This window comes from Theropithecus gelada, chromosome 6, assembly GCF_003255815.1.
Source record: "Theropithecus gelada isolate Dixy chromosome 6, Tgel_1.0, whole genome shotgun sequence".
In the NCBI taxonomy this organism is placed as follows: domain Eukaryota; kingdom Metazoa; phylum Chordata; class Mammalia; order Primates; family Cercopithecidae; genus Theropithecus; species Theropithecus gelada.
Genome location: NC_037673.1, coordinates 68,280,906 through 68,402,801, shown reverse-complemented (window position 1 = coordinate 68,402,801; position 121,896 = coordinate 68,280,906). Strand labels below are relative to the sequence as shown.

The 121,896-nt window shown below is 37.8% G+C and overlaps 2 protein-coding genes and 1 pseudogene across 9 annotated transcripts; 1 reads left to right on the top strand and 2 right to left on the bottom strand.

The window, feature by feature from the left end:
* Positions 1-6,373: 6,373 nt before the first annotated feature.
* On the bottom strand, positions 6,374-106,523 carry TNPO1 (transportin 1). Of its 8 annotated transcripts, none has more exons than XM_025387084.1 (25): positions 106,083-106,523; positions 73,805-73,918; positions 70,993-71,068; positions 65,810-65,959; positions 59,267-59,373; positions 53,625-53,758; positions 46,905-46,986; positions 43,845-43,967; positions 42,893-43,011; positions 37,886-37,946; positions 37,161-37,329; positions 32,964-33,116; positions 31,818-32,043; positions 30,110-30,281; positions 28,136-28,222; positions 26,831-26,938; positions 26,542-26,700; positions 26,374-26,461; positions 23,531-23,629; positions 22,936-23,031; positions 20,009-20,084; positions 19,018-19,117; positions 16,242-16,316; positions 13,959-14,101; positions 6,374-12,066 (listed from the first exon to the last, which is right to left on the bottom strand). In XM_025387084.1, exons 1-24 carry the CDS (start codon positions 106,095-106,097, stop codon positions 13,994-13,996), a joined length of 2,697 nt encoding a protein of 898 aa, XP_025242869.1. In that variant the 5' UTR covers positions 106,098-106,523; the 3' UTR covers positions 6,374-12,066; positions 13,959-13,993. The 8 variants fall into 8 exon arrangements, with proteins under 8 accessions (XP_025242869.1, XP_025242873.1, XP_025242871.1 ...); XM_025387088.1 differs by having other exon boundaries at positions 105,881-106,174; XM_025387086.1 differs by lacking the exon at positions 106,083-106,523 and adding an exon at positions 74,052-74,196.
* LOC112626134 lies at positions 41,136-41,522 on the top strand (annotated as a pseudogene).
* Positions 55,374-55,946, bottom strand: LOC112625779 (developmental pluripotency-associated 5 protein-like). Its single transcript, XM_025387093.1, has one exon. It carries the CDS (start codon positions 55,935-55,937, stop codon positions 55,587-55,589), a length of 351 nt encoding a protein of 116 aa, XP_025242878.1. The 5' UTR covers positions 55,938-55,946; the 3' UTR covers positions 55,374-55,586.
* Positions 106,524-121,896: the final 15,373 nt, after the last annotated feature.

The following is a 121,896-nucleotide window of genomic DNA, read 5'->3' as shown; positions in this document are numbered from 1 at the left end:
TTTATTAATACCACACATCCCACTATTTATGTACAAACTTCTGGTAGATAGAAAAATTTGAAGTAGCCATCTATTTTTCTTTTTTTTTTGCCAGATTTGCAAGTAAGATTAAATTGGTGGCTTTGGAAGATTAGAAAAAGTAACAATGCCAAATAAAACTTTCTTCTGACAATATGATGATATAACTGGAATGGCAATTCCTATCAGAAAGCCACAGAAGATAGCTTAGTACTGATCTCTGGTGCAGCAGAAAGCCTGAAAAATAGATATTAAATAACTCCACTTAGCTGGTTGCCAATGAACACTTGAGGAGCTCCTGTCTTTATCGATCATCTTTAATTTGGGATTATGACAGTTCATTCCTTTGGCTGATGAAACTATAAGACTTAACCAAATTAGATAATGGGTTAGGGACTAGTGGGCACCTTGTTCCTTCATTAAACCTAAGTGAGTCCTAACGGAATGTTTCTCTTGTTTCTTTCCCACCCCCAATGTGTGAGCCAAATCAGAGTGGGGAAGTGCTCCCCACACCAACAGTGTGCAATCTTGACTACCATCATCAGGACTCTATGTTGTGGCATAGCGAACCTCACCATCAGACAGCAACAAGCAACCATACACAGATATATCAGGCCTTTGGACAATAATCACCTGTATCAGTCTGATACTTGAGCACCATGTTGGTAACAACTTACCTAAAAACGGGTGGCGGTGGCAGTATTTTTGTTAAAGCATGGGCTCTTGGGTCACACTGACCAATTATTTGGGTTCAAATCCTGGTTTCATTACATATGACTTATTTGCTTCTCTGTGAGCCAGGAATTATAGAACTTACCTCAGAGGCTGTTAAGATTAAATGAGTTAATATACATAAAACACTTAGACATGTCCTCATTCATTCAACAAATTTTTACTGAGCATTTATTTTGTTTCAGGAATCGTTCAGGGCACTGGAGATACTTGAGCAAACAAAATACACAAAGCCTCCGACATCTTGTGAAGTGTACATGCTATTTTGTTATTGTTGGTTAAAATGGAACTTCAATTTTCCAAGAACTCTCTGGGTCCTTGCTAACTCAAAGTGAGTGAGGTCCATAAACAAACAATGAGGCATCACAAGGGAGCCTGTGAGAAATACACAATCTCAGGACCAATCCAGACTTTAAGAATCAAGAGATGCATTTTCACAAGATTCTCAGGAGACCACATGTCCACTGACGTTTGAAATGTCCTGTCTATATCATAAACCCTGTACTTGGACTTAAGGAAATATCTTGAAGGTTTCCTGCATTCCAAGGTGAGAATAGCACTGACATTTTAAAACTGCTCTAAAAAATGTTTTCAAGATTATTTTCATGTAAAAATGCATGTTGAAGTGACCTTAAGAGGTGGAAATATGCTTATTATATGTACATACCTTACATTCCTATAAAATACTGTTCCGATACTAGCATTCCAGAGTTAATCTAGGTAAATGGCTCCCTCTAATGGAAATATTTTGATTTATACATCACTGGGTATAGCTTAAGCTTAGAGTCCTAAGAGACTCTCAAGAAAAATAAAACTCATTTTAAGAATCTTAAGGAAAATGTGCATGCCTACAAGGGACAAATAAAGGATGAGGTTTAACAAAAACAGAAATGCTTGTAAAATCCTAGCATACATGGGAAAGACTTAGTAACCTTAATTCCTTTCTTTTCACATATAGAGTGGGCCTTCGAACAAGTGCTAACTTTTAAACTGTAAGGAAGTGTTAAGAAGAGAGCATCTCAGATATACTTCTCTAGTTGGGAATATGTGCCTTCAAAGTGAAAAAGTGAAAGTACTTAAGGAATTTTGTCAGTAAAGATGGTAAAATTTCAATGGTAAGAACGTCAATTACTTTTGCACCAACCTAATATGTTATCTGTCCTTGTAGAAAATATTTAATACTTGAGTTTAACAACAAAAGCTCTTACGCTCTTTTGTTCCCAAGAATACTGGATTGAAATGATCTTAAGTTAACACATCATATGCTAAGTGTTGTTATAAACTTACCTTTTTAGGATGGGCATAGTGGCTCATGCCTGCAAACCCAGCACTTTGGAAGGCCGAGGCAGGTGAATCACCTGAGGTCAGGAGTTCGAGACTAGCTGGGTCAACGTGGTAAAACCCTGTCTCTGCTATTTAAAAAAAAATTAAAAAAAAAATTAGCTTGGGCATGCTGGCGGGCACCTGTAATCCCAGCTACTCAGGAGGCTGAGGCAGGAGAATCGCTAAAACAGGGAGGCAGAGGTTGCAGTGAGCCAAGATTGTGCCATTGCTCTCCAGGCTGGGTGACAAGAGCAAAACTCCATCTCAAACAAAACAAAACCAAAAAACCAAAAACAAACAAAAAAAACTGCCTTTTTTCTCAGTCCTAGTTTTATTATAGAAGGTGAACTTGCTAAAAAAAAATAAATAAATAAAGATATGTTGCCATTGCATGGTAAGCAAATAGGTCTTCTCTGGTGCAATGAAGTTATGTGTGAAATGAGTATTTATGTACCATTTAAAGAATAAGAATATCTATGTGCCCACCACCCAGGTGCACAGATGTTCATGATTGTATTCTCAGCTCTGCTTCAAAGATGTAACCATCTTAATTTTGTATTATACATGTATACATGCATCACTATGTATTTTTTGTTGTTAAACTTCGATATAAATGGCTTCTCTTTAGGTACAGAATTGAGACTGGCTTTTTTGGCCAAGTTCTATTTTAAAAATTTACCCATTCTTTCGGGCATTTGGGTTATTCCTTTTTTTTTGCTATTACAATGCTGATATACATTCTTGTTTCCTGGCACATATGTCAAGTTATTCTAAGGCATGTATACACTGTACACATACCTTGGCGGTAGAACATAGGTCTAGGGGTAGGCCTAGGTTTTAGCCTATGCAAGTGTTCAATCTTACTGGGTAATGGTAAATTGGTTTCCAAAGTAGTTGGACTAAATCATCAGTGTAAGTTCCTATTCCTCCATCATTCATCCTAACAACTGATAGCAACTGAGTTTTCAATTTTTGCCAGTTCAGAGAATGTGAAGATTATTTAGCACCTTTCTGTTTATTTATGGGCTATCATGCAGGTTACTTAGGGGATGATTTATAGGTCAAACTATACACACACACACATATATTTTAAATATATTACTGATTTATGTTTCCTTCATGTTGTACTAATTTGCTCCTACTAGCGATGTATGAATGTCTTTCTGTATTCCCTAGGTAAGAGTATGTCCTCAAACCTCTTTCACCTTTGTTAATGTGTATGTGACCTATTAAATTTCAGTTGATTGGGGTGACTATCTTTAAAACTTAAATTCAAGCTTGTGAACTATACATACCCATTGCCTACTTTTCTATTGGGCCATCCTGACTTGTAGTGTTTTATAGTTTAGAAAGTTACCATTTTCACGCTTTACTGTCAAGTTTTTCCCAAGCTTTACTGTCATGCAGACTTTTTTTTTTTTTTTTTTTTTTTTTTTTTTTTGAGACAGGGTGTCATTCTGCTGTCCATTCTGGAGTGCAGTGGCATGATCACAGCTCAATGCAATCTTCAACTCCTAGGCTCAAGCGATCCTCCCCAACCAGCCTCCCAAAAGTAGCTAGGACCACAGGTGTGCGATACTATGCTCGGCTTTTACTTTTTGTAAAGATGGGCATCTCCCTAAGTCACCCAGGCTGGTCTTGAACTCCTGGGCTTAAGCAATCCTCCNGGCATCTCCCTAAGTCACCCAGGCTGGTCTTGAACTCCTGGGCTTAAGCAATCCTCCCAACTTGTCCAACCAAAGTTGTCCAACCTCCTTTCCTTATGGGCACTTGCTACCATTAACACACTACTATCCTGTCTCCCTAAAAGAGAATGTGAAGCTCCATGAGATCACGGAACACTGCCTACAATGTAAGACTCAAACAACTGTTAAATATGTAATATAAAAACCTAGATTTTGTATGTAAAATTTCCTAAAGTTAGAAAATCATGCTATTAAATCACAACTTACAGCACACATGACAGAATCCACTGAAGTTGGTGCTGGATATGAAAATTAGTACAATTTAACTGAAAGGTAATTTAACTACACCAACTACCTTTGACCTGCTAGTTTCACTAAGAAATCGCTACAGATGTTTGCAAACATTTAAGCATTGTGACTCTCACTACAACTTTATTTCTAAGAGTGAAAAATTAGCAGTAACTTCGGGATGTCCAACAACAGTATAATTGCATAAATTGCTTACAGAATAATACATAGGTGTCAATGTATATTAAACAATTCTGGATATAACTAAAAACAAACTCACCATATATTTATGTACGTACACAAGAATATTAGCAGTTATCACTAGGTAGTTCTATTACTATTCATTTAACTGTTCACTTGTCCTTCTTAAAATTGTTTCAAGTTCTTCAAGAAGTAACACAAAGCTTGAAAAGAATACTTAAGATTTAAAACATCAGCGTTTAAGACTGCCATCAATCACATGCATATAAATGAACTGACTGGCACAAAAACCTAAAGGGTCTCAGTGTAACAACTCTTCTCTGTATTGCTCTTGCCAATGGTTTAGAAATTTACAAACTGTGGCCGGGGTGGTGGCTCACACCTGTAATCCCAACGCTTTGGGAGGCAAAGATGGGCATTTCACTTGAGGTCAGGAGTTTGAGACCTGCCTGGCCAACATCACCTAGGAGGTGGAAGTTGCAGGGAGCAGATATTGTGCCACGGAAGACTGGGAGACAGAGCGAGACTCCTCTCAATTAAAAAAAAAATTTACAATTTGTAATGTGTAAATTATTTGTGTCTATCTACATACTGGAGATGTTTCAGGAGGTTCTTAAACTTTTACATCAAATTAACACGACTCAGAAATTAAGAATTTAAAAAATGACAGAGCTTTGGCAATTCCATATTCCACTGTGTAGTACACAAAGGAAATTAAAAGTTAGCTGTGTAGATCCTACTGCCACTTTTCCAATCATTCTAAAAGAACCACGTGAAATTGTGGAGTTATACTGATTATGCACTCATTACAAGAATGCCCACCAGTCTAAAAATTGTTAAGCCAGGCTTACTCATTTATCATTACGATGGTTTAATCACCTGAGCTGAGAAGGAAAAGATCATTTGCATAAAATGGATAAGGCTTTAGTGTCACTAAAATAGTGACGACTTAGAAATGACTTTTGGTTTCTAATCTTGAACAAGAATTAGGCTGATTTTAATTATCTTTTCCCCACAACCTAAATCCTAAAATTCTGGAATATTAATCTCTTGAGGATGTGTTTTAGAACACGGTATCTAAGTTCCAATTTTCTTTTCTTGTTAACACAACAGAAGTATCTCAAATATTTTCAGGGCCAGGTAACAAAGAAAAAGAAACCCAAACCTCATTTCTCTTAAAAGTTTTTGCATTGTACTGATGTAATCTTAGGCTCTTTCCTGTTCTAAATCTCAGATAAAAGACTGTATGACAAGGCCGGGCGTGGTGGCTCACACCTGTAATCCCAACACTTTGAGGCCAAGATGGATCACCTGAGGTCAGGGGTTCGAGACCAGCCTGGCCAACATGGTGAAACCCCATCTTTACTAAAAATATAAAAATTAGCCGGGCGCAATGGCACATGCCTGTAATCCCAACTACTTGGGAAGCTGAGGCAGGAGAATCGTTTGAACCAGGGAGGCAGAGGTTGCCGTGGGACGAGACTACGCCACTGCACTCCAGCCTGGGGAACAGAGGAAGACTGGGTCTCAAAAACAACAACAACAAAAACCATATGACAGTTATGCACACATATTCCCTGAAATATGTTAATATACATTTAATTAGTAACATGCAACTATATTAATGGATTACAACCTGAAGAAAAAAATTACTTTTATAAGTGTTAATTCCCAAAATTACAAATCTTAATTGTTTGAAGGATATACAGGAAGGCTTAACAGGATATACATTCATACACACTCATGCAATTTATCCTTACATCAAATTTTATATTCACAATTTCACCTTTAATTCTCTTTTTACACAATACATCTCCCCCGTCCTCAAACAGCTGAACCTAAAATCAACTGTTTAAAACACATCGAGTTAAGTTAAAATGTGGAAAAATAGGTTTTTACTATACTATGCAAATAAGAAAACACTCGTTTTAAGAAATAAATGATGTTCAACAACAAAAGTGTACTAATGTGTAAGCTAAGGAAAAAAAACCAACCAAACAAAACAAAACCTGAAACTAAAAACAAGGGAAAAAACCCCCCAAAACATAAGGCTTATCTAGATCCAAATGGGGTAAGAGGGAAAAACAAAACTCATTTCCTTTCATTAAAAATCAGAGTGCAACATCTATAGTTAAACAACTTTATTAACATAGTCAAGCAGTGATTAACATTCACATCTATTATGTCACATCATACAAATGTAAATACAAAATTACTACAGTACAATATATATTCTCTGCATGATCCAAAATATTTGGTGGCCCCAAAAAACTCTCTTTAAAATTCAGCAGCTTATCAAAAATTAAAACCGTATTCTATTTAAAATGGAGATCTGTTAGCACAGAGTTAGACTTCAAGAAATATCAATTTAGTACAGTTTGAGAAGTTGCAGGAGGATATGTTTGAAGGACACATTCTAACATAGTGTGGCAGGTACACGAAACATCAGATTTAAAGCTTTTAAGCGTAACTCATACAACCTAAGTTGTCAGCAGAAAGATCCAGTTATTTATAACTAAAGCTAATGCTACTAAATTATTGCACCCAATGTTAACATATTAAGTGTAAAACTGTTTTGTAATATGAAGTCATTTACCACTTTTAAACATCTCTTCTCACAAGATGATAATCTATTAAGTAAAACTAATCATACAGTATTGTCTAATTATTGTCTCCATAAAAATCACCCAAGCTCAATTTGCTTATGTATCCATAAAGGAAAACAACAACAAAGTAGTATGCGGAAAGTACAGTGGAACCCCTTTATGAGGCCGACATTAGAAGGGGACCAACACTGCCTTATAGGCTAACCATATTATAATAGGCTTTCAGAAAGATGTAAGACCTGCGAAATAGCTAATCTTGAATAATACCAAGCCACAGTATAAGGAAATTCTATGGTAGACAAACAAAAATTGCAATGAAAAGAAAAACTGCTTTTCTTATTAGTGATACACTGCTTGGCAAATAGATTTGGCTTGGTTTTAAAATGTACAAGAGGTGAAAAAAAATCACCATTTTAACTTCTTTCAAAGTCATGCATACATTCAGCTATTATGCATCTTTTAAAAAACAAAATACATTCTGGAATACAAACCACAATGAACAATTGTGTAATTTAAATGTGTACCTTTAAAATTAATATGTATAATAACTAGGCATAAAGAATTATCTACGTAAATAATGCTAATGGGTGAAAGATCTACATAAGATTGAAAAAATTAGTCACAACTCACCTGGAAAGCCTAAAGGTGAATAAAACTAACTTTTATGTTAAATTTAATTTTAGAGAGGCATTAGAAGTATCTCCACATTTAATACAGTATAAAATGCACTACGTTGGTATACAATGCTATATTGCATGGTATTATTACCAGATAATATTGTTAACAACACAGCTCATTATTGATCTGACCTTTCATTTAGATTATCCCAGGCCCATAACTATCTGAAGACCAGTTTTCTTGAAGGTTCCAAGGCCTACACTTCATTAACAATACTAGTACCAACAGTTAGTTTCCCCGCCTTGTATTATTTGCAAAAATAATTCAGTAAGCAAAGCTGTGTGTGTTTTAAAGTACTATCAAAGGAAGGACTTAAATTGCAGTTATGCATGATACACTCTTCCCCTGGGAAGAATGCTTTTGCACCATTATCTGTTAATACATTCAATATGAATAATATAGATTAACCATATGAAGCAAAAAAACACTTTTTCCTCATGGCAAAGGACTTAAATTTAGACTAAAGAGTTTAAGATGTAATTAATTTATTTCTGGCTTTTCTGCTAGGCAGAATCATTTTATATAGGGGAGAAAAATGTCCACTTTCCTATTTGAGAGTCTGAAGAAAATGAGGACCAAATGTAGCTCATTTTCAGTTAAACCTGCACGCAGAAGGCTTGTCAGGAGGGCTTTATACCACCCCAGTCTGCTAGAATATTAGGAAAAAAATCAGACTAAATGGAAAGAGTCTCAATGAAATACACTAAAAAACAAAGAATGTAAGTAGGATGACCCTTTATAAGCATGTCACCAAAGCAAAAACAATACAAGAGTATTCACCTGAGATAAAACTTGTATCTGAATATTTTATAACTGAGTAGACAAAGCATTTCAAGAGGAAAGTCCATTGAAATTAGTTTAAAATATACATCTGATCCTATTTTACAATATATGCAATTTAAGCAATTCAGATGAAAAAGTCTTAACCAAAAAAATCACAGTGTTTATCAATATGTTAATTACAAAATGTATGCTACTTGTTTTGTTTTTAAGATGTAATGGCTTGGTTAAGTGTTTTAAAATCTATTCTTCTGAAATCTAACTTGCGTAACAAAATCAAGTAGCAATAATGTAAAGCATCAGAACTGGCTCTTAAAAGATTATTTACATGTTGATTATTTGGGAAATAACCAACCAAAAAATATAAAAAAGTGATTTTTTTTTTTAAACACAGTATGAAGTCATTGAAGAGATCAGACAATACAAAAAGCAAAATTCTTTCCTGAATAAATGAATACCTGTGTCACTAAGTTCACTCACTAATGGACTGTAACATGGAACTGCCAAACATGCATTTAAGTTATATTAATTACACTTTCTGTTTCCAACTTAGGTTGATCAGCAGCTTTGTTCTGTTAGAATCCTTCAAAGAGAGAAGCTCAAACAGGAAAAAGAAGGCATATATAAAACAGTAAACACTGACCTCCTGAGGTTCCTACAACATAAAAATATTCAAGTAGAAAATCTACATCACTTAGCAGCGGCTATTTCTGTAGTTGAGCACACTAACAGCGTTTTAGTGTGTAAGGAGCAGATGAAGTAAGCCGTGCTTTAAGCATGCCAAGAGGCAGAAACACTGGAATGTAACAAAGACAAACTCACAATTTCATAGACATTCAGTCAACATTCAAAACTATTAAGACTACACCACAAGAATTAAGTTGCTTTATATATATCCCATGATGTATTAGGTTTTATCAGAATAAATGCTAAATCAGAGCTTACCTCAAAAGATAACTTAAATGGCTTCTGCAAATTCCTATTCTACACTATGTATCTGAAATATAAATTAGGAAGAAACAATAACCTCAAGGGGAAAAATACACAAAAAATCCCAATACAAATTCAGGTTGCCAGTCAGATTTACCTAATTTTATTATTTTCAAATTAAATTTCATTTAAATTAAAAAAATGTCAAGTGACTACAAAGCTGGGTGCATTTTTAATAGTGTTATTCATCTGCCTAATTGGAAACTAATTTTTAACCAGACAGGTGACAATATTGCCTTTAGTCAGTACAGAATTGTCAACCACAGGTTCAAAAAACTTTACTGAAGATTGTTTTTATGTGTTTTAAATTGAATTTGGTCATTTCAATTTAAAATATTATCTATTCCAGAATACTAAACTGGCTCTCATATTATTGTAAGTATTTGAAACACTACAGAATATCACTATAATCTAAGAATAAAACCGCTACTCTACTCAGTTACTAAAGACTAACAGGGAAGAAAATTTTGAGTCCCCAGTGAAGCAATGGTACTAGAAAGCAAAATGCTGTATACCCTCTGAATCCAACTTATAATTTTAAAAATATTAGGCACTATAAAATAATTTAATTTCAGGCTCTACAGACTGAAATTTGCAAAGCCAAAGTAGAGGAAAGGTGAAAGAACGTGTTAAAACAAAACAAAACAAAACAAAACAAAAAAATACACACACACACACACAATAACAAAAACCTTTCTGCATGCTACCATGCATTTGAAATTTTTGAAACAGTATAAATTCACACGCACACAGCTCAAACTTCAGTGCAATGGCTGTATCATTCAACACTTTTAGAGAATAGAACCATGCAAAGAGGAGCAACTGCTTATAAAAATGGTTACTCAGTATTTATTCTGCAATGCGAAGGTGACAAACTAAAATATAAAAAGGCTGTTATGGCTTAACATTTTTGTTGCAGATTAAATATGCAGCATTGAAAAATGGAAAGGCGTGGCTTCATCTCTGACCAGCAGAGTTAAAAAGAAAAATCTCTCCATTTTCCTTCATCATGGGATACACTGTTCAGGCAATCCAAATTAATAAAGACTTGCACTTTCATATGAACACAAGATCAAGTGTACCAGTTAGGTTTTCACATTCACAGTATATAAGAAAATACACATGGAAGGAAAAGTAAAGGGTTAACTTAACAAGGATTTATTCACAGGAATACATGTAAGTAGAGAAAAATAACAGAAAAGCTAAACAAATGAAATGAAGAGGATCCAAACCAACTTTCACTCTGTAGCTTTTAACTTGCACCCTGTGTGCATATATCTAGGGCACAGAGGGCCACCAACATGCGCCAAAATACAGTGTAGGAACCCTGCATTACATCCATTAACTTAAACATATCTTTAAGATCATGCTTTGAACAAAAAAGGGAAGCTTAGAAGGCAGTATGTTGAGTGGGAATAAACATTGAAATATAGCAATCATTTTTCAACTTCTACAATTGTCTTTATGTGCCAACTAACATTTATGCAGCCTTTTACAGATCTTTTACCATGTAATTTAAATTTTAGGAGTTTTGATAAAATCACTAGTAGTATATAACCATGCAGAAAGCACATCACACTGACAGCACAGAGGCAAAGATTTTGCACAGGTATATCAGCTTTCCACATTGTGCAGGTTACACACGATACAATATCAATCTTATCCTAACAGATCCTAAAAAAGATATTTCAAGGCCTACCTGTAACTACAGTACTTTATATATCTATATTCTTAATAAAAAATAAAATCCACAAATCTTAAAAAGGAACTTTAAATGCAGGGCTATATTGAATTGGTAAACTGCAACACAAACTGGCGCAACATAGGTAAATGAATACCAATCTCACTCTATGTGATGCAAGCATGCTACTTTCCCACTAATTTCAATTACTTTCAACCACTATGAGCCAGAATGCATGCCTGAACCATAAACTGCACTTTAAAAAATAACATCTTGGCCTAGAAATTAAATCTAATGAAGTATAACCATCAAATTATATCTGCTACATTAATGTTCAATGCAAAATTAAGATGTCATCTTTAGTTTGATATGCCCAACCCCATTTATTCCTCCCTCCCTGCCCATCCCAAAAAAGGTAAAAGGAGTGACTCATTTGGCATTTCACAGGGTGCTTCATTGTTTATGTTTGTTTTGCTTTATTTCCAACTTTTTTGGGGTACCTTAAATTGTAACTTCCAAGAACCTGCTTCTACTATGGGAAGGCAAGCTGATTTTAACTATATTAGTTTTGTTTGTGTAGTTCTTCACCAACATGCAAAACAAGGCCCCATCATGTGGGAAAACTTATATAAAAAAACTTTAAATTAAAAAAAAAAAAAAGCTTCTTTACTATTTGTAACTCCCATTCTTAGGTTTCCTTTATTGTGCGCTGTAGAATTGTTCCTCTTTCTTGTCCCTAGGCATCATTTATATGGTTCTTGTTTTGGTACAATTCCCCATAATATTCCACAATGTACTGTTTTGTGAGTAGACTGAATAGATTTTTTTTTTTTTTTTTTTTTTTTTGCTTCTTCACATCCACTGCGGAGTTGTAACTGGAGACATATTTCCACCCACAAAAGCTCCAGATGTTAAAACGTTTCCCAACATCGACTTAATACAGTGACGGCAACACCTCCCTCCCGCCCCTCCCAGTAGGGTTGGGATTGTACTGTATTCCCTACTGGTTTACCCTTCCCCCCTGTAAAGGGTAACATTTTCCCTGGGTGCAGAGGCTCCCTCATAGTCTCCAAGACTGAAGGACCTATAAGAAAAAGAACAAAAACAATTTTATCTTTAACGATCGTTTGTCTTTCAAAGCCAGTGGAGCACAAAATTAATCAAATAAGAATACTATCTTTACCCATAAAGAAAATGAGAAGTTTGGACAAATTGCCTAAGATCATGTTAGTCACTTATAACTGCACTGCTTCCTTATCTTATGGCGCTGAATTGTGCTGCATCAGGTATGAAAGTGAGGCCAAGCTGGGTAGCAGAGTTGTATAGAGAGGCGTACAACACTTTGTATAGATGAAATATGGCTTGTATGATGCTATTAGTCTAATTCTTTATCCCCTTTTGCAAAATGGGACCCAATGGGAACTGGTTATTTATTATATAACAAGTGGCCCTATTTTCTTGAAAATTAAGTAGCACTTTTCTTTAGGACAACCCTCAGAATGAAAACACCATCTTTCCCCCGCCCAGTATTCTCAATATTAAGCAAACAAAAATTCAACCTATCAAAACACAAAGGAGCATTTTTTATTTGGGGTTGTCTGATTTAGCCTAGAAGGCACTAGAAGTGTTCATTACCACAGTAGGGTTACTACATTCAGTAAATATCAAAAAACAAATTCTACATAAAAAAAGAGAGAAAAGCAAATTTAACATTTATTTATTTATTTTGGAGATAGCACCTTGCTCTGTCACCCAGGCTGGAATGCAGTGGGGTGAATATGGCTTACTGAAGCCCCAACCTCCTGTGCTCAAGCAAACCTCCTGCTTCAGCCTCCTGAGTAGCTGGGAACATAGGTGCATACCACCACGTCCAGCTAATTTTTTAAATGTTTTCCATAGAGATGGAGGTCTCATCAAGTTGCCCAGGCAGGTCTCAAACTCCTGGGCTCACGCAATGCTCCCACCTCAGCCTCCCCAAATGCTGGAATTATAGATGGGGGCCATTACACCCTGCCTACACTTGCCTTCTTGATGTTCCTAATTCTCATTCTGATCCTATTTCATTTGGTCATTTCCACTATCTTCCAGTCACTTGATTTTCCTGGAAAGACCTTTTTTCTATGCTAAACAGTTTTAATGATAAAAAGGATATTAAGAAATAAGGTAAGATTACTGGGAGATTAAACTGTTACCTGACAGTATTCCTTTTACAAACAGAACTCTACTACCCACTGATGCCAAATTTTGGCCATTTATAAACGTTCATGTGAATTCACAGAGGGCAGTTAATCCATCTGTGTAGAAATACAAGCAACCCACCCCTCTTTTCTCCTGCCTCTGAAGAAAGGGAAGAGGAGTATAAAAAGGCAGGAATAAAAGATACTGATCTATTTTTAGCTCTAATTACAAAATCGAGAACTATTTCATACCTTGTCTTAGAACAGTTGATTCATAATTGGTGATGAGACCACAGAGGTAATAAATCTGAAAGTGATTCACTTAAGTAATTTTATTTTCTATTTATATGAGATGGAGTCTTGCTCTGTCCCCCAGGCTGGAGTGCAGTGGCACGATCTTGGCTCACTGCAACCCCCATCTCCCAGGTTCAAACAATATTCCCACCTCAGCCTCCTGAGTAGCAGGGACTACACGAACGTGCCACCACCACGTGGCTAACTTTTGTATTTTTAGTAGAGGTGGGTTTTCACCATGTTGGCCAGGCTGGTCTCAAACTCCTGACCTCAAATGACCCGCCCGCCTTAGCCTCCCCAAGTGCTGAGATTACAGGCACGAGCCACCACGCCTGGTCCACTTAAGTAATTTTAAATTTAAAGCACAAGATAGAATGATATGAGGCTATGTTTTATTCAATCTCTATAGAAAACAAATAGCTTTTTATTCTATTTAGTAGTTTGAAATGATAGCCCTAACAAAATTTTCTTCATCCTGAAAATTTCCAAACTTCTTATAACTTACCCCTAATTTTGGGACTGCAGCTTAAGTGTATTAGATTAAACACCATAAAAAGCTGCAAGACGCTCTTTTAAGGGAAGAGGAAACTGGTCAGAGAAACGCCTCCAATTTTCATCGCCAACTTGATTTTTAAATCCATGAAGGATCTGTAAGAGTGAAAAACCATTAATTTATCACTAACAAAAGAGAAAAACAGATCTGCATAGTTTCTGAAATCCAACACAACTGATTTTATTATTTATAAATTTTATCCATTTTAAAGTAGCAATTCTCAAACTTTGTAGGATTCTACAGCATTCCCTGCTAATATGTTTCGGCTGTGTGTGCCCACCCAAATCTCATATTGAATTGTACTCCCATAATTCCCACGTGTTGTGGGAGGGACCTGGTGGGAGATAATTGAATCATGGGGTCAGTTTTTCCTATAGTCTTCTGGTGGTAGTGAATAAATCTCATGAAATCTGATGGTTTGATAAGGGGAAACCCATTTCACTTGATCCTCATTCTTTTTCTTGCCTGCTGCAATGTAAGACATGCCTTTCCCTTTCCACCATGACAGTGAGGCCTCCCCAACCACATGGAACTGTGAGTTGAATTAAACCTCTTTCTTTTGCAAATTACCCAATCTTGGGTACATCTTTTTTTTTTTTTGTGGGGGACAGAGTTTACTCTTGTTGCACATGCTGGAGCGCAATGGCACGATATCAGTTCACTGCAATCTCCACCTCCTGGGTTCAAGTGATTCTCCTGCCTCAGCCTCCTGAGTAGCCGGGATTACAGGCGTCCGCCACCATGCCCAGCTAATTTTTTATATTTTTAGTAAGAGATGGGGCTCCACCATGTTGGCCAGGCTGGTCTGGAATTCCTGACCTCAGGTGATCCACCTGCCTCGGCCTCTCTCAAAGTGCTGGGATTACAAGTGTGAGCCACCGCGCCCGGCCCTCGGGCATATCTTTATCAGCAGCCTGAATATGGACTAATACCCCTGCCTTTCCTAAAAGTACCTCATAGCATATGCTTAAACTCTGCTTTGAGAAGTTTGGAATTTGTATTCCAGTAACAGACATACTCTAAGCAATCTGATACCATACTAATGAAAAAACAGAGAAGTAGAGAAGTCATCCAAGTAATACAATTTTTATGTAGTATTTTTTCAAACTGGAAATATACAAGCTTTGAGCTCATGACAAACTACAGTTCACTAACTTTAATCTTGGGTGATTCAAATGTGTAACTGCATTTTATTTTTTACTGTGGTTGAGTACTGATGAGTTAATCAAAAGGGGGTATTGACAAAGCAAATAGGCCGGGCGCGGTGGCTCATGCCTGTAATCCAGCACTTTGGGAGGCTGAGGCGGGCGGATCACGAGGTCAGGAGTTCGAGACCAGCCTGACCAACATGGTGAAACCCCACCTCTACTAAAAATACAAAAATTAGCTGGGCATGGTGGTGCGTGCTTGCAATCCCAGCTACTCAGGAGGCTGAGGCAGGAGAATCGCTTGAACCCAGAAGACGGAGGTTGCAGTGAGCTGAGATCATGCCACTGCACTCCAGCCTGGGAGACAGAGCGAGACTCCGCCACCAAAAACATAAACCAAGCAAATAATGACATGGGCTTACTCCTGTGGCGGCCATTTAGATTTACTCTTTCTCAGATTATACTCCAAATCTCCATTTCCACTTGAAAAACATGTACTATTTTCCTTAAATGGAATAATGGGACCACCTAAACTAGTGGTACACTTGGGAAAATACTTTCAAAGTGCATCCTCTACAGATAGGAGTCACTGCTAGGCCGGGCGCGGTGGTTCACGCCTGTAATCCCAGCACTTTTGGAGGCCGAGGCGGGCGGATCACGAGGTCAGGAGATCAAGACCATCCTGGCTAACATGGTGAAACCCCGTCTCTACTACAAATACAAAAATTAGCTGGGCATGGTGGTAGTGGGTGCCTGTAGTCCCAGCTACTCGGGAGGCTGAGGCAGGAGAATGGCGCGAACCTGGGAGGTGGAGCCTGAAGTGAGCTGAGATCGCACCACTGCACTCCAGCCTGGGCAATAGAGTGAGACTCCATCTCAAAAAAAAAAAAAAAAAAAAAAAAAAGGAGTCACTGCTGTATTTTAAGAAAAGATCAAACCAACTTTGTTACCAAGAATAAGAGTTATATATATAATCAATACTGACTTGAAGAGCCTAAGTTTTGTAAAAAATGTAAACATAATTTAAAGTTTTCCACTAGGATATTAACAGTCCCAAGATGACGCATTATAAACACTTATTAGTTACCTTACAGAACATGTCTCTGAGATCATCTTTTGGGTTAATCCATGATGCAACGGCATCACAAAAAAATATAAAATCCTGTAACAAGCAAGAAATACATCTTAGATTGACATTGTATTTGTCAAACTCAGCAAAAGATATATGTAAACCTTGGAGTTTAGAATCTAGCTTAAAAAAGGAAACATTTAAAAATTAACTATGATCATGAGGAATTAGAAGAGATTACCTTAATGGCTGTCCCTATTAGCCCACAGTCAAGGAACCTCAACTCATTCAGTTTATACTGGACTTTAATGTCCTCCATCACACAACAAAATAACCCCCTGTGCAGTAAATGTTCAGCATCAGAAATGAACTGAAAGCACCAAATCGACACCTATAAAAATACTCTTTCACTTACCGGATTAAAGAAAAACATAAAATCAATGATCTTACAGTTCTGACTAGCCAAGAACTTAAAGCTAGCTAAATATATGTTAAATGACCTTGATTTGAAATAGAGAAATTAGTGATTTCAAGGTCCATTTTCAGACAAAACTTAAGTGAAACAACCAAAAATTAGAGAAAAACTAATTATGTAATTACAAATACCCAATCCAAACAAGAACAAAAAACCCAACTTTTGGACAATTACTTAAAAGACAATCAGGCTATTCTGACTACAAGAACAAGATGACAATATGCTTTAAGCATTTCATTAAAACATTCTCTCAATCTTGCCTATCATACTGAAACATTAACAGTTCAACAAACAGCATTCAACATAATGCTGATTTTCTGACATGTCAACTATAAATTTTACTAATAAATTCAGAGAACATCACTAATTTCAAAAAATTTGGTAATACCACAGTATGTGTATAAGATGCTTATTTAAGCAAATAAGACTTGCTTAACACAATTTATTCAAATTATGTCTTCCAAATACCAAATCTGATGTTAAAAATTTAAATGCACAGATACCTAGAATTTGTGATTAAAAAATTTAAATGTAAATAAACCTATGACATTTTATTTTAACCATATCCAAAATAAGGTATGTAAATAAAAGTTGTAAAACAGAAATTGCTACCAACTCTTAAGTTGGTTTCCTTCCATGCTTTCTTTTCCTCCAACTCTTAAGTTGGTAGCAATTTTATGATCATACATGTGCTACTTTTATCATCTTAAAACATTAATTCAAAGAGAAAGAAACAATAAAATCCTGGTCGGAAGATGCTTTTGAAAAACATGGTACATGTATCAGATATCTCTAACACACATTTGAGATCACACGAAGTTCTTAAGTATTAAAAAAAAAACAGAAAATGTCAAAAGCTTATTGTGTAACTAGAAACCTCTCAAGACGGCACTAGCTTGTTCTAACAGTAAGTTATGAGTATTTTATGAGTGTGAAATCAGTCAGAAGTTATTATCTAACTCTAACTTGTAGGTTTTCAATGTCTATCGCCTATATCAATGTGAATTTTATAAAACAGAATTAACATTTCTAAAACTGAGTTAAGAAAAACCACAATACAAGCTAGGAAACATCAAACGGTCACAATTTAAAAATGTTCAAAACACCCCTCTTGGAGTGGAAAGTTGGAATTTTCTTGAAAATTAAAAAATGCGAGGAAGTTATTGCTATAAAAGCATTTTTTGGGGGCAGTTTTCTAACTCTTGTGTGTATTCCTGGACACCAAAGTTTAGTTCTTCGCTTCCCTCCCTCAACTACTTTTTTTTTCCCCCAGACAAAGTCTTGCTCTTGTCTCCCAGACTGGAGTGTAATAGCGTGATCTTGGCTCACTGCAACCTCTGCCTCCCAGGTTCAAGCAATTCTCCTGCCTCAGCCTCTGGAGTAGCTGGGATTACAGGCACCTGCCACCACGCCTGGCTAATTTTTGTATCTGAAGTAGAGACAGGGTTTCACCATGTTTGCCAGGCTGGTCTCGAACTCCTGACCTTGTGATCTGCCCAACTCAGCCTCCCAAAGTGCTGGGATTATAGGTGTGAGCCACCATGCCTGGCCTCAACTACATTTTAAAATTGATTTGATATATCTTGGGTCTCTTGTCTACAGGTTTCCTTCCATGCTTTCTTTTCCTTAAACGTGCCTGCTGAAGAATGCAGGTATTTAACCTAGAGTCCCACAGTTAGTCTTTTGTTCACTGAATATACATGGTGTAATTCAACATGTTTTTGCTTTGCGTGTCTAGAAAATTGGCAGTTGGATCCAGATGCTTAACTGGACTCACGTTCAATACTACTGCCAAATAATTAAAATGTCTACATATAACTTGAACTTGGAAAACAAAGATGAATAAATCGTAAGCTCTCAAAATTAGAGCAATTTCAATGGCTGATTTGTATTTCATTTTATTCATTATTTCTAAATCTGATTCAAAGTATTTTATTTAGAACAGAGAGATAGGATTCCTACTATTTGGTCACTCTCTTAAGTGTAGATATCCACAAACTGATATCCAGGGATGGGAGGCAGGGACAAAATAAATAAATGAGGTCTGAAATTTGGATGAAAGAAGCCACGGCCTGATTCAAGACAAGAATATAACCTTGTTGTCCCAATCTGCTGTTACTATCTCATTTCATGACAAAAAATTTTAGGAAAAAAAGGTATTACAATTTCAAGATATTAAGAAATAAACATTTTAAAGGTTTAACTGTATTTTAGTATCTTTGAAAACAGTTAACTTTTTATAATTAAAGTATTAAAATATTTCTTCCTTTAAAATTTTATTAATCAGACATTAAAAACAAATCTTTGTGAACATCTTACTTGGATTACGCCACTGGGATTCACACTGATCATGGTACAAATTCCACGGAATGCTGAATCCTTTTCCTCATTGTCTCTTATGTTTCTCAGAGAGGTGCACCTATTGAATTACAGAATTGAGTTCAGCATTTAAGTAACAAGCAGATTCAATTACAATACTAATGGACAGTATTTAATGGAATAAGCACCACAGTATAGATAATGATTATATTAAAAGAGTTTTTCGGAAAGCTTTAGTTTCATTTACTCATACTTCCTGTTTGTTGGGCCCATCTTATCTCAATACAGTAGAAACAGTGAAATCCACATTTTCTTAATAAATTGCATCTATAAAGTAGATAACTCATTTCAATCTCCCATTTTAAAATATTACTGAGCCTGAGCCAAGAAGAGCAAATTACCAAATTAACTTTTAAAATTGTACTCATGACTTGTATTCCATTAAACACTACTAAAATGATTTGAATTGAAAGATTATCAATTGAAAGAAGCAAAACATAGGATATAGTGCCACAATATAAACTATTACTATATAGCTTATGGTGTAGATGTTTAACTTTTACATTAACAAGCAAATAATATTTTTATACGTAACAAATTTAAACATGTATTTCTTAATGCAATCCAAGTTTCCAAATTAATTCTAAAAAAGAAACGTAATGCAAAACCTAAATTTATAGAATTTGCATGCATCTTTATTTTTCTGGTGGATATTTAAATGCTTTTTATGTATAATCAAGCTTTTTAACACAGCAAGCATGTGACAATCTTATCCCATGCATCAATTAGTCGTTAGCCACAACATAAAATAAATATACATGACGATGCTATTGAAAAACCTCACAAACCTGATAGGACAAGATTAGTCACATGGTTGGCAATGATAAAGGATTGTGATTTTTGTAACCAACTGAAAATATATCTAAAAGTGAGATAGAGAAAGAAAGAGTGAAGAAAAATGAATTAAAAAAAAAGATTGAATAATACACACCAGGGTCTTATAAACTGCTGTAGCATGGGGGCCACCTCTTGAGGACAAACGTAACCAAGACGACCAATTGTTATTGCTAAGGTAACGCAATCACGGTTATACACCACCAAACGCCAACCAAGACATGAGCAAATGAGGGGGAAGGAGAAAAAATAAAGAAAAAACAACAAATAACTCAGAAACAGAAACCAACAGAATTTGTGTATGATAATAAACATAAGATTTCACCAGTGCTGTTTATTACCACCCCCTAAAATAAGGGGCAGCAACATATATGGCATACTCTTGGAAAAAGAAAAACAAAAGGAAGTAAAAAAATCTAAAGATTGAGAGAACACCAAAAACCATAATGAATTGCTTTTCTCGCTCAATCAAATGTCAAGTTATCATTCTGTTAATAAGATGAGCAGTTAAATGGACAAATTTAGATAACCTTCAGTCAAAAGTCAGCCAAAATTTCAGAATTTAATAATAAAATCTAGTTTTTTTTCCTGAGGAAATATCAGTAAATGTGATTATATTTCTCAAGTATCTCAAACTAATACAGGTGAAAGTAATTTCCATTCCTTGGAAATTATCTAGGGAATTTAAACCAAATTTTTGGTAGTTTAAAAATTTTTTTGATTAACATTTGCCAAACCAACCAGTGGAAATCTGTTACTTTATATCAAAATCAACTGTCAGATTTTAAGTCTCAGGGTACTCACTGAATGAATGGATTAGAATATTGCTATGCTACAATGTCAAATCTCATGTTGACAAACCTCTGGTAATTCAGATAACAGTCCACTAACTTTAGGCCATATTTGAAATAAAATTCTAATAAAGGAAATTTACAGCCCACTGCAATGACGTAGTGGACCATAGGAAAATATAAATCTTCTGTTTCTGCTACTAAAGGTACAGCACAAAATAGGTAATACATTATAATAATTACACACTATTATTTTATTTTTTACAATTTTGAAGTGGGCAAACATATATTCACCATAAAAACTAAGGAAGTCTTTAAACTTACAAAGAGCTAAAACAAGTGCAACTCGGAACTGCATTCTGCAATTCAAAGGTACGTACATATAAATACATTCATACACAACGGGAAAAAATACAAACAGAAAACAAACCATGAAGTGCTTTAATGGTGTTCTCTCAAAAACTTACAGGTTAACCTTTCATAAAAAAAGGGTAGGGGGTAAAGAAAAATGTTTAAGGATTACTTGAAGCAAACTACACAGATAATACTAAAATCCAGCAGATTCATATGAAGCAAGAGAAAGAAAACCTATGTTCAAAAGACACAAACTATGCAACATTCTCATTAAACAGGCAAGTATGAACAATCCAATGAAACATGCGATAAAGCAGATGATGGTCCATTGAAAAAGTTCAGTGTAGGATATATTAATCGGAAAAAAGCAAATTAATGGCAGACTAAGGAATTGGCTTTATGAAATATTGAGATAATGGTAATTAAAAGCTGCTAAAATCTAGATATTAGCCATTGACAATCATTTTAATAATTTTAAAAACCCACTTTTTTGGGTAAGAAATAAAGAAAACAATACTTTATGCAGCCACTTGTGATAAGTGATAATCTAATGAATCCCAAGTGTGTTTCTCAATAACATCAATTTAGTCCATCAACTTTAGGGCATTACGACTCATTTATTTATGCAGGATATAATCATACTTAAAATATAATCTTATAAATAAAGCCAATTTGTTAAATAAACTATGTAACAAATTCACCAGCTGATATCCCACAAGAAACTTTCATATACATTACACTCAACATTTATTTGCAGTTAAGCATTCACATTTAAAAATAAAAAAGTTTTTTTAGGTTCAACAATAATTTTATAATGGCAAGTGTTTCAAATCTGAATGTCATGTATAGGTACTGCATTCTGAAAAGATAAAAACCTAACAAGATTTCATAACCCATCCTATACATAAGATTTTTGCACTTTTCAGCAAGAAAATCTAATTCACTTTGTAAAATAAACAGTACCCATACAGCCAAACAGCCAGATAACTGCTTCATAATTAAAAGATTTCCTTCCATACCAATAAACATTATCAATTTTAATAGCATTAGAATAAAATGAACTTTCTATAATTTAAAAATACCAAATAAAAATGCCTTTGAAAATTAACTTTCTTATTTGGAAAACCTTATTTTAATCTTTGTCTAGTATTTTGGTAGAATACTCATTGAATTATAAATAAATTATAGGAATCATCTTAGTATGTAAAGAAAGGAATGTGCCTGAATGAAAACAAAATTTGTCTTTCTGGATTGTTAGCAGCAATCAGGGAGGGTAGAAAGAAAAGGACCCAATTCACCCACAAATGTGTTCTATAGTATGGAAGGTACTCTTTAATATAAACATGCTCTCTATAATGCAAAAGAGAAACAAGCTTCCTAAAAAAAAAAAAAAAAAAAAAAAAAATCCCATAACATACTGCCTAAATTCCCAATTCGAAGAAAATTGTATGATGAAATACAAACTACAAATGCCATTGTTATCCAACCAATTTGTCACTGAATCTTTTTGACCACATTTGGACAGATTGAAAAAATAAAAATTACTTCCCAGCTCCCAGTTACTCTCTGAATTGATTTAAAAGCAAAATTCAAGTGGTTCAAATAGTTATCTTAGCTGGGATCCATTTTAGGAAGTATTAAAACACTGGAATAGGGGAGAAAAGTGTTTTTCTGGTTATACCACTGAATATATAACCACTGAAAACTGGTTATAGAATGTAGCTGGAACAGTATATTTCATTACTGAGAATCCAAAATAGCAATTAAATACAAAATAAGCTTGATTTTAAAAGCTAGTTTTGCTTTGGTTTCTCTACGCATATTAAAATTAAAATGCAACAAATTTTCTCTTCACTGAAACAGTTCAGTCATATGGTACCTGTATTCTCTAACAACGTCTTTGGTGTGTTGGGTCTGTTAATGATTTCTACAAGCTGGTGCAACACCATAGGAATATAAGGCTGCATCTCTATACCTAGAGATCATCCCAAAAAGAAAAAAACAAAACAGAAAAATTGAACGTTAAAATATCAATGTGAAATTTTGCTTCCCTTATTAACTCTGATGTGTCATACAAATACAGAAACATAAATAATTAAAATTAAAGCAATTACAAAAATATCAAGGCACCTAAAAATTTATATTTTATTTATTTATTTATTTAGAGACAAAGTTTTGCTCTGTCGCCCAGGTTGGAGTACAGTGGTGTAATCTCAGCTCACCAAAACCTCTGCCTCCCAGGTTCAAGTGATTCTTCTGCCTCAGCCTCCTAAGTAGTTGGGATTATAGGTGCCCGCTACCACGCAGCTAATTTTTGTATTTTTAGTAGAGACGGGGTTTCACCATGTTAACCAGGCTGGTCTCGAACTCCTGACCTCAGGTGATCTGCCCACCTCAGCCTCCCAAAGTGCTAGGATTACAGGCGTGAGCCACGGTGTCAGGCCTTACGCTTTTAAATAGGGAAAACATCTTACCCATTTGAATGGAGATTTCTCCAATTGCCCATGTGGCATTGTTGCAGACTGAAATGAATTCTGGATTTAGGTTGGTTCCCAATATTGGCATGAAATCAGCTAGAAAAAAAATTTAAACTATGTAGTAAACTTTTCAATAGCAGTATATTGTATTTTAAAGGAAATCTACTAGATGGAAACAAAAATCTAAGCAAGAAATAACAAGTTTCACCATTAAAAAAACTACTGCAATGTCGATTTAAAAATCAGTGGAAAAAGTGAGGCGACTGTATTTAAAAATATTTTTAAAAGGGGTTGGTAATGTTTATCTTAAGAAAGCAGTATTTGGCCAATGAACTTTCATATAAAGTTGAACAGGAAATATGAGTTTGGGTATATTTTACAAAATGCCACTAAAAAGAGTTGGTCAGAGTAATCTCTTGTAATTAGACGAAAAAAAAAAATCAATGATTATGGCTTTTAAAGCAACTTTCACTCTCGTGCTCTGATTGTGGTCTCTGAATATCATTTTCCACTAAAAAAAAAAAAAGGACTCTCAGAATATGTCACATTACAGGCAAAGGCAGAAAATGTGTAAAATAAGTGGACTACCTTGTCATAACGAAAGGACTTGGGAGCCAACTTAAGTTCTCACTGCAAGCAGTACAACAGCTTGAAGATCATGAAGTCACACTGGCACTAAAAAAACCCAAAAACTAAACTCTGAAACATCAAAGATACTTTTGGAGGATGCTAGGAATCAATTCACTTTCTCAAAATCGGTAAATAAAAAAGAATCAAGTATTTATCTTGCCTCTGCTATATGATTTTACCTCAGGGCAGTAATCTATTGATATGGGAAATGTCTCTCTATATAAGCATCTTTATTATTAAATGAAGAATTAGAATATCATAATTTTTTAAACCCCTAATAAATCAGGAGATGTAAGCCAGGGTTTCTTGATCTCAGCAATCTGACAGTTTGGGCCAGATCATTTTTTTGTTGGGGGGAAGAGGAGCTGTCTCCTGTATGATAAGATGTTTAGCAACATCCTTTGCCTCTACCTACTAGACATCAAAGGCACCTCTCCAGCGTTAAACAAAATGTCTCCAGACATTGGCAAATGTTCCCTGAATGGCAAAATTGTCCTTAGTTGAGAATCACTGATTGAGACAATCATCAAGATTGATAACATAAAAAAAAGGAGGGACAACTAGACACTATGTAGGTACCTCCTTAAGAAAGTACACAATACCATCTATAAAGTCTTAAAAACAAAACAACGTAAATCTCATTAAACCTCAGTCTCTGTAGCAAAACAATTTACAGTAAATACAACGGACAAAGGAACATGTTAAAGACATCAGAAAGATGCAATCAGTAAAATTCACAGTATAGTAAACTCTTCAGAATAAAAAACATGGTTTAACAAAAAACAATTTTAAGAAGAGGTAGTATGTACTAAAATATCGTGTCTTCTAACGCTGTGTTTGAGACTTGCTCCAAAATATCTGAGATCTATGTGTCTCTCACCATTGACAACAATATATAGGAAACATGGCTGGACAGCTGAAGCTGGGTGATAGGAGGTTTGTTACATTTTTTCTACTTTTGTACATCTTAAAAACTTTATAATAAAAAAATCAAATCCTTTCATGTAAATTTCAACTAAAAAACTAAATTAGATGGTAAATATGAGAATCATAAGCTTCCCATAAGAATTCATTATACTGTTAGGTTTAAACTTGATGGTTCTTAATATATCATAATTTATGTTAATATTTTTTGAAGAAATGGTTATTACACAAAAGCACGATTATATGAGATGATAAAACATTCAATAAATATTTTAAATTAAGGTTTAAATCAAGTATTCAAACAATTTTTTTTTTCTTTTTTTTGAGACGGAGTCTCACTCTGTCACCCAGGCTGGAGTGTAGTGGTACAATATCGGCTCACTGCAAACTCCGCCTCCCGGGTTCAAGCGAGTCTCCTGCCTCAGTTTCCCAAGTGGCTGAGACTACAGGCGCATGCCACCACGCCCAGCTAAATTTTTGTATTTTTAGTAGAAGCTGGGTTTCACCGTGTTAGCCAGGATGGTCTTGATCTCCTGACCTCATGACCTGCCCACCTTGGCCTCCCAAAGTGCTAGGATTACAGGTGTGAGCCGCCGTGCCCGGCCATATTAAAACAATTGTTATCCAGCATGCTGAGATACAGAAAAGGGGGGAAAAATCCCATAACGCATTTATAACCCATAGGTTTGAGAACAATTCATGGTACAACATTCAAGGAACTCCTTATCATTGTCACAAAAGGCCAAGACAAATGCTATGCTAGTCTCGAACCTCGCACTCCTGACATCAAGTGATCTGCCTGCCTTGGCCTCCCAAAGTGCTGGGATTACAGGTGCGAGCCACCAGGCTCAGGCTCAGTTAAAGTAACATTTGTTGGAAGTTTTCTGCAGTATCTGAAAAAGTATGCTGGTTTATTAGAGAATAATAAACTGATTATTACTATTTCTGTGTACCTCTACCAAAAAGGTGGCTACTCAAAAAAAGGATCTATTAACTAGGCCGTGGTACCAAGGCTTCCATGGTGGGCATGTCCTTTAAAGTATTATTACTAAGATTTCCTCCAGTAACAGGAGCGCCTAAAAAGCTGAGATGATGGCAAGCTCAAGGAAATTTTAGGGGTTCCTGCCATCTTGCCTGTTTCAGTCAGAGCAACTTCACTTTAACCAATAAAGTGTACATTTATAAATGCTGGGATTCCATGCAATTTCAGTTTAATAATAAAAAACAAAGCTGATGTAAAAATAACTTTAAAAAACCATATTCATAGCAGTAGAAAATATTCATACCTATACAAGGCTTAACATGCTGAAAGCAAGCTTTTGTGAGGTCACCTAACAGGGCAAAAGAACTCTGTCGAACTTCTGGCATTTTATCCTACAAGAAATAAGAAGAAATTAACCCCAATGTGACACAGAGAAACAGGCTTCAATTTATTTTCACCTTTCAAGTCTCACCTGCATACACTGATACATTAGTGTTAGGATGTTACTTCGGGCTACCAGTTGTTCAATGTTGCCTCCAAGTCCTTCAGCCAGGCCACTCAGTAAATCAAGAGCCACTATCATAAAATCTTTATCTGGAGCTTCATATTGATCTGGTTGAGCATTGTTTAGCTGAAATTAGACACAATGTTTTTTGTAAGTTTGTTTTAAATTAACTACTGAAAAAGTTTGTATACATTATGCCTATTTTTGGAAAAATGTCCACCATGTCAAGAAGGGAAAGACATTTTAAAAAAATTACCATGGCTTGTGCAAGAGTCTTCTGTACTAGGTTTACACAACGCTGATACACAGGTTCACAGTACGGAAGGAAGCCAGACTGCAGTGCTGTGGCAACTGAAGATAGGCACTAGGAGGAATAAAGTACACATGCTAAATTTTCTGGTTACACTGAAGATTATGATGAATGCTTTAAACTGTGCTCAACAGAATCCTGGTCATTTACGAGCTTGCTCTACTAGTTTCTACAGTAGCAGGTGTTTTTTGTTTTTGTTTTTTTTCCCCAAACATCTCTTTTGGAAGCTATTCATTGCTGTTAGTTTGCGAGCCAATCAGGTCAGGTTTACTCAGAGGAAGAGTTTCTACAAGAAACATTATCCTTCAAGGACAGATTGAGTATTATGTGTTCATATTTTTCCCTCAAATTGAAGAGATTCATTTCATGCTCCCATCATGGTCAATGTTGTGGATGGACTTTACTGGGCACATCTGAGATCCCACCGGAAAGTAATATACATACAGTTGGCCCTCTGTATCTATGGATTCAACCAATCTTGAATCAAAAGTATTTAGAAAAAAAATTTAAATGATTTAAAGTATATTGGGAGGAGATGCACAGGCCATATGCAAATACTACACCATTTTATATAAGGGACTTGAGCATCGCTGGATTTTGGTATCCACAGGGAGTCCTGGAAACAATCCCTTGAGGATACTGAGGAACGACTGCATACAAAAAACGAACCATAATGATTCTTCTTGTTTTGTTGGGCCCAGAATTAGTTGTTGCTCATGGTCATAAAAAATTTTAGCCCAGAATTAGTCGTTGCTCATGGTCATAAAAAATTTAACTTCTCTGGCTAAGGAAATCCATGGTAGAAGCTGGTGAATTTCTAAGTTTCAGTGACTACATTTCATAGTGCGTTCAGTTACTACAACATCATATACAAGTTTGCAATGGAAGGGGTGCTACAAAAAAGTAAGTACGCATGGAAACATTTTCAAATTAGAAAATAAAGTACCTCCTTACTGGCACCAAATCCTACTACTTCACATATATCTTATGAGTGAAAAGATATATACACACACACACCCTGGTATACCAGTATGTTATCTACTGTCTATATAGAGTAGATAACATAAGAGAACTTAAAACTATAATTTATTATCAATTAAGTAAAGCAGGTTAGAAAACAACATGTATAATATAATTTCCTTTGTCTACTTCAGAATATAAATTTATTAACACTTTTCTTATCACATATACCCATTTTGGATTTGAACATGTGTTCTTGGCAACAGATTAAATATTACTAGCCCTGCATACCTCAAGTAAAGGGAAGAGATCTTTATCTTCATCCTTTAACATGTTCCATTTCTGGATCAGTGGAGGCATTAGCATCTGAATATATTCCTATTTACAATGATGAAAAACATATAAACTTCCACTATCACATGTAAACAAGACCACTGAGTCTTTGAAAATTAAAATCCATTTTAAGCAATTGTGTAAAATCATTACAAAAGGCATTTTAAGAGTCATTCCTCACTTCTGCACACTCCCTTTTAAAGTTTTCCTCTCTTTTGCCTACCTTTATACTTACATCACCATGTTCTAGTTTTAGATCTAGAACTAGTGATCTACTAATCTTTTATCCTTGCTGAAAAAGAAAAGTCTATCAACAAACACACAGCTAATCAAAATCTATTACTTAAAAAAATCACAATCAAGGAAGATCTAAGTTTTTAAGTTACAGAACATTTTTATTTCTGTAGCTGGGCATGGTGGCTCACACCTGTAATTCCAGCACTTTGGGAGGCCGAGGCAGGCAGATCACTTGAACCCAGGAGTTTGGGCCAGCCTGGGCAACATGGCAAAACCCTATCTCTACAAAACATTGGCCACAAATGGTGGTACCCGCCTGTGGTCTCAGCTACATGGGAGGCTGAAATGGGAGGATCGCTTGAGCCCAGGAGGTGGAGGTTGCAATGAGCTATGATCACACCACTGCACTCTAGCCTAGGTGACAGAGTGAGACCTTGTCACACACACACACACACCAAAAAAAAAAAAAAAAAAAAGAAAGAAAGAAAAATAAATTCTTTTTAGTCCTGGAACTGTAACATGTAATATGGCTGTTACTATACAGTACATTTTAAAATCAAGAGGTAAACTTATATAGATGCATTTGTAGAAAAACAGACTTAAAATCATTTAAGTGTCAAACTAAAGAATGATCCATAAAACGAATAAACAGTTATCATGTAAACAGGGGCACAGATTCTAAAGACATTCAGAAAAAAACCACAAAACCAAACCAACCAACCAACAGCAAAGCAAACCTACAAACTGCCCTGTACCAAATTTTAAGTATAACCTAAAAATAAAACAATTTCTTTTTTCTTTTTTTTTTTTTTTTTTGAGACGGAGTCTCGCGCTGTGTCACCCAGGCTGGAGTGCAGTGGCACGATCTCGGCTCACTGCAAGCTCCGCCTCCCAGGTTCACGCCATTCTCCTGCCTCAGCCTCCGAGTAGCTGGGACTACAGGCGCCCGCCACCACGCCCGGCTAGTTTTTTGTATTTTTAGTAGAGACGGGGTTTCACCATGTTAGCCAGGATGGTCTCGATCTCCTGACCTCGTGATCCACCCGCCTCGGCCTCCCAAAGTGCTGGGATTACAGGCTTGAGCCACCGCGCCCGGCCAACAATTTCTTAAGACTTTTGATATAGCAATCATATAGAAGTCTATTCAGCAGGGTATGTGGAGCTATATTAAAATTCTACTATCACTTAAACCCTCATTAGACAAATCCATCCTCCTCTTCTCTTAACACTACTGGAAACAAGGCACTTTTGCATTATTATTTAGCATTTTTAAACCTATTACCCCAATTTCTAATTGTTTTATACAGTATACTCCCCATAACTGCTGAGAAAACAAAGATGTCTAGATATCATACTCTAAAGCTACAGTGTTTATGAAGCAGGAGATTCAAAACCACTAGAAAAAAGCAGGTATCTAGATTCTAAAAACTTTTTTATCCCTTTGCTTTAGTCATTCTAAGTAGTATCAGAGCATTCATGTGAAATGCTGTTGTAGTTTCCACACCAAGTATATACTTAAAGAATACCATATGAAAGGGGATATACTTGCTGCCTTTGTAAGATCTATACTCCTAAAGTAGCAAATGCTACCTATTCACATCTCCCAAAACATCTTAATTTCCAAATATATGCTAACCTATTGATTGTAACTATGCTACACATTATTTTCCATAATAGTTCTTAACAGATACTTACTGGTTTGTTTAAATGATGTCCTACTGAATCTGCTAAGGTTCCTATGGCATCATAAAGAATGAGCAGGTTCTTATGCTGGTATTTACTAAATGCAAAAACCAGAGTATCAAGTATATAAGCAAGGTAAGGAACAAGTTCTGTACAAGCCTCCTCTTCTAGGGTAGCAAAGGCACTGTTAAAAAAAAAAACAAAACAGTACTTATTGACTGCAAGACATATCTAACTCTTAATTTCTAAAATGTTTATGTTCTGTTTTACCCAATCAGAAATTTCCTAAAATGGTCTAAACCATCTGTTAATGAAAGCCCTGGTCATCAGCACTGTGAATTATTTACCCATTTCTTCTATAGCACTTGCTATAAATGATAATTATGTTGTTGCTTTGTATCTCCTACTAGCCTGTATGCCTCAAGATGGCAGAGACTGTAAACTCAGCACTTAGTATATGCTTAACAATTAATAGCTTAAAAAACCTCAAAAACCAGGTACTGAATGAACTATAGGATCTCAAACATAATCTATATCCTTCCTCCCTTAAAATTATTTAGTGCTATATTAATCACTATAGCCCCCCGTTCAACTTTCTTTCCTCTCACTAAGAATATCTTCCAGATATGACTGCTTCAGATGGATTAAGGTCAAACTCAGATTTACTTTCCTTGCCAGGTGTGGTGGCTCACACCTGCAATCCCAGCACTTTGGGAGGCCAAGATGGGTGGATCGCTTGAGGTCAGGAGTTCAAGACCAGCCTGGCCAATATGGCAAAACCCCATCTCTACTAAAAATACAAAAATCAGCTGGGCATGGTATCGCACACCTGTTGTCCCAGCTACTCAGGAGGCAGAGGCAGGAGAATCGCTTGAACCCGGGAGGCGGAGATTGCAGTAAGCCAAGATCGTACCACTGCACTCTAGCCTGGGCGACAGAGCGAGACTCCATCTAAAAAAAAATAAAATGAAATTTTACTTTCCTTTGTTCAACAGTTTTTCTTCCTACTATCAAGGTCAACAGTAAAAGCAACTCTACTCGAAAAAGTAAGAACTATAAACATAAGCAGAAGGCCCTTTTAAAATATAAAGGTTTGTTCCAGGAAACTGGAATATTTGCAGTAATAATAGCAACTGCTGCTTTGATATGAAGAGACAGCCTCCAAAGCAACAATAGAATGGCTACTGGAGCAGAACTACTAAGCACTCAAGACCTGTAACTGGTAAGTAACAGACCACAGGTCCCTGTGGGACTTTCTAAGTTACAGAGGTTGACCTGTAGTCTAAAGATGTCAGTCTGCTCAAACTTTGTTATTCCTTCAAGAGTAGGAGTCCTGTCATCACTAATTCAGATGTCTGAGAGAATTAGGGTGTAAGATAATTCTGTTATAATAACCACTGAGTGGGAAAAATGAGCCAAGGAAGAAACAGCTAAGATCGATGTTGTCACATTTACATCTACAAAATCATCAGGTAAAACCCGTATGACAAAATTCTCCTGGCCAAACAAAATGTATAAAATATGCTAATATGCAAACCCAAAAGCTACAGATCCTGCAAAAAACTTCACCAAGAAAAAAGAAAACTAAGCTTTCCGATGTAACTGGAAAATTTTCAATTACGAAACACTTCATTAAAGGTTTAACACCAACACTCCATCAGAAGGTTGAAAATTAGTTTTTCACTCCCACAAAGAACACTGTGTTATGAATCTGTCCCACCTGCAGGCAGCTTCTTGTACTCTCTTGTTGCTATCCAGGATGCGCTTTAGCAATTCTGTCATTAATGGCTTCAGGTACGTGTCTGGTGGCTGGCTGACTACCCAGTGTGCATAGCGGCTAAGAGTCCAGCATGTTATGGAACGCACAAGAGCCTTTTTATCAGAGAGGCACTGAATAAGGTGAGGAATAAGCTCAGGCAAGTATGGAATCATGCCCTGCATGCAACCTAGAAAAAAAATAAATCTTTCAAAATGCTAAGATTTGGTTATTATTATTTTGGTTGATCGTGAAAATAAAACATGTATCTATGAAAAAATCCAGAATATTTCTACTGCTATAAATATACTACAATAACCTATACCAAATTTTTAAAACCCTGAAGTTAGAGCTACCTGCTCCCAAGCATCTTATATAATAGGGTTAGGACCTCATTTTATCTCTGCTACACGAATTATAGCTTTCAGAAATGCCTATTAACGTGTTTCAAGTTCTTCTAATAGATGTTTACTGCCAGGACAGAATCAATAATAATCCTTCATAGAGAATGATGACAGTCTTGCCTTATTGTGTTTCCTAGATTTACCTAAGAAACAAGGATTTTTTTTTTTAAAGCAATGGGGATGCTTCAGACATCAGAGCCTTTCATTCTGTTCCCTTAATTTTTTTTGTTATTTTTTTTATTGAGATGGGGTCTTGCTCTGTTGCCCAGGCTGGAGTGCAATGGCACCATCTCAGCTCACTGCAACTGCCACTTCCCAGGTTCAAGCGATTCTCCTGCCTCAGCCTCCCAAGTAGCTAGGACTACAGGCGTGTGCCACCACACCCAGCTAATTTTTGTATTTTTAGTAGAGACGTGGTTTCACCATGTTGGCCAGGCTGGTCTTGAACCCACCTCAGGTGATCCACCCACCTAGGCCTCCCAAAGTTCTGGAATTACAGGTGTGAGACAACATGCCTGGCCTCTGTTACCTTTATTATAACAAAAACATTTTGTAAAATATCTGGCTGGGGTTAGAAGCCAGCATATGGCTGTTTAATACCAGTTATCTGCTTCAAAACAGAAATTCCTTAAAGTCGCCTAGCCTTATTAGTACCTAATAGTAGTAAGAAGCCAACTTACATAATTCAAACTGGACTTAGACTTACCTTCAGCAATTGCTCCTAAAACCAAGATGCCTGATTCTTTAACAACCCATTCATGATGAAAAAGTAATTCTTTCAAAAGGGGCAAAATATGTGGCAGCAGCTCATCACGATACACATTTGCAAGAACATCTAGGGCAGCAGCAGAACATTTTCCTAAGGAAATATTTAATTCAAAAACATTACATTAACCTCTTATTACTTATATATTAAAATATTTACTGTATATGTAACTGTTTATTCATCTCTCTAATACAGAGTTTTAAAGTAAGAATTCAATTGAATAGGACGTAGTCTGTCACATGAAAACATTTTCTGTTTTTTTTGTTTGTTTGTTTTGGTTTTTTTTTGAGACGGAGTCTCACTCTGTCGCCCAGGCTGGAGTGCAATGGCCGGATCTCAGCTCACTGCAAGCTCCGCCTCCCGGGTTTACGCCATTCTCCTGCCTCAGCCTCCCGAGTAGCTGGGACTACAGGCACCCGCCACCACGCCCGATAGTTTTTTGTATTTTTTAGTAGAGATGGGGTTTCACCGTGTTAGCCAGGATGGTCTCGATCTCCTGACCTCGTGATCCGCCCGTCTTGGCCTCCCAAAGTGCTGGGATTACAGGCTTGAGCCACCGCGCCCGGTCGTCATTTTTTTTTGAGACAGAGTCTTGCTCTGCTGCCCAGGCTGGAGTGCAGTGGCACGTTCTCGGTTCACTGCAAGATCCGCCTCCCAGGTTCAAATGATTCTTCCACCTTAGTCTCCTGAGTAGATGGGATTACAGGTGTATGCCACAACGCCCAGCTGATTTTTGTATTTTTAGTAGAGACGAGGTTTCACCATGTTGGCCAGGATGGTCTCTTAACTCCTGATCTCATGATCCGCCCACCTTGGCCTCCCAAAGTGCTGGGATTACAGGTGTGAGCCACCATGCCCGGTCAAAAACATTTTCTATTAAGATGAATATTTTTTATGACAAGAACTTACTTGGCAAATTAATTGTGAAGACATTGTATTCTGTACATAACTATCATACTAGAATTCTGCCTATATAGAAAAACTAAAACAAATACTGTGCCACTCAAGTCAATGCTTCTAATATAACCACTCAATACGATATAATCATATTACAATCATGATTACATTCAATGTTACAATCATGCAAAAAACATATATTAATTCTACTTAACATTTCCAGCGGTAAATCATCCAGAATTAAATACGCAATTACTTAGCTAGAATTTAGACACAAAAATTGGAACAAAAGTCACTGACACATGAAACATAAAACATGCTAGAAAATACTCTTTACAGACAAAGAATTAACTATGGGACTATAAATCAACCCAGATTTTATTATCATAATAATTTAGCCAAGAGCAACAAAATCGAAAGATATCATTTAACTGTTATGGGTAGGAACATGTTCCTGAAAGTTCATGTGCTGGAAACCTAATCCCTAAAGCAACAAAGATGGGAGATGGGGCCTAATAAGAGAGGATTAGGTCTTAAGGGTTCTGCCTTCATAAATGGTTTAATGTTGTTATTGCAGGAGTGGGTTAGCTATCAAGAGAGCTGGCTTATTATAAGTGTGAATTGAGCTCTCTCTTATATGTGTCTTTCTGTCATCAGATGTTGCAAGAAAGTTCTCACCAGATGCAGCCCCTCCACTCTGAACTTCAGGTATCCTGTTATAGTAGCACAGAATGGACTAAGAAAATATCAAAAATTTCAAAAATCAAAATATCAAAAAAAAAAAAATCAAAAACTAGGCATAGCAAATGATGAATCACAAACTACTAGACAGTAACAAAATCCTTAAAAACAAAAAACAAAAACCAAAACCATTACATTGGCCAGAAATTAACACCTTACCTATCAATAAGGATCTTAGTTATACCATATGGTAGATCCATACAACTAAACAGTACACTGACATGCAACAAAAGGAAATCTAAATTTGTATGTACTGATGAAGAATGAGGCATATGATATACAGAAAGAAAGCAGCAGAGTACATATAATCTGATTTCACTTTTAGAAATTTGGCTTCTCCTCTAGTTATCTGTGTAATGATCTTAAGCCATCCGGCTCCCCCAGTCTGAAAGTAGGGATACACTGGGAGATAATCTGTAATAGCAGTGAACACCATGGGTTGTCTTAACAAGTGAGACTCGGGTACCAATACTAGATGTGCTATCAGTACTAGCTATGCTAACCTTGGGTAAATTTCTCTTTCTGCAGTTTTCTTACCTATTCAAGGTTGTTGGAAATCTTAAATATAAATATGACTTTATTCTTACTTATGATTAAGTAAGACTTTCATATGCATGTAAAGTCCTTGGCCTAGTGCCTGGCACATTAGGCACTCTAAATAGAATGTTAGCTATAGGAAGCTGAAGAGGCAACAGAGGAATCAGCATTATCTAACCAAATGAATGACACAGCCCAGACTAATAATGTCTGTCCTTAACTGCTTTATTCATAGTTATTAGAAAGCCCAACACTTTGAACTAGAGTAGGGGCTCTAAACTGGGGGCGATTTTGCTCCCCCAGGGGATATCTAGCAATGCCTGGAGGCATTGCTGGTTGTCACAACTGTGTTTGTGCTGCTGGCATCTTTGGGTACAGGCCAGGTATGCTGCTTAACATCCCATAATGTGCAGGACAGCCCTCACAACAAAGAATTACGTGCATGATGTGGCATTCACATGTAAGAAAAAAAAAAAAAAAACTTATGTGGCCAAAAATGCCAATAGTGCCAAGGCTGAGAAACCCTGAACTAGAGCAGTAGAGGTTTAAAAACCAGCAAGCAAGCAAGCAAAATCAGAACACAGGTGTTTAGGTTCATCCCCAATTAGGAAGTGTGGGCCAGAATGCTAGCTCCACAGGTGATGTGATTTGCAGCTAAGGCTGGAAATTAACATATTTTAAAACGCATATTTCGTAAGTTTTGAACATAACAACTTATATTATTTTAGAATTACCTATGATAGCCAATTCTCATGCAAATTACCACACAAAAAACACTCATGTTAGAAAAACCAAAAAAGCTTGTAGTAATGTTCTTACAGTATTAAAACAAACAGCCTTTTGAGAAACGGTAGTTTAAGAATACAATAATAATAAAATAAGAGCAGGCCCACCAGGAAAATGCAAACCAAAACCACAAAATACTACCTCACATCCACTGGAATGACTATAATAATAAAGAGATAATAATAAGGCAAGTGAGCATGTGAAGAAACTGGAACCCTCCAGACAACGGTGCTAGGAAAGCAGAATGGTGCAGTCACTTTGGAAAACATCAATTTCTCAAAAGGTTAAATATACGGTTACCATATGACCCCAACAATCCTTCTCCAGAGTGTTTACCCAAGAGAACTGAATACATGTTGGGCCAGACACAGGGGCTCACGCCTGTAATCCTAACACTTTGGGAGGGCAAGGCGGGTGGATCGTTTGAACCCAACAGTTCAAGACCAGCCTGGGCAACATGGCAAAACCGTCTCTACCAAAAAACAAACAAACAAAAAACACACAAAAAAAATCAGCCAGGTGTACTGGTGCACACCTGTAGTCCCAGCTACTTGCGGAGCTGAGGTGGGAGGATCACCAGAGCCCAGGGAGATCAAGGCTGCAGTGGGCCATGACTGTGCCATTGCATAATCACACCAGCCTGGGTGACAGAGACCCTGTCTCAAAAAAAAAAAAAAAAGCCTATGCACAAAAATTGTACATGAGTATTTATAGCATCACATCTCAACAGCCACAAAAAGAGAAACACAAACATCCACCAACCAACGAATGGATAACTAATATGTGGCATATTACAACAATGAAATATTATTTCATAATACAAGTGAATGCCACAACATGAACTGTCAAAACTTTATGCTAAGTCAAAGAAGATGGTCACAAAGGACAATGCATTGTATGACTCCATTTACACAGAATGTCTAGAATAGGCAAACCCAGAGACAGAATATTGACTAGTAGTTCCCCAGAGCCAGTAAACAATAGGGAGTTACTGCTGAAGGGTATGGGTGATGAAAACATTCTACAACTGATTGTGTTAATGGTTGAACAGTTCTCTGAATATACTAAAAACCAATGAATTGTATACTTTAATGGGTAGTAAACTGGACAGATGAATTATACTCCAATAAAGTTGTTACCACAGCAGGCAACTGTGCTTTTCCCTTTCTGACTTACTTAGATTCCAGTCAGAAATTGTATCATCATCATCAATTTCATCATCATCATCATCTTCCTCTTCAATTCCATCTTCATCATGCTGCTGAGCCACTGTCCTTGATCGGTGAAAACGTGGCCGTATATCCTGTTCACTATCAGGAATCGTTTCATCTTCTTCAACATCACCCTGTTGTTTTTTTTAAGATAAATTTTCGGTGGCATTCATTATAGGCTAATAACATGTACATGAGTAAGAGAAACAGAATATCCAGAGATGGGGTCATGCACAGGATTCTGAAGTATACTTCCAGAGTGATTAAGAACCACGCCCATGTACAGAACATATTCCTTATGGAGGGGCGAACAGATTGACATAACACACCTGTTAGGTTATATGGCCCTTTCAGCCAACTACATGGCCTCCATTGGCTGGTATAATCTAAGTGTACCTGAATCAAATTCAGAGCAGCATATATAAGAATATTTTTAAAATAACTCCAAGTAATTAAAGGGAAATTAATAATAACCCTACCAATGTCACCATCTAGTACCAAATTAAGCAAGAATTTATCATTACTCAAACTTATGCTTCTAACTTTAAACTTCTATAACCTATTATAGACAATAGGAAGTCTATTTACTGGAGATCTATTCTCAATGAATGTTTTATTGGCCAAATTCAAAGATGTACTAAATCAATATAAAAATCATGTTCCCTATTCATCAAAAAAAACCTTCCTTACCTTAAGTAGGATAATATCTATATCTGAGTACTTCATGCCATTCACTAACACAGGAATCAACCTATAAAGAAAGAAATTCATGAAACAAAGTCCTAAAGATCTCAACAGAATAATTAGTAAGTCTTAACCTTGTGTGTACTAATAAAACCAATGAGATAATTAACGGTAATATTGTCTTTGAACTTATTCAGTGATATATATCTGCTCTCATTAACTGAAGAAACGCTAATAGAGAAAAGGAAGCAGTGAAATACAAAATTCCCTGGATAGGTTTAAGAAATGTGGGCTAGTCAAACTTTCACGCTCAAAGTCCTTCTAAATTCGAAAATAGAAAGATTAGTAGTAAACATTATAGTTAGCATAATTTAACTAGGTAAGACTTAAAATACATAGAACTATATTTTGTAAGCTACAGGCATTTTGCAGGAGAAACAGGTGTATCTGGATCACTAACAGTTAATCACTGATGATCTTTGTCAACAATTTCAGAGAAATGGTGAGGACAGACATCAGAATGTAAGATAATGAAGAGTTAACAAGATGTGGGTTAAAGAAGTAAAGACAGTAAGTCCCACTCAAAAAAAGTTTGAGTTGTTTTTTTGAAGACAGAAAAAACTGCAGCAAGTTATAAAGTTATGGAAAATGAGGCAACAGGGAGAAGCTAGGAGTGAGTATTTATCTGGTACGGTGAGGTCTCTGGGGATATGAAAAATTTATACTATACGGAACTTAAGTTTGGTTAGGAGAGGACAACTCATATGAAAATATTATCTGTAAGTTTTGGGGCAAGATAATGGGTCACCTGCTTTCTTTATAAGCATTAAGAGCTCAAAGTGCATTAAGAGAACATCAAAAGAGTGACAAAGGTTTCAAACAGTTGCTCTTGGTGACTAAAAGATAAAAGCTGATCTGGAACATGAATTAGCAGATTGTGAAGGGTCCACTTGTGGTTGATGACCACAGATTTCTATAGCCAACAATCCCCCTGGGGGAGTGTAATTTTCCCCAAAGGCATTTGACAACCTGGTTAAAGAAAAGAGTTCACAGTTCAATTAGTCTAGAGTAGGGTAGACAGAGGTTTCGCGTTAGTAGGGTTTATTCATGGCTCTGATGTTTGTCACATAAAGAGAATAAAAATAATCAGATTAGGTCGAGGCAAGCGGATCACAAGGTCAGGAGTTTGAGACCAGCCTGGTCAACATAGTGAAACCCGGTCTCTACTAAAAATACAAAAATTAGCCAGACATGGTGGCGCATGCCTGTAGTGCCAGCTACTCGGGAGGCTGAGGCAGGAGAATCGCTTGAACCTGGGTGGTGCAGGTTGTAGTGAGCTGAGATCACGCCACTGCACTCCAGCCTGGGCAACAGAGCGAGACTCCATCTCAAAATAATAATAAAAAAGAATCAGATTAGAACACAAAGAGGTCAAGGGCCTTGGAATGGGGTGGCAGATGGGCCTAGCAAGGTTTGCAAGAAATAAAGGACTGGCTGGTAAGGCTGGGCAAATAAGAAAAAATTAGGCCAGAAAATAAGACACGGAAATTAACTGTGACCATGTGGCAATCTGGCATGTGCCTGGCAATCATGCTAGGCAAATTATTATTTTTGAACAGGTCTAATTGTGAAGATTTCTCCTGAAGCCCCCATGTAGCCATTAAAAACAGTATTTTTTTTTTTTTTTTTTTTTTTGAGATGGAGTCTTGCTCGTCACCCAGGCTGGAGTGTAATGACACGATCTTGGCTCACTGCAACCTCTGCTTCCTGGGTTCAGGCTATTCTCCTGCCTCAGCCTCCCAAGTAGCTGAGACTACAAGCACGCACCACCAAGCCTGGCTAATTTTTTATATTTTTAGTAGAGATGGGGTTTCACTATGTTGGCCAAGCTGGTCTTGAACTCCTGACCTCAGGTGATCCACCTGCCTTCGACTCCCAAAGTGCTGGGATTATAGGCATGAGCCACGGCACCCAGTCAAAAAACGAGTTTTTTAATGCAACATCACATAAAGGTAGTAATATAGATAATAAACGTTTACTGACTACTTAAATATGGCCTGAGCACTGGGTTGTTTTACATGGAAAAGCCACACAACAGTCCTATAAGACATTAATGTACAAGAATAAAGGTGGGAAAAAGCCAAAACAATTTTGTAAAAACAAGAGAAATCAAGAGCTGCTATACCAGATTACAAAATACATTGATGTTCAATAACATAGTACTAGTTAAAAAAAATAGAACAGACTATATAGCACAGAATGATAATAGAACTTAATATCTTCCCTGTTACATTGGTGCATTTTTTTTCTGAGACAGGGTTTCACTCTGTTGCCCAGGCTGGAATGCAGTGGTGCCATCTCGGCTCATGGCTCACTGCAGCTTCTGCCTCCTGGGTTCAAGTGACTCTCCTGCCTCAGCCACCCAAGTAGCTGGGATTACAGGCATGTACTGCCATGCCCAGCTAATTTTTGTATTTTTGATAGAGACAGGGTTTCACCATGTTGCCCAGGCTGGTCTTGAACTCCTGAGCTCAAGCCATCTGCCCGCCTCTTGCTCCCAAAGTGCTGGGGTTACAGGCATTGAGTTACTGTGCCCAGCCTACAATGGCGCTTTCTAAATGAGTTTTTATTTATGAGCGATCTTGTAACACATAACAATTTTAATTCCCATGCAAACACTTTTTGCTCGTATTATACTAAGCAAGTGTGGTTAACAACTAGGAAAAACAAGTTACTTCATTGTGCATCAGATTGATGATGATATTCTGCTATCCTGTCAATACATTAACTAAAACAATAAAAACAGCTGTGTTTTATATATAAAAATGGCTCCCACCGGGTGCAGTGATCCATGGCTGTAATCCCGATGCTTTGGGAAGCCAAGAAGTATGGATTGCTTGAGGCCAGAGGATCAAGACCAGCTTGGGCAATACAGTGAGACCTCTCTTACAATAGTAGGGAAGACATAAATCAAACTCAGTCATGACTGGCTTGAGTTGTTTAATGTTGGCACCTAATTATAACAGCAAAATGGGTGGTGCTGAACTTTTAATTTCCTGCTTGTTTTAGGAATATTTGGATTGTATTAGTGCAGTAATAGAGTTAAGAGTACCTAGTTGTAATTCCTCATTTTCAACATCATCTCTAAAGTTATAGCCTAGGTTTTCATTAATAAAATCTCTGGAGTGAAGCACCTGCTGCTGAAATTTGGGGGCAAATAACTGGAGTCTGGTGGGAATAGGAGTTCTAAAAAAGTATGTCTGGAAGGCTGTGGCCCAAGGCCTTTTCTGCTGGCTAAAAGCAGGGCCTCCAGAACCAAAGGAAACACACAGCTCTTCTTAAAATTGAAGATGTTTATGCATGAGGTGAAACAGAATTCTCTTTGGGCAAGAGATGTGCTTATGTATATAAAACAAAGAAAAACACAGAGATTCCTGGTGGCAAACCAAACAAAGCCAGAGTAATCTGGGCCCATGGAAACAGTGCCATGGTTCATGCCAAATTTCAAAGCAATCTTCCTGTTGAGGCCATTGGACACAAATGAGTGATGCTGTACCCCTCAAGGATTTACACTAATGAAAAGTCAATAAATAAAAGTGGATTTCTGCTCTTGAAAAAAAGAAAATCTCTGCAGTTTTTATAAAAATTATTATCTATGACTTTTAGAATTATATGACCCCACAGAAACCCAAACGTATCATTAAAGTGGTATTACAAAGTAAAGAGGAAAGGAAAAATAATAGATTTCCTAAAGAGAAAAAAATCCAGTCAGTGTATTTGGAGAGTAAGGTTAAGCAAGATATGACGTGCCTTGCTTAAAATTTAATTAAAATTAAACACCACATCTTGCTTAACCTCACCCTTCAAATAAAGTGACCTTATTGTTGCTTTCTTGATGGAAAGAAAAAACTCAGTTGACCACAGGACAATAAGAACATTCAAGTACCATAAATATCTGAAAGAGAAAAAAAGAAACAAAAACCCTTTACTATTAAGACATATTAAAATAATTTTTTTTTTCTTATCCAGATGACTAAGATTTGAGACATTAAAATTTGTGGCTGCCAAAGTTGTGATAGACACACAGTGGCACATGCAGTTCTATAAATTTCCTAGAGAACTATTCGGAATATTGTGAAAAATCATTAAAATGCTCATATACTTTGACTCTGGGGAAAAAAATCACTCCTAGCAATCACAACAAAAAGGAATAACCTTTTATTGACAAAGAAAGACATTCACTTCAGGATTATTTATGAGGGGGAAAAAAAGCCAAAACAACCTAAATATTCAACGGCAGAGAACAGTCTTTCTTTCTCTATACTATACACATATACAATCGTCAATTATGTAAATATGGTTATGTATACTATGATGGAATAGCATACCTCCACTGAAGTTTTAAAGACTAATGACATGGAGGAAAGCACACAGCATATAACAACTGAAAATTTTAAATAGTAAACAACTGAAATTTTAAATAGTATATTTAAAATTTTAAGCACTAACTACAGGCGAGATGTCATGTTAATGATATATTATTAAATCCAATTCCTTCTCAAACACCCTGAATACATGCTATTTAGTATATGGTACTTTCACAATATAAAATTTTCTGCAATTTAGTATTCTCCCATGAGCTTGTATTTTAGAAATACTTTACTTTAGAAAAATGGGCTTAACATTAAGTTAACTAAATTTTGTTGCATCACAACTAGTGGGAAATTATTTCTTGGGAAAAAAGCCTCATAAGAGTCTGTGGTTAAGTAACAAGAAAACAAAACAAAACAAAACAAAACCCAAAATACTGTGCTGTAAATTATCCAAAATCAATTATAATTTAAAATAGGCAATTGCTTTTTGAAAAATCTCTTTACTAACAATAAAATTAAGTCTGGCTTCTTTAGAATCTCACTCCCTGATGGCAAAAGAATGAATTTTATAAAAATACGAAAATGAACAATCACTTAGAAATTAAAGAACAAGGCAGCATTTATAAGAAGGAACACTTACTTAGGAAGATGCCTTACGAGTACATCTTTGCATATTGGCTGTTCAGCTAAAGTTAGCCAAAATTCACAGGCTTCTAAAGCCACATTTTCGTCTTGATCTTGAGTCCTCTGTAGCATGTACTGGAAACACAAGATCCTTACTATTAGTTTAAATCACACAATTAATATCAATTCAGTCCCATTATCAAGCAAGCTTTTGACTTTATGGTTTTCAACCTAGGCATTTGAATTTTTTAAAAGTTTCCTAGGTGACTATAAAATACAGTTAAATTAAAGAAGCACTGATTTAAAATGTTACCCAATGAAAAGTGTTCAGTGAATGTATTATGTTTCTGTGTAGTTTTTTTATGATACCACTGAGATTTTTGAAATGTGAATGTTAATCAAATATTAAGTCTTCTTAGAACACAAAAATAAAAACTAAGAACTCCATTATATATTTCTTAAAATGAAGACTCTATAAAAGAAAAAACTGTAACATTATAAATTAGGCTCCCCAGCTGTGACCAAGCAACTGATAAAATATTTCTTCACTTTAGTTAACACTAAACTTTCAATCAGTCCTGCCTGACTTTTCAAAGAAAAAATAGGCCTACCTTATGCAGCCACGTTTCCTAAAGTTTTAGAACAGGAGTTGCTGCATACCACGAATGCTAGCTTTTTAACAGATCTTAGACTACATCCTTTAAAAAAGATCCTCCCTTCTCTCTACCATATGGAACTTCGGAAGTGAAAAGGAGACTCTAGATAACATACTACTTAAAACACTTCCAAAGTTATATAGTACATACAACTATATCCAGAAATACAAAACTCCCCACAAAGATAACTCATAATTTTAAGACAATCATAATTATTTTATAGTCCCCTCCCCACCTGGTATGCTGCATTTTCTATCTAGTATTTCTCTTAGGGGAAAGATGAGGAAAGAGCCTTTAAATTGCCAGTGTTACCTCAACTATGTTATGCATGTGAGGAAGCAGGCGATCCATTCGAACTTCGAGCAACATCACAAGCGCTCGGCACACATTTTTCCGTACCTCTGGTTCTTCATCACCAGCTAATGCAAAGAGATTCTGTTGCACAAGAAATAATTTTTTCTAGTTTTAGAAAGGCTTATACACAAATAAGTAATCTGCAAGCTGGTGACATTTAAAGAAACCCTACGAAGATAACATACCAAAAGGTGACTCAATGGCCTACAATATTAGATTATAAGAATTAAATGTGAAATAGCTGACAAAGATTATGATTTTGATAAAAGATGAACAGCTATTCTTTTCTGATAGAGTAAAATCAGTTGTATTTTGGGGAAATTTTTAATTTTTAAGAAACCATGTCATTAGGACATAGGACCATTTGTTTGCTCACCCAGAAGCAGAGACAAAAGACTATTCCCTACCAACCCTGATTTTTAAGGTGAGAGGTGGTAGTAGATTCAAGTTCTATAAAAAGGTGATATAGATTCAATAATCGACAAATATTAATATATACTGATTTTCTAACTTAACCCTAAACTGATGTTGTTCAATAAAATTAATATTAAATATTATGCTGTTCGCTACAAGTACGTCTGCAAGGTGAAAATACAATGTCTGAATGGACAATAGGCTATTTTGTTTAATCTTCAAAACTCTTAACACGTTATTATTCAATTTTACAAATAAGGAAACACATTAATAGAAGTTAAGTAGCTTGATAACCAGCAGAAGATCTGAATCTGGCTTTCACGGAATCAGAGTCCATACTCATTTCCTTATACCAACAAGCTTCCACTAGAAGAAAAAGACATCTCTCAGAGCGGGGATGTGAAAGAAAAACACAATGAAGCCTTCCTCATGTCACACATACAGTCTTACTTTATTTACACATACGTGTATTAAAAGCAGTAAAACAAGCATTTAAAAAATAAGTAAAATCCAATGTGTCCCACTGTCTTTTTTCAGGAAATCACAGAAATCTCTACAAAATGAACCTAAAGTCTCATTACAAGAAATTCAGAGGAGAAATTCAATGATCAAATGGGACACTATGTGAAGTACTATTGCAGCATTTTAAAAATGTTGATTTACCCAAGTCCTGCTTCCACATTTGACCCTCTCAAAACTAGATAGTTCCTGTTTTAATCATGTGTTTTACATAGAGAAGAGCACTGTTTTCCCAGCAGGCATTGCCATTAACAGTGCATCCTCCATTAAATTTTATTAAAAGATTTCATTACTTTACTCTAGAGAACAGCAACTGGGTTGGGGGTGGAGATATCCAATGCCATCATCTTGCATTTGTCACTTTTGTTACTACTGTCAATGAATACCTAGCTTTGCCAAGGTTACACATTATAGCCATGTACTAGTAACCAACAAACTTTTCATCAATACATTAGACTTAGCAGACTTGATACCATAGAAACAATGGCAAGTGAAGAAAATTAGTATACTTATTCACTTGGCAAATTGCTATTGAGGGCCTACTATATGTTAGAGGCACTTCCTCCAGAGGTTTACTGTTTTTGTAGGATGGAGAATTGGCTAAATTCTGTAGGACTATCAAGTAGTAAACAAATATTAACATATTATTTAATAGTAAAGCAAAATATTTTAAAATGTTAGAAAACGCTTCTGCCTCACTTGCTGAGTACAGTCCTATGAAATTTTTATTTTCAGAGAGAATTCAATTTCATTTATTTTAGATTATATTTCCTTATAAGGTGCTTGTATGTCTATCACTGTCCCCTTTATTAAACTGTGAAAGAGTAATACAAAAGGAAACACCAGGATAATTACAACAGAAATAGCACTATTAATACTTTAATAGCTAACATGAAGTACTTGCTTACTCTGTGGCAGGCACTGTTCCAATTTACTTTTATCAACTAGGTGTATAACAATCCAAGAAGGTAGGTCAATTATTGACTCATTTTACAGATGATATAAAGAAAACATCAGTTAAATAAAGTATCTAAGGTTACAAAGCTACTACACTGAGAAGCTGGGATTTGAACACCAATAGTCTACTCCAGACCTCTAGTATTACCCACTACATTATACTACCTCTAGACTAGACTAGATTAGACTGAAAGAAAACACCTTGTAGGCATAAAGTTTAAGTATCCCTAGTATCAAGCACAGCATCTGTTCCACAGTAGGTTGTAAGTCAGTAGAACTATTTAAGACACATTTTGGTTTTAACTTGTAAATGGTTAAAGGATCTTTATGGCTACTACTCTTAGTCTATTGGTAAAAAATGCTCAGAAAGAAGCTGGTCAATTTAAGTGACAAGAAAAAAAGTAACATGACCTCCCCCCTCTGCCAACTCTTCCTTATAATTTCCCAACAGTAATATCAGCAGTCTGACTTCTAAGGGACTTTTAAAATTCCATTTCATGAAAATAAAAGTGAAGGTGCTTAAGTAACTTTAACAATCCTTTTAATTGTTATCAAGTAGCAGAGATTTTGAAAAGAAATTGTGGTGCTCATGGTTCCTGGCCAGAAAATTATGCTCTTTTCTTTCCACTTTTATTGGAATGTTCAAAATGCCTTTAAGAGTCTATTTTTCCTGATGTCTCTAATTTTACAATGGAAACCAATGGAAAATATTGTCCTTGTAGTCTGTGCCTTCAGATTCTACCAATCAACTTAATCTAACCTCACCAATTTTTCACATTTCAAAAACTGCATGAGCTGAGGGACTTGGTTTCCATATGCAATGTGAACAGTATATTGAAGGAAAAATTTTTAAAGTAGTCAAGATACTAAACACTCCCCGCCACCAAAATCAGTGCTTGTATAATGATACAAGTAGAAAAATTAGTAAAAGAAGTGCTTTCTCAGCTAACAAAAATTACAATCTATCCCATATCCAGTTTTAATACTATCAGAAATCATTTAATTAAATACTGACTTTAGAATTATAAGTGATTATTTTGTTTTAAAGCAAAATGTAGTTAGTATCACCTAATCTTCTCAAAAAAAAAAGTTGGGGGTTGGGGGGAGGGAGACAAGAACAAGTCTTACCTCAATAAAAGAATCAATGTGCAACATTAGAGCTTGAGTTCTACTGATGATAAACTGATTGACACATGCAACAGCGTGAGACCTAGAAACAAAGTTTAAAATTTAACATATGCTCATTGTAACTTTGTTCTATCTACAGAAAATTGGCAAAAACATTCCTCCATAAAAGTATTATGGTATATGTCTATCAATATACCCACTAAAAATAATAGGTCAAACTTCTGTATCAACAAAGAAAGAATTTGAATGATATATTAAGTGCAAAATGCAAGTTGCAGGGCACCATGTATTTCTAAGCAACTGAAAAATGTTTGAAAGGACATGCGCAAAGTTTTAATAGGGCATACCCCCTAAAGAGTGGAGGTTGAGTGAGGGGCATAGTTGTTTTTTAGATACCTACAGATTTAAAAATGATAGGTAAACATTCCTTTTGAAAGTAAAAATGGAGAATAGTCCATGTGTTCTGGCATATGCAATTCAATTGCTCAGCAGTTCTTATTGGCACCACCTTTAAAAATTTACTCTTAATTCAATCATTTCTCACTGCTTTCATTTCTCTCATCCAAGCCATGATCTCTGATCTCTTACCAGAGTTAGTGAAATAGGCTGTAATTGGTTTCCCAACTTCCACTGTGCCAAACCCCACTACAGCCTGTTTGACACACACAGACCACACTATACTCTCATTCAGATTGCTGCAATAAAACTTAATCTACTTTTTCTACAAAAGGTCAAACAGTAAATATTTTAAGCTTTATGTGCCACATAAACACCTTTGTCATTTTTTTCCCTCTTAATTACAACCTCTTAAATTAAAAAATCATCCTTACCTTGCAGGTCATGGGCTAAATTTGGCTCCATGGGACAGTTTGCTGACCACTTGCCTAGATATTCCTCTATACTGTGGCTCCTCCCTTATTCCCTAACTTCAATTCCCACCATGCTGCTAAAGACCAAAGTTTCTTTCTTCTGTCACTCTAAAAAGCTGATTCCTAATTCCAGAGCCTTCTCACTTGCTGTTCTCTGTCTTAAACATTCTTCACCATTTTTCATAGACTCACTTCCTTACTTTGTTCAGTCTTTGTACAAATGTTTCCTTTACAGAGAACCATTTATATAAAGTATCTCTGAATCACTGTCTATCCCTGATCTCATTATTTTTCCATCATACTTATCACTGTCTGAAATTATATTACTTATTCATTATCTGTCCTATCTCCTCTTCTGAAATATAACCTCAAGAGAACCTTTGTCTCAACCACTGTGCCAAAAACACAGTTGGTTTTTGGTTCTGCAGTTACAGCAAAGCACATAAACATTTACTAAGGTAACATTAAGTGAAAAAAGCAAACTATGGGGAGCTCAACCACTTAAATGTGCAGCACAGGGTAAGCTGCTTATGCTTTAAAGTCTGTTTTTTTTCATTCTATAAAACCACCACTGGCTGGGTGCAGTGGCTCATGCCTGTAATCCTAGCACTTTGGGAGGCCGAGGCAGGTGGATCACTTGAGGTCAGGAGTTCGAGACCTGCCTGGCAAACATGGCGAAGCCCTGCCTCTACTAAAAATACAAACATTAGCCGGGCCTGGTGGTGCATGCCTGTAATCCCAGCTACTTGGGAGGCTGAGGTAGGAGGCAGGAGAATCTCTCAAACGTGGGTGGCGGAGGTTGCAGTGAGCCAAGATCGTGCCACTGCACTCCAGCCTGGGCAATGGAGTGAGACTCAGTCTCAAAAAACAAACAAACAAACAAACAAACAAAACTCTGTCTCGAAAACAACCACAACTCTCTCTCGAAAACCACCACCACCAGCACCACCACCAGCACCACCACCACCACCTACAATTCATCCATTTGTTGGGGGGATTAAACTAAATGAGCTAATATATATGTTAAGTACTTGGCATAATAAACAAATGGAAAAAAAATACAATAAAGTCTTTTACAGGGCCTTTAAATTAAGGCCCTTTTAACTTGCATTTTTTTGTGTGTGCATGTGAGGCTAAATTTAAAAGGCAGAAATTTATCCTATCCCCAGCCTCCAGAGGCACCTATTACTAGCTTCCCCAAATAATTTTCAGAAACTTGGGAACAGTCAGGATTTACATTTTAAATTAAAAGTAACAGTTTGACATGCTTTCTTTAGAAGTTTAATATAGTTTCTGTACATCAGCAATGAAGAAAAAAACTAGAAAAACTTAAATGCTACCATTTACTATAGTATCAGAAGACCAAGTGCCTGGGAATACATTTAATATAATATGCTCAAGGCCTCTAAAAAGAAAAGTATAAAACTTTATTAAAAACAAGCAATTGCCAGGCACAGTGGCTCACGCCTGTAATCCCAGCACTCTGCAAGGCCAAGGTAGGCGATCACCTGAGGTCAGGAGTTTGACACCAGGCGGGCCAACATGATGAAACCCCATCTCTACTAAAAATAAAAAAATTAGGTGGGAGTGATGGCATGTGCCTGTAATCCCAACTACTTGGGAGACTGAGGCAGGAGAATCGCTCGAACCCGAGAGGTGGAGGTTGCAGTGAGCAGGGATCATGCCACTGCACCCCAGTCTGGGAGACAGGAGCGAAACTCCGTCTCAAAAAAAAAAAAAAAAAAAAAAAGCAGCAGCAATTAGTATTGTGAAAATGACTATTTCTCCTAAATTGATCTATAGATTTAATGTTATTCCAATGTAAATTCCAAGATTTTTCATAAAACTTGACAATTCTAGAATGTATAAGGAAAAGGCATTCCTACTGTCCTACTGTAAGCTCTAAATATCATTTCCCAATAAAAGGAATCAATGTAGGCCAGAAATACAGATGACAAACTTGGAATGCTATGGATATCTGTGTATATAAAAATAAAACTTCCTTGTATTGAATTCTGGTGATCAAAGGCAGTAACAAAGGCAGAATAATTACTCACGTCACGTATTCATAATCAATACCAACTTGTTAATTAGATCTGATACCATATAAATGGCATTTGTTTGTGAAGAATGAATTTTTTTTCCAATATGATCTCTTCCTTATAGATTATAAGAAAATATTCCCCCTAGAAGCAACTGAGATATTTAGTAAGCTCCGAGTAATTCTGTTAAATCATGTATATTTTCAATTCTAATTTCTCATCCCAAAAGTCTACATATTTCAGGTCAAATTCTGATTTTTAGCTTTTCTTCAACACATATTTTTATAAGGTAAAACTCTTTAAAGAAGTTGTTTTTATTTATTTTTGAGATTGAATCTCACTCTGTCACCCAGGAGGGAGTGCAGTGGTGCAATGTCAGCTCACTGCAACCTCTGCCTCCTGGGTTCAAGTGATTCTCCTGCCTCAGCCTCCCAAGTAACTGGGATTACAGGTGTATGCCACCATGCCAGGCTAACTTTTGTATTTTTAATAGAGGTAGGATTTTGCTATGTTGGCCAGGCTGGTCTCAAACTCTTAACCTCAGGTGATCCACTGGCCTCGGCCTCCCAAAGTGCTGGGATTACAGGTGTGAGCCACTATGCCCTGCCGTTTATGATTATTTTACAAGTTCTGCCAAATTTATATGTTGTAAAACTGTAGGCCTTATTTTCATTCCATTTTGGGACAGAATGTAAATTTAACTTAGGAGTAACGTCAAACAAAATTTTTTTCAAGTTGAGATATCCCAGAACACAATAAAAATACGGAAAAATTATCTTTATATAGTTTGAGCTGTTTGTACAACTCTTTCCTTGCTGTGTAGAAATTCACTGCAATATGTCATAAACTTTTTTTATTTTGAGACGGAGTTCTGCTCCTTGCCCATGCTGGAGCTGCAATGGTGCAATCTTGGCTCACTGCAACCTCCACCTCCTGGGTTCAAGTGATTCTCCTGCCTCAGCCTCCTGAGTAGCTACAATTACAGGCGCCTGCCACCATGTCCAGCTAATTTTTTGTATTTTTAGTAGAAACAGGGTCTCACCATGTTGGCCAGGCTAGTCTTAACCTCCTGACCTCAGGTGATCCACCGCACCCAGCCTAAACTTTAAGTAACTACAATTTGTTAAAAAAAAAGAAAAAAGCCTCAAACGCTCCAATTTTTGCTCTAAGACATACCAGAATTCAATTTGAAGCTTTAGTCATGAAACAGCAATGGAATAAAATAGAGGGCCCATTAATAGACCTACGCACACATATAACTAAGCATGTAACAGAGGTGACATTTTAAACTGATGGGGAAAAGGAAGGGACTATAAAATAAATGTGACAACAAGAAAAAGTTACCTAAATGGAAAAGACAGAATATTTCTCTCATAGCACACACCCACAAATGCCAGATATATTAAGCTCTTAAATGTCAAAGAGCCCTTAACATTTTAAACTCTTAATAAAGACAAAAAGGGATTAAGATATTCTCTACACACATAACCGATAAAGGATGAGAATTCCTGTAAATCAATGGAGTACAAATAACCTAGTAGAAAAAAGGACAAAAGACAAGAACAAGATAAAGGCAATAAACATACAAGATCTTCAACATCATTAATGATAGTAAAGAGTATCATCAAGACCATAATGAAACACCAAATAGCTATTTGATTGGCAACACTTAAAAAATATGCTAATTGTCATGCAATGGAGTATTACAGAGGAGTCAAAATGAGCTATATTGATTCAGTACAGATGAATCTTAATGACATAATATTAAAGTTGCCTATGTCTACATTCAGTACTATGCAGTTCTTATAATGCTAAAAACTAAGATATATAACACCCTTTGCATATGCATGCAATAAAATTATCAAGAAATGTAAGGAAAGTATGAAATTGGGGTTTAGATGTAGACTGTTGTCAAGGTCTTCATTTGTTTCAGGTGGTGGATCTGACTGCTTATGTTATTAAAAATAACTAATATATAACTAAAGGCTAAATACGAGTAGGCCATGATGAGAATGTCTTCAACTAAGAATAATAATTCAATTCTGAGTACCTCAAGTCTGATAAAATGGTTCTTATTTTTAAATTGTTTAGTCATCACCTATAGAACTAGGCAATACAGTGTAGTTTCCCATACTCTAATTCTATTTTCTTGAAGTCCAACAGTTATGTTGAGAGGGAAGAATGCTTAAGAGTACATAGTAAATGCCAGTTAAACTACATTAATAAGGTATTAAATAATGTAGAATAAGATCACGTTAAAGATGGATGATACATTTAGTATATATTTGTAGCAGATAGTTACTTACCCAAATATACATTAAAATGAAAAATGCTTTTTTTTTGTGTACAACAGAATCTCAAATGGGTATTAATCAACATTCACGGAATGGAATTTTTTTTTTTGCAGACAGGGTCTTACTCTATCACTCAGACTACAGCACAGCGGCTCACTGCAGCCTTGAATTCCTGGGTTCAAGTGATTCTCCCGCTTGAGTCTCCAGAGTAGCTAGGACTATAGGCACACACCCCACTACACTCGGCTAATTTTCTAAACTTATTTTTTGTAGAGAAAGGGTCTTGCTATGTTGCCCAGGCTGGTCTCTAACTCCTGGCCTCAAGCAATCCTGCCTCAGCCTCCCAAAGTGCTGTGATTTTAGGTGAAATATTTCTGAGTTGCTCAACTTTACCTAATGTTTTAATCAAATGACCATCTACAAAATAAAAACCGTGAAAAAATATTTATGAGTAATATCCAGCAATGGTGTATCAATTACCAGAAATATGGTTTTTGGATTTTTCTGTTTTTCTTTTTTGAGACAAGGTCTCGCTCTGTTGCCCAGGCTGGAGTGCAGTGGTACAATCTCAGCCCACTGCAAACTCATCGTCCTAAGCAATCCTCCCACCTCGGCCCTCCAAGTAGCTGGGACCACAGGTGTGTGCCACCATGCCCAGCTAATTTTTATATTTTTTGTACAGATGGGGTTTCGCCACATTGCCCAGGCTGGTCTTAAACTCCTGAGCTCAAGCAATCCACCCACCTGGGCCTCCCAAAGTGTTGGGATTACAGGCATGAGCCACCAGGCCCAGCTGTTTTTTCAATTACCGAGAATCAGTCACAAAATGTGAAGTACGTATATTACCACATTTTCATTATCTTAGTTAAAATGTTAAAAGGGGGAAACATCGTGGAAACGCTAACTCTTATCTAGTTAACTATGCCAGAAATAACATTATTATTATAATGTTATAATAATGGAAAACCAAATACCTGCATGTTCTCACTTATAAGTGGGGGCTAAACATTGGGTACACATCGAGGTAAAGATGGGAACAACAGACACTGGGGAATACAAGAAGGGGGAGGGAGAGGGCCAAACTCGCTAATGCGTACTATGCTTACCACCTAGGTGATGGATTCATTTGTACTCTAAACCCCCAGCATCACCCAATAGGACTTTGTAACAAACCTGCATATATATGTACCCCAATTCTAAAATCAAAGCTGAAAAGAAAAAAACCACAAGTAATCTCGGCCTTAAATAAAGGAAGTTAGAAGACGCCTGTTAACTACCACAAATATAATTAACTACTGTAAAAGGCAGAAAACTTTTATCACGTTTAACGAAAATTTCCTCACAATCAACATTTCACAGGTTTTGTTACTGAAGTAGTAAATTTCAATTACATAAGTTCACCTCTCTGGAACATCCAATATCTTTCGCTAATCTCAAAAATACTAAGTAATGAAAACTAAGGTAATGGTCAGGTTTATATCAGAGTTAATGAATTAGTACTGGCAATATAAGTACCTTATTTTTGGACTACTATGCTTGAAGAACTGTAAAAATTTGGGAATCATGATGTTGAGAGGACGATCTAAAACATCACTATCTAAAATCTCAGCAGAATCTTCACAAATCTTCTGAAGGGCACCAAATGCTCCCTGTAAGAGACACATTTAAATTATTAGAATTTGTTAAAAATGAAGCCATATGAAAACAAGCTGAAGAATGCTGACTAATTTGTATGGATTAATGTTCTCAGCCCACATAAAATGCCTTATAAAATCTGTAAATTTAATTGCTCAATTTTTTTTTTTTTTTTGAGATGGAGTCTTGCTCTTTCGCCCAGGCTGGAGTGCAGTGGCGCAATCTCGCATCACTGCAACTTCTGCCTCCTAGATTCAAGTGATTCTCCTGCCTCAGCCTCCTGAGTAGCTGGGATTACAAGTACCTGCAATTGTGCCTGGCTAATTTTTGTATTTCTAGTAGAGATGGGGTTTCATCGTGTTGGCCAGGCTGGTCTCAAACTCCTGACCTCAGCTGGTCTGCCTGCCTTAGCCTCCCAAAGAGCTGGGATTACAGGCATGGGCCACCACGCCTGCCCTAATATTCAATTTTAAAACAAATTATAATATCATCGAGTATGTAAACATCTCAGTTAAAATACAAGGGTATATTTTAGTTTTAGCATTAAATGACTTAGAAGTGGAGGATATTTTGGTCGGCAGGAGAAGTAAATACCAGTTTGTTTAAATTAAATATAAAACTACATTTACATAGAAGAGTAATCACCATAATACTTTTCTTTTTGAAGCACAGAGAGGTCATTAATACCATTAAAAAGTTACTTAGGCCGGGTGCGGTGGCTTAAGCCTGTAATTCCAGCACTTTGGGAGGCCGAGGCAGGTAGATTACCTGAGGTCAGCAGTTTGAGACCAGCCTAGCCAACATGGTGAAACCCCGTCTCTACTAAAAACAAAAAAATTAGCTGGGTGTGGTGATGCATGCCTGTAATCCCAGCTACTCCATAGGCTGAGGCATGAGAATCGTTTGAATCCTGGAGGCAGAGGGTACAGTGAGCCAAGATCGCACCACTGCACTCCAGCCTGGGTGAGAGAGCAAAACTCTGCCTCAAAAAAGTAAAGTTACTTACATATAAAAGTATTCACCGGGTAACTGGTGACAAAATCTGTTGCAAGGGCAGGCAATGCAAATTGGCGACCATTTTCCTAAAACAATTTTAATACTAAAGGGGAAAATCCAGAGCCTTTGCACGTAACATATAACCTACTAGTTACCCATCCACCTACTTTACTGTTTATATTATATAATTCCATCAGCAGCAACTTGATGCTTATTCTCCATAGTACAGTTTTTTTTTTTCAACTTATTTAAAACTTTATTCTTATTTTTTTGACTTTTATTATACTTTAAGTTCTAGGGTACATGTGCACAACGTGCAGGTGTGTTACATATGTATACTTGTGCCGTGTTGGTGTGCTGCACCCATCAACTCGTCAGCACCCATCAACTCGTCATTTACATCAGGTATAACTCCCAATGCCATCCCTCCCCCCTCCGCCCTCCCCATAATAGGCCCCGGTGTGTGATGTTCCCCTTCCCGTGTCCAAGTGATCTCATTGTTCAATTTCCACCTATGAGTGAGAACATGCAGTGTTTGGTTTTCTGTTCTTGTGATAGTTTGCTGAGAATGATGGTTTCCAGCTGCATCCATGTCACTACAAAGGACTCTTATTTTTTAAAATGAGAAAAAATGGAAAAAAAAAAAACCCACTTTTTTTTATTGGCAACCATCAAAGAGATATTCATAACAAGACTCAGAGCTAAGGGCAGAGACCCCTAAACAGATCGTTTTCCTTAACTCTTTAGGCTGGAGCAGATTTTAAACCAAGCTGAAGGAATCACTCCAGCTCTGGCCACAACCTAATCTCTGCATCCTGGCCTTCATTGCATTGGCTGGAAGCTGGTTCACTTCATCCAAGGGCCTAGTTCGAGGGCAGTCATGGCTTCCGCAAGTTTGAGCATCCCTCGCTCTTGGCGCTGGCGGTGCCACTCAGCCATGGACTGGAGCATCCACTTGGTCCGGAGCTTGTACAAATAGGAACTGTAAACCACGACCTCGGTGAGGTCTGAAGACTCCAGAGCCTTCAGCTCGAGCATGGCCTTGCTCACTTGCTCGATGTAAGGGATTCGAGATCCGTCCGGGCCAAACATGGCTTTCAGCAGCCGCGTCTGGACCTGGAACACCTCTGGATCTTTCAGGTCTTTGGGAACTTTCACCCACGGCGGGATATTTCTACGTGCCGGGAGAGTTCCCATCTTATGACCCTCACAGTTTTAACGTGTCCAACAGAAGGTAAAATCCTTTAAGGAAATTACTCAACATCCTTTTAGATTTTATAATATCTTAAAAATATTAAATCTGAAAATATTTTTAAGTCTTAAAATTTAATCAATATATTAAATTTCAGTCTTCAATTTAATATGCGTTAAATATCAGGAATTTTAATTGTCATGCTAAAATAGTCATATTTAATTATTAAGGTTTTTTTTTAAAAAAAAACTTTACTTCTGAAACCCTATTACATCAAATTAAATGTGAACTTGTTACCCATGTGGCAATTAAAAATTTCAAATAAGAACAAACATTTAGCTATCACTACATACCAACATCTGGAAAACCACTATCTTTAGTGCAGATGGATGGGAATATTGTTTATTTACAGTATGACTTCTATGTAGTACACCAGCTCAACAATTTCACAATTACTGCAGCTTAAATTTTGTATTCTTGGAAAGTGCTTGCTTAAAATTTTGATCTTTTTTTTTGAGACGGAGTCTTGCTCTGTCGCCCGGGCTGGAGCGCAGTGGCACAATCTCGGCTCACTGCAAGCTCTGCCTCCCAGGTTCAAGCCATTCTCCTGCCTCAGCCTCCTGAGTAAGCTGGGACTACAGGAGCCAACCACCACGCACGGCTAATTTTTTGTGTTTTTAGTAGAGGTGGGATTTCACCTTGTTAGCCAGGATGGTCTCCATCTCCTGTCCTTGTGATCCGCCCGACTCGGCGTCCCAAAGTGCTGGGATTACAGGTGTGAGCCACCGCGCCTGGCCTGATCTTCTTTTATGTCACTACCATCACACCAAAGCACTATTTAAATGCAATCAACTGTCACATGATTACTTACTTAGCTTTTCTGTAATCTTATCAGTGTATTTCCAAAGTTTTTTTTTTTTTTTTTTTGAGATGGATTCTTGCTCTGTTGCCCAGGCTGGAGTGCAGTGGCGCAATCTCGGCCCACTGCAATCCCTGCCTCCTGGGTTCAAGTGATTCTCCTGACTCAGCCTCCCGAGTAGCTGAGATTACAGGCATTCAACACCATGCCTGGCTAATTTTTGTGTTTCAGTAGAGATGGGGTTTCACCATGTTGGTCAGGCTGGTCTCTCAAACTCCTGACTCAAAAGATCCGCCTGCCTCAGCCTCCCAAAGTGCTGGGATTATAGGTGTGAGCCACCACACCTGGCCCCAAAGCATTTTTATGTATATGGGAACGAACAATTTTTCTTTTTCTTTCAAGGAGCAAGAAAAGTGGCTTTAAGCAGTACTTAGCTAACTCCCCCTCTCTCTATCTTCTCTATTTCCCTGTATCCACCTGTTGGGCAACAAACTGCCATGTCCTAAAACCACCTTATGTGTGGTTAGGTGTATTTTTTTCTGGAGATAGGGTCTTGCTCTGTCGCCCAGGCTGGAGTGCACTGGCGTGATCTCACCTCACTGCAGCCTCCACCTCACAGGTTAAAGTGATCCTCCCACCTCAGCCTCCTGAGTAGCTGGAACCACAGGCGCACATCACCACACCTGGCCAATTTTTTCTAATAGGGTTTCACCACATTGCCCAGGCTGGTCTTGAACTCATGCAATCCACCCAGCTAGGCCTCGGGATTACAGGTGTAAGCCACCATGCCCGATTGGTTTTCTTTCCCTTTTAGGTTAGGTTATTCCTGTGGGTTTTTTTTGGTTGTTGACAGGTTATTCCTGTGCCTGCCCTGCCTTCAATCTCTGCTCTCTGAGAGGTAGAGGAGTCACTGCTTTATAGAGTCAAAACACGGAATATGGTTTCCACATAAAATAGATTTCCACCCAAATTGGAAGCCTGCTAATAGATACTTACAGTATCCACTAACCATGAGAAATCATTCTCTCTCCCCAAACGAAAAGGATGCTAGTGATCTAATCAGTGGCAAAGAACACCCACAGGTCAGAGTTAACGTATGATTAAAACTAAGACAGGCCGGGCGCGGTGGCTCAAGCCTGTAATCCCAGCACTTTGGGAGGCCGAGACGGGCGGATCATGAGGTCAGGAGATCGAGACCATCCTGGCTAACACGGTGAAACCCTGTCTCTACTAAAAAATACAAAAAAGTAGCCGGGTGAGGTGGCGGGCGCCTATAGTCCCAGCTACTCAGGAGGCTGAGGCAGGAGAATGGCGTGAACCCGGGAGGCGGAGCTTGCAGTGAGCTGAGATCCGGCCACTGCACTCCAGCCTGGGCAACAGAGCGAGACTCCGTCTCAAAAAAAAAAAAAAAAAAAATTAAAACTAAAACTAAGACAATGGTCTGGTGCAGAGGCTCACACCTGTAATCCAAACACTTTGGGAGGCTGAGACAGGTGGATCATTTGAAGCCAGGGGTTCAAGACCAGCCTGTCCAACATGGGGAAACTCCATCTATACTAAAAATACAAAAACATTAGGCAGGCGTGGTGGCTCATGCCTGTAATCCCAGCTACTCGGGAGGCTGAGGTGGGAGAATCACTTGATTCTGGGAGGCAGAGGTTGCAGTGAGCTGAGATTATGCCACTGCACTCCAGCCTAGGCAACAGAGCGAGACTCTGTTTGAAACAAACAAAAAAACAAAAAAATGAAGACAAGTTTAGTGAAGTGCAGCTGCTCATGCCTGTAATCCCAGCACTTTGGGAAGCTGAGGCTGGAGGATTGCTTGGGCTCAGGAGTTCGGGGTCAGCCTGAACAACAGCGTGACCCCATCTCTACCAAAAAAAAGAAAAAATTAGTCTAGCATGGTAGCACATGCCTGTAGTCCCTGCTACCTGGGAGGCTGATGTAGGAGAATTGTTTGAGCCCAGGAGGTTGAGCTATGATGGTGCCACTGCACTCCAGCCTGGCAACAGAGTGAGATCCTGTCTTTAAAAACAAAAACAAAAACCACCAAAAAAACGACAAAAGCACAAGTTCAGCATCCCTTAGATATCACATAATAAGAGGCATAAAAACAATTTAGAGAAGTTAAAAAAGTACTCAAGGTCCAGGAATTTGGTAAATTTCAGTCTATCTTTAACTGATTAAGCTTGACACAAACTGTTTATTACATACGTATACATCCAAGAATAATTTTATCACAGAAAAACAAGATATGTCCTTGTGTGAAATATAGTAAAAGTGGTTTATAATGTAACAGTTTTTACAGAAAAATAAATGATTTACAAATGTAATATAACACAAAGGTAACTTTAGGTTTCTAAGTTTTGAGAAGCTGTATGTTTCGTAGGAATTATTTTCCCCCAAAGCTGCTAATACATAACATGACAAGAAAAACAGAAAAAACCCAATTATATATGAAACCAATATCCTTACCTCACAAGTATTGTAATCTTCAGAATCCAACAGGCTACAGAGTTTTGGTAAGAGGTCAGGCCAATTCTGCAATTCTCCCTTGGAGGCTATAGTTGTGATCAAAATACCTTGAACGAAAACACACTTCTTTAGGAAATCCAACAGCATTATGTTAGGTATTGCCATGTGAGTAACTGTATGTACAAACACACTTTATGTAAATAATAACATTTGGCTAGATGTGGTGGCTCATGCCTGTAATCCCAGCATTCTGGGAGGCCTAGGTGGGTAGATCTCTTGAGCCCAGGAATTCCAGACCAGCCTGGGCAACACGGTGAAACCCTGTCTCTACTAAAAATACAATAAAATCAGATGAGCATGATGATATGCACCTGTGATCCCAGCTATTCAGGAGGCTGAAGTGAGAGGATCACCCGAGTCAAGGAGGTCAAGGCTGCAATGAGCCATGATTACGAGACCACACTCATGCCCGGGCAGAGTGAGACCCTGTCTCAAAAAAAATTAGTAACCCTCACCGACGACACCCATATCACCATTGCATATCTTGTGGGGAAAAAACCTCACAGAAACCGATCTGTTTCTAATACTGTTTTTCAACATTTCACCCTCTAAGGGTTTTTGAGTTAAATTTACCAAGTATAAAACTGCAACTTCTTTTTCTGCCATAATACCAAGAATAGTTCCACCAATTAAAATTAATTCTAATGGCTGGGCACGGTGGCTCATGCCTGTAATCTCAGCACTTTGGGAGGCTGAGGAGGGTGGATCACATGAGGTTGGGAGTTCGAGACCAGCCTCATCAACATGGAGAAACCCCATCTCTACTAAAAATACAAAATTAGCTGGGCATGGTGGCGCATGCCCATAATCCCAGCTACTCAGGAGGCTGAGACAGGAGAATCGCTTGAAACCCGGAGGCGGAGGTTGCAGTGAGGCGAGATCACGCCATTGCACTCCAGTCTGGGAAACAAGAGTGAAACTCTGTCTCAAAAGAAAAAAATAATAATTCTGATTTATCCATACGAAAGAGTAGAAAGAAAGTATACCAAAATGTTAGCAGCACTTAACACTGGGTGATGAACTTACGAGTCTGTTAGGTTCAAATAAAAGACACATTAAGAGGCTAAAAATAGCTCCCTGACTTAATCTGGAACCAGAGACAAGGAACATGGTAGGAAAAACTTAAGTAGATAAGCATCACTTGAGAATAATTCTACATGTTTCACTGCTTACAACACTCTCCCTCATGTAGGCAGGCTACATACTCCTAAAACAGTTCCCACTTACTGGATCAAGAATGAGTTGCCAAAGAGGCGATCTTGGAGGCTGGGTGGCCCAGGCTCACTGATCATGTTGTTCTGACTGAACAGATTATCTCAACTGTGTTGTGCAGCTGAGTTGTGACAGTCAATGAATTATGTAAATACACACAAATGTAAGGAAAGTTTTGTGTTAATACAAACACAAGGACAACAGAAAGGTTTTGTGTTAACATTTTTTTCTGCCTTAGTAAACATATTAGTGATATAATATGCTTAGTGATTATGGATCTTTCAGTGCCAGAACAGTATAAATTCTGACAATAGGAAAATTATATGCATTCTAAGCTGCAAAACATGAGTGTGCAAAAGGAAAAAAGGAAACTCTTCATAGGGTTGTTTTGAAAATTCAACTGGATATATACAAAATGCCTGGCATCTAGTAAACACTCAATGACTATTACTGAACAGCAAATATTACTGTGTATATAAATTTTCCACCTTTAGTTTTGAGAAGGTTACTCCCAATGATAAAGAACTAAAAAAGAATCTAGAAGGTAAAGCTCCTGGCAAATTTACTCTTCACACACACAAAAATTAAATTGTATAGTAAGAATTAATGTACTGATAGCATTTTCAAGATATAGCCCTTACTTAATAAAATAGCCTTCCATTAAGATCCAAAAGCAGCAAGACCTGATCCTTCCTGCAAATTAGTCTTTCCTAAAGTTAAAATATAAAAGAACTAAGGGAATGAGAAAGATCTGAATCTGTCTAAAAGAAACCAAGCATGACTTAAAAAAAGACTACAAACAAGCAATAAATCACAACAATTAAACCCAATCTACAACTTGGTACTAACGAACTGCTCACATTCATTACTTCTGTTAGCAGAACACTAAAGAATGTTGATGTACTAACAAACTTACCTGCACCCATCATCTCACCCACACATGAAGAAGCATCTAATACCTAGCATAGCTGCAAAAAGTGGGAAGTGACATATTTCTCAGTATTTACAAGAAATACAGGAATGAAATCAGTGTGCTTGGCAACAACTACTAAAATCTTAAAAAGTTTAAACACACTTTGACCCAATAATGCCACTTACACGAATTAATCCTACAGAAATCTGCCTGTAAGTGTACAAACACATACAAGAGAATATTCATTGAAATAATAAAATTACAAACAAACTATATACTCTCTAAACAAGAGAAACATCTTTACCTCATCTAATGAATTACCCAACAGTCATTAAGATGTGGTCCCGGCCGGGCGCGGTGGCTCACGCCTGTAATCCCAGCACTTTGGGAGGCCGAGACGGGCGGATCACAAGGTCAGGAGATCGAGACCATCCTGGCTAACACGGTGAAACCCCGTCTCTACTAAAAAAGTACAAAAAACCAGCCAGGCAAGGTGGCGGGCGCCTGTAGTCCCAGCTACTCGGGAGGCTGAGGCAGGAGAATGGCGTAAACCCAGGAGGCGGAGCTTGTAGTGAGCCGAGTTGGCGCCACTGCACTCCAGCCTGGGCGACAGAGCACAGACTCCGTCTCAAAAAAAAAAAAAAAAAAAAAAAGATGTGGTCCCTTCCAAACAGACTTCCTTGGTAAGACTCCCAACATGTATTGTTAAGGTTAATAAAAATTTTTAAAGCCAAAGCTGCAAGTCTATTTTTATAATCAGTAATCTTTTAATTAAGATATTTAAGTATTGTAAATATTATTAATAGGTGCTAAGAAATACAAAAATAACACACGGTCCTTGCCCTTAAGAGGCTCAGTCAGGCACTCCCTGACCCCAACACGTGACATGGTCTGGAGACATTTTTGGTTGTTACAACAGGGTATGTGGCTGCTACTGGTACCTAGTGGGTACAGGTCAGGTGTGCTGATTAACATCCTGTAGCGCACAGACAAAATAGCCCAACAACAAAGAATTATCCAGTCCAAAATGTTAAGTGCTGAGGTTGGAAAACTCGGGTCTAGAGGAACAGAGTCCTACATTAACTGATAATGTAGAGTCGGAGTACTTGCATGACTATACATACACCAAGAATTTTCTGTGAAGGTTACTAATTGATGAAAAGCCTGTTGCCAATTCTTAGAAATGATTTTCAGAAACCCCCAAAAATTATTTCACTTACAAAATATGTTCCTGGAAGTGTTTTACACCTTTTTCTCATGTAAACAAAGATTAGGCAATTTAGGTGATTAAAAAAACAACCACCTTCCCAGATTTGTTGGAAAGCACCAATGTGTTTAAATAAACTCATCAATTTTCCTGAAGCAAAACAAACAAAACAACAAAATTATGAAATATTTTAACGTGGTTTTTTTTTTTTTTGAGACGAAGTCTTGCTCTGTAGCCCAGGCTGGAGTGCAGTGGCGCGATCTTGGCTCACTGCAAACTCCACCTCCCGGGTTCATGCCATTCTCCTGTCTCAGCCTCCTGAGTAGCTGGGACCACAGATGCCCGCCACCACACCCGGTTAATTTTTTGTATTTTTAGTAGAAACGGGGTATCACCGTGTCAGTCAGGATGGTCTTGACCTCCTGACCTCGTGATGCCCGCGCCTTGGCCTCCCAAAGTGCTGGGATTACAGGCGTGAGCCGCCGCACCTGGCCAATACTTTAGAGTCTTAATGCTGTGCCCCCAAAATAATTTCTCCCCTCTTTGGGAAGAATCTGTCAATCACACCTTTCACCACCTTCACTAATACATATAGCTGGAAGGGGTGTGTGAAGGGAGGAGGGACAAAAATGAACTCATTTTTAGCTAACTTATTTCAAGCTCATAGCTGTTTTATCTAGTTAACATTACAGACTTTTTAAAATAGAAAATTTCACATATATACATAAAAATAGAAAAATACAATGAACTAAATGTATCCATTAATTAGGTTCAACAATCATTAATACATGGTCAATGTTGTTTCATCCATACTTCTACCCACAACCACCTTAACATTCCTAATTGCTCTTTTATGAAATCCCAGACATCATGTCATTTGAAAATACACTGCAGTTATGTTTGAAGCTCCTTCATCTGTAGTAAAGCAACTAAATAAAAGCTGTTTCTACACTGAAAACTACAATGGTCCCTCACAATTAGAATACTTAAATATCTACTTAACATAAACTAAAATGAAAGACCTTTCGTATTCTACTAATACACAGCAAGAAATAAAAATACCTACATAAGTCAATTTCACCAATCTCCGTTTTTAAATAAGTCAGATGATACATAAGTGCTTAAATAATTCCCAAGATAAAGTCAGCTCCTAAACATGTTCAAAAACCTTATGGAAGGTGAAAGTACTCACTGGGAGATAAAACCAATTCTTCTCTCCCCAATACTATTACTTCTAACCTTTCAAATTTAAAGACACAAAGTACTGTAGTTTGGACCAAACGGCACTTAAAGATAGGTTTATAATGAAATACAGTTTAGGAAGAAACAATCTCATATCTAGTTTCTAAATCCTCTCCTTTCCTTTCAGCTGAGTTCCCAACTCTCAGAGGAAACCCACCTTCCCTCCAAATCCCATTCCACTTATGTATGGGGACTTCTCTCCTAGATCTGAAATGGAAAAGGCTGGCACACACTCACCATTCTTTTTAACAGTATCAAGAGTAGGTAAAGCCTTAAGGTACATAAGAGTATATTAATCTAGGGAGTCCTTTTTCTTAAACCACAAATGTCCTCTACCCATCAAATTTAAAATCAGTGTCAATGATGGCACTGTTTAATACAAGAATATCTAGAGGGATGTGATAGAGCCAATGCTTTGTAAGTAAGAGATGAATATTTTTCAAACTCACAACAAGACAAAATAGGAACTTTTGTGTTTTTTTTGAGACAGATTTTCGCTTGTTACCCAGGCTAGAGAACAATGGTGTGATCTCGGCTCACTGCAACCTCTACCTCCAGGGTTCAAGCGATTCCCCTGCCTCAGCCTCCCAAGTAGCTGGGATTACAGGCATGTGCCACCACACCCGGCTAATTTTTTTGTATTTTTAGTAGAGACAGGGTTTCACCATCTCAGGCTGGTCTCGAACCCCTGACCTCAGGTGATCCATCCGCCTCAGACTCCCAAAGTGCTGTGATTACAGGTGTGAGCCACCATGCCCAGCCAGAACTCTTAATGAAAGCATCTGACTCATTTAACTGATTTTCATTTAACCAGCCTGGGTAGATTAACAGACGCTTTCCAGGTCCTTGTAAAAGTTAGCTGTTTAAGCCCATGGTATACTAAAGTCTGCCCATTAGTAAGCTCCTCTTCAGTATGGCTATTTATTACTGCTTCCATTGGTTGGTATATGGTGTTAACCAACAGCCAGTTGTGTGTGTTTCCAAATAGATTTATACGAGTTACTATAACTAAGCATGTTAATTCAGTATTACATAAGCTAACAGAAAGTTGTATTGCCCCTGAAAATAAGCTGAACGCTCTGAAAAGACTAAAAAGTTGCTGCTGAATTACTGACAAGGCAAATATTTAAAAACAAGGGAGAAAATAGTAAAAATCTAGAATCCTATATACACTTAGGTTTTTCATAAACAATCAAAAAGTATTTCTTTACCTGTAAAAGTGAAACAAGAAATTACATCCCATGCATTACGCTAGGCAGAAAATAAGAACTCCAAGCCAGGCACCATGGCTCAGGCCTGTAATCTCAGCACTTTGAGAGGCTGAGGCAGGCGGATCACCTGAGGTCAGCAGTTCTAGACCAGTCTGGCCAACATGGTGAAACCCTGTATCTACTAAAAAGTACAAAAATTAGCCGGGCATGGTGGCGGGTGCCTGTATTCACAGCTACTCGGGAGGCTGAGGCAGGAGAATTGCTTGAATCCAGGAGGTGGGGGTTGCAGTGAGTCAAGACTGTGCCACTGTACTCCAGCCTGGGCAACAGAGACTGTCTCAAACGCCCTCACCCCCCACACACAAAAAACAAAAAACAAAACAAAAAACCAGAACTCCAATCTGCACGCTCAAGAAATAGTAGTGTCTGCAAATTAGTATCACTTGTTGATGCCCCATTTTAACGAACTCTGATTAAGCTAAGTTTAATTAGGCTCTCCTTTTATTCAGGGTCACTGGTTTCACTGGATGAGAGAGCTTTTACCATGATTACACCATTTTGAAAGCATTTAAGGCAATGAAAGTTTCCCCATCACAATTTAACATAAACCAATAAAAATTCCTAAGGAAATAATCTGTCATCTCTAAAAACGACACAGTTACAAACAAAGTAAGCAAAACTGTTGTAATACAACTTACCAACAGTGGCTCTAATCAGAGGAGAGGAGTCACCAATATTATTTAAACATTCACTTTTAATAAAGTCTGTTACACCATTTGGGAAGTTCTGAAAGTGTGCTTTCACATTATTCTTCAAGATGAGACCACTCAATGATCTTGTGGGTTCATCTGTAATAAAACAGTAATAGTATTGAGTTTTGAAGTAGTCTTAATTTCAAAATGTGCCGATAACAGTAGTTTTAAAAATATTTATATTCAAAAGTTGACTGACATTCAAACTTGCTATAACCAGTTAAAATAAGTATAACTGATTAACAAAAGATTAGTGTATGATTTATAGCTCAGGGTTTTTCAACCTTGACATACTGACAATTATTTGTTGCGGGGTGCTGTCCTGTGCATTTTAAGATGTTAAGTAGCATCATTAGCCATAGATACCAGCAGCACCCCTCCAAATTGTGTTAACCAAAAATGTTTCCAGATAATGTCAAATGTCTTCTGGGGGTTAAAATTGCCCTTGGTTGAGAACCACTGATTTAGTTTCAGTTAATTTAGTTTACATATATGGCCACTGTGCTTGAGCTTTATTGTTTCCTGATATAAACATCATTATAGAGCTGGAAGTATTAGTCATTAAAAACATCCATTTTTTTTTTTTTTTTGGTTTAAGGGCTGGGCGTGGTGGTTCATGCCTTTAATCCCAGCACTTTTGGGAGGCCAGGAGTTCAAGACCAGTCTGGCCAACATGGTGAAACCTCGTATCTACTAAAAAACCCTCAAATTAGCCAGACATGGTGGTGTGTGCCTGTAATCCCAGCTACTTGGGAGGTGGAGGCAGGAGAATCATTTGAACTCAGAAGGCAGAGGCGCCAAGATCATGCCACTGCACTCCAGCCTAGGCGACAGAGTGAGACTGTCTCAAAAACAACAAAAAATTTTTTTGAAATCATTTTCCTCCAATGTCAAAAAATATAATATTGGAAAAATTAAGTGGACAAAGATATATAAGATCATCTTCATGTAACAAATATAATTGCTGTTAATTTATATCATGTTTTTCTTTTTTTTTTTTTTTTTTTGAGACGGAGTCTCGCACTGTCGCCCGGGCTGCAGTGCAGTGGCCGGATCTCAGCTCACTGCAAGCTCCGCCTCCCGGGTTTGCGGCATTCTCCTGCCTCAGCCTCCCTATAGCTGGGACTACAGGCGCCCGCCACCTCGCCCGGTTATTTTTTTGTATTTTTAAGTAGAGACGGGGTTTCACTGTGTTAGCCAGGATGGTCTCGATCTCCTGACCTCGTGATCCGCCCGTCTCGGCCTCCCAAAGTGCTGGGATTACAGGCTTGAGCCACCGCGCTCGGCCTATATCATGTTTTTCATTTGCCTCTGAACTTAGAAGCAAAAAAAAAAAAAAAAAAACTCCAAAAACATTTAAAAAGTTTCCTTAAAATAAGTTTAATCCATAGATAGTATTTACAAAATTTCAAAAAGCAACTTCATACTAGCAGAACATAACTGATGGCTTTACCAGTTGGCATCAACACCAACAATATTAGCAATAGCTAACATCTTCATTAAACACTGCTAAGTGCTTTCCAAATGGCACTGCACTTAATCCTTACAACTTCATGAGGCAGGTATTATTCATTCCATTGCACAAGCGAAGACGCTAAAGACTTTGAATCATTCTTCAGTATTACCCTCCTCTCAAAGTGCTATAAGATGAAGAGCTGGTGTGTTGAAGAGAACGTTATTTTAACATCATTGTTTTACCTGTCTTCTTAAAAAATAATATATTCCAAGCTTGTTCTAGTTAGTATGATGTTCCCAAACTCTGACTGGCACTGAAATCTTCAAGAGTGAAGCACATGTAGAGGCAAAAAGAGCATTTTCTCTGCACACAACTCCGCTCAGGTCATCACAGCACTATAAAACCTTGTATGTCATCATTTAAAAACTACTTTCCATTTTCAATTACAACCCATTCCAATGAGTAATTTAAAAGGAAACAAAACATATTTTTAAATTCTCTTAAAAGTTAAAAATTGCCATGAAATAAATGAAGTCAGATATTTAACTTCTTCAAGCAATAAACTTGCCTTAAATTACCTGTTAATAATTCAGCCATATAATTATTTTCTTATTTTTTTGAGACGGAGTCTCGCTCTGTCGCCCAGGCTGGAGTGCAGTGGCCGGATCTCAGCTCACTGCAAGCTCTGCCTCCCGGGTTTACGCCATTCTCCTGCCTCAGCCTCCCGAGTAGCCGGGACTACAGGTGCCCGCCACCTCGTCCGGCTAATTTTTTGTATTTTTTAGTAGAGACGGGGTTTCACCGTGTTAGCCAGGATGGTCTCGATCTCCTGACCTCGTGATCCGCCCATCTCGGCCTCCCAAAGTGCTGGGATTACAGGCTTGAGCCACCGCGCCCGGCCCATGTAATTATTTTAAATGGTATGACTTCGTTTACAAGAAATATAGCATATTGTTTTTACCATAAAGGTTGTAAGATGAAGTTTTAATAAACCACAAAATGAAGTGAAACAATTCAATATGAGAAGTATATACTCTCTTAAAATCCATTTTAAAAATTCAACGACTAACGATTTCCTTTGTTTTAAAAAAATTAAGACTATTTCAGTGGACCCTCAATTTGTTCATTTGTAAAGTGAGAGAATTAGAGCAGCTGATCTGAGGGCTCTTATAGATCAAAAATTTTACTCTACAATTCAGTGATAAGATTGCTAAACAAGCATTTTCATTTAAGATGTTACTTGTATTGCTGCTTTAATATGAACGGCCATGATGCAAAGGTTTTTTTAAAACAGAAAACTACATGCAGCAAACTTGTGCCCCAATCTTCCCAGGGAAAAAAAATAAATGCATAAACGCAAGAAGAAATATCAAGTGTTACACCAACGTAAAACTACTGCATCCTTGGAGAAACTGCATAATGAACATAAACACATTTTAGGGTCAAGAAAATCTGAAAAATATCCTTTCCAACATTTTATGGTTTTGTAATTAATGCTCTGTGAAAGCAATGGCTTCCAAACTCTCTTGCCACTACTGAACAAGTTGTATGTTTGTGTTTTTTTTAGGTACTTCTGAAGCATCCCAGGCTGGAGTGCAGTTGCACAATCATAGCTCACTGCAGCCTTGACTTCCCGAGCTCAGGTGATCCTCCCACCTCAGCCTCCTGAGTAGCGGGACCACAGGTGTGTGCCACCATGCCAGCTAATTTTTTATAGAGATGGAGTTTCACCATTCACCATGTTCCTCATCTTGAACTCCTTGCCTGAAGCAATCTTCCTGCCTTGGCCTCTCAAAGTGCTGGGATTACAGGCGTGAGCCACCTTGCCTGGCCTGAAGTATCCTTATATTCCAAGAAAGAGCCACCTTGCCTGGCCTGAAGGAAGTATCCTTATAAGAAAGCTTCACTCAAGAGTATAATATATTGCAACAATCCTAACATTTAGAATGTAGGATGAGAACATGAGAGTGGACAGCTTAGTGAAAATAAATAAAAATTTCAAATAAAACAATTACAGATTTAAAAAATCCATTTATAAAATCTTAGTAAAGAAACAAACAGGTTGATCACAAACTGTGTCAGAAAAATTTCTATATTAAGAAGCAATGTATCACAAATATATTTATCAAACTAGGAATATTAATTGCTGAAAGAATTCTTAGTGTCTTAAAACCTAGACTTACGAGTTCTCGATTTTCTATTGTGTCCTTCATTCACAAATTAAAATCCCCCAAATTAACTACAAAATCAACTGAAAATAATTCAAAAGAAATTGCTGTGTATGAATTATGAAAATCTGAATACAGGATCAGTGAGATTTTTACTACACATTAACACCATTAACCTGTCAGAATTTGGAGCTAAAACTTTACAGATGGTCTGGTTGTCTAAAACTTGTTATTTCCCAATTCCAAGAGCATGGATTTTATTAATTGCACCATAGCTTCTAAAACACTAATCACTGAATAGGGTATAGTGCTTTCATTTAGAGGCCAAACAGATGCTCAATAAATATTTAATTGACTTCTAGGTGTCCACAATGTTTCAGGAAGGGAATACCCAAATAATGCTACCAGAAACAACTCTCACTACAACGTAAGCTCCTTGAGGGTAGTGAGTTTTGTCTGTTTTGTTCACTTTTCTCTCCTGAGCCTGCAAATTGCATGGCAAAGAGATGGTGCTCCATAAATATTTATGAAATAACGTCTAGTGGGATACATTATGTATTATCAGAAATAATCAAATGACCATGTTATTTAATAATCAGACTACTCAGGCTTTAAACTGTCATAGAAATAATTTAAATTTAAAATTAAGAGTCATGAAAAAGTTTCATGTATACTGTTAGAAGTTTCTTAAAAACTTACAAAAGCCTACTTATGAATAGAATGATCCCACTTTTTGCTAAATAATTTTAAAATAGTATGTGGCCATATAAGAGCAGAGAAGGACAGAATTCAAGAGATCAACAATAATTATCTCTGGAAGATGCAATAATTTTTCATTTTGATTATATGACCTTTCAATTTTTTTCTACAATAAACACACATATATTCAGTTATTAAATCCTACATTCAATCTTTGTATTACAACCTTTATTATATCCATCTATATGTATGGAAGCAAAACATTAGACTTTGCAACAAGTTTTTTATCTGCAAAGAATTAAGTAACTTATTATACAAACACCCAATTAAAAATGAATGCTGGCTGGGCACAGTGGCTCACACCTGTAATCCTAGCACTTTGGGAGACTGAGGCAGGCAAACCCCCTGAGGTCAGGAGTTCAAGGTTAGCCTGGCCAACAAGGCAAAACTCTGTCTCTACTAAAAATACAAAAAAATTAGCTGGATGTGGTGGCGCATGCCTGCAATCCTGGCTAATAGGGAGGCTTAAGCATAACAATCGCTTGAAGCCGGGAGGCAGATGTCGTGGTGAGCCAAGATCGCACCACTGCACTCCAGCCTGGGTGACAGAGTGAGACTGTCTGTATACATAAAAACAGGAATGCTTATTAACCATGTAAATATTGAGTGGTATTAACTAAGACTGTTCATCCCACATCTATAAAGCACATGGTTACTACAAAATGAAATTATTTGAAATGAATAATTCTCAGTACATTTAAATAGGTCTTAAAGAAACTTTAGTTATCAATGCAACTCCTACTTACCTTCAGATTTTAATTTTGTAAGAACAAAAATCAAGTAGTTGTTAAAGTCTGGATATTGATTAAGTTGTTCCAGTTTCTAGAACAAACAGTAGTTAAGGAAACTTGTCTGTGTAATCTCAGTGAGAAATTAAGCGTTTTTAATCTAACAATCAAGGATCTCTTTGGTGATATTTTCAGTCCTGCATTTTTTTTTTTAAACTAAGGCTAAGGATATCTTACCAAATCTATCAACGTGCTATTTCAAAAACACACTGGTGCTTGCTAAACCTCTTAGGTGCTTTATGGCTGAAATGTATCAATTACATGCAATACAACATAAGAAAGTGCCAGCTTCAGCATGCTCAATATAGCAAAAAATATTCAAAAAAATTCTTAGATTTCAACTTCAAACCACTCTAAACAGAAAGGCATTTAAGTATAAAATGACAAAAATAAAAGCATTCCAAGTGAAAACAAGTCTCTCAGAGTTAAAGATCATTTACAGAAATTAACTTTATAGAATAACTTAAAAAAAAACTTTTCAGACTCATTTGTTCTTTAGAATCCAAAAAGATAAAGTGCCATTTATGCACCAGGTTATATATCTTACCATAAGGTCAGCATTATGAGATTATTGCACTACAGTTGTACAATTATTCCCCTCATCCCCAAGATTTAACATTTCCAGTGACACCAACTTGCAGGTATTTCATCGCTATCAGGAGGCAGCTGTGACAAAATGCTCTATTACATCTTTCTTCAAGCCCTGACTCCCAACCGCTAACTAATATGCTTCCCAATTGTGTTTTACTACACAGAAAGATTAAAATGTTTTTACCCAACAAACCTAAACTTCTGATTAAATCCATGAATCAAACTTCAGCAACTTTATTAGCTATTTATTACATACTTGAATACCCTCAATGTTTAGGGGTCAGAATGTAAACGAACCAACAACATAGCCTCTAGTAAAATTCCAAAGTGTAACCACTTTCTCCAACCCAGACAGTAATTCTTGTTTCAGTGAATGGCCAAGACTAACAGCATGCTGATATGCCGATGAATTTTTCAAAACTATTTCCTGATAAGGTTTACCTTCTTACAACTTGAGCTACATCTCTTTATCCTATTATAGTGGTCTTTCAAAAAGTACTCAAAAGCCTATACGAAACAATAATTAAACATATTATCTTCTTAGGAGAGACAAAATAAGGTACTCTGAAACAGCAGTATATATTTTTAGCTGAAGTAGTTTTCCTCTCACAGCAACAGAAAGTTGTTCTTTCTCAGAGGACATGCTAAGTTCCAGGCACACGGAAGAAACTGTAATTGACTACCAGCCCAAGCACAGTACTGAGCATCTGACGTGCCTAATAAATGTAGACTGAAACAAGAAATTATGATATATGGTGCCACAGAATAACTGCAATGCAGGATTGGGCTTAGCTAATTTAAGAAAGTAGTAATTGTATCATATAATACCTGTAATTAATCAGCTATCAACTTCTATCATCCCTAGAACTATGACAACACAAATTAAGACTAAGCCATAGCAGGGTTTACAAGACACAAACGGCAATACACTCCGAAACTGTTCTTTCCTCAGTAATAGAAGTATCCAAACAAAATGGCTTTAAAAAATCCAAGCAGATCTAAATCATTATCCCTTCCACTTTTAAATGGGAAGTATTATATTAACCAAGAAGGTACGTACTAATTTTGTTATCTATTGAAGGTTTTAAGTTACGGCAATGCAGTATTTCTGCGAAACCCTGGGGGTAAATAACTTCATCTTTATAGATGTTTTGAATATAAATAAACTCAAACACGAAGAGCTTACTTACCAAACTCCATATTAAGTAATTTTGCTGCTTATTGACAATAAATATCAAGAGGCTTTTCTGCAAAAAACAGTAGACTTAACTTCTTTAGCCTTAAAAGATCGGGGGTTAAAATATTATTCATGATATAATGAGTGAATGTTTCCTTTACTGCATCCATTAAGAGTTCTCCATTTGAGCACGGTTTAGGGCACTACAGAAAGCATACCTAGTAGAGTTTTGGTTCTCTTAACCTTTTCTGTCTGTAAAACCGTAGCAACAGGATCACTACACCAGCACACTCAGTAAAGACCTAGATAATTGTGCAGTCAGCCTCGAGCCAAAGCTTTAAAAAGAAAATCTCATTTGGGTGACAAGGAGCTCGCAACAGGTGTTAACACCAGTAACCCCAGGGTGAGGCACAGAGACCCTTTCCCCCCACCTGTAGGTCCCCGGCCTCTTTAGGGCAAGGACGTGGAAAAAACCCCAGGACCCACACAGCTGCAGTTCAAACCCCGCGCCAGCTCCACCCATTTCTGGCCAGTCAGGCGGCGAGATCCGCCGCGCACAGAGCGCCCTCCACCCGGCCTCCCGCTCGGCCCGCCGCCCCCACCCGCGGGGCGCATTGTGTGGGCCCGGGCCGCTCCCGCTCGCCCGCTCCCTACCCCCGCGGCAGGTCAGCGGCGGGCGGGGACGTGGCGGTCCGGCCCGCGCACATGTAGCGATCCCGGGCGGCGGCCGGGGGCCCCCGCCTCCCGCGGGCCGGAAGCCGGGGGCCTCCGCAGCATGAGCCCCACGCGGCGGCGCCCCCGGCCCAGGCACCAGGGCCGCGTGCGCTAGTCGCCCGGCAGGGGTAGCGACGGCTTCCCCCGCGCGCGGACCCAGGCAAAAGGCCGGCCTCGGAGAGCGGGGGAGGGGCAGAGGCGGGGGCGACTGGAGCCCCCGGCCGCCGGGAGCTGGGCCGCAGCGCGGGGCGAGCTGCCCGGGTGGCGGCCAGGCCTCGGAAAGGATACTTGTTGCACGGTTCTCTGGATGGTGGTGTCTGGGGACTGGGACTCCTTCAACAGCTGCAAGATTTGCTGAAGCCCTTGCTCGTCAGGTTTCCACTCATACTCCATCTTGGTTTGCTGCAAATAAAGCCAGACACAGGAAGAGACGGAGCAAATGTTACTCCCGGTGCACAGGCCCGGAGGCTTCCCGCGCGCAGCGGACCCGTTCTCCCAGCCACCACAACCCCAGCGCTCCCCAGACGTCGCGGACCTGCCTGGGGTGCCCCGAAGGAAGTCTCGGACAGTGAAACCCGGCGGAACTGCTCCTGGCAGCCCGGCCGCCAACGTCTGCTGCTGCTGCCGCCGCGGCCGCCGAGCGCAAGCAGCCGACCAGACTGAGTCACCGCGAATTTGCAATCTGGCCCCAAGATCCGCTCACGGGAGCCCCCTGGGTCCTAGTGCCACGCAGTTTTCTTCAACCCAACCCATCTCTAATTCCGTCCAGAAGATTACTACTGACTTAAGGGCTAATAAAAAGTCAAGTCCTTATCAAAACCCCTGCGAAACACCTGAAGAGATCTGTTTTTGGTATATTATTTTACATACACATGGCGAATTAACGCAAAATGATTGAAATAGGGTAAAAAGGTTGTTAATTTCCCTGACAGTTCAGCAATAATCAGAAGCAATAAAAATGTTTACAATTCAATTTGATATATAAAGCACTAAAAAAGTCTAAAATATTGATGCAGTCACAACCCACATCTCGAAAACCATTAAATGCAACATCTGCAGAACCTGACTAAAAAAAAAATGTATTCCCGCATAAACTTCAACTTTTGAACTCCTATTAAGTGAAATAAATTCCATTATGAACTAACTACATTCCATAAGTAAGGACTTTGGGTCGAAGAAAATACAAGAAAAATAATGTAATTTTACAACTGGATAGTGTTTAATTCCATTAAAGTATTTTCACATACTACAGTTTCTCATTTGATTCTCATTACAACCTAGTGAGGTATTAACTAAGGCGAAAAAAGATCTGAGCAAACAACCACACTTAATCAGTGAAGACTGAGACATGAATATAGGTTTTTAAAGCTACTATGAGTTGCATCTGCTACAGTCAACTGAAGCTATTAATGACATTTTTCACTAAAACTAAATGCTTAAACAAAAACAACAAAATGTAAGTATCAAGCATGACTTATTTGTAAAAATCAAACAGTTTGATAAAGGAGAGGATTTTTAACATGAAAAGTCCCTTGCTAGTAGGGTTTAGACAAACTACTACCTTTTCACCTCTCTAGTTAGCTTTTTCTTTCTTTTTTAAAATGCCTTTTCCTCTCTCTTTCACTCTTATTTTTCTGCTTAATATCCTGTAGTCTGACTTTGCTCACCAAGTTCTAATGACTTCATAAATGGCCCAATCTAATAAACTGTTCTTAAAAAAAAACCCAAAACAAAACCACCACCATCCAGAAATACAATGTATTAATGCTGTAGTGTTTTTATTCTAGTCTTCATTCTATTTTTTATGTACATTATATTTTATAATAATGGGACTGTCCTGTTTCTTGCCTGACTTCATATATCATTAAATATTTATTGAAAATATTTCAATAAAAAGTTAATAGTATTCCATTGTACCACTATGTCATCATTTATTTTTATATACTTTTATTTGATACAATATAGACACAAAATTGTACAAATGATAAGCATATAATCCATAGATGGATTTTTACAAAGTGAACCCATCTGTGTAACCAACACCCAGTTCAAGATAGAGATTGCTGAGTACGAAGAGGTTTCTTTTGTGTCCAATCCCAGCCATCAACCCTTCCCAAAGTAATCCCCAGTATAATTTCTATCACTATAGATTTCTCCCCTTCCCTCTCTTAACTTCAGAAACTTTTAAAAAACTACAAATATTATAATAAATCAAACAACATGGTTGTATAAGACAAGTTAATTCAATCCTATCTCCAGGCTCCCTAAAGAATCTGTTTTATCAGTTTTATGTGAATCTTTCTACAGTCTAATCTCATATATATGTTTTCCTCTTTTTTTTAAGATCATCCTCCATACTACACTAATATTAACTCTACAATGTTTTTTACACATAATATGACATGGCCATAATTCCAGGCCAATACACACAAATTTAACTCACCTTTTAATAGATGCACATTGGTCTTGAGAATGGATAGAGCATAATTTGTTCAACCATCTCCTGATTGGCTTCCAGATTGCTTCTACTTTTTTGCCACTACCAACAACACAGTAAAAAAATTCTTGTACCAATGTCCCTACATAATAGTGGCAACCTGGCAGGGTTATTAGGCCAAAAAGTATGTGAATTTAAAAATTTTAAACAGTTACTACCAAATTATTTTCCAAAAAGTTATACAATTCACACACGCCAACAATATGAATGTTTTCTTTATCTCCACCAGCACATTCTTTGAATTTTCATGAAGCTAACCAATGACAATTTAATTTCCCCTGATACTAGTGGGGGTGGGGAACTTAAAGTCTGAGCCTTAGTAATATTAGAGTTGGAGCTGCTACCAGGCATATCCTACCTGCTGAGGTGACATTCAGATAGCCCACTTAATTCCCTAGCTGCCCTTTTAAATAAGAAACTAAAACAAGGGACCAATAGCAGTCAAGTCTGAAAGGCATCTTCATTATCACATCCATCCTGAGGATGGCTGCACCATAATATCAGGCCAATAGCATGCTTCCTTCTTTATTTCTGTCGTCAAATAGGGTTTTCTTTTCAAACAGCTTAGTATTAAGAACATTTAATTTGATCAGCCTATGATGACAGAATAGGTGTTTCCCCACACCTTACTCAAATTATCTGTAACAAAAGGCTCTTAAGAATATTTGATTCAGGCCGGGCGCGGTGGCTCAAGCCTGTAATCCCAGCACTTTGGGAGGCCGAGATGGGCGGATCACGAGGTCAGGAGATCGAGACCATCCTGGCTAACACGGTGAAACTCCGTCTCTACTAAGAAATACAAAAAAAATAGCCGGGCGAGGTGGCGGGCGCCTGTAGTCCCAGCTACTCGGGAGGCTGAGGCCGGAGAATGGCGTGAACCCGGGAGGCGGAGCTTGCAGTGAGCTGAGATCTGGCCACTGCACTCCAGCCTGGGCTACAGAGCGAGACTCCGTCTCAAAAAAAAAAAAAAAAAAAAGAATATTTGATTCAGATAACTGCTTGGTAAGAGATCTTAGGCCACTTTGAACTTTTCTATCACATCTTTTTAAAAATTGTGATAAAATCTACATACATAATATATACCATTTTAAGTATACAGTTCAGTGGCATCTATCTCCAAAACTTACTGTATTTTAAAAACCATTAAAATAAGGAAGAATCTTATACCCTGGGCTAGCCAGACATTACAGGGTTAATTAGATAACATCTGAAGTACTTCAAGCTAACCAAGCACATTAGGATTATTATATGAAGTAGAAATCATTTATTTAAATAGCAAACTACATTTATATTAATTAAATAGAATATTTAATCAATCCAATCAATATTGGATTTTCTTATAAAATTTAAGTATTACCTGGAGTATTCTTTTTGCATGTTGAAGGCTCAGCTTTCTAAATGTCTCAAAAAAAGGAAGTAGTACTTCAAATTTCGCTCCTTTAGATGATACTCCATACTACACTAATATTAATTTTACAACTTATGCCTGACTGGCCCATGACATTCAATGGTGACCAAAAAAAAAAAAAAAAAAAAAAGGCATTTAAACAAGCCAAAATACAGTTATTTGAAAAACAAGATAGAAGACAGCCCCAAAATAAAAAGTAGCCTGCAAGTGGTGAGTTACTGTGATACCATTTTGGACTTCCAGAAGACTAGAGCTTACTTATGAGTAAGTTTTTAACTTAAATTTACATAAAAATTTTGAATTTGCTACAGCTCAGAATCACGTGAGGTAAAGAAGCCAGACTGGCTGAAAAGAAAGTAAAAATATATAGCATCTTCCTTGCTGGATAGTCTGTAAAATCTAGTTTAAAAAGCAGACTGGAGATGTGGACTCAACTGACCTACGTTTGGAGTCTAGTTCTTCCACTTGGTAGCAGTGAAAACCTGGGCAAGTTAATTCATCTGAGTCTTAGTTTCCCAACCCTAACATAGGAATACACTACCTCTGTATGCAGATCATAGGTACCTGGCACACAATATATGTAATTTGAAAAATAATAGTTAAATGAATGGCTTTCTAGCATCTGCAAGATAAAATATAACTTCTTTTCATGGAAGAAGTCTCTTCATGATCTGGTTCATTACCTTCAGGGACATTTTTATCTATGACTCAACCTCCAACTTTATGCTCCATCATCTTTTCCTGCACCTCTCCTACCTCTGAGCCTTTGCATAGGGATTTCCTGCTGGGAACGCCCTCTTTAAACCTGACCAATTGGCAAACTCTTTCTCACTCTTTAGAGCTACCCTCATTCACTGATTTTCCAAATATTTATTAAGAGTCTTTCTTGGCACTATGATTGATACTGGATACTATTTCTCTTCTGTGTCATTATTCCAAGATCTCCCCACAAGACTTAAGATTATTTTTCATTACAGATCTATGGTTTATAGCTATTTCCATTCTAGAAACTGTCATATTGTATTATAATTATTTCTAGGTCTGTCCTGGCAATAGATCACAAGTTCCTTGAGAGCAGGGACAGTGTCTTTTCACTCTGTTTGCCTAGCAGAGTCTGATTCAACAAATAATTGTTGAATAAACGCTATTGTTGTTGCTATTAATTCAACTGAGTAAATATTAAGTTGAACAACTACCATGTGCTCAGTGAATTTTGGAGATTCAAAGATAAGTAAAATATAGTTTTTATCCCCACTAAGTTCTCATTTGGTGAGAGAGGCAGATGAGCTGTCAATGAATGAAGTACATGATAAAAGTACAATAGGAAAAGAGAAAAAAAGCAAATACATTCCACCAGGAGAGACAGATGCATTTTCCCCTCATCTAGTTCAATTAAAATTTTTTCCATCTAATTTCAACTAAATTCAAAGTTAGATGTTTCCATCTATATGCTGAATCACTATGAATGTGAGAAATGTTGCTATTAGTGACATCATTTCCCAAAATGGTAAACAACTCTCGGTAAGGATCCAAACAAAACAAGGTACAATTGTCCTTCAATAACATAGTAGTTTTGTTTTTTTGTTTTTGTTTTCGTTTTTGTTTTGAGACAGAATCTTGCTCTGTCACCCAGGCTGGAGTACAGTGGTGCGATCTCAGCTCACTGCAAACTCCGCCTCCCAGGTTCAAACAATTCTCTTGCCTAAGCCGCCCAAGTAGCTGGGATTACAGGTGTGTGCTACCATGCTCGGTTAATTCTTGAATTTTTAGCGGAGACAGGGTTTCACCATGTTGTCCAGGGTGGTCTGGAACTCCTGACCTCAAGTGATCTGCCTGCCTCAGCCTCCTAAAGTGCTGGGATTATAGGTGTGAGTTACCCTGCCCGGCCATAGTAGTTTTTATTCCTAGAAAATTCAACATATATTAAAACTCTGCAAAAAGTTCCATGTGTATATGTAAAATTGAGTTAGGCTCTTGGCTCTGATATCTATAAACAGATTTTTTACACCTTTGTGATTATCTAATGAGACATTTACAAGTCATACAAAACTAGGACAATTGTTCATGGTGAACATCTAGCACCTCTCAGCCCTGCCCAGTAAATGACAAGAGCACCTCCCAGTCACCAGGACACCTCCAGAGAGCAGCACTGCCTCAGTGGAGAATGACTATGGCAGGGAAAGTACAAAGGGCTGTGAAGACATTATGCTAACCCAGTTAAGAGGTCAGGAAAGGACTTCCTTGAGGAAATGACTCTTTATCAGAAACCTAACAGGAATTACCAAAAAGCAAAAATGAGGCTGGGAGGACCTCATAGATGATGTTAGGAAGCTTGGACTATTTCTTAAGGATAATACAAAGTTTGTGAAAGGGGTTTTAAATTGATTAAAAAACATGATCAAATACAAGTCTGGAAAAGAATTAATCCTCCTAGAAAGCAAAAATGGTGAAGGAGAGGTTCATCTTTTGCTCTATAGCTTCAATATTATGTTAATTTTTAGAATGTGTCATATTTCAATAAAAATGATTTTTAAAACCCATCAGTTTGCAATGAGGGCAGGAGGAGCCATAGAAGACCTAACTGTCCAATCCGCACATAAAATGAAATTACAGTTTGTTAGGGGAAGGGCAGTCATGTTTCACAGAGAACTAAGATGCTACCAAAAACTCTCGTAGTTAAATATTGAAGACTTAAACACGTGCACTATTTTGTTAGTAATAGTGATAGCTAATATTTTTTGAGTACCAAGCAACGTTCTAAGCACTTCACAACTCTATGATGCTGCCCTATTAATTATATTTTACAAATAAGTACATTGAGGCACAGAGAAGTTACCTGCCTAAGGTTGCTCAGCTAGTAAATGCCAAAGCCATGATTCAAACCCAACTAAGCTGGCTCCAGTGTCCAGTCTGGAAGCCCCTGATATACTGCCTTTCCAAAAGAAACATCAATCTCTATAAACTGGCAAACTACTCATAAATACAACCATTTGCATACTAAAGAACATATATTTTGATACCTTTGTGGTGAGGTAAAAGAGAAAAGTAAAATCACACTTCACCATCATAAAAGTCATAATAGATCTAAAAAAATAGTAGTATGTATATAGTATGACAATATAATAAAAATGAGATATTCCCATAGCATTGAGTAAATGAGTTAAAAACATTATCAATATAATGTTCACAACACCCCTCTGTTGTAAGTAGGTAGCAAGTATTATTTTTATTTGACAAGCAGATAAATCAAAACAACTTAAGAAATTTGCTGAATGTGAATCAGATATGTAGACTTCCACAGAAAATGTCTCTCTTATACTTTTTTTTTTTTTTTTTTTTTTTTTTTTTTTTTTTTACAGAAAAATGCTATGATGAGCAAGGACAGAAAAAAAATCAGAGCTATCCAATGATCTAAAAAGAGCATGCTATTTAAAGAATATAAGTATTTAATAAAACTTTTATGAGAAATTGAACCAAAGTTCAGGTATGAAGGGAAAGAAAGAAAAGTTTACAGGCACCTAATGATGCATCAAAATGTTGACAAACTTGTTAAATTATAGCTATCAGTGGAACTAGAAAGTCCTTTAAGAAAGTCTATAGGCTGGGCGCGGTGGCTTATGCCTGTAATCCCAGCACTTTGGGAGGCTGAGGCGGATGGATCGCCTGAGGTCAGGAGTTTGAGACCAGCCTGGCCAACATGGAGAAATCCCGTCTCTACTAAACATACAAAAAATTAGCTGGGCTTGGTGGCGGGTGCCTGTAATGCCTACTAGGGAGGCTGAGGCAGGAGAATCTCTTGAACCCAGGAGGTAGAGGTTGCAGTGAGCAAAGACTGTGCCATTGCACTCCAGCCTGGGCAACAAGAGGGAAACTTGGTCTCAAAAAGAAAAAAAAAAAAAAGAGAGAGAGAGAGAGTCTAAAATCAGAGGTTATGGATCAAGAAAGAAGAGAAGAAAATGCAAAATGAACTGTTGAGCTCATATTAGTTGCAGAAATGAGCTCAACTAGATTAGAAGGGCAGGGACCATAACTCATGTTACACAGTGCTAGGCACATGGGTTTTAAATCATCCTTGATTGAGACTGATGGGTAAATCATCTAGTTCACCATTTGAAAAAATTAGGCTAAGACATTACAATTTTAACTTTCTGGCATTACAAAGTTATTGTCATCTAAGAGCTAAGAGATTAACAGAACACAGAAAATGGAAAATAGGTACTAAGGAAAGTTTGAATAAATGTATTCTTAGAGTGCCTTTTCTGGAAGAACTTTGAAGATGACTAGACATGCTTACCAAATGCTAAAGTTTACAAATCAACATTAAAAAAAGAAAAAAGAGTGTGGTATCAAATTGAGGGATAAGAAGGAAATTTTGGTCTCAAAATTTGACCCAATCTATAACCAGACACTTCCTATACTTTAGCCCATTTAATATTCACAACAGCACTATGAGGTAGATGTTAACTCCATTTTATATTAACCGAGTTTCAGAGAGGTTAAGTAGCTTGCCAGCTAGTATGTGGCAGAGTAGGCATTCAAAACCAAACTTGTGTGATTCCAAAGTCTGAACCATGCCTACTAATAACAGCAACCCTGTTATCATTAATGGGTCCTTCCATGTGCCAGTTATTATGTGAAATTCTTTAAATACATGATCTCATTTAATTCCGTGAATATGTACTATGATTATCTCCAATTTACAGAAAAGGAACAGGCTTAAGAGAACTTAAGCTATGTGTCCAAGTTCACACAGTAATGAACAAAGCCAGGACTCAAGCCCAGATGCACCCAACTCTAGAGCCCATGCACTGAACTACTCTACCATATTATTCTCGTTCTGCCACCCCACGAACATGTGACTAACCCTTAGAGAACTTAACAGTGGGCAGACTATGAATGGTCTGCATTATACTACTCTTTCCCTTTCTATTCCATGCATCACCAATAATTCAACAGCTCTCTTGAAGAATGTCTACTTCAGGTCAATCACTTCAGATATGATAACTGCACCTTGCTTTTCAGAGCACAGATTTTTCATTTTTAATGAAAACGAAAGGCTGATAGGAGTAATACCTCCCACACATTTAACTTTTGGTTATCTCATTGTCACCCTCAAACTACCAACTCCCTGTTGAGTTCTAAAACAGATTTAACCTTCGCAGTTGGTCTCACTCTGCATGTATGTTTAAACTACTTAAATCAGTGGTTCTCAACCCTGACTGCACATTATAATTACTGGGAACTTAGAGCCAGTTGAGAACCATTATATTAAATCAATATATCTGCTCCTGGCAATTTCCATTATTTCTTACTCTTTAAGCAGTGGTGTTCTAGCTGTACTGGAAATGACAGAAAGCAGAAAAAGAGAACAGAATGCAGGCTGCACCAATTCATATGGGAAACATTACTAATCACTAAAAAAGTCTTTGATGAAAAGCAAAACATAAGAACACACTGTTTGAAGTTACACAATAATTTGTACTTCCTAGTAAGGATAAGTACAATGTTTATTTACTTTGTAATTTAACAGTGACAGAGAATGGGTAAGAAGTTCCACTTAAGTTGTAAGACAGAAATGGGAACTTGGGAAAAGTAAGTTTTGGGGGAAGTTTATCTCCAGTAAATAACAACAACAACACACTAGAAAATTATGATCCTTAACTGGCAAAATATGATTTAAATTTGTATATCAAATTAACTTATCTTGTGAATAACTAGATCTTTCTTCAAATGGCAATATTAAGTCATTCATAAAACTAAACTCTTTTAATAAGCCTACACATTAAAAACCAATTAATCAAACTAATTAGGTCCCTGATTCTCTTGGTATCATAGGATTTATTAATGTGCTTTACTAGGGATTGTCCCACTGCTACATTCAACTGAAGAGTTAGTTTTTAAGTAGTTCAATGGATTACTGTCACTGCCTATTGTTAACCTTAGTCCAACAGTTTTCATTTCTGTGACACAGACTTAAGAAAAAAAGCTTTTTAAAAGTCTTCTTGGCCGGGCGCGGTGGCTCACGCCTGTAATCCCAGCACTTTGGGAGGCCGAGGCGGGCGGATCACGAGGTCAGGAGGTCGAGACCATCCTGGCTAACATGGTGAAACCCCGTCTCTACTAAAAATGCAAAAAATTAGCCGGGCGAGGCGGCGGGCGCCTGTAGTCCCAGCTACTCGGGAGGCTGAGGCAGGAGAATGGCGTGAACCCGGGAGGCGGAGCTTGCAGTGAGCCGAGATCGCACCACTGCACTCCAGCCTGGGCGACTAAGCGAGACTCTGTCTCAAAAAAAAAAAAAAAAAAAGTCTTCTTTAAGTATTATACCATGATTATAAATTTCCTTTCAGAACATTGCCAAGTGGTTTTAAGTAAACACAGTGCTTAAAAAGTTTCAAAGTACTTTCATATTTTACCTCATTTAATTTTCAGAACTACTCTGTGAGTTGAGGAAACTGTCTCAGTGATATTAAGTCACTTGCCAAAAATTGCTCAGCTAGTAAATGTTAAGAATTGGGTTGGAATGAATGTCTATTTCTGGTCGAATATTTCTACTACTTCAAACTATTCCTTTAATTCATAGTTCATTAAATACGCAAGTACCATCAATTAAAAGAGCAGCATGTCTTCAAGTAACACTGCTCTACACTGATTATACATTTGCTGATTTATATGATGATATGCATAAAAGGTGGAGACAAGCTGTAGTACTCTAGGTAAAATAATGGCACTGAATGACAAAATATGAGCACCAGGCAAGTTACTAATTATAGCTATACTTACTGAATTTAAAGAGCTGGTAAAAAAAGGCTATGATGCAAATAGCCAAATATTTTCCTGTGAAACACATCTGAAATTATAAGTCAATAAAAGGTATGATTCAATATTTTAGAATCCACTTTACATACTAATAAAGTGAGACATACCTAAACAGTTGATAGGAAGCCAAGTTGATAATTTTAAAAAAATTAGCACATTGGGATAACCGTTATAGCTCATTTTGATAACTACAAGTATACTGTTTTATTGCCGTTAGCTTGCTCCTGAAGTTCTGAAGTGAGAGGGATCCAGAAATGTCTTATTCATGTCCAAAGCTGTCCTTGATTAAGTATAATGTATGGATTCAGTATTTCACATTTTCAAGTGTATACAGAAAAAGGAACATAGCACTGTATTTATTGGTAAGGGTTGAATGAGAAAAGGATCAGAGCAGTTTAGACAGCAAAATAGGAAGATTAAAAAAAGTTAAGCAGTTAGTAGGCTGATTAACATTAGGTTTTACCTAACCATACATTTCTTCATAGAAATCTCACACACAACAGGGGCATATATTAGTCAAATTTCAGTTACGAAAAGATAGACACAGCAGAAAAAACTTTTGAAAGGGAATCAATTTTTACAAGTTTAGTTCCTGAACTGAATCTTGTTCCACATTACTTGTTGCTGGTAAGCAACAAGATGGAGTAGAGGAAGCATGGGTTCTAGCGTCGTACATTCATTGGCTCAAACCCCAGTTCTGTTAATTATTGACGCGGTCTTTTTTAGGAAAATTGCCCAATCTTTTGAGCCACAGTTTAGTCATCTGTGAAATGGGGTTGATGAGAAGATTAAATGAGAACGTAAAGTGCCACAAGAGTCAGTACTTAATGTTCGTTCCCTACACGCTACACTCCCAACTAAAATTGTCATTAAGACCCAGGTTTACTGATGGCAGTTCGTACCATCAGATAACAATAGGATGAAGATTTCTTAGATTATTTTTGTACAATCAAAGAATATGCATCAAAATGGGCTGTTTAACTTGTCATTTAAATGAACTGATGCTATGGTTTAACGTTTGTATCCCTCCAAAATTCATGTTGAAACTTAATTCCAAATGCGACAGTATTAAGAGATGGGGACTTTGGGAGGTGACTGTCATTGTCATGAGGGCTCTGCCCTCGTGAATGGAATTAATGCCCTTATAAAAGGGCTTGAGGGAATCTATTTGGCCCTGCTGCTCCCCTTCAGCCATGTGAGGAAATAGTGTTGTTCCTTCATCCATGTGAGGATGCTGCAAGGTGTCACTTACGAAGCAGAAAATGAGATTTCATGACACACCTAATTCACTGGTGCCTTGAACTTGAACTTCCCAGCCTCTAGAAGTGTGAGAAGTATATTTACATTACTCATAAATTACCCAATCTAAAGTATTTTGTTATAACACAGGAATGGACTAAGACAGAAATTGGAACCAAGAAGTGAGGTGGTACTATAAGAAATACCTAAAAATGTGGAAGTGGCTTTGCAATTGGGTAATGGGTAGAGGTTGGATGGTAAAGGGCTATTCTGGTAAGGGCTATGAAGAGGAGAGCTGCATGACATGCCTCAATCCTCTTAGAGATTTCTTAAGTGGTCCTGTCTGTATTGGTAGAAATACAGACAGTAAAGCCTATTCTGATGAGGTCTCTGAGACAGATATGAGGAATATGTTATTGGAAACTGCAGGAAAGGCCATTCTTGTTGCAAAGGGGCAAATAACTTTGCTGAATTGTGTTCCTGTCCTAGTGTTTTGTGAAAGACAGAACTTAAGAATGATGAAATAGGATATTTGGCAAAGTGTTCAAGGTGTGGCATGGCTTCTCTTGACTGCTTATAGTAAGATGTAGGAAGAGAGAAACAAATTAAAGATGGAATTTGTAACTAAAAGGAAGGCAGAACTTAAGACAAATTCTCAACCTGAATGTTTGATAAGGAGATTAGTACGGACAGAAAGAAGCTAGGTGCTATTCATCAAGACAATGGACAAATGAACCAAAAGGCATTTCAGAGATGGTTGCGACTATCTTGCCTATTATAAGCCCGGAATGCCAGTGCCTTGGGAACAGAATGATTTCAAGGCTCTGCTACCCACATTGTAGTGCAGCACTCCCTGGCTACCCTAGCTGTGGCTCAACCACACCGAGGTTCAGCTCAGATCACCCCTCCAGAGGGCACAGGTGGTAAACCTTGGTGGTGTCTACATGGTGCTAACTCTGCAGGTGCACAGAATGCACAAGCTGTGGGAGCACTGTTACCTCACCTAGATTTCAAAGAATACTGAAAAACCCTGGGGCTCAGGCAGAGCACCATCACAGGGTGGGGCCACTGCAGAGAGGCCCCACTAGGGCACTGCCTAGTGGAGCTATGGTAGCAGGGATACAGCAGAGAGCCTACACAAGGACAATACCTAATGGAGCTGTTGGAGTGGATCTTCTTAGACTGAAAGAGCCACTGGAATGTAATTCCAGCTTGGGAGAACCACAGGCAGTAGACTCTTAACTCATGAGAGCTGCAGTATAGGTTGTGCCCAGCAAAGCCATGGGGGCAGGGTGACCTGGAGCCTTGGGGGCCCAACCCCTACCCAACTGTATCTGGAAGGCAACACAAAGATTATTCTGGAGCCTTAAGATTTAATCTTGTTTGCCTTCTTGGATCTTGGGCTTACTTGGTTTTGCAGGCTCATAGCTGGATAGCAATTTGCCTCAAGATGAATCGTACTTTGGGCCTCACCCATACCTGATTTAGATGAGATTCTGGGCTTCAGACTTTTGAATTAATGCTGGAATGAGGTAAGACTTCTGGGGCTATTGGGATAGAATGAATGTATTTTGACAGAAGCACATAAATTCTGTGGGGCCAGGGGCAAAATACTATGATTTGAATGTGTCCTTCCAAAATTCATCTTGAAACTTCATCCTGAATGCAACAATATTAACAGGTGGAGCCTTTAGGAAGTGATTAGGTCATCAGAGTTCTGCCCTTATTAATGGGATTAATACCCTTACCAAATGGAGCCAGTTTGGCCTTTCTGCTCGCCTTCCACCATGTGAGAACACAGTGTTCATCCCTTCTTCCATGTGAGAATGCAGCAAGAAGGTGCCATTTATGAAGCAGAGGGCAAGCCTTCACTAGACATCAAATTGGCTGGACTTCCCAGCCTGTGTAGTACTATGAGAAATACATTTTTATTATTTTATAAATTACCCAGTCTAAGGTATTTTGCAACAGGAACAGACTAAGGCAGGTGATATTCTAAAGTAGAAAAATCAAAACAGAAACATTGGAAGAGTAAGAACAAAGAAACAAATGGAAATCAAGTGGTGGACATTAAAGCAGATATGAATTTAATCAGCACAAAAATTGTATAAGGGCAAAAACTAAGTATAGTCACGTGTCAGTTAAGGACAGGGATACAGTCTGAGAAATCCATTGTTAGGCAATTTCCTTGTTGTAGTTAACATCATAGAGTGCGCTTACACAAACCTACATGTTATATAGCCTACTACACACCTAGGTTATATGGTATAGCTTGTCTGCTAGGCTACAAACCTGTATAGTATGTTGCTGTACTGAATACTGCAGGCAGTGGTAACACAATGGTAAGCATTTGTGTATCTACACATATGTAAATATACAAAAGGTACAGTAAAAAAAGCCTAAAAAGATAAAAAGCATAAAAATAAAAAATAAAGCATAAAAAGCATAAAAGATTTAAAAAAAATGTTTATCACTATAAGGGACTTACCATGAATGGAGCTTACAGGACTAGAAGTTGCTCTGGGTGAGTCAGAGAGTGAGTAAACGCAAAGGCCTAGGACAATACTGTACACTATGGTACTTAATAAACATTTTCTTTCTTCAATAATAAATTAACCTTAGCTGTTACTGTAACTTTTTACTTGACAAACTTTAGATTTTTTAAAATTTTGACTCTTTTAATACTTAGCTTATAACACAAACACTGTACAGCTATACAAAAATATTTTCTCTTTATATCCTTATTCTATACACTTTTTTATATTAATTTTTGTTTTACTTTTTAAACTTTTTTGTTAAAAATGAAAACACGAACACACATATTGGCCTAGGCCTGCACAGGGTCAGTGTCATCAATGCCACTGTCTTCCACCTCTGTATCTTGTCCCACTGGAAGGTCTTCGGGGCAATAACAAGCATGGAGCTGTCATCTCCCATGATAACAATGCCTTCTTCTAGAATACCTCCTGAAGGACCTGCCTGAGGTGGTTTTACAGTTGACTTTTAAAAAAATAAGTAGAGGTACACTCTAAAATAACAACAATATAGTAAATACGTGAACCAGTAATAGTTATTTACTATCATTATCAAGTATTATGTATTGTGCATAATCATATGTGCTATATTTTTATACAACTGACAGTGCAGGTTTATTTATACCAGTGCCATCGCAGACATATGAGTAATGCATTGCACTATAACATCAAGAGGCAATAGAAGATTTTCCGCTCTATCATAACCTTATGGGACCACCATTGTATATGTAGTCCACCGTTGACTGAAATGCATGAGTGTAGTTGATGGAGGGTGGACCTCATATTATGCAAAGGGATAGGACAAGAAAATTCTATAGAGACAATCCAAAAGTGGGAAAAAATCAGTGGGAACTAATGTCATATGATAGACTACCACACCAATGAAGAGTTTAATACGAAAAACAGCAGCATATATTCTGTGTTATGTTATTTTTCTGTTACTGTGATAAAGAAACATTGAGGCTCAACCAAGATTAATGAGACATATAAAAATTCGTGAGTACAAAAAACAGAATGAAATGTGAGATGGAAAGGAAATCTGAAATTACACTAGACACAAAAGATAATGTTAATCTGCACACATTAAGAAAGTGTTCAGTTTATAAGCATAGACCCTTAAAACTGAATCTTAGGTTAAAAAGTTTATTTTAGTCTTACAAATAGAGATACTAAGTTATTGGCCAATTGAATATCATGTCCATTCATTCCCCTCAGCCCACAAAATAAAAATTTGTTAACTTACACTTTAACTGTAGTTAGAGAATGGCAATCATAGCACCTAAGCTTCGAATGTAATGAGTACTAGACAACATCTATCCAATCCTCTTATTTTAAAAATGGGGAAATCAAGACCCAGAAATCAACATTACAAATTAAGAGGGGCTGTGTGCGGTGGCTCATGCCTGCAATCCCAGCACTTAGGGAGGTAGAGGTGGAAGAACTCCCTAAAATATTCAATTTCTTCCACTTAAAGCAAAAACATCTTGGGACTAGTCTGTCATAATATATATATTATATAATTATGTAATATATACAATCATGTGGTATATATTTGAATTTTTATCTAATCGATAAATTAATAGATAATATTTTATCTAATTGCTATCCTGATGAAGCTCTTTTATTTTCAAGAGGGGGGATAACTCAAATTCAGATTGTCTAAGAGAAAAGGGGAGGTTTATTTTAAGTCATTCATGGATTAGAAATAGAAAGCCATCAGGAAGTAAGGCAGTTTTCAGCAGCAGGGAGTTCTCTAGGAACTGCAGGGTTGGTACAATGAAGGCTGATGACTGCCATGGGAATTAATTTCCTTCAATTTGAACACCAATGTAAATCTGAGAGCTGACATGCAGGTCTCTGAAAGGTACGAAGTCTAATGAATATACCCAGATGAGTGGAAAGGAAACTGAATGGGAAAAGTAGAGAAAACCCAGAATAAAGTCATCTGCCAGTTCAGGTGTATACCTCTTTATGGACAACAGAATTCCTTCCCCATCTCCTTCTATCCCTCTCCTCTCCTATCTTCCCCCATCTTTTCCAAATTACAAATTATTTTGTTTTTGAGCACTGACAATCACTGCTACTGATGCCATCAAGGGAAAAAAACACCTCACAATATTCATTTTACTAACACTTTACACCAGGAGAAGATGTAGGGAAAGTGGCAATTTACTCTCCCTATGATGCTAGCGGTAGTACTTGGTTCTCAAGACTCGGACATTCCATATCTCAAAGGACCTACAACATCTCTTAGGCATTTCCAGGAGGTACCACTGTTGACAAATATGGTAGATGAATATCTGCTTTATTTGAACAAGTATAAAAGAGAGCTCCTAAAATATTCCAACAAGAAAGCAATATATTAGCAACTTTTCTGGGAAGCTAATATAGAACCAATAGTAGCACATGAAAGAAAATTCACAGGAGGAAATACAACATTAAACAAACATGAGAAAATGCTGAAGCTTACTAGTAATCAAATAAATGTAATAATAAAGTAATGGTTTTAGTCCAATTAGCAAAGATAATTTTGAAATGATAATATCCTATGCTGCTGAGGAGATGAATCAACTTTAACAAAATACTGACGGTAGTATAAAACTAGTATGACCTATAAGAAATAACTCAACAATCTATATTGAGCCATATACATTTTTATACACTTTGTCCTCATGATTACACTTCTGAGCCTGTATCCTAAGAATCCTAAATACACAAAAGACAGTATTATACTCAAAGATTTTATCCCAGGGTTATTTCTAATATCAACAATAAATATATGGCAAATAATATAACCTTCAACTGATGCAGCTATTATGCAACAATCAAAATAAGTAGACAGGCCGGGCGCTGTGGCTCACGCCTGTAATCCCAGCACTTTGGGAGGCCGAGGTGGGAGGATCACGAGGTCAGGAGATCGAGACCATCCTGGTCAACACGGTGAAACCCCGTCTCTACTAAAAATACAAAAAATTAGCCGGGCGCCGTGGCGGGTGCCTGTAGTCCCAGCTACTCGTGGGCTGAGGCAGGAGAATGGCGTAAACCCGGGAGGCGGAGCTTGCAGTGAGCCGAGATTGCGCCACTGCACTCCAGCCTGGGAGACAGAGCGAGACTCCGTCTCAGGAAAAAAAAAAAAAGTAGACATACTATGAAGATAATACTGAAAACAAAAACATCTTCATAGTTATAAAAAAAAAGGATTCAACTTTTGCAAAGCTCAAGCATTATACCAAAAAATTGTTTTAAAATCTAAGAGACCTAGTTTCAGAGAAAGGCTTTCCTGAATATTAGAGAAGTTTTACTTAGATAACAGGAGTCATTACATATTCTACACTTGTGATTACTGTCTGATACCTTGTATATACAAAATCATTTTTAATATATTAATAATAAGAAATTCATGTTGACATTTAAATGCTACAAAATACTAAGTAAAAAATATAGAAACAGTAATAGTATGAAATTCAAAAGAACAAATCCCCAAATTTTATTTTATATCAAAAGAAATAATAATACAAAGATCTTTCATTAATTTCCTAATTTTTCAAATGCCGATACAAAATTCTGGCAATGTAAGAAAAAACAATAACTCACTCAAACAATACATTGTACTAGAAGAACTAAGAAAAAATCTCTACTAAATATGTAAAAGCCAAAAGCAAATGAAAATGAATTTTAGCCTAGAAAAGAGGGCCTATATTCTCCTACAATGGTTCTTGAGACTTCTGTAGAAATAAATTCTACAGACTGTCTCAATAATCATAACTAAAATATGTTAAGTAAAAAACTAATTCATAATAAAATCTCTACTGTAAAAATAAATAAATCTGAAGTACTTATGTTAGAATCATCAATAGATTCTTCTTAATACATTTTTCTGCCGAAGAAAACTAATGTGGTAAGAAGGGATGGAAAGAACATGAATGCTTACAACTATCTTGACTAACGAGCTAATGGCATAATTCTGTGTGCCTGCTTAGTCTTTAAGGTAGATACCACTCACAACTATACACTTACAACTGGTAGACATAAGAGTCTAATTAACTATTTCAAAAACATATACTATTTCCATTACAGTAAACTGATTCTTAGAAAAGAAACATAAATTCACTTATTATAAACTTCTCCTAAATCCTGGAGTAGGGTTGAGAGACACAAAAAGAAAACCTTTGTCTTGAGTCACATGAAATGATACTTCAATTTAAAAAATAATTTCATGTAGTAACTGATTCATATTATTTACAGTTAATAAAATACATAATCTTCAGTTAACTCTTGGTCATACATTATTATAAGCATACTGTGCATCTCCTAGAAGGAAGGAATGCCAGCTATTAAATCAAAAGGAAACATGTCTTAAGTGCTTGTATGTGCAGGATCTCAGTTGGAAATTACCAACATAATAATAAAACATCTGAAATGAGAGGATGAACTCAGAAATTCCTAAGATTTCTTAACTTATTAATTTAAATTGTTATTAAATTAAATAATATGTGGGTAGGCATTTGATGAACTTGCTCAAAAACATTTGAGATGTTCACGAGTTTGTATTTCCCAGAATCAGAATACAATAATTTTATCTGAAATGACACTTTTGCCCTAGCTGCTGAGCAATTTAAACTCTACAGGAATCACACTCCAGTAAGAGTGTGTATATTCTGTTTTACAAATAAAAATTGCCTGCCATGTACCTAACAAAAGTCTCTAGCCCATTAGGATGTAAGGTTAAAACAAAGCTAGAATTTTTATTAGTGCCTTATCCTTTTTATGTCTCATCCTTTTATTTCTCTACTGACTCTTAAGCTTCTCCATCAAATTCCTACATTAAATATTAAACTACCGTACCACTCTCTTGATTCAGAGCTTATTATCTATGCTAAAACCGACTCCAGAAAAATCTCCTACCTTCACCCTCCCTTTATGGTTTCATTGTTTCTTATTTGTGCAGGGGGATCAGGCTAAGGGAAGGATGACGCAGACACTTAAACTCACAGCCATAACCTGTCTAGAGCTAACAGCCCAGGGTAACTGTATGGGGCTTTAGGACCAACTACCTTCCTCTAAGGGTGTTTAAATCTTCAGTGCCAAGAAGAGTCAAAAAAAAAAAAAAAAAAAAAAAAAAAGAAGGGGCACCAGGAATCTGGGGCTCCAGTCTCAATTCTCTGCATTAAGAGCAGCCAGCTGGGGAATTCTACACCAATCACATACTCTCATTTGGTTTATTTCCCCACCTATAAAGCAACTAAAGACCATGTTCCTTTCAGCTTCTAGAAGTAAAACATTTAGATGACTATAAACAAGGAATCTAGTCATACTTCACATATAAAAGCTGGCATTACTTCTTATACTTGCTACTGAAATTCTCCGAGCCACTCCTATCCTTGAGGGAAACTTGTATTCAACTCGATTGTTCAAGAGTAGTTCTGGGTGTAAGTTACCTGAGTGAAAGCTACATGTCACTCGATACTTTCAGCTAATACTTGGGCCCCTGTGAAAGAGCACAGTACTGTGCTAGCCTTAGGTGACTTCTTGCAGAAGTCGTATTCAATAGCAGGAACAATCTCTGGTTGAAAATGTCGGAGACAAATTTGCATCATAACTTGTGCTTTCAGAAGTCTTTACTCACTACCCCTCAAAACTGTGTAACAGAAAACTGTGTTCATCACTGAACCAAAAACCCAATGGAGCATTCTAATGCCTATTCTGAAACACTTGTGGTTCCAATGTTTCACTCTATAATGCTCTTTTCCTAAATTAAGTCTCACAATATATTCTAATAAAGGTTTGACATGCAGCATTTTATGAGCTGAAACAAACTCTTTTTGAAAAACTCTTAAACCATGTCCATATACTACTGCCAACTCAACCCTATCACAAAAGAATCCAAGTTGTTTTACCTTTCTAAACAATAAATATCAATAACTCTGAAAACACATTATTTATGCGCAAGTCTGATAAATGTACATATAAAGTATCTTCACTTTCCTTGCTCTTCTTTCTGTCCTAATGCTTATCAGGATGACATATTAAACTGATCTACCATTATGAAGTTATAATACACGTCTAGAGAATTTTAAATTATCTTTCTGATATAATGATCATTGCAAATACCTCTCTGTCTAAACAGACATGACAACCAAATAGAGCATAAAATCCTAGAGCAGATCAGGTACTGGTAGGAAAAAAAAAATGCTACAAAAGATGTTACTGGGACAACTGGCAAAATTGTAATGTGGGCTGTAAAAAACGAAATATCCTGAATTTGCTCACTGTATGCAGTTTTGTAAGAGAATATCCTGGCTCTCAGGATATGCACATTAAAGTATTAAGGGCTAAAGAGGCACAGATGTATGCAGCCTACTCTCAAATGACCCCCACAAAAAAGAGAGAGCAAACAAATGTAGCAAAATGTTAAAAACTGGTGAATCCAGGTAAAGTAAATATGGGAGTTTTCTGAATTATTTGTACTACTTTCTGTAGTTCAAAAGTAATTTAAAATAATATCTTTAAAAACCAGCTTAGACTCTGTTCATCCCCCACAACTAAATTTCTCCACTCCCCACCATTCACAGAAACATCCTGAAAGTTGTGAATAGTCATTGTCTCCCGTTGTACTCCACTCCACTGAGAGATTTCCACAGTGCCAAACCCAACAACTTCTTCTCGGCCTCATCTTAATTTCTTCACAGTGCTGAATGCAGGTGACCACTCTTTCACCTCTTACGGCACCACATCTCGCTGGTTCTCCTTGTATCTCACTGGCTGCTCTTTGTCTCCTTTGCTGGCTCCCCTCAATATCCTAGACCCCCTTCTATTCTCTATCTAAATAATCTCATCAGTCTGCAACATTAAAAGCACCCTGAATTCCAGACTCAAGTATCCAACATCTGACAAGACATATCTGCTTGTTTGTCAAATGGGCATCTCCAACTTTGCTGGTTGAAACAAAACTCTTTTTTTTTGGCAGGGTCTCCCTCTGTTGCCCAGTCTGGAGTACAGTGGCATGACCACAGATCGCTGCAACCTTGACCTCCCAGGCTCAAGTGATCCTCTCGCCTTAGCATCCTGAGTGGCTGGGACTATAGGCGCATGCCACCACGCCCAGTTAATTAAAACACATTTTTTTTTTTTTTTTTTTTTTTTTTGGTGGAGACAGGGTCTCCCTATGTTGCTCAGGCTTGAAACAAAACTCTTGATTCCCTTCTCTAACCCATTCCAATCTGCTCCTCCTTCAGTTGCCTAATACCACTAAATACCACTAGTTTTCACCCAGTTGTTCAGGTCAATTATGGAGATCAGAAGCAATGATCCTTATTTCCCTTGATTTCCTTCATATCCCAAATACCATCAGCCAAGACTTAAAATACACCATCAAAATATACCCTGAATTGACCATTTCTCACCCCCTCTGCTGTTCACCCTAGTCCATGGTCTAGGCAGATTTGCCTGCCTCCCCTTTTATTCCGTCATAACCCATTCTCTGAGACAAAGCAGCAAAAATGAGCTTATCAAATCTGTAATTAAATCATGTCTTCCCCCCATCAAAATCTTCCAATGGTTTCCCATCACACAGAAGACCTTATATCCTCATCACAGCCTGCAAAGCTGTACCTAACATGGGTGCCTGCCCATCTCTCTGAACTTATCTCCTAGCAGTCTCTGTCCCCTTTTTCACTATGTTCATCACACTGGTTTTCTTACAGTCTCCAGATCATGCTAAGTTTGTTCCCACCTAAGGGCCTTTACTTTTGCACGCTCTTTCCCCCATATTCACATTGCTCACTCCTTCCCCTCTTTCAGATTGACTGCTGGCCAAATAAGACATTTAAGAAAGGCAATGTCCTCTTCCTTTTCCTCTCTCTGCTTTATTTTCTTAATATGTATTTGTTTTTTCTTGTCTCTTCATTAAAAAATAACTTAATGTAAAACATTAACATGTGACAGTTTCTCATTGCTAAAAAAAAGAAAAGCAAACAATATATATGAAATTCAAGCTCCTTTCAACTATCTCCCTTAATCTTGGTTCCCTCCCCAGAAGTACTTTAGTATTCATTTGGTTGTGTATCCTTGTAGAGTTCTTCTCTATGGAATTAAATACACAGGTATCTGTAGAAACAAAAAGTGTTTTATGCCTGTTCTATAGCAAACTTCAAAATACGCCCTAACTTTCCTAGTCATTATACAGAGATTTATTTTGTTACTCATTGGAATATATAGGTCTATTGGTGAACACTTAACGTAATTACCATTTTGCACCATTATGAACAATTAATTTAACAAATATTTACTGAGTGTCTACTACATTCTAGGCTCTGTATCTGTATCTTGCTGCAGATACAGCAAAAAATAAAACAAAGATCTTGCCCTCTTGCAGCCCGTATTCTTGCAGGAGGAGGAGGACAATAAACAGAATAAAATATACAGTGTAAACTTTTTTTGAAAAGGGCCAGAGAGTAAATATTTTTGGCTTTGCAGGCCACATATATATGTCACATATTTTTTGCTTTGTTTTTACAATCCTTTAAAAATGTAAAAACTATTCTTAGCTTATAGAATGTATAAAAACAGGGCAGAAGCTCATGGAGCTGTGGCTTGCTGACCCCTAATAGAGTACGTTAGAAGGTGGTATGTGCTATGCAAAAAATAAAAAGGAGTCCAGGATAAGAGTGGGGTGGGGGGGGGAAGTGCAGGATATAATATAGTATTAAATAGGGTTTCATAGATGGTAAGATCTGAGCAAAGACTGGGAGGTAAGTCCATTGAGCCAAGCAGATATGTGGAAGAAGTACATTTCAGAGAGTGGAGCCAGCAAGAGATCTAAAGCAGGAACAGGACAGATATAGCAAGGAGGCCAGTGAGCAAGAGGAGGACAGTGGTAATAGTTAATGAGGTCAGGAGGGTAAGGAGAAAGTGGAGTGGATTGGGCAGATCATGTAGAGCCTCACAGGACCAGCTATTCTCTGACCGAATGAAAGGGAATGTCTTAGTCCATTCAGGTTGCTATCACAAAACACCATAAATGAGATAGCTCATAAACAACAGAAATCGATTTCTTACCATTCTGTAGGATGGGAAGTCCAAGATCAAGACATATTCAGTATCTGGTGAGGGCTGCTTTCTAGCTCACAGACTTCTTGCTGTGTCCTCAAGAGACAAAGGGCAAGGGATCTCTCTAGGGTTTTTGTTTGTTTGTTTGCTTTGAGACAGAGTCTCGCCACGTCACTCAGGCTGGAGTGCAGTGGCGCGATCTCGGCTCACTGCAACTTCAGCCTCCTGGGTTCAAGCGATTCTCCTGCCTCAGCCTCCCGAGTAGCTGGGACTACAGGCACGTGCCACCACGCCCAGCGAATTTTTTTGTATTTTTAGTAGAGATGGGGTTTCACTGTGTTAGCCAAGATGGTCTCGATCTCCTGACCTCGTGATCCGCCCACCTCAGCCTCCCAAAGTGCTGGGATTACAGACATAAGCCACCGCACCTGGCCTCTAGGGCTTTTTAAGGGCACCAATCCTGTTCATGAGCACTCCACTTCCATGACCTAATGGCCTCCTAAAGGCCCCATTTCCTAATATTATCAACTTGGGAGTTAGGATTTCAAGTTTGGGAGGACACATACATTCAGACCATAACAGAAGCCATTGCAGGAGAAGTGACAGGGACTGTCTTAATTTGCGAAAGGCTTATTCTGGCTACTGTATTGAGAAAATACTCTTGGGAGGGGCTAGGGCAGAAGGGGCAGACCACATAGCAACCTATTTCAGTAATTCAACAAGATGTGATGGTAGTGGCTTGGACAAGGGTGGTGGCAGTGTGGGAGGTGGTGAGGCATGATAGGATTTTGGATGTATTTTGATGATACAGAAAACAGATTGTACTGAAAGAACAGATCTGAAGAGCAAAAGAAAAAGTGAAGTAAAAAAATAAGGTCAAGATTTTGGTCTGAGCTGCAGGATGGAGTTGCCATTGACAGAAATGGGGGAGTCTGTGGGTAAGGTAGGCACTGGGGAGAAAGTTTAGGAGTTTAGTTTTTGGGTATGCTGACTTGATGTCTATTATTAAACATTTAGGGGAGATGCTGAATAGGCAATTGCACGTATAAGACTGGAATTGGGGAGAGGGGCTAAAGATCTAAATTTGGGTATTGTTGATATTTACATGGTATTTAAAGCCATGAGACTAAATGAGATTACCAATAAAATGAGCATAGATAGAAACAAACAAACAAACAATAAAATTGGGGCTCTCCAACATTAAGAGGTCAGTGAAAATAAAGGAAAAGGAGAATTACAAGGACCAGCACTGAGACAGCAGATAACCAGGAATGTGCGACGTCCTAGAAGGCAAAGAAGAAATGGTTTCAAGGCTAAGGGAAGCAAACAGCTGTGTCAAATGCTGCTGACAGGTCACATAGGATGAGAATCAATAACATAGGGCGTTTAACAATATGGGGGCTACTGAAGAACCAGAGGAGCTGTTTCTGTGGGAGTGGTGCAGACAAAGGCCTGACTAGAGTGGGTTTAACAGAGTACTAGAGGAGAGAACTTGGCAATAGCAAGTACAGACAACTATTTCGAGAAATACTGCTCCCACAGGAAACAAAAAATTGGGGTAATGTGGTGAAATGGGACAATTTTTTTCCTAAGAGGGGAGAAATGATAGCATATTTGTTTGCTGATAGAAATGATTCAATAAAGAGAACAAAATTGATGATGTGGAAGGAGAGAACGTGAAGCCAAGTGCTTGAGCAGATGAGACAGAATGGGGCCTAGTACAAAGGTAGACAAGAATATGAACAGTTAATCTAAGGTAATAGGCAGGGAGATAGTCATGCACTGAGCAAATGCTGCATAGACCATTTCATAAATAGAGTGCCAGAGGTACGTGGAGTGGTTGCAGTCTATGGAAGTTCGGATTACTTCAGTTTTCTTAGCAAAATGGGAAGCAAGGTCATGAGCTGAAGGTGAGGACGGGAAAAGAGATATGGAAGGTTTGGGGAAAATAAGATATGAAATAGTCATTTAGAAGAGTGGGAGAGTAAGCAGACTAGGAAATACAGTACAATCATTGGGCAGCATTACGGACCCACTTGAGGTTTGTGGTCACGTGTGGTTGCGTGGTTTTTTTCTGGCCATGCCCAGTTACATAGGGGCAAGTGCAAAAAAAAAAAAAAAAAACCCAGAGAGTTTGTTTTAACTAAGGCTCTGGTTTTGCCAAACAAGCAAAGAGCAAGGAAGGGGATCCAAAGAAGTAATTAAACTGATTAACCATGAAATTTAGATGAGTAAATTCCATGTAAAAGGGAGTAAAAACATCAAGAGGGTAAGGGGCGGGGGAATAGTAATAGGATCAATGGGTTGGAGATTCCACTGGGGTCAGAAGATGGTTAGGGCTGAGGCACTAGGAGTGAGCTGCAAAAATAGGAAGAAGGGGTAACAGAGCAGAACACATGAAATGGCAACTATGGAAGGATTGCAGTTATTGACAATATAGGAGGGTATCACTGTGGAATGAGTGGCTGACATAGCGTAGATGGGAAAAACACTGGAAGAGAGGTCTAGGAAATGATAGGCCAGAGTTTGGGTGGATCAGTTATGTATACTCTTATCAATTTCAATATAAAGACTGGAGAGTAGGACAGTGAGCCTTTACGACATAATTCAAAACTGAAGATTGTAGGGAGAAAGGAGGAAGCATAGTCTGAAAGAAGCAAGGAGACTCGTGACAGATATCTTTCCCACCTCTAGAAACAGTGGTAAGGAAAGTTATGGAGCAAACAAACAAAAACAGCCACAAGTGCACAGTGGAAGAGAGTCCGGTTTCCATTAGAGCAAGAAAGTGAAAACAACATCTAAGAATAGGTTCAGACTGGATTTTACAGATGATAGACAGTTAATTTCACAAGGCACACTAGAAGGGTATGAAGAGTTGAGAAGGGGTTTAAGAAAAAGTGTAGACCCCACTCTAGCCTGGGCAAGAGAGCTAGACTCTGTCTCCAAAAAAAAAAAAAAAAAAAAAAAGTGTAGACCCAGTCCGAGCGCGGTGGCTCACACCTGTAATCCCAGCACTTTGGGAAGTCGAGGTGGGTGGATTGCCTGAAGTCAGGAGTGGGAGACCTGCCTGGCCAACACAGTGAAACCTCGTCTTTACTAAAATACAAAAAATCAGCTGGGCATGGCAGTGTGTGCCTGTAGTCCCAGTTATTAGGCAGGCTGAGGCAGGAGAATTGCTTGAACACAGGAGGCAGAGGTTGCAGTGAGCCGAAATCACGCCAGTGCACTCCAGCCTGAGCGACAGAGCGAGACTCCGTCTCCAAAAAAAGTGTAGAACTTTTTATGAATGGAGAGCCAGAGATAAAATGTGAACGGGAAGTCTGGAGGTTCTGTGGTTACTGACCAAGACTAATCCTAGCACACATGACTCCTATGATACACTCATGTGTTTCACTAAGAAATGGAAACTGCTGGGTCAAAGTTGTTTTTACTTTAAAATAGCTGTACTGATATATTCAATGTTATCCCTTTAACCTTCTCAATACATACTAACAAAACTTTTTTCTCTTTTGCCGGTATAATGAGCAGAAAAAAAAAGTCACTGCTTTACTTTGCATTTGTCTACTGGTGAGGTAAATCATTATTCCATGTTTACCCGCTAGCCGTATTTCCTCTTCTGTGGAACTTTCCCACTTAAAAAACAGTTGTTTTCCCTTTTAAATTGATGTAGAGTGCTTTAAAAATCTATTTTATTCTCTTCTTAATGATTCACACAAATCAATCTTCTAGATTCGTTTCATACCTTTCAACGGCTCATGATAGGGTGATATAAGGCTCAATAGGTGCTCTCTCTTCCAAATCCCTCTGTACTATATATTAGAGTTTGTCTAATTAAGGCCTTAGTCAAATCTGGCCATACCACTGGTTTCATAACTGTTTTTGCACTACAGTGGTAGAGATGGTATGGCCCACAAAGCAGAAATTATTTGCTATCTGGCCCTTTACAGAAAGCTTGTGGACCCCTGCTATATACCTTTCAGGGCCCCTGAACTGCTGAAGATTTCCAAGAACACAGCGGATCCTTATCTTTACTGACACACTCACTGAAATGCTGTTCCTAGTTCCCAAAATGCTCCAGACATTCCCCCTATTCTACTCAACGAATCTATTACTGGCCTTTCTTGGTGTTTTTACAGATTTATATCACGAAATCTGTAAATACACTTATTGAACTTATTTATTTACACATCTCTTTCTCCACTAGTATGTAAATCTCTCGACAAGAGATAATGCCAGCACTAATAAATGGCACACAAAGTCCTTCATGGTTTGCTAGCTCTCTCATCATTTCCTAGTTCTGCTATGCTCCAGTCAAAATATATATTTAATTTCATTAAATATTTTTCAAAAACATAATTTCTAATGGTAGTATAATAATCAAGAGTTCTGTACTTTCATACTCATTTCTTTAAAATTTTGGTGGATACCACCTATTCCTAATAATTTATTTACATTTATTTAGCATATTCATGATTTGCTGAAATACTTCTCTTCCTTAATTCCTTTCTTAGTAAAAACAAAAGTGGTGGAATCTTATCCTTCCTAAGATTAACTTTTTCATCTGTGGTAGGAACATATGCATCTAGGATAAAGGGGCTCCACTACCTACGTTGTAGGTAGTTCTATTTTCCTTATGTGAAACACATATTATATTTTTATTTCCCCAGTAGAACCTTCATTTACTTTACTAGGAGTTTTACTAAATGCATATTTCAATTTAAGCACTTATGGGCCTTTTCATTCCTCTTACTCCCCAGATTTAATCAAATTTGAGATTTCTTTGGTTTTCTCTCACTTATTTGTTTTGAGATCATTAAGAGTTGCACCAACAGATATTTGGTGCATTCACTTTAGAACCCAGTTTTATATAGTTGTTACCAATTATATCTCACCCGGGTAAAGATTTTTCTCTAAAATGTATGTGAAAAGTTAAGCCCTGTCTTGTTTAACTTTGCAACTTACCCATTCATTATTCCCAACTCAGTTTATCTTAAAAGTGTGGTCTGTGATCTATAGTTAGTTAAACAGCATAAAATTCCGAGTATGTATATGATATAAAAGTATACAAACAAAACAGCATGATGAGTTTTGCAGCCAAGCAGATCTAGATTCAGATTCAGGCTCGAACGCTCTGAGCCCTTGGACAAAGTACTTACCTATTTACACTTTGTTTTCTCATCAGTAAAATAGAATGCATAACACAGAGCCAAGATAATAAATGAGAAAAATGTACATGAAAGTGACAATGTATATTAAATGCCTACAAATAATGTCCAGTACATTACAAGTAAAACGTTAATCCACTCTCTATTCTTCTAATCCCCAAGCAACAGGAACAATAAATACTGTGTAGTCTCAATTTATTGTATTAATAAGTTCATTATTAAATTCCCTTAAATAAAAGCAATTTGGCAGTATGGACCATGAGCTTTGGATGTTTACTTTGACTCAGTATTTTTGCTTTGGGGACTCTATCTTCATAATCTAGAATGCAGAAATTGATATTTTTTATGAGGATGTTCATTGCAGTGTTTCTTATAACTGCAAAAAATTTGGAAACTGTTTAATAATGAGAAATCCACACAAACATGCAAACATTAAATATGGTAACAAAATAATTTAGTAGCATAAGAAAATGCTTATGGTGCTAGGTGAAAAAAGAATACAAAATTACCCACATAGTAAAGTGTCAACTGTGAAAAAAATCCAATAAACTCAGAAAAAAACATTGGAAGGAAATGCACCAAAGGGCTTACAGTAGTTACTACGTAGTACTGATATTTGTAATTTTTATTTTATGGTTGTCTATATTTTCTGAAATAATTAACAATGATAATGACATTGATGATAACAGCAGTTATTATTTATAAAAAAGTTAATACATGACAGGCCTAGTTTTAAGAGCTTACTGTATTAACTCATTTACTCCTCATAACATAAGATGAAAAAGTGAGATTAAATAACTTGCCCAAGGTCACACAGATAATTACAGAAGGTGCCAAAATCTGAATCCCAATAGTGTAGCTCTAAAGCGCCTGTTCTCTACACTACACTGAAAAGTTTTGCTTTGTTTTAAAAATTTAACCGTTAAAAAGGCATATATCAATCCCAACTTTATGGTCTCACAGTTATCAGCTTTTTTTTCAGTACTGAGTTGTAATATTTGCTCTGGCATGGAGTGTCTTTTTGGATTAAGATGTAGCCACTATTCCTATATGTATTCTATCTACTCCAGAAAATTCCAAGACAAATCTGCCTCCCTATTTCCCATTTCAATATCTCATTTGACCATTGAGACTCTAGAACTCTAATATTCTTACTTATTATAGCAACTGACAGTACTTCAAAGGACCCTTCAAAGCAACCCAATCACACTTGCTTTTGAAAACCACCCAACTAACATCCACGCATATAATTACAAATCAGTTGCCACTTGCTGTAGTTTGCATATGGTGTGTCTGTCTCCATCAAAATTCATGTTGAAATCTGATCATGATCTCGTGGACATGATTTAGTTCCCCGAGGGTGAGTTGTTAGAAAGCCAGGCCCTCCCCTCAGATTTCCCTTTCTTTGCCTGGGGAGCTTCCCCTTTGACCTTCTCTAACATGATATGATGCAGCACAACAAGCTGACCAGATGGCGGCGCCTTGCTTCTTATACTTCCCAGCCTGCAGAACCGTGAGCCAAATAATAAACCTCTTCTCTTAATAAAGGACCCAGTCTCAGGTATTCTTTTACAGCAACACAATACGGATTAAGGCACCACTCTTGCAAACATCTGTCTTCCATTGTGAAGTTCATTCCTTGTACAACTCAGAAGACTCCTTCACCTGCCAACACTCAACAGATTTACCATGGCAATGGCTGAATAGGGCCAACTAAGAAAAATCCTCAACCTCCAGGGGAATTTCACTGTTTCTGATCCTTCCTCTTTAAGGATGGCATTGTTCTCCATTGTTTTTGAAAACCTCATCAGTTTCTTTGATTCTCTCAGCTTTCTCACCCTTTTGCTGGTAAACCAAACTGTTTTGAGGGGGGAGGATATCTTTTTGGCACCAATATGTATTCAAATATCAATCTCAGGAAAAAAAATCACAATTTATACCCTGGCCAATAAAAAGAACTCCCCCACTCACTGCTGTGCTCCTCTCTGCAGTTTATATTTGATAAATTTATTTCATTGCACGCCACTTGGTTTGACTTCCTTTATAACCAGGTTTCTTTTCTTATAAAAACATTTGCAGAATCCAACATGGTTAAAAGTCAAGAAATTCTTCTAAATATAGATGTTTACATTTCAATGTAGGAGCTCATTTACAACATTTAGAAAAACTGAGTTCATGGAATGGCTTTAAAATTATAAATAAAAAAAACTATAGTCATAAAAACAATGAATACAATAACAAGTATTGATATCGGAAAAGCTTACAACTAGAATTATATATTTTTACAAAAAATCTTATTCTGTTCACATTATATAATGGTAATAAAGCCACTGAGAGTTGAGGTAGAAGCGCAAACAAGACTTTTACAGATATTTCAGTGGGAGGAATTTAATAATTCCTGATTAGGACAAAGATGCAGCCACATCAAGACTAATCCAGGGTGGCGTCCCCTTTTAGGAAAAAGAAAACAGAACACTAGTACTTCATTAGGCTCATGTTAAATTGCATGAAGTAAAAATCGTACTGCCAAACTAGTATAAATTTATGCATTGCATAGCTAGAGACTGAAAAAGAAATCTGCACCTTCAAACTACTATTTCCCTTTTGTGGTTGCTGATTTTCATCCTGGTACAGCCTTCTCGAGGAACAACTAGGGTGCCAAGTAAGGTAAAAGTGGAAAACAGATCCTTTCCCCAAAAACGGGACTTTCCCCTTTTCCACTAAATATAGCTTCTTCACCACTCTAATATGAAAGCTTTGATATAACAGGGAAACTTAAAATCCTGCAGGAACTTTTGTTATTCTAAAAGTGAGTACGTCAGGACAGCCATTTTACAACCTTCATTTCCAAACACCTATTACACCATACATCTTGCAATTTTAAAAGTATCTTTTCTTTAGGGTAAAAAAAGTACCATTTACGCATTCATCATTTAAGTCATTACTGTTTCAAAGGACAGTTATTAAGCTTCTTAATACAGCTGTCAAAATCAATTTGTAGATAGCCTCCAATTTCAATTTTCTACATTTACATCTACTGATAGACCAACCTGATTAGCGATTAAGATAACAGACTTAAACTGTAAGCAATCCTTGCAAAATCCAGTTGATTTTTAAAATCAGTAAGCAACACGCGATCATTTTTAAAGACAGCCATTCCGAAAATAGCTTGATTGTGGTGGCCGGTCTGCTCCTCAGCAGCTGTTCCCTGTTGCTTGTACGCATGAGAGTGCAGGTAGAAGTGCAAAACCCACAAGCCCACGCCAAACCCGTACAGTCACAAACATTATGTAAACATGTCGTGAGGCCAAGAAGCCCCAAGGAGAAAGAACCGCAGGGAGAAAGAGATCGGCAAGCTGCATGTGAGGACGATGGGCGCTGTGTGCGGACGCGGGAGACCCGGGCAGAGGGGCCCAGGGCGGGACAAAGACTGGTCCATCTCGGGCAGCGCCGGCCAGCGCCCAGAACCAGTGGGAGGCTGCCGTCCCGGGGCAGCCGACTGCAGCGCTCAAGGGCCCTCAAACGCCACAGCTTAACAGGCGAGGCAAACGCTTCCCTGAGTATCAGATCATTCCCTTCCCGCCCCTTGTAACGGGCTCCCGCCGCCCCTAACGGGCTCCTCGGACACCTGAGGAGCCGCCGTCGCCTGCCCCCTACCCGGGTCCCGCAGGGCGCCTGGGCCGGCAGCTGTTGGGGTTAGAACCGCGCCGCCGCTGCCTCCCGGCTTCAAACGGCCGGGCGGGCACCGGGAGAGCAAGCGAGCCCAGCGTCTCTCCCGTAGGCGCGTCAGGCAGCTCGGAGCTCCCAGCCTCTACTGCCGCCCCTCCAGTTCGGGGCCGCGCACCCTCACGCCACCTACCCGGTCCCACACCATCCCAGAGGCCTCGGGCGCTCAGGCCTTCGGCCGAAGCGGCACTGCCTCCTGTCCGGGGCCTGAAATGGCTGCGGAACAAAGAGAATCTGGGCTCCACTGAGCGCCGGTCCGATTGGCCGGGGGGCGGAGCCCGCCGCGGGAACGTTCGGCGGCGGTCGCCTTGGCAACGGCGGCGGGGCTGGGAAAACTGCGGCCTCGGTCGGCTGGGCCTGTGGGCCTGCGTCCGGCAGCGCGCGGCAGTGCCTTCTAAGCGGGCTCTGTAGCTTCAGACCTCACCGGCCTGGCGCGGGGCTCACAAGTGCTCGCACTCCCTGCGGCCGGCGCGCTGACCGGAGCCTCTGGGTCTCGCACGCAGCAGCTGCAGACGCTGCCCTGCGCGGTGGGGCTGTGAGCAAAATGGCCCGCCAGTGTGGTTGCTCAGACTGTGCTGGGCCCTCCTAGGAGGATGGCCCTGCCCCTGCCTAACTTCTGTACCCCAGCATAACCTCCAAAGTAACAGCCGTGCCCTGGGAGCCTGTTCAACACTGAACATATCCCACAATAACACAGTTCCAGCGTCGCTGGTAAAAAGCAGAAATGGCTTCGGTAGGTAGATGCGGGTGGATGGCTGCCTGCTTAGTACAAAATAGGCTTTTGACGTGTGTTGTATCTGGCGTATAAACTACTATGTAATTAAAATTCAGTGATTTATAAAATTTTTACGTCTCCAGGTGTGCAATCCTATAAAACTGTAGTTTCTTGCTCTTAGAAATAACAAGCCCTTCTCTCCCTAACCTGCCATCATGAGAAATTAAAATGTCCTCTATTTTCTGTACGGCAAATGATTCAAAATGGGAGTGGTGCACGTTTTTATACCCAATTGCAACAACGGTAATGAGATAAATATCAGTTCCCTTCCTTCAGATGATTCTTATATGTAACATTTACTGTATAAAAATACTTAAAATTTGCATAGCTAGCTGATTCTTATTTTCTAAGGTGATGATTCCGGTGATAATATTCCTCACATGATCAATGTGAGTAGAAATACCAGCAGTTCCGACTATCTTACTGGAAGTGCTGTATATATTTTGAAAATACGTAACAGTTGTTGCCTTCCTGTCATAGTTTAGGTAAAATTGCAGTACATAATACTAGAAAATGTCTGTAAATTTTTACTAAGATAATTTATTTGTTCATCTAAACATGTTAACAGTTTTCATTTGAACTACAGTCATTTTGCAGGAACAACTAGTTTATTTAACTTAAAATTTGAGACTAAAAGTACCATTTTTTAATTATTGGGAAATTGAACTTAGCAAGGAAAATATTATAGATAACTAAAATACTCATGATTTCAACATGTTCTAATGTTAATTTGATAGTAATTGGATACAGTAGTGTATATCAAAAAGAGCCCCCCCCCCCCAAATAGGAGTGGATTACTAAGAACAAAAATGTAATATAAACTTTCCTAAATGGTAGTTTATCTGCAGGAAAATATACCCAGAAAAAGTGTATTTATCCAAATAACAAATGGCTTATTTCTGCATTTGAAAAGTTACATCGTGGACTAGGATCTGTACAAATCAGAGGATGTGTAGTATTTGCATTATTCTTTGCTAAAGGAAAAAACACAAATATTTCTAAAATCTAAAGGATTAGCAAATAATGACAGATGTAAATACTGCTGACTAAGCAATTACTAGGAGTTCCTCTGATTAATAGTTTAGAAATAATTGAAATGAAGAAAAAGTAACATTATTTAGCCTAAGAGGATTTATTGGCCACAATCGTTTGAAAGAAAAAAATGTTGATTATCAGATGTAGTAAAATTGAGATTAAGCAAATTAAATATGTATTCTTTTGTAAAAATCAAAGTGAATGAAAATATTAATATAAAATAGTTCTATGTTGAATAGAGATTCTTACACGTGTAGCCTTTTTGTCTCTTCTAGGTCAAATTAAAAATACATGTTTTAAAGAGTAAATCTTATCATTAACAAGGATTTATTAACATGGCTTATTTTATTTTTCTTTGCACCGTTTGCACATATAATAGCAGCTATCCAGTAGTATTTTCTCTTTATACCTAAATATGCTCATGTGGTAAAACTTTGAAGAATTATTGATAATTTTTAAATGACAAAAATGAAGTTAAAAATTATAAACTTTGTTTTTACCTTTAAAACATAGATACCTTATATTTTAAATTTCTGTATTAATTTTATTTTCTCAGGTGAAAAATTTACCAAGATAAAAATAAAAACATGTTAGAAGTTACAAAATAGCATCTGAGGAAGAAAACATGCTTATAAGCTTTCACCTAGGAATGACAAGATGCTTATTTTGTCAAGTGTAGCATTGTCAAAACAAGTATGGAGCTTGCAGGCAGAGGACCTATATGCAGACACTGGCTTTACCACTTATGAATGCTTTTGGTTCAGTCTTTCTGAGCTTCACTTTCTTTTGTCTGAAACGAGATTAAATAAGATAAGTTACATAAAGAACTCATGAGCAGAGTGCAGGGAAGGTTGTTAGAGGGCAGTGAATGAAAGTATTACTAGACATTAATATAAATCAAAGATGTTTGAGAAGGAGGAATGATTATTGAAAAAGTAGGTCTGGAAGTTCAAAAATTGTTAAATAAATATCTTTAATAGGCAATTGTTGGTGAGTATATAGAAACCTGGTAAGATAAGTAATCTTTTAAATGCAGCCAAGCTTCTAAAATAGAATAAGCCTGGGCGCAGTGGCTCACACCTGTAATCCCAACACTTTGGGAGGCCGAGGTGGGCAGATTACCTGAGGTCAGGAGTTTGAGACCAGCCTGGCCAACACGGTGAAACCTCGTCTCTACTAAAAATACAAAAATTAGCTGTGTGTGGTGGCGAGCTTCTGTAATCCTAGCTACTCAGGAGGCTTAGGCAGGAGAATCGCTTGAACCCGGGAGGCAGAGGTTGCAGTAAGCCAAGATCACACCATTCATTTGCACTCCAGCCTGGGTGACAGAGCAAGGCTTTGTCTCAAAAATAAATGAAAAAATAAAAATAAATAAATAAAAAAAATAGAATAGAATCTTCTAAAATATTGTTTCCATTTATACTTCTGGAAAGACAATTATTTCACATTATGTAGTTTAAAGAATTGCCTTACACTGAAACATCTTCAGGTTGACATTATGAAAAAAAGTTTCAGTAATTATTTAGAAGAATTTAATTCAAATATTGAAGAGGACAACTGTAGTCAATATTCAGAAATGTGTAAATAATCTACAGGCATTTCTCATTTAAAGTAAGCCCAATATATAAAGTTTGAATTCTTAAAAATGATAAATTAGGGAGTTATGAGTTGGGAAAAATTAACTTCAAAGCTCCTTTAAGTATTAACATGTCCTAGTGATTATAATACGATTCTGCTTATAAAAAGGTTTACTTAGACTTCCAGTTTTGGGAAGATGGAGTAGATATACTTGTCCCTATTCCTCCCACTAAGTATAATGAAAAATTCTGAACATTACATATGAAGCAAACATAAAAGTCTCCAAATGGTGGAAAAAAGACAGATCAACTAGAGACCTTGGGACCCAAGGAACAACATGATGGTTAATTCCCTATGTTTACTTTTTGCTTTAGATACACCAGACTTGAAACTTTAGATATCAGCAACCTGGAAACACCAATGGCACAGACAAAAAAAGCCCCATCAAAACACTGCTCCAGCTGAAGGGCCAGAAAAGGAGTATAGCAGACAGAGAACTTTTTGACAATAAATGCATACTCTAGGCAACTACAGACAGAATTGTGACCCATCCTACTCATGTCAGCAAAGTCCTAGTGGAGAGCATAGACCCCTACCCTCACCAGACTATTAGGTAGTTTAAAGAATTGCCTTACACTGAAACATCTTCAGGTTGGCATTATGGAAAAATATTTAAGTAATTATTTAGAGGTGTCCTAACCCCTCCTTCCCAGGGTGGTGTCGGAGAAGGTCAAATAAAGAACCAGTACTTTCATCATCATACGTCAGTAATAAGGAGTCTCCCATCCGGGGTGTCAGTGAAGGCCAAATGAGGAACTTGGATATCTCCTCCAACTTGGCCTGCTCCCCACACCCACTTCCCCTGCCAGTACCATGTTAGAAAAAGCCAGCTAAAAGAGATTTTAATGAGATTCAAAACCTCATAAATATCCCATATGTCCAGGTTTTATGAAAATCACTCATGATATATATCAAGAACTAGGAAGATCTCAAACTATATGAAAAAAGACCATTAATAAATGACAAAACCAAGAAGACAAATATGTTAGAATTATCTGACAAAGATGTAAAAAAATTATCTGACAAAGATGTTAAAAAATAAAAATGCTTCAGTGAGCAACTACAAAAACACTTGACACAAATGAAAAAATAGGAAGTCTCATTAGATAAGTAGAAGACATAAAGAAAAACCAAATGGAAATTTTAGAACTGAAAAATACAATAATCAAAATTAAAAACTAAATGAGTTGAATAACAGAACGAAGGAGACAAAGGAATAAATCAAGGAACTTGAAGATAGAAGAACAGAAATTATCCGCTCTAACAAAAGAGAGAAAATAGACTAAAAAGAGCAGATTCTCATGGAACTAAGTGACTACAACAAAAGATGTAACATTCATGAAATCAGAGTCCTAGAGGGAGAAAAGAAAGAGGGTAAGGCTAAAAATACTCAAATAAATAATGTCTGAAAACTTCTGAAATTTGGTGAAAGACATAAACCTACAGATTCAAGAAGCTGAGTGAGTTTTTAACAAAGGAGCCAAAACAGTTAAATGGGAAGAAGGTAGTTATTTTTTAACAAATAGTGCTGAAACAACAGGGTATTCACATGCAAAAGAATAAAGTTGGACGTCTGCTTCACACCATATACAAAAATTAACTCAAAATGGATCATAGAACAAAATCTAAGTGCTAAAACTATAAAATTATCAGAAGTAAACATGGAAGTAAAGTTTTGTGACCTGGAGTTAGGAAAAGACTTACATATGACACCAAAAACACAAGCAACAAAAGAAAAAGTAAGTAAGTTGGATTTCATCAAAATTTTAAACTTTCATGCTTCAAGTGGCACCACCAAGAAAGAAAATGAAAAGACAACACACAGAATGGGAGAAAATATTTGCAAATCACATATACAATAAGAGATTTATATTTAGTATAGATAAAAACTCTTATACCTCAATAATAAAAAACAACCTAATTAAAAATGGAGAAAGGATCTGTATAGACATTTCTTCAAATAAGATATACAAATGACGAATATGCTTATGAGAAGAAGCTCAATATCATTAGCTACTAGGGAAATGCAAATCAAAACAAGGAGACACCACACTCATTAGAATATCTATAACATGAAGTACAGGTAGCAAGTATTGGGGAGGATATGGAGAAATTGGAACCCCCATACACTGCTGGTGGGAATGTAAAATGCTACAGCTGCTCTGGAAAACAGTGTGGCAGTTCCTCAAACAATTAAATATAGAGTTACTCTATGACTCAGGAATTCTACTCCAAATAAAAGAAAACATATGTCTACACAAAAAGTGGTACAAAAAGCAGGATTATTTGTAATTATTTGTAATATCCAAAAAGTGGTACAACTCGAATGTTCATCAATTGATTAATGAATAAACAAAATATAGTATATATGTGTGTGTGTGTATATATATATATATATATATACACACACACAATGGACTATTAATTGGTACTAAAAAGGAATAAAGTGCTAATACATGCCAGAGTATGACTCAACCTTGAAAGCATTATGCTTTAAGTAAAAGAAGCCAGTTACAAAAGCCACATGTTACATGATTATGTGAAAGTCTAAAATAAGCAAATATATAGAGACAAAGTATGTCAGTGGTTTCCAAGGGTCAGGAGAGGAAATAGTGATTACTAATAGGTATAGGGTTTCTTTTCTAGGTGATTAAAGTGTTCTAAAATTAGATAGTGGAGGTTACACAATGTTGTGAATCTAAAAACCACTGAATTATAAACTTTAAAAGGGTGAGTTTTATGGTTAAAAATTATATGTCAATAAAGCTGTTACTAAAAAAAAGACAAATGAAACCTAATAGGATAAACTCAAAGAGATTTCATGCCAAGATGTATCATTCAACTTTGGAAACTAAGAGCATAGAAAAAATTGTTAAAAGCAGAGTGCAAGAAATGACACCTTACTTGTAAGGGAAAAGCAATTTGAATGACAGTGGATCTCACATCAGAAACCATGGACTCCATAAGGAAGTGACACAACATCTTTCAAGTGCTGAGAGGAAAAAACTGTCAACCCAAATCTAATATCCAGCAAAAAAAATCCTTTAGGAATGGAGGGGGAAATAATGATGTCCTCAGATGAAGGGAAACTAAGAGATTTTGTCACTAGCAGTTTTTTTCTAAAAGCATGACTACAGAAATTTCTTTAAACAAAAAGGAAATTATGAAAGAAAGAATATTGGAACATTAAGTGCAAAGAAAAAACACACTAAGTAAAAATAGGAGTCAATATAATAGGCTTCCCTTCTCTTGAGGGGTTAAAGCAGAAATTTTAACATCTGATTTGGTAGAGAGAATACTTAGGACAATCATATTATAAAAGAAAAAAGATAAGGAACTATAAAGGGAAATAAGGTTTGTACACTTCACTTGAACTGGCAAAATTACACCACAAGTACACGAGGATAGGTTTGATATCGATATTGACTTAGTCCACTTATGCTGTTATATCACAATACCTGAGACAGTAATTTAGAAAAAACTGAAATTTATTTTCTCACAGTTCTGGAAACTGGGAAGTCCTAGATCAAGGCATCGGCATCTGTTGTCTGCTGAAGACCCTCTTGTTGCATGAAGCCTCTTTTATAAGGGCCTTAATAACATTAATGAGGAAGAACTTTCATGACTTAATTACCTCTTAAAAACTTTACTACCTAATACCATCACATTTGCAATGCCTGAATTTTGGAAGGGATACATTTAAACCATAGCAAATATATGAAAAATTTTAAGTTATAAAAATATGTATAATTTTAATACCTAAAGCAACTAGTAAAAAAGAAATAGATACACTCAAAAACAAAAATTAATATGGAATTCTAAAATGTAACCCACAGGAAATAACCCACAAGAAGATAAGGAAAAGAAAACAGAGAAATGAAAAACAGAGAGAATAGACAGAAAACAAAATATAAAATAACTGATTTAAGCTCTAACATATCTGCAATTACATTCAACATATTGGAAAAAAGGATTGTTGGAGGTGGGTGGCAAGATGGCCGAATAGGAAGAGCTCTGGTCTGCAGCTCCCAGCGAGATCAACGCAGAAGGTGGGTGATTTCTGCATTTTCAGCTGAGGTACCTGGCTCATCTCATTGGGACTGGTTAGATAGTGGGTGCAGCCCACGGAGGATGAGTTGAAACAGGATGGGGCGTTGCCTCACCCAGAAAGTGCAAGGGGTCGGGCAACTCCCTCCCCTAGTCAAGGGAAGCCGTGAGGAATGGTACATTCTGGCCCAGATACTATGCTTTTCCCACAGTCTTTGCAACCCGCAGACCGGGAGATTCCCTTAGCTCCCTACACTACAGGGCCCTGGGTTTCATGCACAAATCTGCGTGGCCATTTGGGCAGACACTGAACTAGCTGCAGGAGTTCTTTTTTCATACCCCAGTGACGCCTGGAATACCAGTGAGACTAAAGTGTGCACTCCCCTGGAAAGGGGGCCGAAGCCAGGGAGTCAAGTGGTCTAGCTCAGTGGATCCCACTCCCACAGAACCCAGCAAGCTAATACTCACTGGCTTGAAATTTTGCTGCCAGCACAGCAGTCTGAAGTAGACCTGGGATGCTTAAGCTTGGTAGGGAGGGGTGTCTGCCATTACTGAGGCTTCAGTACATGGTTTTCCCCTCACAGTGTAAACAAAGCCTCGGGGAGGTTCGAACTCGGCGGAGCCCACGGCAGCTTGGCAAAGCCGCGGTAGCCAGACTGCCTCTCTAGATTTCTCCTCTCTGAGCAGGGCATCTCTGAAAGAAAGGCAGCAGCCCCAGTCAGGGGCTTATAGATAAAATTCCCATCTCCCTGGGTTGGAGAACCTAGGGGAAGGAGCGGCTATGGGTGCAGCCTTAGCAGACTTAAACCTTCCTGCCTGTGGGCCCTGAAGAGAGCAGCGAATCTTTCAGCACAGTGCTCGAGCTCTGCTAAGGGACAGACTGCCTCCTCAAGTGGGTTCCTGACCCTCGTGCCTCCTGACTGGGAGACACCTCCCAGCAGGTGTCAACAGACACCTCATGCAGGAGAGCTCCAGCTGGCATCTGGCAGGTTCCCCTCTGGGATGAAGTTTCCAGAGGAAGGAAAAGGCAGCAATCTTTGCTGTTCTGCAGTCTCTGCTGGTGATACCCAGGCACACAGAATCTGGAGTGGACTTCCAGCAAACTCCAGCAAACCTGCAGCAGAGGGGCCTGACTGTAACAAACAGAAAGAAATAGCATCAACATCAACAAAAAGGACATCCACACAAAAACCCCATCCAAAGGTCACCAACATCAAAGACCAAAGGTATATAAATCCACAAAGGTGAGGAAAAACCAGCGCAAAAAGGCGGAAAATTCCAAAAATCAGAATGCCTCTTCTCTTCCAAAGGATCACAACTCCTTGCCAGCAAGGGAACAAAACTGGACACAGAATGAATTTGACAAATTGGACAGAAGTAGGCTTCAGAGGGTGGGTAATAACAAACTCCTCCAAGCTAAAGGAGCATGTTCTAACCCAACACAAGGAAGCTGAGAACCTTGAAAAAAGGTTTGCTAACTAGAATAACCAGTTTAGAGAAGAATATAAATGACCTGATAGAGCTGAGAAGCGCAGCACGAGAACTTCGTGAAGCATGCACAAGTATCAATAGCCGAATCAATCAAGCAGAAGAAAGGCTATCAGAGATTAAATATCAACTTAATGAAATAGAGTGTGAAGACAAGATTAGAGAAAAAAGAATGAAAAGGAACGAACAAAGCCTCCAAGAAATGTGGGACTAGGTGAAAAGACCAAACCTACATTTGATTGGTGTACCTAAAAGTGATGGGGAGAATGGAACGAAGTTGGAAAGCACTCTTCAGGATATTATCCAGGAGAACTTCCTCAGCCTATCAAGACAAGGCAACATTCAAATTCAGGAAATACAGAGAACACCATGAAGATACTCCTCGAGAAAAGCAACCCCAAGACACATAATTGTCAGATTCACCATGGTTGAAATGAAGGTAAAAATGTTAAGGGCAGCCAGAGAGGAAGGTCAGGTTACCCACAAAGGGAAGCCTATCATGCTAACAGTGGATCTCTCTGAAGAAACACTACAAGCCAGGAGAGAGTGGGGGCTAATATCAACATTCTTAAAGCAAAGAATTTTCAACCCAGAAATTCATATCCAGCCAAACTAAGCTTCATAAGTGAAGGAGAAATAAAACCCTTTACAGACAATCTAATGCTAAGAGATTTTGTCACCACCAGGCCTACCTTACAAGAACTCCTGAAGGAAGCACTAAATATGGAAAGGAACAACTGGTACCAGCCACTGCAAAAACATACCAAATTGTAAAGACTATCAACACTATGAAGAAACTGCATCAACTAACAGGCAAAATAACCAGCTAGCATCATAATGACAGGATCAAATTCACACATAACAATATTAACCTTAAATGTAAATGGGCTAACTGCCACAATTAAAAGACACAGACTGGCAAATTGGATAGTCAAGACCCATTGGTGTGCTGTATTTAGGAGATCCATCTCACATGCAATGACACACATAGTCTAGGGAACAATGAACAAGAAGAGCTAACTGTCCTAAATATACATGCACCCGATACAGGAGCACCCAGATTCATAAAGCAAGTACTTAGAGACCTCCAAAGAGACTTAGACTCCCACACAATAATAGTGGGAGACTTTAACACCCAACTGTCAATATTAGACAGATCAACGAGACAGAAAATTAACAAGGATATTCAGGACTTGAACTCAGCTCTGGACCAAGCAGAGCTAGTAGACATCTATAGAACTCTTCACCCCAAATCAACAGAATATATGTTCTTCTCAGCGCCACATCACACTTATTCTAAAATTGATCACATAATTGGAAGTAAAACACTCCTCAGCAAATGCAAAAGAACAGAAATCATAACAAGCAGTCTCTCAGACCACAGTACAATTAAATTAGAGCTCAGCATTAAGAAACTCACTCAAAACCACACAACTACATGGAAACTGAACAACCTGCTCCTGAATGACTACTGGGTAAATAATGAAATTAAGGCAGAAATAAGTTCTTGGAGACCAATGAGAATAAAGACACAATGTAGCAGAATCTCTGGAACGCAGCTGAAGCAGTGTTTAGAGGGAAATTTAGAGTACTAAATACCCACAGAAGAAAGTGGGAAAGGTCTAAAATCAACACTCTAACAACACAATTAAAAGAGAGAAGAGGGGGTAGGCAGATTCAAAAGCTAGCTGAAGACAAGAAATAACTAGGATCAGGGTGGAACTGAGGGAGATAAAACACGAAAAACCCTTCAAAAAGTCAATGAATCCAGAACTGGTTTTTTGAAAAGATTAACAAAATAGATGGACTGCTAGCTGGATTAATAGGGAACAAAGGAGAGAAGAATCCAATGGACACAATAGAGAATGATGGGATGTCACCACTGATCCCACAGAGATACAAACCACCATCAGGGAATACTATAAACACCTCTGTATAAATAAACTGGAAAGTCTGGAAGAATCGGATAAATTTCTGGATGCATGCACCCTCCCAGAACTAAACTGGGAGGAGATCGAATCCCTGAATAGACCAATGACAAGTTCTGAAATTGAGGTGGTAATTAATAGCCTGCCAACCAAGCAAAGCCCAGGACCAGACAGATTTACAGCCATATTCTACCAGGGGTGCAGAGAGGAGCTGGTACCATTCCTTCTGAAACTGTTCTGAACAATGGAAAAAGAGGGGCTCCTCCCTAGCTCATTTTATGAGGCTGGAACCATCCTGTTGCCAAGACCTGGCAGAGACACAACAGAAAAAGGAAATTTTGGGCCAATGTCCCTGGTGAACATCGATGTGAAAATCTTCAATAAAATGCTGGTGGGCTCAGTTCAGCAGCACATCAAGAAGCTTATCCACCATGACTGGATCAACTTCATCCCTGGGGTGCAAGGCTGGTTCAACATACGCAGGTCAATGAACATGGTCTATCACATGGGCAGAGCCAGTGACAAAGGCCACATGATTGTCTTAGTGGATGTGGAGGGGGCCTTTGATAGAGTTTGGCACCCCTTCATGCCGGAAACTCTCAATAAACTAGGTATTGATCGAACGTATCTCCAAATAATGGGAGCTGTTTATGACAAACCCACAGCCAATGTCATGCTGAATGGGCAGGGGCTGGAAGCATTACCTTTGAAAACCAGCACAAGACAGTGGTGCCCTCTCTCACCACTCCTATTCAATATAGTATTGGAAGTTCTGCCCAGGGCGATCAGGCAGGAGAAAGAAATGGGGGGTGTTCTGACAGGAAGAGAGGAAGTCAAATCGTCTCTGTTTGCAGATGACATGATTGTGTATTTGGAACACCCCATTGTCTCAACCCAAGATCTCCTTAGGCTGATGAGCAATTTCGGCAAAGTCTCAGGATACAAAATCAATGTGCAAAAATTACAGGCATTCCTATACACCGATAATAGACAAGCAGCAAACCAGTTCATGAGTGAAGTCCCATTCACAATTGCTACAAGCAGAGTAGAATATCTAGGAATACAATTTACAGGGGATGTGAAGGACCTCTTTGAGGAGTGCTGCAAGCCACTGCTCAAGGAGATAGGAGAGGACACAAATGGAGTGTTCCATGCTCATGGATGGGAAGAATCAATATTGTAGAAATGGTCATACTGCCTAAAGTAATTTATAGATTCAATGTTATCCCCATCAAGCTACCATTGACTTTATTCACAATTAGAAAAAAGCTACTTTAAATTTCATATGGAACCAAAAAGGAGCCCATATAGCCAAGATAATCCTAAGCAAAAAGAGCAAAGCTAGAGGCATCATGCTACCTGACTTCAAACTATACTACGAGGCTACAGTAACCAAAACTGCATGGTACTGGTACCAAAATAGATATATAGGCCAATGGAACAGAACAGAGACCTCAGAAATAATGCCACATATCTACAACCATCTGATCTTTGACAAACCTTGTAAAAACAAGCAATGGGGAAAGGATTCCCTATTTAATAAATGGTGTTGGGAAAAATGGCTAGCCATATGCAGAAAACTGAAACTGGACCCCTTCCTTACACCTTATACAAAATTAACTGAAGATGGACTAAATACTTAAATGTAAGACCAAAAACCATAAAAACCCTAGAAGAAAACCTAGGCAATACCATTTAGGACATAGGCATGGGCAAAGACTTCATGTTTAAAACACCAAAAGCAATGGCAACAAAAGCTAAAATTGACAAATGGGATCTAATTAAACTAAGGAACTTCTGCACAGCAAAATAAACTATCATCACAGTGAATAGGCAACCTACAGAATGGGAGAAAATTTTTGCAATCTATCCATCTGACAAAGGGTTAACATCCAGAATCTACAAGGAACTTAAACAAATTTACAAGAAAAAAGACAAACAACCCCACCAAAAAGTGGGCGAAGTATATGAACAGACACTTCTCAAAAGAAGACATTTATACAGCCAACAAACATATGAAAAAAAGCTCATCATCACTGGTCATTAGAGAAATGCAAATCAAAACCACAGTGAGATACCATCTCATGACAGTTAGAATACCCATCATTAAAAAATCAGGAAACAACAGATGCTGGAGAGGATGTGGAGAAATAGGAACAGTTTTACACTGTTGGTGGGAGTGTAAATTAGTTCAACCATTGTGGAAGACAATGTGACAATTCCTCAAGGATGTAGAACAAGAAATACCATTTGACCCAGCAATCCCATTACTGGGTATATATCCAAAGGATTATAAATCATTCTACTATAAAGACACATGCACACGTATTTTTATTGCAGCACTATTCACAATAGCAAAGACTTGGAGCAGACTCAAATGCCCATCAATGATAGACTGGATAAAGAAAATATGGCACATATACACCATGTAATACTATGCAGCCATAAAAAAGGATGAGTTCATGTCCTTTGCAGGGACATGGATGAAGCTGGAAACCATCATTCTCAGCAAACTAACACAGGAACAGAAAACCAAACACTGCATGTTCTCACTCATAAGTGGGAGTGGAACAATGAGAACACACGGACACAGGGAGGGGAACATCACCGCCTGTCTGAGGGTGGGGGACTCGGGGAGGGATAGCATCAGGAGAAATACCTAATATAGATGATGGGTTGATGGGTGCAGCAAACCACCATGGCACGTGTATACCTATGTAATAAATCTGTACATTCTGCATATGTATCCCAGAACGTAAAGTATAATAAAAACAAACAAGCAAACAAAAAAACATAAATGATCTACAACATTGTATTTTGACTGGCAGAATGGATTAGAAAATATGAACCACGTATATGCTTTCTATAAGAAACTCACTTCAAGTATAACAACATAGGCAAGTGGAAAGTAAAAGAATGAAAAAAAGATATGTGATGTAATAATTAACCAAAACAAAGTAGGAGTGGCTATGTTGATATCACATACAGCATATTGCAGAGCAAAGAAAAGTACTAGAGTCAAGGAGAGATATTATATAATAATATAGGGTCAACCCACCAAAAAGACAGCAATTGTAAATGTGTCTGCACCAAATAACAGCTTCAAGCTAGTGAAACAGGAAAAGTCCTGTGGTCCCCCTCTCAGGGCATGTGATGTGGGTGTGGCTCGCTTCCTCAGTTCCCTGCTGGTCAAACCTCTAGGGAGCATACAGATGGGCAAGCTATCGGCCTCCAATCCCATGGTAGTGTCTAGGGGTGAATGTTTCCAGCTGAACCCCCAGTGGGCATGTGTTACAGTGTGCTCTTTTAGTTTAGCCGTCCATAGGTGGCATCGGTTAGCTCAATTAGTCCCCTGCCTTATCGCAAAGACAGAGGGCTTTCTGTATCCTAGGGTTCTTGCCTCGGTGTACCAAAATAATCAGATCACACATGGGCTTGGAGAATGTGTGCAAGGTTTTATTGAGTGGGAAGCTTTCAGCAGATGGGGGAGCCAGAAGGGAGACAGTTTTCTCTTGAAGTCGGACTGCTCGGCGGCCCAGGGTCTCCATCGACTGCCATGGCCAAACTCTGCCTCGTTCTGCTGGTTGATGCTATGCCAGCACCTGTCATGTGCTCTTCTTCCAGCATGATCCCCTCGCCATCCTCTCGCCATCCAGCTGCTTGTGTGCCTCCCTGCTCGAGTCTCGAGAGTTTTTATAGGCACAAGATGGGGGTGTGGTGGACCAGGGTGGTCTTGGGAAATGTAACATTTGGGTGCGGAGTCAGGAGTGCCTGTCCTCACCTAGGTCCATGGGCACAGGGCCAGCAGTTAAGCCCTTGCCAGGGACCTGCCCTTCCCTTCCCAGCACTTCCCTGCCCCTTTCTGTATTGCTAGGTGAACTGATAGTACTAATACGAGAAATAGGCAAATCCACAATTATAGTTAGAGACTTCAGCACCTCTTAGTAGTTTATAGAACAACTAGATGAAAAATCAGCAACTCAACAATACCATCAACCGAAAGGCTTTAATCAACATTTATAAAATACTCTATCCAACAACAGCAGACTTAACATTCTTTCCAAGTGTTAATGGAAAAAATGTCAAGATAGACCATATCCTTTTACAAAACAAAGCTCAATAAATTTCAAAGAATTGAAATTATATAGTGTGTTCTTTTACCATAAGAAAATCAAACTAGAAATCAATAACAGCAAAATGTTCTCCAAACATTTGTAAACTAAACAACACACTTCCAAATAATCTATGGGCCAAATAAGTCTGAAGGGAAATTTAAAAATATATTGAACTGAATCAAAATGAAAATATAACATATAAAATCTTATGACACAGCTAAAGCAGGGCTATAAGGGAAATTTATAGCATATGTTAGGTTAAACTTAAGTGCATTTATTAGAAATGATGAAAAATCTCAAACCAATAATCTAAGACAATAAATGTAATATCTCTTTACTGTCTCCTTTTTATAATTGTCTTAAATATTTCCTCTAAATACATTTAGAATCACATCAGATAATGTAAGTTTTCAGCAATTAAACGTAATTTAGAAAACTCAAGGGCCAGGCTTGGTGGCTCATGCCTGTAATCCCAGCATTTTGGAAGGCTGAGACAGGCGGATCACGAGGTCAGGAGTTCAAGACCAGCCTAGCCAACATGGCGAAACCCTGTCTCTACTAAAAATACAAAAATTAGCCGAGCATGGTGGTGGGCTGTAATTCCAGCTACTCAGGAGAGGAGGCTGAGGCAGGAGAATTACTTGAACCCGGGAGGTGGAGGTTGCAGTAAGACAAGATGGTGCCATTGCACTCCAGCCTGGGTGACAAGAGCAAGACTCCTCCATCTCAAAGAAAAAAAAAAAAAAAGGAAAAGAAAAGAAAACTCAAGAGAAGGGAAGCCTGTTGTATTTAACCATATTTTTGAGTAAAGCATTTTTTCTTGGTTATCAATGTTCCTAAATTCCTCCTTTTATAATGTAATTTCTGTTTAGTTATTTTTAGCCATTCATTTAAAAGAAGTCTGCTAGTGACAAAATCTCT

Bases quoted from the DNA above. Each gene is read 5' to 3' on its own strand.
- LOC112625779 (XM_025387093.1), bottom strand. From the start codon at position 55,937: ATGGGAACTCTCCCGGCACGTAGAAATATCCCGCCGTGGGTGAAAGTT.
- TNPO1 (XM_025387084.1), bottom strand. The intron at 71,069-73,804 runs GTATCCTTTCCG...TGTTTGTTCTAG, and splicing joins TCCAGAGAACCGTGCAACAA to AAACTGGAACAACTTAATCA. The intron at 26,939-28,135 runs GTATGCAGGGCT...TATTCCTCCTAG, and splicing joins ATCTCTTCCCTTTACTTGAG to TGCCTATCTTCAGTTGCCAC.